The sequence below is a fragment of the Sus scrofa genome, chromosome 1 (genome assembly GCF_000003025.6).
Source record: "Sus scrofa isolate TJ Tabasco breed Duroc chromosome 1, Sscrofa11.1, whole genome shotgun sequence".
NCBI lineage: Eukaryota > Metazoa > Chordata > Mammalia > Artiodactyla > Suidae > Sus > Sus scrofa.
The window spans coordinates 219,264,289-219,386,184 of NC_010443.5; the positions used below are offsets into that span (position 1 = coordinate 219,264,289).

Genomic DNA, 121,896 nt, shown 5'->3' on the forward strand with positions numbered 1-121,896 from the left:
ATGAAGATGCTCAACTAAGAGTATATGTAATTAAACAGGAAAATTAACAGTAATTAAAAACTTGAGCAGCTCACATCTATAGTGGTGAGGTTTCTCCCTAAATTCTTTTCTATAAATTTGCAGGAATTCTATTTGGGTCATGCCCAGTGGGAGTTTTTGAACATTGGCATGTGTTGCCTGGTACTAAGCCATCTTAGAAGAATATAGAATAAATCCATAGTAAATTCTGGTGATATACTAAGTTTAGTTTATTAATAACACATTTAGCCACCCTTAATAATTCACTTAGTAATTTACCAATAAATATCCTCTAGCCATTCATAAAAATAGAAGTTGGTAAAATTATCCTTTGCAACTGTCTCACCCTAACTCTAACCCTTGCTGCCTGATGGGCAGCCATCTAGTTCTTAGAGTCAATTAAACCAAGTCATGGATTCAACCCCTAGTTATATTGTCATCTTAATTTTCTCCTGTGGTCACAGGCTTAACCTTTCACCATGGTCAGCTGTGGCAGATTTGTCCCTGGGGGAGATTGAGTGGTAGTATGTGTGGGTGGGTAAGCAGACATATCTTAGTCTCACTGGAAAATAGAACCTGCCTACTGGTAGGTCAATTGCATCATGTTTTGTTAAAGGAAATTCATAATCCAAGAGAATGACAGTGGAGGTTGGTCCATAGTTTACCTTGCTACCCTAGTCATAGCTAGTTATGTGTGGTCACTGGCAGTTTGTACCACAAGAGGTGAGTTTTGCAGTTGTATGGGTAATACACTGGGAATAGCAGCCATAAAGAATAAACCAGATGTTTAATGAGGGTAGAAAATGTGAAGTGGAAGGTCTTTGTCTAGTCTGTTGGTTGTTTGGATCCTTATCACTGTCAGAAATCTCTTCACAAAGGTTTACCACGAAATACAAATAATCATTAACCTGTGAGCATGACTAGAAAAGAGCCATTGACTATGGATACTCAGTGTCATGGCAAGATTCATTCACCATAGTATATTTTTCTTCTCTCCCCCCCCCCAGGGATACATCTGTTGCATATAGAAGTTACCAAGCTATACCACAGCTCATGGCAATGCCGGATGTTTAACCCACTGAGTGAGGCCAGGGATCAAACCCATATCTAGTCCTCATAGATACTAGTCAGGTTCATTACCGCTGAGCCATGATGGGAACTCCACCACAGTAGATTCTTATTTTATTTTATTTTATTTTGAAGATAGCCAATATATTAAAAAAAGTTCCTATAGATGGTTCTTGCATAAGATGCTCCACATTAAATATCTGGTCTTTTCTCTCCTCCGATGCTCTGTTGGCAGCCTCTTTGGTTTGTGAGAATCTTGGCAGTGTTCCCTCTCTTAGTTCATCCTCTCCTGTTTCTGTTTCTTTGAGTCCTCCTGCTGCTAGGAGCTCTCCCTCCTTTGCTCTCTACCATCCCCTGTTGATTTTATGATTTCATGCCTCTCTTTGAAGACTCCATATATCTTAGCCCAGTTTTGGTCAAGTGGAAGTGAACTGTGCATACCCAACCTTGTTCCTGGGTCAGAAATGACTAAATAACGTGTTACTGAAAAGAAAGAAAAACATAAAGGAAAGTATTGCAAATTTACAGTTTTTGTTCACCTTATTTAGTTTTTAAAATAACACGTATTTCTGGATTATGGAAGAAATACCTGTCTACTGTAGGAAGTTTGGCAAAGTAACACTAATAAAGGAAAATAGAACCCCCCCAATCCTACCATGCAGGAAAACCACTGTTAGTACTTTGCTATACTTATTTCCTGCCTTCTTCATCTCTATGCTAATTACACATAGACTGCATACAGTTTCTCTGTTAAAAAGTTACATTATAATAATAGCTTATATTCATACTGTGTGCTAGGTCTATGCCAAGCATTTTATGTACATTATTTCATTTAATCTTCCTTATAACCTGTGAAGTAAGACCTATTGTTCTCATGTTAAATGAGGAAATAAAACTGAGAGAATGAGATTACTTGACCAAGAGAAGTAAAGATGGAAACTCAAGCTGAGAGTGGAGTCCACAGTATTAGCAATATGCCATTCTAGTTGCCATTCTGGTCACTATTCTTCTTCATCAATATTAGATTTCATTATTTCAATTAAATTTATTAGTGATTAGAAGATTAATTTTTTAAAACCTCATGCATTATCTTTGAGAAAAATGATTTAATATGTATTAATGACAATTTGAAATAACATAAATTTGAATTTCTTAATGCAGTGCCTTTTTGATCTTCCATAAAATGATTCAGGGGATTATTACCCATATGAAATGCCGAAACCTGAACTCCATTCTTGGCATGTTTCTTGTTTCTCATTCCTTCTTCTTCTTCTTTTCTTTTTATGGCTTCACCCGAGGCATATGGAAGTTCCCAGGCTAGGGGTCGAATTGGACCTGCAGCTTCCAGCTTACAATACAGCCACAGCAATGCTGGAGCCAAGCCGCATCTGTGACTGACACCACAGCTTCCAGCAATGCCAGAGCCTTAACCCACTGAACAAAGCCAGGGATCTAATCCACATCCTCATGGATACTACGTCAGGTTCTTAACCCACTGAGCCACAATGGGAACTCATTTTCTTCCTTCTTTACTATTCTAAATGAGCTGATGACCTTGTCAGGCAAGCAAGGGAGAAGGGGAAATCATCTCATTATCTCACAAAGGACTCACAGTCAACTTATCCCTCCACTCCTGTCACCCTGGAAGAGTGACCATTACACATTCATGAATAGTAAATCTGTGGCTTTCTTTCTCATTCCACTCTCCTAATATTTTCCCAATGGTATTAATTATGAAATGGGCAAGAATTGAAGTTCTTAGCCGACTTGGCAACATCTGACAAAATTATGATTTTCCTTACAATGGAGAGTGAATTAAATGTATATAAATATTTTATTGTTTGTTTTGAATGTTATATTTTATCAGGGTATAATATGTATTTCCTTCTATCAGTGATTTGTATCCTTTAAAATAATAGTCCACCAGAGTATAATTAGAGGTTCTATCTCATCTCTATCTAAAAATATTTGTGGAGTTCCCATCGTGGCTCAGTGGTTAACAAATCCGACTAGGAACCATGAGGTTGCGGGTTTGATCCTTGGCCTTGCTCAGTGGGTTAAGGATCTGGCATTAGTGTGAGCTGTGGTGTAGGTTGCAGACTCGGCTTGGATCCCGCATTGCTGTGGCTCTGGCATAGGCTGGCGGCTACAGCTCCGATTAGACCCCTAGCCTGGGAACCTCCATATGCCGCAGGAGCGGCCCAAGAAATAGTAAAAAGACAAAAAAAAAAAGAAAATTTGTATGGGAAATATTATCTGAAATCATTATGCATGTGTACATTTATAATCTGTCTTTCCACATAATGGTTTAGTGACTTAGTGGTTTAGTATTTTAAAAGATTGCATAATTCCTTTTTTTTTTTTTTTTTTTTTTTTTTTGTCTTTTTAGGGCTACACCTGGGGGCATATGGAAATTCCCGGACTAGGAGTCAAATTGGAGCTACAGATGCCGACCTATACCAGAGCCACAGCCATATGGGATCTGAGCCACATCTGAGAGCTATATCACCATTCATGGCAATGCCAGATCTTTAACCCACTGAGTCAGGCCAGGGATTGAACCTGCAACCTCATGGATACTAGTTGGGTTTGATACCGGTGAACCATGATGGAAATTCCAAGAACTGAATAATTCTTGATCCTTAAGGTAGATTTATATTTTCTGTGAGCGTGTAAATTGTATCTATTTTATAAATGAGCTTCAGGGGGCACTTATGAAAAATTTCTTTACACTATTGCCATTTGATTCCTGGATTTCCTGTGAAATGTCACCACTACTACTTATTACCAAGAAAGTAGAATAAATAAGCATCCTAAAGGATATTCTTGCAGTAAATTACATCAAAGGCGAAATAATAAGATTAAATGAGAATAATAAGATTTTTGGAATTCTCTTGAGGGGCAGTGGGTTAAGGATCCAGTGTTGTCACTGTTGTGGCCTGGGTGGCTGCTGTGGCTCTGGTTTGACCCCTGACCTGGGAACTTTGACATGCCATGGGCATGGCCAAAAAAAAAAAAAAAAAAAAAGATTTTATCATGTAACAGACATAAGGTAAGATTATTCATCATAGCTCTTTCATTTTAAGGATACAGAGACTACACTTATGGCTTGTTTAAGATCAGTAATTGGAAGTGAAGTCTCTTTACTTGGAAAAACAAATCTTCTATAATATCTTAATGTAGAAGGTATTTATTGTATTTATTTTTTCCACTATTGCCCAAAGGATTTTTAAAAATTTTTTTAAATTATAGTTGATTTACAATGTTCTATCAATTTCTGCTGTACAGCAAAGTGACTCAGTCATACGTATATATGTGTATTCTTTTTCTCACATTATCCTCCATCATGTTCCATCACAGGTGATTAGATATAGTTCCATGTGCTATACAGCAGGATCTCACTGCTTATGCACTCCAAATGAAGTAGTTTGCATCTCCTAACCCAAACTCCCAATCCATCCCACTCCCTACCCCCAAACCCGCCTCTCCCCAACAACCACAAGTCTGTTCTCTATGTCTGTGAGTTTTTTCCTTTACTGTAGATAGGTTCATTTGTGCCATATATTAGATAGTGGATATAGGTGGTATCATATGGTATTTATCTTTCTCTTTCTGACTTAATTCACTTAGTATTTTGCTGCAAATGGCATTATTTGTTCTTTTTATGGCTGAGTAGTATTCTATTGTGTATGTATACCACATCTTCTTAGTCCATTCATCTGTTGAAGGACATTTAGGCTGTTTCCATGTCTTGGCTATTGTGAATAGTGCTGTGATGAACATAGAGGTATTTGTATCTTTTTGAATAAAAGTTTTGTCTTTTTGAATGAGATATATGCCCAGCAGTGGAATTGCTGGGTCATATGGTAGTTCTATATATAGTTCTCTGAGGTACCTCCATACTATTTTCTGTAGTGATTGTACCAATTTGCATTCCTACCAACAGTGAAGGAGAATACACTTTTTTCCACACCCTCTCCATCATTTGTTATTTGTTGACTTGTTAATGATGGCCATTCTGACTTGTGTGAGGTGGTACCCCATTGTAGTTGTGATTTTTGTTTCTCTAGTAATCAGTGATGTTGAGCATTTTTCATGTGCCTATTGGTCATTTGTATATCTTCTTTGCATAAATGTCTATTCAGGTCTTTGCCCGTTTTTCAGTTGGGTCATAGTTGTATGTTGTTGTTGTTGAGTTGTATAAGTTGTTTGTATATTTTCAAGATTAAGCCCTTGTCGGTTGCATTGTTTGAAACTATTTTCTCCCATTCTGTAGGTTGCCTCTTTATTTATTTATTTATTTTTTAATGCTTTCCTTTGCTGTGCAAAAACTTTTGAGTTTGATTAGGTCCCATTGTTTTTTTGTGTGTTTGCTTTTATTTCTGTTGCCTTAGGAGGCTGACCTAAGAAAACATTTGTCTGGTTAATGTTAGAAAATGTTTTGCCTATGTTCTCTTCTAGGAGTTTTATGCTGTTTTATGTTTAAGTCTTCAAGCCAAAAGTGGGTAAAGAGGGAACATACCTTAACATAATAAAAGCCATTTATGACAATCTCACAGCCAAAATAATATTTGATAGAGAAAAGCTGAAAGCCTTCCCACTAAAATCTAGAACAAGAAAAGATGTCCACTCTTACCACTTTTATTCAACATAGTATTGGAAGTCCTAGCCACAGCTATCTGACAAAGAAAGAAATAAAATGTATGCAAAATTGAAAGAGAAGAGGTAAAATTGTCACTCTTTACAGATGACCTGATATGGTGTATAGAAAACCTTAAGGACTCCACACAAAAACTACTCAAACTGATCAATGAATTCATCAAAGTAGCAGGATACAAGATTAAAATTCAGAGATCAGTTGCATTTCTGTATACTAACAATGAAATATTAGAAAAGAAATATACAAATACAATACCTTTTAATATCATACCCCCCAAAATTAAATACCTAGGAATAAACCTGACCAAGGAGGTAAAAGACTTATATGCTAAGAACCATAAAACATTAATCAAAGAAATTAAAGAGGATTCAAAGAAATGGAAAGATGTTCCATGCTCCTGGATTGGCAGAGTTAATATTGTTAAAATGGCTATACTACCCACAGCAATCTACAGTTGCACTGTGATCCCTTTCAAATTACCAAAGATGTTTTTCATAGAACTAAAAAAAAAAATACAAAAATTTATATGGAACCATAAAAGACCCAGAATTGCCAAAGGAATCTTGAGGAAAAAAAAAAACAAGCAGGAGGAAACTCCCTCAGACTTCAGACAATATTGCAAAGCTACAGTAATCAAGACAGTGTGGTACTGATACCAAAACAGACATACAGACCAATGGATCAGAATAGAGAACTCAGAAGTATACCCAGACACCTATGTTCAATTAATCTTCAACAAAAGAGGCAAGAATATAAAATGGGAAAAAGTCTCTTCAGCAATGGTACTGGGAAAACTGGACAGCCGATGTAAATCAATGAAACTAGAACACACCTTCACATCATGCCCAAAGGTTTTAGAAACTAGAAAGACTCTCTGGAAAATTGAACAGTGCTATATATCCATAGTCTTTGAAATGGAATTGCCCAAACTCTTCAACTTCTACATCTAGGGGTGTGTAAGACCATCCAATAGTCAACTTTTGAATTTTTTTTATTTAATTTTTTTTTCTTTATAGGGCTGCACCCATGGCATATGGAAGTTCCCAGGCTAAGGATCAAATTGGAGCTATAGCTAGCTGCTGGCCTATGCCACAGCCACAGCAACATCAGATGAGCCATGTCTGTGAACTACACCACAGTTCACAGCAATGCCAGATCCTTAATCCACCGAGGGATTGAACCTGCATCCTCATGGATCCTGTTAGGGTTCATTACCACTGAGCCACATTAGAAAGTCCCTCAAATTATTTTTAGACTTACAAGAAATTGCGAGAATCGTACAGAGAATTTCTGTATGTCCCTGTCTCAGCACAGCCCAATGATAGCATCTTATATACCACAGTGGTATGTAAGTGGTATAATATACTGTGATATATAAGATGCTATCATCTTATATCATCCTATCATTTGCATTTGAACTTTACTTTGAGGTGTCCAACTAATGATGTCATCGTTGTTCCCAAGATCCAATTTAAGATTGCACATAGCATTTTGTTGTTGTTTCTCTCTGGTCTCCCATACTTTTCATCAGCTCCTCAGGCTTTCCCTGTTTTTTGTGACCCAGATGTCCCCCAAGACTATGATCATTTTGCTGCATGCCACTCACCACAGGCCTGTTGGGAGTTTTCTGATGACTAGACTGAGGTCCCCATCAAGAACACCACAAGAATGTTTCCTCATCCTTTTCATTACATCAAAAACAGCATTCATGATATCAATATGTATTATTATTGGTGATGTTGGTCTTGATTTCCCGGCCAAGAGAGCCACCACCAGATTTTCCCACCATAAAGTTACTATCTCAAGGGCTAAAGGTGGAATAATTTGAGCACTAAAATAGATAATGATAGCATTAGATTGCAACCTGTTGAATAATGTAAATATCCCTCAGTTCATAGTGATGGAAATAAGTAACTAGGAAAATAGATGCAGTTAAGTCTTATTATTTGCAGTAGTTATATTCTGTAAAGTCACTGTGAATATTGAAAAATTGCTCCTGAAAAAAAATACAGGGTTAGGTTCTTGTAATTCTCTGGCCAAAACCTTTTCATCCAATTATTTAATGCATAAGCTGGTTTTATTTGTCCTTCTGCTGAAAGATGCCTTATTTAATGTATTTTTGTTTAATCGTTAACATTGAGCTCACAGACAGCAGCACTGTAACTTGTACCTGAATGAAGTTTATCCAGCACACATATTTTCTCTGTAAGTCTCATCACAACCTTCTTGAACTTAGGAAAAGCACTTCAATACTTCGCTTGGGGTGATATTTTAAACAGTGAAATGTCAACAAAAAGCACTGAAATGTGAAAAATGTGGCACTAAACAGTTTGAGAAAAGGACACTTGTTCACAGTATGAGGGCTGAAACAAGAAGCTAGAACATTGCCTTGTTTGACTGCAGCTGGGAATGTGTGTGCTTCCCATGAATAACCAGAAAAGTGCCATAAGTATTTTTTTTAATTTTATTAGAGAATCACTGACTCACAATGTTGTGTTAATTTCAGGTATACAGAAAAGTGCATCAGTTATACATATAAATTTATCCATTCCTTTTTTTACCGAAATAGGTTATTGCACTAGATCTATTGAGTAGATTTCCCTGTGCTATATGGTAGGACCTTGTTAGTTACCTATTATATATAGCAATGTGTATATGTTAATCCCATTCTCCTAATTCATGCTCCCCCCAACAGTTTCCCCTTTGGTAACCATAAGTTTGATTTCAAAATCTGTGTGTTTCTGTTTTATAAATCAATTCTTTTGTATATTTTTATTAGATTCCACATATAAGTAATCTTATACAAAATTTGTCTTTCTCCAATTTACTTTACTTAGTATAACAATCTCTAAATCCATTCATGTAGGTTCAAATGGCATTATATCTATCTTTCTATGGCTGAGTAATATTCCCTTGTGTATATGTACCACATCTTCTTTATCCATTTTTCTGTTGATTTATATTTAGGTTACTTCCATGTCTTGGCTGTTGTAAATAGTGCTGCAGTGAATATTCACATCTTTTCAAATTCTGGTTTTCTCTGAATATATGCCCAGAAGTGGGATTGCTGGATCATATGGTAGTTCTATATTTAGTTTTTTAAAGAACTTCCATACTGTTTTCCATAGTGATTGCACTAATTTACATTCCCACCAACAGTGTAGGAGGGTTCCCTTTTCTCCATACCTACTCTAGCATTTATTGTTTGTAGACTTTTTGATGTTGGCCATTCTGCCTGGCGTGAGGTTGTACCTTGTTGTGGTTTTGATTTGCATTTCTCTAATAATTAGTGATGTTGAGCATTTTTCATGTGCCTGCTTGCTATCTATCTGTCTTCTTTGGAGAAATGTTTATTTAGGACTTCTGCCCATTTTTTGACTGGGTTGTTGATTTTTTTTTTAAATATATAGCTGCGTGAGATATTTCAATATTTTTGAGATTCATCCCTTGTTGGTTGCTTTGTTTGCAAAGATTTTCTCTCATGTCATGAGTTGTCTTTTTTTTTTTTTTTTTTTTTTTTTTTTACAATTTCTCTTATTTCCAAAAGCTTTTAAGTTTAATCAGGTCCCATTTGTTTATCTTTTCATGTTTTTATTTTAATTACTCTAGAAGGTGGATCCAAAAAGGTATTGTTGCAATTTATGTCAAAGAGTGTTCTGCTCTGATTTCCTCTAGGAGTTTTATGGAATCTGGCCCTATATTTAGATCTTTAACCCATTTTGAGTTTATTTTTTTGTATGGAGTTAGAAAATGTTTTGATTTCATTCTTTTACATGTAGCTGTCTGGTTTTCTCACCACCACTTACTGAAAAGACTGTCTAAACTCCATTGTATATTCTTGCCTCCTTTGTCATAGATTAGTTGACCATGGGTGTATGGGTTTATCTCTGGGCTTTCTATCCTCTTCCATTGATCTATGTTTCTGTTGTTGTGCCAGTGCCATACTTTTTGTTGTTGTTGTTTTTTAGGCCTCACCTTTGGCAAGTACCATACTGTTTTGATGATAACTTTGTAGTGTAGCCTGAAGTCAGGGAGCCTGATTTGTCCAGTTCCATTTTATTTTTTCAAGATTATTTTGGCTATTTGGGGTTTTTTGTTTTTCCATACAAATTTTAAAATACTTTGTTCTAGTTCTGTGAAGAATGTTATTGGTAATTTGATAGAGATTGTGTTGAACTCTAGGTTGCCTTGAGTAGCACATTTTGACAATATTGATTCTTCAACTCAAGAGCATGGCATATCTTTCCATCTGTGTCACTGGCATCTTGTAGTTTTCAGAGTACAGGTCTCTTATCTCTTTAGGTAGGTTTATTCCTAGGTATTTCATCCTTTTCCATGCAATGGTAAAAGGGATTATCTCCTTAATTTCTCCTTCTGATGTTTTATTGTTAGTGTATAGGAATGCAAGAGATTTCTGAGTATTAATTATGTATCCTGAAACTTTACTGAATTCACTGATGAGATCTAGTAGTTTTACGGTAGTGTCTTTAGGATATTCTATGTATATTATTATGTTATCTGCAAGCAGTGATTAATTTTACTTCTTTTCCAATTTGCATTCCTTTTATTTCTTCTTGCTTTTATTCATCTTTACTTCTTCCTTTTATTTTCTTCTCTAATTGCTATGGATACGACCTCCAAAATTCTGTTGAATAAAAGTGGCGAGAGTGGACATCCTTGTCTTGTTCCTTGGATTAAAGGCAATGCTTTTAGCTTCTCACCATTGAGAATTATTTTAGCTGTGACTTTGTCATATATGGCCTTTATTATGTTGAGTCAGCTTCCCTCTGTGCCCACTTTGTGGAGTTTTTATCATAAATCTTTGTTGAATTTTGTCAGTAGCTTTTTTTACATCTATTCAGATGACCAAATTGTTTTTATTCTTCAGTTTGTTATGAAACTGTTTATATTTCAATCTTATTAGAGAATAAGAGTTTTAAGAACATTTGTCTAATCTCCAGTTAACTACGAACATGATAATCCTCTTCTGTTGTGTGTAAGCAGTTTGAATTTAGGGACCATATGTGTCATAACACTGTTGGTGGGGCTATAAATTGATATAGCCACTATGGAAAACAGTATGGGGGTTCTCAAATATCTAAACATGGAATTACCATATGATCAACCAGATCTACTCCTGGGTATATCTAGAAAAATAAATGAAAACATTAATTCAAAAAGATATGTGCACCTCAATATTTATAGCAGCACTATTTACAATAGCCAAGATATGGAATCATCCCAAGAGCCCATCAACAGATGAATGAATAAAGATGTGGTTTATATATATATCTAAGTGGAATATTACTCAGCCGTAAAAATTAAATATTGCCATCTGTAGCAATGTGGATGGCCATAGAGAATATTATGCTTAGTAAAATTTCTGTCTAGAGTAAGATAAATACCATATAATATCACTTATATGTGGAATCTAAAAATAAATACAAACAACAAATGTATATACCAAAACAGAAACACACTCACAGGATAGGAAACAAACCAGTTGTTATTAGAGGGGACTAGTTGTTATTAGAGGGGAGAGGGAAGTGAGAGGGGCCTTTTAGGGGTATAGGATTAATAGATATAAACAACTATGTATAAAAATAAACAAGAATATTTTATATAGCACAGGAAACTAGAGCCATTATCTTATAATAACTTTGAATGGAGTATAAACTTTAAAAATACTGAATCACAATGCTGTACACCTGAATCTAGTATAATATTGTAAATAACTATACTTCAATTAAAATTTTGTTTTATTTTGTCTTTAGGGCCATACCTGCAGCATATGGTATTTTCCAGGCCAGGGGTCAAATTGGAGCTGTGGTTGCCAGTTTATGCCACAGCCATAGCAGTGTGGAATCTGAGTCATGTTTGTGACCTAACCCACAGCTCATGGCAACGCTGGATCCTTAACCCACTGAGAAAGGGATCAAACCTATATCATATATCATACATATATATACATCATATATATCATCATGGATACTAGTTGGGTTCATTTCCACTGAGCCATGACAGGAACTGCTCAATTTAAAATTTTTAAAAAGAAATTAATTTTTTTCTTACTCCTAAAATTCTTATTTTTATTTAGCTATCTGATTAAATCATTTTTGAAAAAAATTATTGCTTTTGTAATTCTTTTTTTTTATAAAGAGTATTTTTTTCCTTATCTTTTTTTTTAGAAGATTTATTTTTTATTTTTTATTTTTATTTATTTATTTTTCTTTTGTCTTTTTTTTTTTTTTGTTGTTGTTGTTGCTATTTCTTGGGCCGCTCCTGCGGCATATGGAGGTTCCCAGGCCAGGGGTTGAATCGGAGCTGTAGCCGCCGGCCTACGCCAGAGCCACAGCAACGCAGGATCCGAGCCGCGTCTGCAACCTACACCACAGCTCACGGCAACGCCGGATCGTTAACCCACTGAGCGAGGGCAGGGACCGAACCCGCAACCTCATGGTTCCTAGTCGGATTCGTTAACCACTGCACCACGACAGGAACTCCTGCTTTTGTAATTCTTAAATGTACTTACTGTAGAAAACATTGAAAATGTAGGTACTCAAAAAGACAAAAATCAGAAATGTTTATTTCTTACTTTCCATGGATAAATCCTATTTAAATGATATGTACATTTCCAATCTTTTATCTGTGTGTGGGTGTGTTTATGAGTTTTTATATGTAAATTTTTACAACCATGGGATCATACTAACCATACAGGTAAAACTTAAAAATACTCATTTATTAACATATACTTATTTTGGACATCTTTTATTAGAATTTCACTGTGAGCATATTAAGAGTAAATGAATCAATAGAAAGCAGCACTTACAAGAAACTGACCTTTGTTTGAAAAATGGTATAACAGAGAGAAAGTAATACAGAATGGAAGAAAATAGCTGAAGGCATTTTGGTTCTTAAACAGGTGGTATAGCATGTGGCTCAGTGCTCAGACCTGAGTTTAAACTCAAAGTCAACATTATCATAACCATAGTATAGATTATTAGCGTGGACCCATTATATTTGGGTCAATAGTTTAAGCACTTCCTTGTGATATAATGCAGCACCAGCATCTATGTATCTAGCTTTATAGTTTATTAACTGCAATCCTTCCAAGCTGGGTTTCCTTATTTGTAAAATGGGCATGATGAATGTGACTATGTACCTCATGGAGTTGGTAGGAGGATTAAATGAGGGCTTGTATATAACATGCTGCTATATGGTAAGTGCTCCATAACTCTTAGTTATCATGACATACATGATTTATAAAACAGTAGATGGTAGTCACCCTTGTTATCAGTGACTCTCAACCAGGAGTCATTTCCCCAGCTGTTCTGCAGAGGACATTTGGCAACATCTGGAGACATATCAGTTTGTCCCCACTAGTGGGGGTGTTGGTTGAGGGGATGCTAATGAATAATGGTCAGGGATGCTGCTTAACAGCCTTGATGGCAGAGGAAAGCTTCCCACACAGCAAAGCATTATAGCAAATGTTGGTGCTGCTGAGGTTGTGGATGCTGCTATAGAGAAATGGATATGCGGTACTGTCACAGGTGGAGGGGGGATTTGCCATCACACTCACATGATGAGGAGGTAAGCACTCTCATCATCCATGTACATGTCTGGAATAGAGGTTAACAGTATCTGATTCACCTGGTTTTTGTGGAAATTTAATGAAAGACTGTTTAACACTTTTGTAAACTAATATACTATGCAAGTAGAGGTGGGTTCTAAATTGTTTTCTTCAACCTTTTAAATTATTGTCATTATTTCCCCACTACGGTGCCTTTTTAGAAGCTTTCTTCTAATTGCTTTCTCCCACTGTGGAATTTTAAGACTATAGGTGTGCTGTATATCTGTTTATGTAATCGGATAGCGTCAAGGTTTGGAGGGTCACAACCCACTGTGATATCTAAGTTTTTTTTTTTTTTTTTTTTTTTTTTGCCTCACAAGAACTGATTTACATTCATTGCCCTTGGGGTATTATCACTGTCATTGAGAAGGCATAAATAAATAAAAGAAGAATGGATTCTAAAAGTAAAAAAAAAAACATTATGGTGTTTTAATTATTAAACTAAAAGCAGTTTAATACCACTTATTCTGCATTTTGGGTCCTATTGGGAATGTAATAGAAAATTCAAAAACAATTAATACTACTGAGTTAAAATGCCCTAAAGAGGAAATGAATCTGACTAGTATCCATGAGGATGCAGGTTCAGTCCCTGGCCTTGCTCAGTGGGTTAAGGATCCAGCATTGCCTTGAACTGTGGTGTAGGTCGCAGACGCGGTTCAGATGAAGTGTTGCTGTGGCTGTGGCATAGGCCGGCAGCTACAGCTCCAGTTCAACCCCTAGCTTGGGAACCTCCATATACCATGGGTGTGGCCCTAAAAAGACAAAAAATAAAGTGCCTTAGAGAAATTAAATGTCTATAGCCTGTGTAAGGCTAAAATGTCTATAACATTTCAAATGGACAGAAATACTCATGAAAATGAATGGAGATTTAGTGAAGTCTGAAGAGGCAAAAATAAAATCTGATAGAGGACAAAAACATGAGAAATTGAAGAGAAGATGAAAGCTTTCTAGAGAGGCAGCTAATTTGAATTTAAGCTTATCATAAAAAGGAAACATAAGGGAAAGGTTTGAGAGGCAATAGGATAGAAGGGAAATTGAGCTGGATAAGAAAGCTGAAGGAAATAATGTTCTCTTCTGGTAGGTAAAAGTTACTACATTAACTAGATAGCTCCCCCTCACCCCCCCGCCCAACTTTGTTTGGAAAGGAAAGATTAAACACAACTAAATCTGGAAAGACAGTGGCATGTAACAAATAAGGGACAATTGTAAGCTTATGGCTTATAGGTTAGCTATCTGGTCGTAGGCCACAGGTCTGGAAGCAATCTTTATGTGGCCCCTTTTTACCTATTGCTTTTTTTTTTGGTCTTTTTGCCATTTTCTTGGGCCGCTCCTGCGGCATATGGAGGTTCCCAGGCTAGGGGTTGAATCAGAGCTCTAGCCGCTGGCTTACGCCACAGCCACAGCAGTGCCAGATCTGAGCCACGTCTGCGACCTATACCACAGCTCACGGCAACACCAGATCCTTAACCCACTGAGCAAGGCCAGGAACCGAACCCGCAACCTCATGGTTCCTAGTTGGATTCCTTAACTGCTGAGCCACGACGGGAACTCCTACCTATTCCCTTTGTTCCTCATTCCCCATCTTCCTTCTGTTTATAAATCCCTAGCAGAATGGTCATGTCTGAGGTTTCAGCCCACATCTCACCAAGAGCAACTTCACAGACCCTCCTTCTCTCGTCGGCTCAGCCTTCCTACCTCCCAGCCATTCCCATGGGTCCCCACTTCCTTACTTTTGCTGGTAGCTGACACTTGTATTTGTACTGCCTTCTTCGTGCTTCGTTTTCTACATTCATACTCCTTTTAATTCCTACTTCCCCATGTGGACATTGAGAGGGAGTAAGAGCCTCACTTGATGGCTAAAGCTCAGAGAGGTACATGACCTGCCTTGGTCACACAGGTGGTAGGATGAGACTTTGGGTCTTTGACTCTGAATCTAATGTGCTCTCTTCTCTTTAGTCTGGGCCTGTCTGGCAACTTGACTGTATGTAGATTTTCAGTTGACATTTTTTCTATGATGAACGTATAGTCAGATAACATTTTCCTTTGAAGATGGATGGATGATGGTAAATAGACACACTAAAGGTGTCCGCATTATAAAATTTTTATTTTATCCTCCTCATTTGTTAGCATCTGCCAGCAACTGGAAATAAAGCTTGAAATCTGCTTTTCTGTCAGCAAATGTTTTGTTCTTGTCCAAGATGAGAGCTAAACATTGACTCCACAGAATGGATATCTTCCATTCTGGTACAATATAGTTCACTGAGTTTTTAGGTATGTGCTATAGGTTAATGACCATAGATGGAGGCCAAAGTGTTCACAGGCAGTGCTGGGTGTTACACTCCTTGAAGTTAGAAGTTAGAATATGCTGCGCTTATTTTTGTGCCCATGAGCCTAGCCTGGCCCTGGTACATGATTGGTGTGTAGCACATGTTTATTGAAGTAAAGGAGCTATTGTTTCCCCCCTTTGTCTATAGGGCATGTCTGCCAAGTTTATAACAATTCTCCCTTCTCTGGGAACTCAGAAGTGGCCTTGGCTATTTCTTCCCTGAACACTGTACCCATCCACCTCCAGTCATAGTTAACGGACCAGCTTGATCACCTGACTATATCAGCCAAATTCCTCTCCATGAGATTTGGGATTGAGATACTGAGGGACTGAGTGTTAGTCTCTGTGGCTAAACCCAGAACATAAAGATACAGGAGCAGTAATAGAGCCATCTTGTGGATTGAAGGTTGGAGAAAGCTAGACTTCCAAGGGAAGAAGCTGAAACCAGTATATAGAGAAGAGCAGACAGAATAGTGCATGAAATTCCCAGGGTATTCCCATCCAGTCTGGAATGGGCAGTCTTGGTTGCATTTCTGCATTTGATCTGTGAGACACTCTCGTGTTCTTATAATAAATTCCCTTTTTTTTTTCTTCAAGTTGGTTTCCATTATTTGTAATTAAATCACCTCTACTACCACATCAAGATTCAGATTTCTAATTTCAATGGACGAAATTATACTAAACAGAAAATATATATATAAGGGGGAGAAACCAAACTTAGTTTATAAAATACAAACAGAAATCAGTTGGGAATTTTATATGTGTGTGTGTGTGTGTATATTTAGGATTGGTAGAATAATGCTGAGGGGCTCTGTACTTAGTTTTGAATGGAATTTTTCCTCCAAGGTGGAGTAAGAGCATGAAGAAAAGTAATATGTGCCTGAAAATCATAGACAATTGTCAATGATTAAGTGAAGGACCAAATGGGATACGTGAGAAACCTAGGTGTCGCTCCTTGATGCTTTCTCTATGACCTTTTGAGTCTGTGTCCACCCATCATTGCTGGTGAGGGCTCCCACAGTGGCCTTCTGTAAGCAGATTACTGGCACTCTTGTGCTTCTTCACACTGTGACTACAGTCATCTTCTAAAAATGCCCAGTTGATCCTGTCACCTCTTCCAGGTCAGTTTTATAGTAGTTTCTTTTTGCTTTTCCCCAAAAAGTCATGTAAGGTACAGCTGCTGTTTACCTGTTTAGCCTCATCTGTAGCCCACCTGCCTCCCTGCCTCTGCTCCTGCCATGGGCATCCTTTTAACTCCTTACCTTCCCAGGATCCCTACACCATGGGGCTCGTGCACAGTTGTCCCCTATACCGGATCACTCTTTTCTGCCACTTTTAGCCAGCTTTCCTTGGCTTATTGACTAGATCTTTCGTAATGGAGCACCATGTATCCATCTTTTCTACCATATGTCATAGTAGCAATTTTTACTTTTTTTCTTTTATTGTGTATGTAATATTATATTTTGACTTTTGTATCCAATACAGCATGCTCGCCCCTCCAAATTTAGTTTTCATTTGTCACCATACTGTTGACTCACTTTATCCATTTTGCTTTTCCCCCAATTCCCTTCCCTTTGATAACTGATACTCTGTTCTCTGCATCATTGTGTTTGTTTTAGTTTTGGTTTGTTTGTTTACTTTATATTTCTCATATGAGTAAAATAATACTGTGTTTACTTAGCATTACTTAGCACAGATCCTCAAGATTCATCCATGTTTTCGCAAATGACAACATTTGCAATCTTTTTTTTTATAAATGAGTAGTTGCTCATTGCATCTGTATAACACATCTTCTTTATCCATTCATATGTCAGTGGGCACTCATATTGTTTCCATACCTTGGCCATTGTAATAATTCTGCAGTGAACATAGGGGTGCATATATTTTTCGATTAGTGTTTTCATAGTCTTTGGATAAATACTCAGAGGTAAAATAGAAAGATTATATGGCAGACCCTGAGGACTGCTAAAGCAATCCTGAGAAAAAAGAACAAATCTTGAAAATATCACATCCCCTCATTTCAAATTACATTGCAAAGCTATGGTAATCGAAGCAGTATGGTCTTGGCAGAAAAAAAGACACATAGATCAATGGAACAGAATTGAGAACCTAGGAATAAAACCACACGTAAATGGACAATTAATTTATGACAGAGGAGCAAAGCACACACAATGGAGAAAGGACAGTATCTTTACTAAATCGTGCTGGGAAAACTGGACAGCTACATGCACAAGAATGAAACTAGACCACAATTTCTCACCATACACAAAAATCTACTTGAAACAGATTAAAGACTTGAAAGTAAGATCTGAAACCACAAGACTCCTAGAAGAAAACATAGGCATTATGCTCCTTAACATTGGTCTTAGCAATATCTTTCTGGATCTATCTCCTCAGGCAAGGGAAACAAAGGCAAAAATAAACAAACAGGACTACATCAAACTAAAAAGCTACTGCACACCAAAGGAAACCATCAAAAAAGAAAAGACAGCCTACTGAATGAGAGAAGATAATTAAAAAATATCTGGTAAGAGTTAGTATTCAAACTATATAAAGAACTCATACAACCTAACAATTAAAACAAACAATCCAATTAAAAAATGGGTAGAACATATAAAGAGGAATTGGTGCCCATCCTCCTTAAACTCTTTCAAAAGGTTGAAGAAGGAATACTCCCAAAGACATTCTATGATGCCATCATCACCCTAATTCCAAAACCAGACAGAGATACCACCAAAAAAGAAAACTATCGCCCAATATCATTGATGCATATAGATGCAAAAATTCTCAACAAAATCTTAGCCAACTGAATCCAACAACATACCAAAAAGATCATACAACATGACCAGGTAGGGTTCATCCCAGGTTCACAAGGATGGTTCAACATACACAAATCAATCAACATCATACACCACATTAACAAAAGAAAAGTCAAAAATCATATGATCATCTCCATAGATGCAGAAATAGCATTTGACAAAGTCCAACATCCATTCATGATCGAGACCCTCGCCAAAGTGGGTACAGAGGGAACATTCCTGAACATAATCAAAGCCATTTATGATAAGCCCACAGCAAATATAATACTCAATGGGGAAAAACTGAAAGCCTTCTCACTCAAATCTGGAACAAGACAGGGATGCCCACTCTCACCACTGCTCTTCAACATCGTTTTGGAAGTCCTAGCCACAGCAATTAGACAAACAAAAGAAATAAAAGGCATCCATGTAGGAAGGGAAGAGATCAAACCGTCACTGTATGCAGATGACATGATACTATACATAGAAAACCCTAAGGACTCAAGCCAAAAACTCCTTGAACTGATTAATAAATTCAGCAAAGTAGCAGGATATAAGATTAACATTCAGAAGTCAGTTGCATTTCTGTATACCAGCAATGAAATATTAGAAAAGGAATACAAAAATACGATACCTTTTAAAATTGCACCTCACAAAATCAATTATCTCGGAATACACCTGACCAAGGAGGTAAAGGACCTATATGCCGAGAACTATAAAACTTTAATCAAAGAAATCAAAGAAGATGTAAAGAAATGGAAAAATATTCCATGTTCCTGGATTGGGAAAATCAATATTGTAAAAATGGCCATACTACCCAAAGCACTCTACAGATTCAATGCAATCCCTATCCAATGACCCAGGACATTTTTCACAGAACTAGAACAGACAATCCAAACATTTATACGGAACAACAAAAGACACAGAATCGCCAAAGCAATCCTGAGAAACAAAAACCAAGCAGGAGGCATAACTCTCCCAGACTTCAAGAAATACTACAAAGCCACAATGATCAAAACAGTGTGGTACTGGTATCAAAACAGACAGACAGACAAATGGAACAGAATAGAGAACCCAGAAATAAACCCTGACACCTGTGGTCAATTAATCTTTGACAAGGGAGGCAAGAACATAAAATGGGAAAAAGAAAGTCTATTCAGCAAGCATTGCTGGGAAACCTGGACAGCTGCATGCAAAGCAATGAAACTAGAACACACCCTCACACCATGCACAAAAATAAACTCAAAATGGCTGAAAGACTTAAATCTACGACAGGACACCATCAAACTCCTAGAAGAAAACATAGGCAAAACACTCTCTGACATCAACATTATGAATATTTTCTCAGGTCAGTCTCCCAAAGCAATAGAAATTAGAGCAAAAATAAACCCATGGGACCTAATCAAACCAACAAGCTTTTGCACAGCAAAGGAAACCAAAAAGAAAACAAAAAGACAACTTACAGAATGGGAGAAAATAGTTTCAAATGATGCAACCTACAAGGGCTTAATCTCTAGAATATATAAACAACTTATACAACCCAACAGCAAAAAAGCCAATCAATCAATGGAAAAATGGGCAAAAGACCTGAATAGACATCTCTCCAAAGAAGATATGCAGATGGCCAGCAAACACATGAAAAAATGCTCAACATCGCTGATTATAAGAGAAATGCAAATCAAAACTACCATGAGATGCCACCTCACACCAGTCAGAATGGCCATCATTAATAAATCCAGAAATAACAAGTGCTGGAGGGGTTATGGAGAAAAGGGAACCCTCCTGCACTGTTGGTGGGAATGTCAACTGGTACAGCCACTATGGAGAACAGTTTGGAGATACCTTAGAAATCTATACATAGACCTTCCATATGACCCCGCAATCCCACTCTTGGGCATACATCCGGACAAAACTCTACTTAAAAGAGACACATGCACCCGCATGTTCATTGCAGCACTATTCACAATAGCCAAGACATGGAAACAACCCAAATGTCCATCAACAGATGATTGGATTCGGAAGATGTGGTATATATACACAATGGAATACTCCTCAGCCATAAAAAAGAATGACATCATGCCATTTGCAGCAACATGGATGGAACTAGAGAATCTCCTACTGAGTGAAATGAGCCAGAAAGACAAAGACAAATACCATATGATATCACTTATAGCTGGAATCTAATATCCAGCACAAATGAACATCTCCTCAGAAAAGAAAATCATGGACTTGGAGAAGAGACTTGTGGTTGCCTGATGGGAGGGGGAGGGAGTGGGAGGGATCGGGAGCTTGGGCTTGTCATACACAACTTAGAATAGATTTACAAGGAGATCCTGCTGAGTGGTATTGAGAACTTTGTCTAGATACTCATGTTACAACAGAACAAAGGGTGGGGAAAAAAATGTAATTGTAATGTATACATGTAAGGATAACTTGATCCCCTTGCTGTACAGTGGGAAAATAAAAAAAAAAAATGGGTAGAGGAACTGAATAGACATTTTCCTAAAAAAGACATACAAATGGTCAACAAGCACATTAAAAAATGTTCAATAGGAGTTTCTGTCTTGGCACAGTGGTTAACGATTCCGACTAGGAAGCATGAGGTTGCGGGTTCGGTCCCTGGCCTTGCTCAGTGGGTTAAGGATCCGGCGTTGCCATGAGCTGTGGTGTAGGTTGCAGACACGGCTTGGATCTGGTGTTGCTGTGGCTCTGGCGTAGACTGGCAGCTACAGCTCCAATTATACGCCTAGCCTGGGAACCTCCATAAGCTGCAGGTGTAGTCCTAGAAAAGAAAAAAAAAAAGTTCAGTATTACTAATTATTAGAGAAATGCAAATCAGAGCCACAATGAGATATCACCTCATGCCCATTAAATGGATATTATCAAAAAGTCAAGAAATAGCAAGTGTTGAAGAGAATGTGGAGAAAAGGGAATCCTCATACAATTTGCACCTCATAAATTGGTGCAAACCACTGTGGAAAGCAGTATGGAGGTTCCTCAAAAAATTAAGAATAGAACTAAAACAATAGTTTTGAGCATTGAACTCTACTAAGCCCCGGGAGGCCTTGAAAGGAACTCAGGGGATATAGAGGGAAAGAGAATTCCAATTACTAGCAATTCCCAGAATTCCATGGAGGAAAGATGCTCTGACAGGTATGTCCTAAGGTCTGTAATTCTGGCCGTGAGCATAGGACTGAGCAGATGGGAATGGAGGGGAATCTTGGGGATCATTCAACGGAACAAGAACCTCTTAAGTCAGCTGATCGGACTGGCTATCATAAGTCCCTTTTCCTTTTCTCTCTGTGTCCCTTTAGAAAGAGTGTGCATTCAAGTATAAAACATAGCTTACCCTGCTGGAGAAGGATTTTTCTTGTGTCTAGACTATAGAAGTAACTGTACTTTGAGCTAGGATTTCTGCATAAACTTTCTGCCTTAAGAGGAAGAAGAGGACAGAGATGTTTCCAAAGGTAGAAGGATTGAAGTCTCTAAGCAGGAAAGTAAAGTCATCTTATGGAGGTGATGATAGACATTGTGGGAGAGAGGCATGAAAGGCACTCAGGGAATGAAAAAAAAAGAAAGAAAGAAAGAAAAAAGAGAAAGCACAAGCTACTTACCTGAGCATGTGGGACAGGAACTTCATGCTAGTTCAATGACCGTATTTTCTGGCAAGTATTCCCCGAGCTCACAGCTCAGTAGATGGGCTAGTTAAACTTTTCTCGAAAATACATGTTTTACTTTAGGAAGATTAATCTGGCTGCAAATTTAAGAAAAAATTGAAATCCTGAAATGTTCCAGTTATATAAAAAATTACATGGCATTTTGTTTTTTCCATGAAATGAGATAGTACATAGTGCTCTGCAAAAAGCATTTTTGTTAAAATTCCAACAATTAAACCCAGGCATCCTTTCCAAAGAGCTTAACAAACACCATCCATGCAGTATGAAGCACAGGAATTATCATGAGAACACATTTTTCAAGAATTCATCCCCCGCCTCCCTTTCACTTGGGAGGTAGCCTCTTATCCGTGGCTGTTGGATGTAACCAGTGAACCGAATGCTTGAAACCAGTTTGCTGGTTGGAAAAGAGGTTATAGATTCTCACAGTGTGTATAGATTTGGAGAATTTCATTGTTTAACTTCACATGTGGATGATTCTAACCTCACGCTACTTTAAGTCAGGCACACTGGGCAAAGTATATGGATTCTTCTTTTTGAGTGAAGTCTTCAGGGGAGCTGAAAAATGTTTTAACAGGTCTGAATGCTGCCGTGAGTTTAAAATACTGTATGTGCTTCTGGTTACATGAGAGATATTTTTTGTAAGCATGTGTTTTAATTTTTTTGGGGGGTGGGTGGTATTGATGAGAAATTTCCTGTGTATTTTACACAGTACTAAGGGGACAATGGAAATGATTGATAAAACACCAAGTTTAATAAATAGATTTTGGGGTCTTTTTTAAAATGATCTCTGTGGGTTAGTAGATGCAAACTATTACATTTAGAATGAATAAGCAATGAAATACTACTATATGGCACAGGGAACTGTAGCCAGTCTCTTGGGGTAGAACATGATAGAGGATGATATGAGAAAAAGAGTATATATATATCCTTGTATATATATATATATATATATATATATATAAATATATATATATATGACTGGGTTACTTTGTTGTAGAGCATAAATTGACACAACACTGTAAATCAACTGTAATTAAACAATTTAAAAAACAAAAACAATGACCACTGCTTGAGCTGTTGTTGATTTATTGTTTTCAGAGTTGTAAAACCCGACCAATGTTTTATTCATATCTGTTAGCATTATTGGTCATAGGACCTAAATTTGTATTCTTGAAATAAAAAGAAACTTTCTCCATCCCTAATGAAAAGGCGGAACAGAGGGAATGTGGTATCTGGCACACACATACTCCTTGAATGATCCTGTACATTTGTATTATTTTTCACTAAATATTAAACATTCAATCAAATAATTGGTATTAAATTCTTTGTATGGGTGCAAAAGCTCAGCCTAATTGAGGCCAGCCTCTCTTCTGGGCATTGTTTCAGAATACACATAAGGTGGTAAGGCCACACGCTCCTGAATGTTTCCCTTCAAGACCTGGCAGTGTGTCCCAACCCTCAAACCACCACCCCATCCACTTTTTCCCTCGACTTACTATCTTGGCCCAGAGACAGATCATTCCAGCAGGAAGTCTGCTGTTTTGAAATGGTTTATGCAGCCTTTGTAACAGGAAATGATTTATTATTCCTAACTCTCATTCATAAGGCAACCATTAGGAGCAAGTGTAGGGATCAAAGCATGGCCATAGGGAGGATTTTAGTTTGTGACAAGGAAAATCTCTTTCTATTTAATGGGGAGAGGCATCTCTGACCTTTATCTGTATGGGTTTATGCTGGGAGATAGGCCCTATGGACATTCATTGACTTGAACTGAAGGATCTTTGTAATATGTAGGTATGTTTTAGAAATGAAATTCCCGAGGTCCTCATCTGGGGTGAGCAGTTGGTGAAGAAAAGCATCCAGTTAATATTTTTCTCAAACCTCTGCTTTTTTAAAATTTATTTATTTATTTATTTATTTAATTTATTTATTTACTTTGTCTTTTTAGGGCTGTACCCGTGGCATATGGACATTCCCAAGCTAGGGGTTGAATCAGAGCTGCAGTTGCCAGCTTACACCACAGCCACAGCAATGCCAGATCCGAGATGCATCTGTAACCTATAAAACAGCTCACAGCAGATCCTTAACCCCCTGAGCAAGGCCAGGGATGTTCGTCAGATTCTTTTCCACTGAGCCACGACAGGAATGCCAAACCTCTGCATTTTTTACTTTGATTTTTTTTTTTTTTTTTGACTGACAAGTTATTTCTCTTTCAGGCCCCACAAAAGACTGTCATATGAACCTGAGGGGGTCACAGAAAACAAACAAAGGACTCTAATGTTTAGCCAAAGGATACCACAAGAGGTGCAAGACTCAATGAACAGGGCCGGAGACCAGCTGTGCATGGCCAGGTAGGAAGATGAGAAACAGTTCATTCTCATCTGTGGTGGTTATTGGCACAAAAAACTTGTGAAGCATGTCAACCCAACTTCAGGATCTTGGATTTTAATTTTTCAAAGACTGCATGGCAGGCACATCTTCCATACAACTAACATTAGTAAATTGTATTTTAAAACTAATACACACTTTGGTGATTAGCAGCTTGGGGACTACCTGCTATATTTCTTGAGAAAAACCCCCAGAGAGTCAGAAGTAACTCTAGGACTGAGGCCATTTTCAGGGTGTGTGCTTCATCATTTTTAGGTATTGGGCTTCCCTTGGATTCAGTCTGCAGCCTAGTCTGGAGCAGGCCACCTACAGCTTAAATTCTTCTGAGACAAAAGAACAAGAAGGAGTTGTTATTATCAAGGAGCAGGCGGGTACACTTTTCCCTTGGCTCCAGGGATGAGCAAATTTAAAGGGTGGTCATGACATGGACAGAATGATATTTTTAGTATATGAACTGATTCCTCCCTCTGGCAACTCTTATTGCCTCAACCTCTGACCCCAACTTCATTCTGCCATCATTTATTGTGTCATGGAATAAAAGAGTTTCACTAAAGAAAAAGAAAAAAAATGTTTTGATTTTCAAAAGTTAAGACCCTAAGGATATGTGGCATAGAAATTGTGCATTAGAGCAAGGCTTCTTGCCTCTGATAGAACATATAGTTTTCCAGGTGTGCTGGTGATGAGGGGAAGGGAGGAGAGGGCTAAGTCTAGGGAGGGAAGAGCTTTTAGACATCAGGAGGCAAAGGGCAGACAGAAAGGCAGATAGGGGCGGAGAGAGCTCTTAGATGCTGCTGTTCCCCCTCTCTTCTGAGAAAGTGGCTTCGTGCCCTGCCCCTCAGAGGGAAAGTTGGTAAACAGAGAAACCCCAATTGTGTGGGTTGTCATCACTTCCCAAGTAGAACCCGAAGAGACTATAAAACCCCATTTCTTGGGAGAGAAATGGCTGAGTGGTGTCTAAGGTCCAGAGTCTGAGCCAGCCTCAAGGAGTTGCATGCACACAGCATAGCAGTTGGCTGTGAGAATGAGTCCTCAGGAGTTCCTCTTGTGGCTCAGTGGTAATGAACCTGACTAGAATCTTTGAGGATGCAGGTTCAATCCCTGGCCTTGCTCAGTGGGTCAGGGATCTGGTGTTACTGTGAACTGTGGTATAGGTCTCAGATGCCGCTGGGATCCCGCATTGCTGCGGCCATGGTGTAGGGTGGCAGCTGCAGCTCCAGTTTGACCCCTAGCCGGGGAACTTCCATGTGCTGTGGCGTGGTCCTAAAAAAAAAAAAACAAAGGACCTACACCCACAACTTTTTTTTTTTTTTGTCTTTTTGCTATTTCTTTGGGCCGCTCCCCCGGCATATGGAGGTTCCCAGGCTAGGGGTCAAATCGGAGCTGCAGCCACCGGCCTACGCCAGAGCCACAGCAACGCAGGATCCGAGCCGCGTCTGCAACCTATACCACAGCTCATGGCAACGCCGGATCCTTAACCCACTGAGCAAGGGCAGGGACCGAACCTCAACCTCATGGTTCCTAGTCGATTCGTTAACCACTGCGCCACGACGGGAACTCCTACACCCACAGCTTTTGATTGGCATCTGACCCTGGAGCTGTCTTGTGGGACTGAGCCCTTAACTTGTGGGATGGACTCTACCTCTAGTAGATAGTGTGAGAATTGAATTGCATTTTAGGGCCTCCAGTTGGTATTAGAGAATTGGTTGGTGTGGTTGAGGAGGAACCAACTTGTTTGGGATTAGAAGTGTTTTAAGTAAAAATAGTTCAGATCTTTGGATATCATCCCTATTTTCCAAGACAGAGTTCACATCTTAACATTTCCCAGGCATCTTCACAGACTTCTCAGTTATTATTATTTTATCTGTCCTCATATTCCTTTAGCACTTCTCACACTCATCATAGCATTTATCAAAGTCAGCCTTGTGTTTCAGGATGTGTTAGTGTGAGCTGCTGGGTGAATGAACCCCAGAAGGGTTCTGTCTTATGTCCTCACAGCACCTGCCATGGATTCAGCATCTTCAGCTGGCAGGTGTTTTGGTGCCTGGTAATGATAAAATCACAGTAACTATTTGGAAAACTAAATTGAGTTTAAAATCCTCAACCTCATGGTGAAATGTGAGAGAGCTCCTTGAAAGAATGTTTTGTTGTCCCTGATTTTGATTCTGCCACTCTTTTTCTTCTTTTTCTCCAGCACAACTTCAAATTTTTTCAAACATACAAAACATTTTAAAGAACTGTTGAGTGATCACCAATATAACCACCACCCTAATTTCCATTATATATGTCCTATTATATGTATATATCTGTAAGTATTTATGTAGTCTTATTTGTTTATCTGTCCATCCCTCCCTCAGTCAGTACAAATTATTTCTTCCTCTCTGCCTTTCACATACAACCAATGTTTCAGAGACCTTAGACTCTGGAATCAGATCTGGGATTCATTCCTGGATTTAGTCCTTACTCCTTGTATGGCCCTACGGTTGTTCCTTAACCTGCATTTGTTTCCCCCTTTGTAAAACAGAGAGAGGCAGTGAAGCCTGTTTCACAGGTTGTGGTGAGGATTAAATGTGATAACATAGATAAAGGGCCAGGCACATGGTGTATGTTCAGTACACAGTAGCAAGAGAAAAAGTGCAAGGTAAGTATTTATTTCAGCCATCAACACTCATTTGCAATGAGTTGTGCTGCTTGTGTTCTTGCTTGCAGCCTCTGCTTTAGGCCCAAGAAGGAAAGAAATTCACAGGAGATAGTGAATCTCAGACTCTTCCTCAGTTACCAGCAGGAGGATTCTAGAGGTGAGTAAGAGGGGACCTGGGCTTTGGTGTGGAAACCAAAGCTGCACCATCAAAAGGCTATAGAGTCAAGAGTAGAGTCACCAGTTATCTACTTTAACCCAGACAAGATGGGGGATCCTCATGATCAACTAAAACTTGGAAGAAACTGCTAAAAACAGAGATGGGTTCAGGGAGAATGCCAGGGCTCTCCTGCAGCAATAAAAACTACTTCCTGAGCCTTTTGGTATATGTGTATATATATATGTGTGTGTGTGTGTGTGTGTGTGTGTGTGTATGTATATGTATACATATATATTTTTTTTCTTCTTTTTATGACCACATCTGTGATACATGGAAGTTCCCAGGCTAGGGGGCAAATTAGAGGTGCAACTGCTGGCCTAGGCCACAGCCACAGCAGTACCAGATCCAAGCCACATCTGCAACCTATGCTGTAGCTTGCAGCACTGCTGGATCCTTAACCCACTGAGTGAGGCCAGGGATTGAACCCACATCCTCATGGATACTAGTTGGATTCTTAACCTGCTTAGCCACAACAGGAACTCCAGGTGCATATTTTCTGAGTGTAGCCCCTCACTCTCCACTCTTAGGCTATATGATATCTGTAAATCAGGGAATCAGGACTATACTCAGATCATCTTGTTCCTGAAAAGACCCTGGAGAGGTGTAGCTAGAGGTGGAGGATGAGATCTCCTTCCTCATGGCCTCAGATCAGCCAGGATTGGGGATTGTTGCAAGATGGAAAGAGAAAATTTCATCCTTTGTTTCCAGCCCATGTGCTCATCACGCCCATCCCATGCCCAGTCATATCAATGCCCTTCATAACCCTCAGTTTAATTGTGTTGAATACAGGATGGCAGGAATATGATAATTGTGAGTGAATTAAACTATGGCCCACCTATACGACTTGTTTTCTGCTGCACACTTAGAGCTGAGGCATCTTAGTTCCATATTTGTGTTTGCCAGTCAAATTATCCCCTCACGAAGGGCAAAACGCCTACTGTCCTCCTCCTAATGGTTTGCACCTTGGATGACATGATACTCTGTGAAACTGTGAACCATACAAGTGCCTGCATCCCCCTGATTCCACTCCCAACCCTGAGAGTCTGTGTCAGTGGGTCTGGAGAGCCCACTGGAATCTACATTTTAAAAATCACTCCACATGACTTTAGTTCATAGCCAGAGCTGAGAAGTACGTCTTGCCTGTAAAGCTGTATAGCACTTCTTAGCAAAAACAGTGAGAGATGAAGCATGTCTTTTGAGATGCAAAATTTTGCTTGACCTTTTCATTTTGCTTTGTTTTCTACCAGTTGATGGGCAGACAGTGGAAAACCAGCTAAAATGAGAAGATTGGGAATACTTCCAAGGTAGACAAAGTTGGGCATAGAATAGAAATAGACAACCCAGGAGAGAACTTGAGACTCTCAGCTAAAGGAAGAAGAACTAATGGAAGTTATCATGGTTGATGTGGAAAGCATCAGAGGGATTAGCAGGCAAAGGGCATAACCTAGAACAAGAAAAGCAGACAGAAATGGAGTTACTGGGTGTGATCAATTCTTAAACATCCATCTTTCACTTTTTGACATCCCAGGCATCTGTTGGCAGGTACCAGTTGGTGTAGAGACAATTGCCAATTGTCATTTCCAATGCAAGGCAGATTTTATTGTTATTCTTGATGATGTACTGGAGAACTTCACTTCCTCATGGTTTTAGTTTGCTAACAATTTAAGGACTGAAGAAAGAGTAAAATCCTGATTATTGTCTGAAAACTTGTCATTTGCTGGTGGGATCAAAAAAGTAACAACATCAGAACCTTCAGAGCAAATTTTAGTTGCTTGGAAGAAAATTCCGGAGATAACAGTGGAATGCTTTTTAAAGCAATATTGCATTCTCAATGTTCTTAATGACACAGGCACTAATAACCTGTGAAAAATGGGAACAAATATGACAGTTTTGAGTTGGCCCAGGAAAATTGGAATCTAGATGTGTGAAGAAGTTCAGGGTGTAGTTCATTGGCAGCAATTTTTTCTCTCTTAATGTTATATAATAGTTGTGTATCTTATAATCAGCATGTCTTAGATTTAGTGTAATATAGTATTTGTGTTGGTCTTTATAAAGGAGAATATTGAAGGAAATTATTCTCTAAATAATCACCCAATGAAAGCATATATAAAACTATAGGAGATGGCCCAGGGTGCACAAATCTCTGTATGTCTAATTCCCAAAAAGGAATTTCTCTTTGATAAAAACAGAAGAACAACCATATGTTTAAACAATAATAACATTTTAAAAGAAAAACATTTGGTTTTCATTAAAAAGGAATTATTCCTATTTATTGGAGTTTGTTTGGAAAACTAAGTAGGCATATGAATAGAAACTGATAAAGATACCCAGGTAGGCTTCCAAAATGTTTTTCATAGCTGGAGCTCAGTTGTTCATTTCTCCCTTTTGGGAGGGAGCACCCCTGAGAAGCAGTCATTTTCTCTATAGTGCATGCCTCATAATAGACTCCCTCAAGACTCATAATCCGTAAATCCAATTCCTCTTCCACATGCTTCACTTTGAATATATCAAAGTAGCTTTCATATAAACCTCACTTGGCTCTTTCTTACGTGGAACATCTCTCTTCAGAGATTTACCATACTGTCTTTTTTTGAGACCTTTCCATTATCCAGTTTCTCCTCTGAATCCCTTCCAATCTGTCTATATCCCTTATAACTAGGTGACATGGGTCCCACTCAATCCAGGAGTGTCAGTTTATGCCTGTTTTCCAGGTTTGATTATCACCTGCAAATCCTATTATTCTAAAAACTGTCCTGATTAGAATGTTATCATATGTGGCCAACTACTTACAGCCAGAGGTGTTATCTAAGGGTGGACTGAGTAGTAAAGATGTGAGCAGGGCTTTCAGTTCATGTCCTCCATCTCAGTACTTTACATGTACAGTTGAGCAGATGCATTAGTGACTTGAGTCGTATCATGCCATTGCCTCATGTGAAGCTTGTGGAAGAGGGGTGTGGTTTATGGATGGCACCCCTTAAATCCATGCCTTCCCTGTGCAGCACTAGTTCTGGTGCTTCTATGGCATTTGTTTCTACAAAATTTCATGGTGTTAAAATTCAACCCATTGTCCTTTCTATCAAGAATTTTGTCATCCAAAATGCTTTTATTCCTACCAACTTTCAGTTATCAAAAGATATAATTTTGCTTTTCTGTATCATTATGTAGATTCTTGGTTAAAAATACTGCATGGGATAATCTTGTGGCATATCACCTCTTTCCAGTTTGACATGTATTCACATCCTAGTGTCATCTAACATCACAGACCTACTTAATGGTAGTATCATGCAGGCCATATATTTCTTCCGTTTGCATAATCATATTTTGGGAGACCTTAGCAAATGCCTATTAAAACTTCACATATCTAATGTAAAATACTTCTTCATAATCTATGCATCTAGATCTTAGAGTCTTAGAGCAAAAAAAAAAAAAAAAGAAGGGGAAGCAAAAATAGAGTTAAGTTTACCATGACTTTTTTTTTTTTTTTTTTTTTTGCCTTTTAGGGCTACCCCGCAGCATACCGAAGTTCCCAGGCTAGGGGTCAAATCGGAGCTGAAGCCAGCCTACACCACAGCCATAACAACATGGGATCCAAGCCGAGTCTGAAGCATACTCCACAGCTCATGGCAACACTGGAACCTTAACCCACTGAGTGAAGCCAGGGATTGAACTTGCATCCTCATGGATGTCAGTCGGATTCATTTCTGCTGAGCCACGACAAGAACTCCATACTGTGACTCCTTGACTTCTTGGTGAGTGTACTTCTTTTTAGCCCCCATGGGGCCTTGGAAATGTTGATTGACACGTAGACTAGGTCACTTCTCCATGAATATTTGTTTATCCAAGCACAATTTTCATTGACAAACAAGCAGAAGATCTTGTGCCTGGCCCTTTCTGTGAAAAACGCCTATTTTTTCACACCTGTCAAGGGTATCTACTTTGGGAAGTCCCCTAAACAGCTCAGGTCCACACTATAGTATGAATTGACTACTTGCTAATCATGTAAATATTATTGCTGAAACAAAAACACGATTGAGGCTGGAAGTGTGAAACAAATGCAGAAAGTGCCAGCTCTTTAATATAAGCAATTAATTAAGCATCATTTTTAAGTCTGGTGACAGGTCCCAGGGTGTTAAGCAAATCAAATATCACCATCTGCTGAGAGATGAGGCTTTCAGGAAGCATTCCCTACACTGAAGGGAGTGGTGGTGGTGTTGAAATGGACTTTTTGAGGCTTCAAAAACTAAGGACACCTACAGAGACAAACTGCTTTGTGGGTATGTCTGTAACAGATCAGACGAACATGTCTTGAGTCAGCTGAAATGGTAGAAACAGCCCAGATTTGAAGCCAGATATAGCTGGATTCAACTCTTGTTCTGCTTCTTTTTCAGCCTTGGGAAATGTGGTCTATCTGAGCCTTGGTTTTTTCAGCCTTAAAATGGAGATGACCTATCTTGTGGGACTTTTGTAAGAATAAGAATGATGATGATGCCCAGGCTGCAGGGGGGATTCTATATGGCAGTTGGGATGGTGGTGATGGTGGTTGTTAATGATTGACCTCTGCTGCTGATGTCTCCTCTTTGACCTTGGATTAGATGGTGTTCCAAGATGAAAAGCCCATCATTCTATTGCAGGAATGGGAATGAGGGAAATTTTGTGATAAACAGAATGAGACATGGGGACAGAACACTGACAGATGGGAGGGTGGTCTGGTCACCAGAGCTGACATCCCACAGGACTTTCCCCACTCCAACCATCTCCTCCCAAAAGGGCAGGCTGGAGTCACCTGAAATGAGGCATCATCATCTTGAATCCTCATCATCATACCTGCCTGGTTGGAGCTCACAGTGGAGTGTGTTTAGGGCAGGGATATAATCAGCTTCATGACAAGAGTACCTTGAAGGAAAAAGTAATTTTGTAAAGTGGGGAAGGTCTAACTTGAACTATTTGGGTATTTAAAATAACATTTATTCTTTTTGTTTTTCTTACTGAAAATTACCACATGATTGATGCTGAAAGCTAAAACACACAATAGTTTGTTGTTGTTGTTGCTGTTGTCTGGTTTTTAGGGCTGTACTCATGGCATATGGAGGTTCCCGAATTGGAGCTACAGCTGCTGGCTGATGCCACAGCCACAGCAACTTGGGGTCTGAGTCTTGTCAGTGACCTACACCACAGCTCTTGCCATTGCCAGATCCCTGACCACTGTGTGAGACCAGGGATTGAGCCTGTATCCTCATGGATACTAGTTGGATTTATATCCACTGAGCCACAATCAAACTCCCACAATAGTTTAAAGCTACTACTATTAACTACTATTAACATTCTATGTATGTCCTTTTAGCCATATAAGATAAAAAATGACCTTACACTATCACCCTATGTTATAGTATACTTTTCTTGGTATCTTTCCCCCTTCCTCATCATTGCTGTTTAAGTTTTGCTGATTTCTATTAATATAATAGTTTCTTCGTTATGTAACAGAGGTCTCCAAAATGGGATGTTTTCCCCTAGGGCATGTTCAGTATAATCTGTCAGGAAGCAGCAAGAAAATTTCAGAATTCCTGTTTATACTTTCACCTCTCCTTTTTAAAATTGTGTGTGTGTGTATATTTCATAATATGTAAATATGTCTGGAGGTAGGCAATCCAGAACTGGGATACTAGCTCAAGGATGTCATCAGGGACTGGAGCTCTTTCCAACGTTCTGCCCTTCTACTTTATACACAGGCCTTCATTCTCAGGCTGAGAACCTCATGTTTGCAATATGGCTGCTACACATCTCACCCTTACATCCATATTCCAGACAGGAATATGAGGAAAGAGTAAAGCACAAAGGTTTTATTTTCTCTTAGTGAGGCTTTGCTTTTTATTCAAAAAGGCATGCTTTCCTTCTCATGGGTTAAAACAAGGAAACATTGGGAATTGAAAATTTTAGATTTTAGCCTCTTTGACAAAGGAAGTCAAGGCATGGGGAATTGTGAGTAGTGTTGGGATAGATGGTCCATAGGGTCTACCACAGTCTTCTCCCCAGCAAAATGCACACACATGTCCACATATACACATACAAATTTGCCAGATGATTTCAAGAATTTCTTTAAGTGGAGGGTGAAAGGGCAGCAACTCATAGAGCCAAACTGAAAGAGAGCCACTCACATGGATTCTCAGCTCAGTCCAAAGCCATGTAGCATGAGAGAAGCAATAGAGGAAGAAGAGAGACATCAAAAGAAAAAAATGAAAATATATGAATGAGAGAGTCAGGTAGAGAAAAGAATGTCCATAAAGGTTATAGGTAGCAGATATGGGGTACTAACAGTGAAAAAGAAATACAATGACGAAGGTGGGGGGCAGGGAAGGATAAAGCAATATCACAGTGGGGTAAAGGGAAAGTATCTGAAGCTTAGGTTTATGAAGCTGAAGGCCCAGGGGTCAGCTCTCCAGCAGGGGCTGGGGTAGCGGAGGTGGTGGTGGTGGAGAGCACATTTAGTGAAAAGTTGGGCCATGTGCCACTAAATTCCGTAGAGTCACAGGACATTCATTAGGAATTCAAGGGTGTTCTCCAGAAGGTCTGGTGACTTGGAGATCTGCAGTGTGATAGAGAACAAACAGTCCAGCAAGATAAGCTTAGCTCTGGAGAATGCCGAAACATGGTGTTGAATTAGGTTTTGTAAACAATTTCTAGTGGCGTTTATGATGGCACCTTGTAGTTAGGTTCCTTACAGGTTTGTAAGATCTGATCACAATGTTTGGGATTATACATGTTGCTAATGGCATACACAGAAGTGGCAAAATAATTAGCACTGTCCCGGAAACCATCGCCTAGCACCTATGACAGACTTTCCACACTTGGAAAAAATATAGACCCATCCAGCATCACATGGCAGAAGCATAAGCTTCTTAAGGAACAACACAGGTGTTTGAACCACATATGTTTTCCTTGAGAGAGTCTTTGGTCAATCATCGAGGATATCATGTTGGAAAATAAGATTAAAAAAAAAAAAGGAAATCATGTAGCTGAAAAAGAATTAATGGACTTTTCCATGGGAATAAATACCTGATTTCTGAACACAGTCTATACCCTGAACAGTTTCCTAGAAATGACACAATGATTAATTTGTATAAAGCACTCCAGTTGTCATACAGCAAGTTGTAAAATGCCTCCAAGTGCTGAAGAAGTAAGCAATTTAGAGGAGTTTAAGATTTTTACCTGTATCTAATCTGGAGGCCCACCTAGTAAAACTTTGCAAATCTGGGGTTCAGGGTAAAGCGTGGTTTGAAAGACGCACCTTCTGAAGTCAAACCACTTAGGTTGGGATCTTGGATTCACCACTCGTCAGTTGCGTGATTTGGGAACAAGTTACTTCACTTCTCTGCCTTTATTTCCCCATCCATAAAGTAGGGACAAAACTTCCTAGGATGTTTTTCAGGACTAAATGAGATCATCTTTATAAAGCTCACCACAGGGCATGGCACAGTAAGCATCTCAAACACCCCAGAAACACATGGATGGATGAGCAATCTTTTCCCTAATTGCCTCCACATTTTTAAATTTTCATTTTTACATCAGTACTGCGACTTTACCTAAAGAACCATGTTTTATTATTAGCTTCTTGTGAAAAAAAATCACATGAATTACTGAGAAAGTGTTAACCATCTTTTTTGCAGGCATCAAAACGATGTCATATTTAGAAGTGATCACATTTCTGGTTTTGAACCCTGCTTATTGGCTCCATGACTTTGAAAAGTTGCTTAATCTCATTGGCCTTGGTGGCTTTAGTTGTAGAATGGGGATTCTGTGTAGTTTGAGTTAATAGATATAAAATGGTCACATCAGTGCTGGGCACGTAGAAAACACTCAGGCTGCCATTGTCATTGACTTGCTGTTAACCAGGCATCTTCTAGAAAAGAAAATGGAGATAAGATGATATCACAAAATGGCTTTATTCATCTTATAAATAATACACTGAACTTCCAGACTCATAATATTCAAGGTGAAAGTTTGGAGGATGCCTACATCATGAATTTTTTCCCCATGGTCAATCATTAACAACAAAGTGAACATCTACACAGACAGAGATGGCCAACATATGGCTGATCCTACCTGACACCAGGGCCATGGCAGACTTTACAAGTCCATCATGGCACTTTTACCTACTGAGTTCACATCCAGCCTTTGCATTTTTCTCAACACAATGTTCTACATAACCATTATCAATTTGGTTGGTGTTTTATGAAATGAAACATTTTCCATCCTTGTTCTGGTATCAGGTCTTCGGAAAGTGTTACTTGCCCGGAGAATGAGGAATTGATAAGTTTTTAAAGTAAGCCCCTTCCAATGAATTTCCATTCAAACTTTTAAGTGCTGAGAGATCCCCCTCAACCTGTGAATAAGGAGGGTGAGTTATATAAAAGAGAGCGGAAAGGTTGGCTGGCAGTACTCACGCCCTATTGCTGCTTTGAAAGATGCTGCTAACATAGAGGACATAGATAGCTCCAATTAAAAAAAGAGGTTTACTGTGGTCTGAGGAAATCATTTGGCAAATGGCTACTTTTGCTGTTGACTCAGGGAATAATTTTATGGAAAGACAGCCAGGTTACAACATCTGGTATATCACAAAGCTGGGAATCTTTCATTTTGTCTTAGGAGAAAGATGCAGATGACTAAATGTAAAATGTTTCCTATATATGGATGGGTGTAATTGTCTGTTAGGACTGCCCTAACAAAATATCAAGGACTGGATGGTTGATACAGCAGAAATTTATTTTCTCACCGTTCTGGAGGCTGGAAGTCTGAGATCAAGGTGTTGTCAGGTTTGGTTTCTCCTGAGGCTTCTTGCCTTGGTATGCAAATGTTTGCCTTCTTGCTATGTTATCACATGACTTTTTTCTGCGTGTGCACCACCTATTCAGTGTCTCTCTCTCTCTTATCTTATAGGGTCACAGGCCATATTGGAGTAGGACATCCACATGTCCTGACCTCATTTACCTTGAATTACCTGCTTAAAAGCCACATCTCCAAATATAGTCACTCTGGGGGTTAAGGCTTCAGCACATGCATTTTGAAGGTATGTAATTCAGTCTGTAACAATTTGTACCCACATAACTCCAGAATCCTATAACCCCAGCGTTGTTACTTATACTCATTGTCATGTGATTCTAGTTTTGCCAGAAAGCATTGTCATGCTAGTTAAGCACTAAGAAGACAAAGAAATGTATGCTCACTTTAGAAAATTTTCCATCTCTTTCAAGTCAATAAGACAGATACATCAATGAAAAATGGGTAAAATACAAGAGTGAAAATTAAAGAAAAAAATACAAAAAGCTAATAATATGAGTAAGGTGACAGGAATTTTAGCTTGCCTGAGACACTTATCATATATGTATATGCTGTCTTGGTATAATCATGAATAGAACCCTTTTCATTGTCAAAAGTGTTCCCTCTCTGTGTAAGGATTGTCTTCACAACATTTTTGTGGTGGTTGAGGATTGAAGGCAGTTTGGGAGCAGAGAAGCCAAATGTGTTGGATTCATGCTATTCAGCAAACAGACTAGCTATATCCATAGCAAAATAAATGGGTCTTAAAAATGCAGTGTTGAGTGAAAAAGATTGAGGTTTACAGTAATAATATTTGCATACCACTAATATCTATGCATGTTAAACTTTATATTTTATAAGAACACAGACAAACAAAAGGGCATGTATTAAGCACATTGAAATGTGTGCCATGGAACAGGTAAGGAATATCACTGAGATAAAGAGGAAAAAAAGAAAAAAAATGAGAGTGGTCTTAAACCAAAGATGATAAGGAACTGTTGAGAAGTATGATCAATCCAGCCGTAGTATCTGAAATTGAAAAGGAAGAATTCTATCAAAATAGATAAAATTGTAGAATTTTAAAAAGTATTTTAAAAATTAAAGTGTAGATTTCTTGAGAAATTGGCATTTGTTTGCTTATTCTCTGAAGTTTAAAGTGCATTTGAGTCTGCTTAAATAAGTATCTTAAATAGGACAAAATAAACATAACAATAATTGAATGAGGGAAGCAGAATAGAGAGTATATAGAACTAGAAAAGATAAGGCAAAGTCAGGTGTGAAGTTCACATCTAAAATTAACACCAGAAGTCCCATAGATTTTCCTGAGGTGGGTCGCAGTCTTGGCGCTAAACCAGAGAGATGCCCTCACATTCGTTGTCCACCTTATCTGTCTTAACAGTCACCACAAAACCACCCCAGGCACTAAGAAGCAGCCCAACTATTTCCCATTTCAAGATCAGAGAGAAATTTCTCCCTTGAGCTCTCCTAAGAAGGGCACTGTGTAATGGAATAGTGACCTAGAAAACTAATTTCTACAGAAAGACTCATTCCAAAGCAGTGTTGAATACCTAAATGCTAATTTACTCTGACAGGGTTTGGGCTCCTTCAATTTCTGCAAAATAACTGGGTTTCAGTTCCAGAAGAGTTCAGGAAATCTGTGGCCCACAGACATTTGGGCCTTTCCACTGAATTATGAACCATAGGGCCAGAAATTCCCAGTCATGATAGCAATAGCTAATGAAATAAAAAAGAAAAGGATTCTCCTCTCAGATTCTGGATCTTCTGTTGCCTTTATGCCCCTGAGGGGGAGGTGGGAGATGAAGAGAGAATGTATTCCTCTGTCTTTTCCTGCATCAATTTTAGCAGCAATTAAATTTTTATTGACTGAAAACCTAACATAGTAATAATTATAGGGACTACAGAAAGAAAATCTATTATGTGGAAACAAGTGTCTCCAGAAAAATGAAACCAGCAAAAAGCAATGCAGAATGAAAGGGTTTAGTGGCAGGCATGTGCAGAAAGAGTCCAGTCTGAGAGGTAATCTTGAAATGGACATTCAGGGTTGTGGATGGGGCAAGAGAAAGGCAATGTGGTATTCTGGTACATCTGTGTTTGGATCAGGGATAGTTGATCAAGTTCTTTTGAAGCTTAGTAGAAATAACCCCTGAGCACTATCCAATTAGATTTAATTTTGTATTTATCAAGTGAATTCTGCTTATTAATTCAGATTCAAAGAGCCCCAAAAAGGGAGCTATGGAAAATTGATGCCAAAATAGCTGCAATTATTTCCTTTCCTGTGGCATGTATATGACTTTATGACTCATCCTGTTAATTGCTAGAGACTGTTTCTTTACCCCTTGAATTTGAGCTGGATTTGTGACTTGTTTTGGCCAGTAAAATAAAATGGAAGTTATGGTATACCTGTTCTAAGCTTGGGTTTCATGAGGTCTTGAATACTCCCCTCTTTCTCTCTGAACTTTGTACATCCATTGTGGGAATACGTGCAGGCCAACTTGCTCACAGATGATAAACAAAACCTATTTACTCATGCTGCTCTGGCTGATTGCCATGTAACATGTATGCCTAGACATGTGTGAGGCCATCTTAGACCAGCCGGACTGTAGCCTAACCACAAGCTGACAGCAAGTGCCCATGCAGAGCTAAGAGATCCTGGCCCAGAACTTCTCTGTTGAACTTAGATGTCTGAGCAAAAACAAATATGTGCTGTTTTAAATTTCTGAGTTTTGACGTAGTTGTTACACAGCAGTAGATAACTGATACAAGAAGGTGCCCTGATATTAGTATTATAACTAATAAAAAATCTTCTCCACTATTTTTAATTTAAAAGATACAAACAAAAATACTATAAATGAAAAAAAACTTACACTTTTGGCATTCTGTTTTGTGTTTTAGGATCTTAAAAGTCAGTGAGCATGAACATCCCAGAGAACTTGAGTAGTTTTGAATACATGGGCAAAATTGAATTTCTAGACTTATAAAATGGAAGATCAGACTCTAGACAGGTGATTTTTGAAACACTCCCACCGGAGATTGTCAGCATGAGTATGGAGAGAAAGTTATGTGTCTCTCTTATGAGTAAAATCTCTAAAATTTAACAATTACCATTTGTTCATATCATCCTGGTTTACATGATAGAGAATGTTTTCAGGTATCTTTTTCCTTTTTTCCAAATTTTTATTTTATGTTGGAATATAGTTAATTTACACTGCTGTTTTTCAAGTGTACAGCGAAGTGATTCAGCAAAGTGATATAGATACATATATCTATTCTTTTTCGGATTCTTTTCCCTTATAGGTTATTACAGAATATTGAGTAGAGTTCCTGTGCTATACAAAAGGTCCTTGTTTATTGTCTGTTTTATATATAGTAATATGTATCTGTTAATCTCCAAATCCTAATTTATCCCTCCCCCTCCACACATTTCCCCATTGGTAACCATAAATTTGTTTTCTAAGTCTGTGAGTCTGTTTCTGTTCAGAAAATTAGTTCATTTGTATCCTTTTTTAAGTTTCCCTGTATAAGTGATGCTACATTTGTATTTCTCTGACTTAGTTCACTTATTATGATAATCTCTGTGTCCATCTATGTTGCCCCAAATAGCATTATTTCATTCTTTTCTTTTGAGTATAAAATATCCTTCTTTTTATTTTTTCATTTCTTTTTAATGTTTTATTGAAGTATAATTGATTTATAATGTGCTTATTTCTACTGTGCAACAAAGTGATCAGTTATATATATGCATCCATTTTTTTTAGGTTCTTTTCCCATATAGGTTATCACAGAATATTAGGTAGGGTTCTCTGTGCTATATAGCAGGTCCCCACTGGCCAGTCATTCCACATACCACAGTGTGCATATGCCAGTTCCAAATTCCCAGTCCATCCCTCTCCCTGACCTGTCCCCTTTGGTAACTATTAAGTTTGTTTTCAAAGTTTGTGAGTCCCTTTCTATTATGCAAAAAAGTTCGTTTGTATGTTTTTTTTAACATTCCAAAAATAAGTGATATCATATAATGTTTGTCTTTCACTATCTAACTTCACTTTGTGTGGTAATCTCTAGGTCCTCACATATTGCTTCAAATAGCATTATTTCATTCATTTTTATAGCTGAAAATATTCCATTGTATATATGTCTTACATATTCTTTATGCATTCCTCAGTAGATAGATATTTAGATTGTTCCAGGTCTTAGCTGTTGTAAATAGTCCTGCAATGAACATTGGAGTGCATATATATTTTTGAATTATGGTTTCCTCTGGATATATGTGCAGGAGTGGGATTGCTGGGTCATGTAGTAGCTTTATTTTTAGTTTTTTAAGAAACCTCCATACTGTTTTCCATAGTGGTTGTACCAGTTTACATTCCCACCAACGCTGTGGGAGGGTTCCTTTTTCTCCACACCTTCTCCAGCATTTACTGTTTGTAGACATTTTGAGGATGGCTAGTCCAATCGTTGTGAAGTGATATGCCATTGTAGTTTTGATTTGCATTTCTGTAATAATTAGCAACGCTAAGCATTTTTTCACAAGTCTTTTGGCTTTCTGTCTGTCTTTGGAGAAATGTCTATTTAGATCTGCTCATTTTTGACTGGGTTTTTCAGGGGTTTTTTTTGTTGCTGTTGTTTTTTGCTATTAAGCTGTATGAGCTGTTTGTGTATTTTGGAGACTAGTCCCTTGTTATCTCATCATGTGCAAATATTTTCTCCCATTCGTGCATTGTCTTTTCACTTTGTTTATGGTTTCCTTTGTTGTGTAAAGGCTTTTAAGTTTAATTAGGTCCCATTTGTTTACTTTTGTTTTTATTTTCATTACTCTAGGAGGTGGATCTAAAAAGATATTGCTGCAATTTATGTAAAGAAGTGTTCTGCCTATGTTTTCCTATGAGAGTTTCATAGAATACAGCCTTAAATTAGGGCTTTAATCCATTTTGAGTTTATTTTTGTGTTTGGCGTTAAGGGAATGTTTCAATTTTATTCTTTGACATACAGCTGTCCACTTTTCCCAGCACCACTTACTGAAGAGATTGCCTTTTCTCCATTATATACTCTTGCCTCCCTTGTCATAGATTAATTTACCATAAGTGCATGAGTTTATTTCTGGGTTTTATATCCTGTTCCATCAATTTATATTTCTGGTTTTGTATGCCTGCTATACTGTTTTGATGACTGGAGCTTTGTAGTATAGTCTGAAGCCAGGGAGCCTGATTCTTATGGCTCTGTTTTTCTTTTGTCTTTTTGCCATTTCTTGGGCTGCTCCCGCGGCATATGGAGGTTCCCAGGCTAGGGTTCGAATCGGAGCTGTCTTCACCAGCCTATGCCAGAGCCACAGCAATGCAGGATCCAAGCCACGTCTGCAACCTACACCACAGCTCATGGTAATGCCAGATCATTAACCCACTGAGCAAGGGCAGGGATCAAACCTGCAACCTCATGGTTCCTAGTCAGATTCATTAACCACTGTGCCATGACAGGAACTCCTGGCTCTATTTTTCTTTCTGAGGATTGCTTTGGCTATTTGGGGTCTTTCGTGTTACTATACAAATTTTAAAAAATTATTTTAGTTCTGTGAATAATGCCATTGGTAATTTGAGAGGAATTGTGTTGACTCTGTAGATTGCCTTGAGTAGTATAGTCATTTTGACAATTTTAATTCTACCAGTCCAAGAATATCTTTCTGTATTTGTGTCATCTTTAATTTCTCTCATCAACATCTTGTAGTTTTGAGATTTTTTTTCTCCTTAGATAGTTTGATTTTTAGGTATTTTATTCTTTTTTAATGTGACAGTAAATGGGATTGTTTCCTTAATTTCTCTGCCTGATCTTTCATTGTTAGTGTATAGAAATGCAACAGATTTCTGTATATTAATTTTGGTATCCTGCAACTTTACCAAATTCATTGATGAGTTATATCAGTTTTCTGGTAGCATCTTTAGGATTTTCTATCTATTGTAACATGCCATCTGCATATAGTGACATTTTTACTTCTTTTTCAATTTGGATTTCCTTTACTTATTTTTCTTCTCTGATTGCTATGGCTAGGACTTCTAAAACTATGTTGAATAAAAGTGATGAGAATGGACATCTTTTTCTTGTTCTTGATCTCAAAGGAAGTGCTTTCGGCTTATCACCATTGAGAATGATCTTAGCCGTGGGTTTGCCATATATGGCCTTTATTTGTTGAAGTAGATTCCTTCTATGCCAACTTTCTGGAGAATTTTTATTGTAAATGGGTTTTGCACTTTGTCAAAAGCTTTTTCTGCATCTATTGAGATGATCATATGCTTTTTATTCTTCAGTTTGTTAATGTGGTATATCACACTAAATGAATTGTGGATATTGAAGATTTCTTGCATTTCTGGAATAAATCCTACTGGATCATGGTCTATGATCCTTTTAATGAATTGTTAGTTTCAGTTTGCTGATATTTTGTTGAGGTTTTTTTGTTTATGTTCATCTGTTTATTGGCCTGTAATTTATTTTTTTTTTTGTGGTATCTTTGGTTTTGGTATCAGAGTGATGAAGGCCTTATAGAAGGAGTTTGGGTGTGTTCCTTCCTTTGCAATGTTTTGGAAGAGTTTCAGAAGAGTAAGTGTTAATTTATCTCCAAATGATTGATAGAATTCGCCTGTGAAGCCATCTGGTCCTAGATTTTTATTTGTTGGAAATTTTATTTATTTATTTATTTATTTTTTGTCTTTTTTGTTGTTGTTGTTGTTATTGTTGTTGTTGTTGTTGTTTTTTGCTATTTCTTGGGCCACTCCCGCGGCATATGGAGGTTCCAGGCTAGGGGTTGAATCGGAGCTGTAGCCACCGGCCTACGCCAGAGCCACAGCAATGCGGGATCCGAGCCGCGTCCACAACCCCACACCACAGCTCACGGCAATGCCTGATCGTTAACCCACTGAGCAAGGTCAGGGACCGAACCCGCAACCCCATGGCTCCCAGTCGGATTCGTTAACCACTGCGCCATGACGGGAACTCCTGTTGGAAATTTTAAATTGCAGTTTCAATTTCAATACTTGTGATTGGTCTCTTCATATTTTCCATTTCTTCCTTAGTCAGTCTTAGAAGATTTTACATTTCTAAGAATTTGTTCATTTCTTCTAAGATGTACATTTTATTGGCATATAGTTGCTTGTTGTAGTCTCTTATGATTCTTGGTATTTCTGTGATGTTGGTTGTAACTTCTCTTTTTCATTTCTAATTTTATTGTTTATACCTCTCATTTTTTCCTTGATAAATCTGGCTAAAGGCTTATCAATTTTGTTTATCTTTGCAAAAAACCAGATTTTAGTTTCATTGATCTTTTCCATTGTTTCTTCATCTCTATTTCACTTATTTCTGCTCTGATCTTTATGAATTCTTTCCTTCTACTAATGCTGGGTTTTGTTTGTTTTTCTATCCTTTTTCTAGTGATTTCTGGTCTTGATATCATATTTGCACATGGATGAGTTCCTACTTTTACTGCATGCTTGTCTTTAGCACTGAGGATTCTCATTTTGTAATTTTTTTTGTTCTTAGTTATTGCTTTTTCTTTTCCACTTAGATTCCTTTAGCATAAATCTGGTTTGGTAGTATTGAATTCTCTCAACTTTTCTTGTTGATAAAAGTCTTTAAATCTCCATCAAGTCTGAATGAGAACCTTGTTGGGTAGTTTTCTTGGTTATAGGTTTTTCATTTTCCTCACTTTAAGTATATCATGCCACTCCTTTCTGGCCTTCAGAGTTTCTACTGAAAAACTAGCCCGATAGTTTCATGGGGATTCCCTGGCATGTTATTTGTTGCTTTTCCCTAGTTGCTTTTAGTATTTTCTCTATGTCTTTAGTTTTCATTAACTATTTGTTTCTTCTAGTCTATTTTTCATTTTGGTTATTGTATTGTTCATCTCTATTCGTTCTTTATATCTTTTAGCTCTTTGTTAAATATTTCTTATATCTCTTCAGTCTGTGCCTATATTCTTTTTCTAAGATCTTGAATCACCTTTACTATCATGAGTCTGAATTCTTTTTCAGATAGATTACCTATTTCTACTTCAATTAGTTGTTCTTTTGGGGCCTTATCTTGTACTTTCACCTGGAAAATATTCTTCTGCTGTCTCATTCTGTCTGACTTTCTGTGTTTGCAGTCTCTCTTCCACAGACCCCAGGATTGTATTTCTTCTTGGTTCTGATGTCTGCCCTCTGGTGGGTGAGACTGGTCAGAGTCTTATTCAGGTTTCCTAGTAGGAGGGACTGGTACCTATGCACTGGTGGATAGACTGGGTCTTTCCCTCTGGTGGGAAGGGCCATGTCAAGGGGTATATTTAGAGATGGCTGTGGGCTCAGGAAGATTTTAAGAAGCCATCTGCTGATGGGTGGGACTGTGTTTCTGCCCTGTTGGTCATTTGGCCTGAGGCATCCCACACTGGAGCCTATAGGCAGTTGGGTGTGGTCAGGTCTAGCTGTTAAGATGGAAGCTTCAGGAGAGCTCATGCCAATGTATACTCCCTGGAAAGGCCACCAGTGTCCTTGTCCCCACAGTGACCCACAGTCACTCCTTGCCTCCCAGGAGACCCTCTAGACCAGCAGGTAGGGCTGGCCCTGGATCCTATGAAATTGCTGCTTTTGCCTTGGGTCCCAGTGTTCACAACATCTTGTGTGTGCCCTACAGGAATGGAGTCTCTGTTTCCCTAAGTCCTACGGAGCTCTTGCACTGAAGCCTTGCTGTCGTTCAAAGCCAATGCTCCCCCTCCAAATTGCAGACCCCCAGCCTGGGGAGCCTGATGTGAGGCTTAGAAACTTATCTCGTGTGGGAGAACTTCTTTGATATAATTATTTTTCAGTTTTTGGGTCGTCACCTCATTGTGGCTTCTTCTTTGTCTTTGGATATAGAACATCTTTTTTTTTTTTTTTTTTTTTCTCTAATAGGTTTTGGTCTTTTTTTGTCAGTGGTTTTTCAGCAGTTAAATGTGATTTTAGTGTTTTTGAGAGAGGAGGTGTGTTCAAGTCCTTCTGTTCTTCCATTGTGTTTCCCACTTGGAAATTTTTCTGAAAGAACAATTCTTTTCAAAAATACATTCCCCCTGAAGTGGATTTGGTCCTTGTGCAGCCTCCAAGGTAGCTGAAAACAGCTTGTTTCCATGTCCAGGCAGAAGTTGCACTTAGAGTATCTCTAATTACTCCTATATTGCTTTGTACCTACTGCCATATATTCTGTAAGTTCCTTTCTTAGAGTTATGTTTCCTTCTTTTGGTTCATATCTCATCATCTCTCCTTGAGGACATGAGGGGGAAAGTACACAAAAATACCTGTCATGGATAAGCTGGAAAATCCCCAATTTTAATTGGGTTCTATAGTGGTTTCTGTGACCACTTCTGACCCCTTGACATTTTCCTTTCTGTGAAATTTGTTGTCAGTTTTATTGTCAAGGATTTGGTTGGGTTTAATGTTGCCGCAAGAGGGAGAGTCACATCTGGACCTGGTCCCCCCCTCCTGTGAGTCAGCAGCATCTGTTATATGGTGGCTGGATCTCATTATTGCCACTGTTGCTGGGCTGGCAGATCTTTTACAAGTAGGAATGATGGAGGGCTCTGGGGAGATGCAAGAGGGTGGTTACTGTCTTACGGAGGTTGTGGTGAAAATGCACCTGTCTGTGTCTTTCAAGAAATGAAAGATATTTCTTTCCTTTCAGAACTGCTAAAGGAATTCTTAGACTATCCATACAACAAAATAAGCAAAATTTAGGATTCAGTTTATAAAATGCATAAGAATATAGGCAATATTTTTGGGAAATTAAAATTTTTCCTATTCTCTTTCTCCTTTTCTGAAATTAAAGAGTCAAAGCATTGTGGTACAGTGATTTTTGAGATGGAAAGAAACTTTTAGGATTTGAGGCATACTTGGCTTTCTGGCTCTGCCATGTGAACTGTATGCTCTGTGGCAATTTAGTTTTTCTGTGACCTTAGTTCTTATCTATAAAGTGAAAATGGTATAACTTTGTCATAAGGATTAATTAATTTAAATGGGTATAATTCCTAGTGTGTCTGGAGAAAAAGGTATTTGATAAATGTAGACCTTTTATTTTACCCTCTTTTCATCTTTTCTAGCTTTTAGTTATATTGCTATTATTTGCTTACTTGATTTGGCTGTATCTGTGTTTTTTTACTCTATAGAATGAAGCATGGGTTTTTGGAAAACAGGAAGACATTTATACCAAAATCGTTAAACTGCTTATGCTTTTTACCTAATAATACCACTTAGTAAAGTGGTACTAAAACAATGTATCGAATGTTTTAAAGTACAAAGCTATAGTCATAAATTGATCCATTGTTGCTACCTGGTCATTTTCTTCTTTTCCTTGTTTAAAAAAAAAACACAAAACACATCATTTTCTTCACCCACCTTTTAAAATCACATGTACTATTTGCTACTTATTCTTGTTTCCATGCAGTTAGTAAATTCTCATCCACTCCCTTAATAGTTAAAAAATGACCAGTATTAATTCCGTGTGGTTTCAACATGAATCACTCCCTTCGAAAAAAATTTGCAAATAGGCTTATTTCTTTATTCTAGGCTGCCAGGTTCCATGAGAAGCAAAACTCTAGATTATAACTCATCCTGCATGTTTATGCATCTATTAGGAGATATTTCATAATAATAACTATGCCAATCCTTCGTAATATTGGAAGATTCCACCATCAGAATAGTCAATAAAGCATTTAAAATGGAGGAAAAGGAACTCATTTTGACTGGTCAGTTGCTACACGCTCAACCCTATTCTAGGATAGTTTAAACTTTTTTTTTGCTGCCCTGCAGCATATGAAGTTCCCAGGACAGGGATCAGATCCTAACCACAGTTGTGATCTATGCCATAGTTGTGGCAACACTGCATCCTTAACACACTGTTCCAGGCCACAGTGAAACCTGAGCCCCAACATTCCAAAGACACCTCTAATCCTTTGCACCAGAGTGGGAACTCCCCAAACTTTGCTTTTACAAAAAACCTGCTAGTAACTATTTTATTTTATTTTAATTGAAATATAGTTGATTTACAGTATTGTTAGTTTCAAATATACAACAGTGATTAAAAATTTTTATAGATTATACTCTAAGTATAGGTATTATAAAATATTGACTATATTCCCTGTGCTACATAATATATACTTCTAGCTTTTTCAATTTTTACGTAATTTATACCTCTTAATCTCATGCCCCATATTGCCCCTCTCCTCTTCTCCCCACTGATAATCAGTAGTTTGTTCTTTCTGTGAGTCTGTTTTTATTTATTATATTTATTCATTTGTTTTATTTTTTTAGATTACATATATAAGTGATAGCATACAATATTTGTCTGTCTCTGACTTATTTCACAAAGCATAATACCCTTCAAATCCATCTTGTTCTTATAAATGGCAAATTCTTTTTTATGACTGAGTAGTATTCCATTATATTTGTATATATCACAACACCCTTTTCCATTCATCTCTTGATGGATACTTAGATTGCTTCCATATTTTGGCTTTTGTAAATCATGTTGCTGTGAATATTGGGGTGCATGTATCATTTTTTATTGCTATTTCCCCAATACAATTTTTTTTCTACTGTACATCATGGTGACCCAGTTACACATACATGGACACATTATTTTTTCTCACATTATCATACTCTATCACAAGTGACTAGACATAGTTCCCAGTGCTACAAAGCAGGATCTCATTGCTAAGCCATTCCAAAGGCAATAGTTGGCATCCATTAACCCCAAGCTCCCATTCCACCCCACTCCTTCCCCCTCCCCTTGGCAACCACAACTCTATTCTCCAAGTCCATAATTTTCTTTTTGGTGGAAAGGTTCACTTGAGCCATATATTAGATTCCAGATATGTGATATCATATGGTATTTGTCTTTCTCTTTCTGACTTACTTCACTTAGTATGAGAGTCTCTAGTTCCATCCATGTTGCTACAAATGGCATTATTTTGTTCTTTTTTATGGCTGAGTAGTATTCCATTGTGTGTATATACCACATCTTCCTAATCCAATCATCTCTTGATGGACACTTGGGTGTTTCCATGTCTTGGCTATTGTGAATAGTGCCACAATGAACATGCAGGTGCATGTGTGGCTTTTAAGGAAAGTTTTGTCTGGATATATGCCCAAGAGTGGGATTGCTGGTTTGTATGGTAGTTCTATGTATAGATTTCTAAGGTAACTCCATACTATTCTCCATATTGGTTGTACCAGCTTACATTCCCCCCAACAGTGCAGCAGGGTTCCCTTTTCTCCTCACTCCCTCCAGCATTTTTTATTTGTGGACTCATGAATGATGGCCATTCTGACTGGTGTGAGGTGGTATCTTGTGGTAGTTTTGATTTGCATTTCTCTAGTAATCAGGGATGTTGAGCATTTTTTCATGTGCTTGTTGGTCATCTGTACATCCTCCTTGAAGAAACACCTATTCAGGTCTTTTGCCCATTTTTCCATTGGGTTGTTGGCTTTTTTGCTGTAGAGTTATATAAGTTGTTTGTATATTCTAGAGAATAAGCCCTTGTCAGCAGCATCATTTGAAACTATATTCTCCCATTCTGTAAGTTATCTTTTTGTTTTCTTTTTGGTTTCCTTTGCTGTGCAAAAGCTTGTCAGTTTGATGAGGTCCCATTGGTTTATTTTTGCTTTTATTTCTGTTGCTTTGGGAGACCTGAGGAAACATTTGTAAGGTTGATGTCAGAGAATGTTTTGCCATGTTGTCTTCCAGGCATTTGATGGTGTCTTATCTTATATTTAAGTCTTTCAGCCATTTTGAGTTTATTTTTGTGCCTGGTGTGAGGGTATGTTCTAGTTTCACTGATTTGCATGCAGCTGTCCAGGTTTCCCAGCAATACTTACTGAAAAGACTGTCTTTTTCCCATTTTATATTCCTGCCTCCTTTGTCACAGATTAATTGGTGTCTGGGTTTATTTCTGTGTTCTGTATTCTGTTGCAGTAGTCTGTATGTCTCTTTTGGTACCAGTACCACACTGTCTTAATTACTGTAGCTTTGTAATATTGCCTGAAGTCTGGGAGAGTTATGCCTCCTGCTTGGTTTTTGTTCCTCAGAATTGCTTTGACAATTCTGGGTCTTTTGTGGTTCCATATAAATTTTTGGATTATTTGTTCTAGTTCTGTGATCATTTTGAATTACTGTTTTAATTTTCTTCAGATATTGTTAGATCATACGATAGTTTTTGTTTTCATATTTTGAGGAAATTCCATGTTGTTTTCTGCTGTGGCTGTAGAGTTTACATTACCACCAAGAGTGTACGAGGGTTCCTTTTTTTCCACATTCTCACCAACATTTGTTATTTGTGGTCATCTATTTAAGTCTTCTGCCACTTTTTTAATCGGGTCGTTTGCTTCTTTGATATTGTGTTGTATGAGCTGTTTACATATTTTGAATATTAACCCCTCATTTGTTATATCATTTGCAAATATTTTCGCCCATTCGGTAGCCTGTCTTTTCATTTTGTGGTTTTCTTTACTCTGCAAAAGCTTTTAAGTTTCATTAGGTCCCATTTGCTTATTTTTGTTTTTGTTTCCTTTTCCTTAGGAGCAAAAAAAAAAAAAAAAAAGAAACATTGCTACAATTACGTCATAGAGTGTTCTGCCTATGTTTTCTTCTAGGATTTTTTATGGTATCAGCGCTTACATTTAGGACTTTAACCCATTTTGAACTTATTTTTATTTGTAGTGTGAGAAAATGTTCTAATTTCATTCTTTTACATATTGGACGTCAAGTTTTCCCAGCAACACTTATTGAAGAGACTGCCTTATTCTATAGTGTATTCTTGTCTTATTTTTCATGGATTAATTGATCATGTGTGTGGGATTATTTCTAGGCTCTCTATTATGTTCCTTTGATCTATGTATCTGTTTTGTGCCAGTAGCATACTGTTTTGATTACTCTAGCTTTGTAGTATAGTCTGAAGTTAAGGGGCATGATTTCTCCAGTTATGTTCTTCTTTTCAAAATTGTTTTGGCAGTTTAAGGTCTTTTATGTTTCAATAAAAATTTTTGTTTTTATTTTTTATTTTTTTACTTTTTTTTGTCTTTTTAGGGCCACACCCACAGCATATGGAGGTTCCCAGGCGAGGGGTCAAATTGGAGCTGTATCTGCCAGCCTCCACCACAGCCACAGCAATGCCAGATCCAAGCCATGACTGCAGCCTACACCACAGCTCATGGCAATGCTGGATCCATAACCCACTAAGCAAGGCCAGGGATAAAACCTGCATCCTCATGGATCTTCATCAGATTTGTTTCTGCTGATCCACAATGGCAACTCCTCAATACAAAATTTTAAATTATCTGTTCTTGTGCTGTGATCAGCCAGTAAGTATTTTAATCTCCCATTCCCTGAATAGGAAACAGAAACCCCAAGATTTCAACTGACTTGTCTACAGACCAAGAGTTTGAACAAAAGATTGCTTGACTTTAAAATCCATATTCTTGTTTCTATTCCCAGCTGCCTCCAAGGCAGTGATTATTACCCTTGGATACACATTGGAATCATTTGGGAAGCTTCAAAAAAAATTAGCAAATGCTCAGCATGATATTCAAAATGAACAAGGTTGGAGGAGTCACACTACCCAATTTCAAGACTTGTTGTAAAGCTTCACTGATCAAGATGGTGTTCATTGGGAAAGAATAGAGACATAGACCAGTGGAACCAGAGAGTCAAGAAATAGACCCACACAAATAAAGTCACCATGTCTTCGACAAAGGAACAAAGGCAACTCAGAAGAGAAAGATGCTCAGACAATTGGAAATCCATAAGTAAAAGTGGATGTAGACCCAGACCTTACACTTTTATAAAAATGAACTTATAATGGATAATAGATGTAAATGTAATATACAAAGCTATAAACCTGTAACTTTCTCCTATACTATATTGTATATGACATTGGGTTTGATCATGTGGTTTTAGATATATGATCCAAAGCATGATTTATTAAAAAAATTTGATAAATTGGATTTTATTAAAATTAAATTCTATTTTGTGAAAGACACTATTAAGAGAGTCAAAGGACAAGCCACAGACTGCAAGAAAATATTTGCAAACACATATCTGATAAAGGGCTTATGTCCAACATATACAAAGAACTCTTAAAACTGAACAACAAAGAAATAGTCATTTTTTAAAATAGTCAAAAGATCTGAACAGACATTTAAACAAATAATATACAGAGATGGCAAATTCTCACATGCAAAGAAATTCAACATCATTTGTTATTAAGGAATTGCAATTTATAATAATAGTGAGATGATACTATATGCCTTTTAAAATGGCTAATATTAAAAAAAAAAAAAGCTGACAACATACACTGCTGACAAGGATATAGAGCTACAAGGAAGTCTCACTCATTGCTGGTGTGAATGCAGAACAGTATATTTTGGAGGAGAGTTTGGCCGTTTCTTATAAAGCTAGATGTAGTTATACTATCCAATGGTCAAACGTGTTTATTGATTTGAAAACTGTATCCATATAAAAAAAACCAGCATGTGAATATTTATACCAACCTGATTCATAATTTCCAAAACTGGAAGCAACCAAAATGTCCTTCAGTAAGTGAGTAGATAAACAAAATCTGGTACACCTGAACAGTGGAATATTATTCAGCAGTAAAAGAAATGAGTATCAAACTACAAAAAGACCTGAATAATTTTAAATGCAAGTTGCTAAGTGAAAGAAGCCAGTATAAAAAGGTAGCATATTATATGATTCAAATTATATAACAGTCTGGAAAAGGTAAAACTATAGAGTTGGTAGAAAGATCAGTGGTTTCCAGGGACTTAGGGAAAGTGAAAGTGTTGAAATAAGCAAAGTGGGGGGGTTGGTTATTTAAGAGAGTTGAAACTATTCTGTATGATAACTGTAATGGTGGATACATACATGAAATGCATTTGTCAGAAGCCCATAGAACTTTATAGAACAAAAAGGGAATCTTAATATATGCAAATTTAAAAAATCATTTAGTGTGTTGGGAATACCAAGGTGAAATGCAGAATTGTGACAAATGAATATAACTGTATTATGAATGTGTTAAACAACCACATTGAAAGGTGAAAAAAATGATACTGATCTAAATAGCTTCAGAAATGAGTGGAGTCTGTAAGACTAAAGGCAAAAGGAAATGTATATAAGCACTCTAGTTGATAAAGCTGTTTCCTAGGGTGACACAGGTTAACACCTTTCATACCACTATGTATGCAAACTGAAACTCAACAATTAAGTAAATGGATGGGCAGTAGTGGGAGCCAAATTTGGTAGGAATTTAACAGATAAGTAAAAGGAAGAGGTTGGAATCATCCATGTGGAACAGATTAGAGTTGGCGACATCAATATGGATTCATGTTAGCTTAGTACAGATACAGATGGTTACATATAGAAGTCATAGCTATATGTGTATACATGGGTTATTAATCACACACATATACGCCCTTGTTCTGTCAACAAGGGAGGGCCTAGAGGCAGTAACACCTTAGGAGCAAAGAGTACACCTATCTCCTAGATCTTAGTTTCTCATATTATTCTCCAGCCAAAGGAACCAGAACTTGGATAAATGGCTGATATTAGGACTAGGGTAGAAAATATACAAGATGAACGTGGAACATCTTATAGTGCCAAAAAGTAAGAAAGTGCCCAAAAAAACAGCAACACCTGTGATGGGGATGTCAGAGGGATACAGCCACCTGAAAGAGCTCCCAATGGCCAAAGCTGCCACACTTATTTTGTGAGCAACAGAATAAATGAAGTAGTATATAATTGAAACCCAAGGTAGAAAAATAAAGAAAATGAGTCCATAGTGATATGAATCGATTTTTGAGTAAATAAATGGATGACAATAGATGCATTTTCCATATCAAAGAATTCTATATATTTTATGTTAAAGGTGGGTTGAACATAATGACTCAGGGAAGTGGAATATAATTCCCTATTTCTTAAAGGTGGGTTGAACATAATGACTTCTTTTGAAAGAGTAGACTATGAGAAAGGAGAGCAAAGAGCAACTTGAAACCAACCTGACAACAGTCTCTTAGCCAAATAATTAGGGTCAGCATCTGTAATGAAGTCATGTTGATATGTGTACCCTTGATCTAATATGATGAGAATGGCTTTACCACTGTGGTTTTCTTCCCCAAGCACATAACCCCAGTGGAATCATGAGAAGAACAGCAGACAAATCCCAATTGAGGGACACCCTCCAAAACATCTGATCATTACTCCTCAAGACCATCAAGGTTATCAAAAACAAAAGAAGTCTGTGAAACTGTTAGAGCCAAGAAGAGCCTAAGGAGACATGATGACTAAATGTAAATCCTAAATAGGATCTTGGAATACAAAAAAAGAAGTTAGGGAAGAACTGAGGGAATATGAAAAAAGTGTGACCTTTAGCTAATAATAGTGTATCAATATTGGCTCCGTAATTGTAACACATGTACCATACTAAGATGTTAATAACTGGGGAAACTAGCATTCAGAATATGGGAAATCTCCACTATCTTGGCATTCTTTGTCAATCTAAAACTGTTCTGAAATAAAACATTTACTTCAAAGAATTTGCAATGCCCAAGTACTACCTCAAGATTCTGATATAATTTGTCTGGTGTGTGGCCTGACCCTTGGGACATTAAAAAGCTGCCCAGGTGATTCTAATATGTCCCTGCTCTAAGGAAAGAGAGGGTTTTTACAACCAGCTGCTCTTTCTTCTTTTTCCTTTTTAATCACAATAAATGCGCTGACCTTGTCCTTAATAAAAGAGCAGCATGACTTAATGATTTTGGTTGTTTGATACAGCTGTTCTTTAAATGTTCAGCCAGCAATATGGAACTTAGTGATATTTCCTGTTAAATAAAAAATCTTTTTCAAGAACCTTAAACTATCATACACTGTTTAGGTCAACAGTAAAGGGCAGACTATGCTACGTGTCATTGTCACTGGTTCGAATCTGTACATGGTGGGAATGCCGTTTGTTGGTTTGTTTGTCTTTTTAGGGCTGCAGCTGTGGCATATGGAAGTTCCCAGGCTAGGGGACAAATTAGAGTTGCAGCTGCTGGTCCATGCAACAGCCCCAGCAGTGACAGATGGAGCTGTGTCTGCGACCTACACCACAGCTCACAGTAACACTTAATCTTTAACCGACTAAGAAAGGCCAGGGATCGAACCCTCATCCTCATGGATACTGGTTGGGTTCATTACTGTTGAGCCACAGTGAGAACTCTGGGAATGACTAATTTCTCTTTGAAGTTTTATGGGATGTGTTTGTGGAGGCAAAACGTCTGTTACATGTTAGGTGCAAAGGTTTAGTTTTAATTAGATAGTCAGCTTATTTTCCGGTATTTGATGGTGAGAGATGAGATAAAAGCATCACATGCTGGCAAACTTGGCTTAAAGGTTCCAGAACTTCAAACTGACCTGAGCCATCTGTTTCCCTCATGCAGGGGTTCCTGGGAGCTTTTCTGGTGCTGGCATTGACTGGTTCCACCAGTCAGTGAGGAAGGGATCCTACCTACCTCAGCACCCGGACCAACTTCATTGAAGAGACAGATCAAGTGGCGATGGAGTCTGGCTTCCTCATGCACAGACAAGTATGGAGCTTATTTTGGAACTGGTAAGACTATATTTTTAGACTTAAACTGTTTACTAAAATCCCTAACAGGCCAGGAAATTGCTTTACATACATTAAAGTACGAAAAAAAGACAGTTTTCCCATTATTTTTCTTCCTTAGAAATAATCATTAGTAGGAATTCCTACTTATTTTTTAACCTATAAGAATATCATCCAACCAGAAAATATCTGTTGATTGAATCTTATACTAGGCTAGGCAATGGGGGAGATATTTAATAAGTTAAAAAAAATCATTCATTATTCATTGAATAATTATTCATTCATTCAAGTAGTGCTTAATTGAGTGTATATCACATACCAGGCATCTGCTAGGTACTAGGGATTTTAAAAAAATAAAGTAAAAAACTGAGATTTTTCTTCCTTTTTAAGTAGCCCATATTCCAATAATTTCCTGTCTAGATTAGTGGTTCTCAACCAGGCATGATTTTGCTGCTCAGGGGATATTTGACAATGTCTGAAGAAATATTTGGTTGGCACTACTGGAGGGTTGGGGGAATGCTACTGGCTTCTAATGGCTAGAGGCCAGGAATGCTGCTAAAAATCCTTCACTGCACAGCAAAGTCCCCACAACACAAAATTATAGGTCCTGAAAAGTCAATATACCTAGGCTAAGAAACCCTACAAACCCACCGGGCCCTTCCTGGAAAGAGAACATGCCCTCCAGGTGTGAATGAACAAAGCCTTAAAGCCACCTACTGGCCCTCCCTTTACCAGGTGAGGTTGCAATGGGGGAGGGTCCCTAGCTGAGGGAGAGTAAATGTCACCACCCTGCCCATCAGATGGGTTATGGTGGCCCTACTCAGAGGAAGGCCAGCTTTTGTACCATCAGGTCCCAGCAGTTCCAGCAGTAACAGCCCAGGCCAGGAGGCACATCCAGTTAAATCAGGTTGCATCAGAGAGAGGATCTGAGCTTGTTTTTTATTGACAGCAGCCAAATTTCTTTAGTTAACCCTGGAAATACACAAGTCCTTTTGAATAATCTACCGAAAGCCAATGACATTCTAACAATTTACACATAGCATTTGTTCCTAAGTTGAAACTGCTGCAGCATTTTTGTGTCATCTTACTTATGCATATGTATTACCTCTAAATATAAAAAGTGTTCTTAGAATCATGCTGTTCCATATAGCCACTAGCCGCATGTGGTCTTTAAATTTATATGAGTTGAAATCAGATAATATTTAGAATTCACTCCTCCATCACCCTAATCACATTTAAAGTGCTCACTCATCGTATGTGCCTACTGGCTAATGACTTGGACAGAGTAGAGGGAGAACATTTCTAGAGCATCACAGAAAGTTCTAAGAGATAGCATTGCCTTACAAGCCATTTCTAAGGATCCTCACCAATATGTATAGTTACTGCTTAAAAAAAAAAATACTTATTTTCTAGTAGCTGAGGCAGCAGGGCAAATGCTTTGTGGTATCTCATTATCACTGTCTGTTAGAAAGACACAGACACGTTCTGCTGGAGTACCCCCTCTTGTTAGACATAGCATTTTGTGAAGGTCTATGTAATGGATGTTGAGTAACATATCAGATGATTGAATTTGATTTTCTAGAAGATCTAACAATGTAAAATTCAAGGAGATAACCCTTATCAAGCATTTCTGATCTAAGTCAAATGTGTATTGTTAAATATTAATTCCATTAAGGTATGTCAGCAGGGAATTAAGATGTGTGTGACCCAAATATATTTCTTTGTAGTAATTGAATGTAATAGAGAACTAGCGTTTAGTGGCTCTCAGTGGGGAATGGGGGAGGATAAATGGAGCAAGGGAGGGTCAAAATGACCTAGAGAGCCCTTGTGCAATGCATAGTGGTGCCACCACTTAAGGTTGGTCAGAATGGTGGCATGAGTGGGTGGGTAGGGAGTGTGGAATATACATCTGCACATGTAATTGAAATGTAACTAATCCAAGTTCCCCATGTAATTCCAGTGTAACCAATCCAAGTGAGTATTGTTTAGAAAGGAAAATTAATGTTGCTTCTATTGTACAGTGTGGCCAGTGAGGGTGGGGTGGGTAGGTCAATGTGGCTTAAAAAAGATACCTGGTCCCCACCTCTACATATGATTCATATATCTTGGGTGGGTCCAGATATCCACTCAATTCTCTCTCACTGTCTTTCTTTCAAATGACCTCTGGTTGTTCCCTTCTTCCCTTCCCCCATAAGTCATTTAGAATGATCAACTAGGTTTAGAACAACTGCCTTGGGCATTTCTTTCCCATATCAGGTGTCTCTAGTAAGCTCTTGCAATTGATCACAATTTCTTCTTGGATGCATTTTCTGATCAGTAACCTGAAATAATGCTGTTGTGTGCTGCTGATCAAAGGAGGTATCACATGCACAGAGGATGCAGTGGCTAGAGAGGACACAGCTGAGGAAATTCAGGAATCTCCTTTGTATCTTTTGCTCTCCTACTTGCACAGAAAAGTGAGCCAAGGGTGTGTGAGCAGGCTAAAAATATTCTCCAAAACAACCTGATTAAGCTGTTAGATAATTATTTAGTTTGAAACTTCAGGGTTTGGTCACGGAGCTTGTTCATTTTTGTTAATATTAGAAGGCTATTACTGTAGAGAAGTTTGAGAGTCCATCAGATTGTTAGCTAGATTTGCTGATGGACTAAAAAACTTCAACACTCTTCATGCCTCCCTCACTTAAACTGGAATTGCATACCAGTTTAACATCATATTTTCAAGGCATATCAACCCTGAATGGACCTGATTAGTTTCTTTCTTTTTTTTTTTTCTGTTAATGGATTTAGAATATCCCTACATTCTGCATTTTCTTTATCCCTGGTTTTGATTTTTTTCTTGGTAGAGATCCAGCTTTCCCTATGATATGTAAAATGGTCATCACCTTGGAACTTTAAAAGTATAAAGTGGGTCTCATATCGTTGAGGAACTAGCCAGAATATAAAGTCGTTTTGGTAGCATTCAGGGCAACATATTCTATAAGCAAAAATAGCCATCCAGTCCTATCTTTCTACTTTAATGAAGGCCAACAGGATCTGTGGCTTGTAAAGGTGACAAGAGGGGGTACAACTCTGAGGAGACAGGAGCAGATTGCCTATCAATAGTTGAGGTTCCATTTCTCAAAAATCTTTGTGAATGTTTCTCCTTTACATCTCCCTGTGGTTGAGATGTCTGAGGTGTGAAATGCCCTAGGATTCTGGAAGCCAGTCAGACTTTGTCTTCTATAGATTAGCTAGCTAGAGGGGAAGAAGAAGCTTAAATCCATGTATAGTTTTGGCTTAAAAAAATCTAGTAATCCTTCAAAAGGAAGGAAGAAAAGGAGAAAGAACTCTGGAGTGACCCACTGGAGACATCGTTTGTTAGCAAATATTAAGTGAGACGTTGTGGTACAAGGTGCTGTTGTGGCATAATAAAAAGATGTATTTGGTCTTTGCCCTAGTTCCTGGCACAGAACTCCTGAAACCCTTGGGGTTTCCAGTGATCAGAGTGCTCCTTATATGCTAATGAGATGATTAGAGATGGGGTACTTACAAAGCTTCAGGATGAGGGCTGATCCCCAGAAGGACCAACCATGTGATTAGAGGAGTGGGACTTTAGTCCTACTCTAACCTCTGGGGAGGAGAGAGGGACTGGAGATCGAGTTTAATCACCAGTGGCCAGTGATTTAGTAGATCAGGCCTATGTCATGAAGCTTCCAGACTGGTGAACACACTGATGTGCTGGAAGTGGTGAACTAGAAAAGGGCATGGAAACTCAGTGCTCTGCATTCCCCTGTATCTTTCCCTTTGCATCTCTTCCATTTGGCTGTTCCTGAGTTGGATTCTTTAAAATAAAACTGTAATAGAAAGTAGAGAGCTTTCCTGAGTTGTGAGTTGCTCTAGCAAAAGACTGACCCTGAGTTAGGGTTACGGGATTTATAATCACCTGGGCACAGGCAAAGGTTGTCTGGGGATCTCTTTGTGGCTGGTGTTGAAAGTGGAACCGAGCTCTTAACTTGTGGGGTCTGTGCTAACTCTGGGTAGTTAACATCGCTCAGAATTCAATTATTGGACATTCAGTTGGTGTCAAAGTGGAAAATTGATTGGTGTTGGAACAACATAATTGAGGATAAAGTGGTGAACAGGAACAGATTTTCTGCTCTTACAAAACTTGCAAATATTTCAGTGAATTGGTTGGGCTATGTAGCACTCTGTTGTGTATCATCCAATTGCCACTCCAGATGTACTCACCCAGGTCTTTAGAGGCTGACCTGTATGGACCACATCACTGGGCACCCTGTTCTAACTCTGGTTGGATTTGACCAGTGAGGAGCCCCGGCAAGAAACTGAAGGGAGGGAGGGTATTTATTTCCCTTACTCCCTCCTTGTGGGGACACCTTGGACAACGTCCCTAGGGGAAACACTGCCACTCTTTTAAAGGCAGTCTTGTCTACAGGGCTTTCTCTTTTTTCCTTCCTTCCTACCTCCTTTCCTTCCTTCCTTTCTTTCTTCTTTTTTTTTTTTTTTTTTAATTTTTAGGGCTGTATCTGCAGCATAGGGAAATACCCAGGCTAGGGGTCGAATCAGAATTTGAAACTGCAGCTACAGACCTATACCACAGCCATAGCAACACCAGATCCAAGCCACATCTGAGACTTACACCACAGCTTGTGGCAACGCCAGATCCTTAACCCACTGAATGAGGCCAGGGATTGAATCCACAGCCTCATGGATATTATTAGGTTGCGTTCTCAACCTGCTGAACCACAACCGGAACTTCTCTACAGGGCTTTATTTTTCTAGAGACTGTTAACCCCTCCTTCTCCTCCTTTCCTTGTGCCTAGAGTTAGCAGCAGTGGTTTACCTCCTAACCCCATTTATTGCCCACAATCCTTTGTGGTTTTATTTCACTCTGAGTACACCTGTATAAAACATTCCTTAGTGGACAAACCCTTGAATTATCCTGATTCGATTATTCCATCTTAGTGGGACCCTGACTAATATAAGCACTGTCCATTTAAAAGTGGGATTGACGCTTGCCAAGTATGTTGACTTTTGTTTTAATATAGTTGATGCTACTATATAAATAGACTATAGCCAGCTGCTTCTTAAGAAGGTCACCCTCTCATTGCTTCTTAGCAATGATAAAATCATATCATAGAGTAGAATGCTTATCTTTGTATTTTCTTTGGCAGGAGAGCATACATTCAGTGAGGTAAAGAGAAGGGGAATTAGGACATCAGTTATGTTTTATAGCATTTAGAATTGCAATTTCAGTTGCCAAAATGCTCTTCTTACCATTTATGATTCTGGCATTAATACTATATTCCAGGTTTGGAAGTTACATTAATAGCATGGGATTTATACCAAGATGATACATGCTGATAAGAGGTTGATAAATGTTGCAAAAGTCATTGTTATTAACTGGTTTATTGGTGAGATAGAACAGGATAGTAGCACTCAGAAGTTCAGTTGTTGTGCCTGAAACATATTTTCTTTCATAATATACATTAGAACGAGAGGGTTGGGAGGAGAGCAGAAGGAAGGGGAGAGAGAATACAGAGATGGGTTGTGAAGAGAGCATAAAATAAGTGCTTTTATTGTTTACTTTACAGAGGTTCTTCCTCTATAAAGGGAAAGGGAACCATGTCAAGAAATTCGCATTTGTTTTTGTCTTTTCATCAGAACCCACCCTAGCACCTCCGTATAAGCCAGTGTTTTTTCAAATGATGAACTTCTTGTAGAAAGATATAAACTTCTAAGTTTATAACCTTTCATCAGAATTACTTTGAGCCTCCTTTCTTCCTTACTTTGCTTCCCAAAGTTATTACTGAAAAATGAATTAGGATGGCCAGATGTGATTATCAAAGATGGTGTCAGCTTGTCTGTAATCCATTGATTTACAGACAAAGGGGAAAGCTTTTCTCAGAAGATGGTGCATGTTTACATCTCAGGAGAATGGTGAGAGGCTATCTTCATCCTTGATCATTAGCCATTAGACATAAAAGCAATGTCAAAGGTCACTTACCCCCTAATGCTATGGATGAAGAAACTGAGACCCAGAGATATTAGAAGACTTAGCCATGAACACAGCTGCATGCTTTGTTAGGGCTCTGAAACAAAGTGCCACAAACTGAGTGGTTAAACAACTGAAATTTCTCTCTCTTAGTTCTGGAGGCTAGAAGTCAAGAGCAAGGTGTTGGCTGATTTGGTTCCTTCTGAGGGCTAAAAGGGAAAGGTCTGCTCCAGGCCTTCTCTCTCCTTGGTTTGTCATTGGCCATCTTCTCCTGTGTCTTTTCCCATCTTATTCCCACCTATGTGTGTCTTTGTCCAAATTTCCTGTTCTTCTAAGTCCTCTAGTTGTATTGGAGGAGGGCCCACCACCATGACTTCATTTTAACCTGATTACCTTCATGAAGACCCAACTCCAAAAGAAAGTCTCATTGTAAGATACTGGGGTTGGGACTCCAACATATAAATTTGGTGGAGGGACACAATTCAACTCATAGCAACAGCTGTCTAAAGACTGGCTAGACTCTCGGTCTTCTGATGCCCTTGCTGGGTTTTCCCCCTGCTGCACCATGTGCCCTTTAATATTCTTGTTCCCCTTGCCACAAGAAGACCATTATCTTTTTCACAGAGGTTGGATGCAGGGATGTGAAGAGAACCTCATATTTTCTCAGACATTTCAGCTGATTCAATTTAGGAGAATGTAAGGTCAAAGTAAATTTCAAGGAGTAAGGATTTTTATTAATAAAGCTTGAAAATATTCATCTTGGGGATAAAGATAAAAAAGGAAAGTTTTATTACATGGCCAAGAATGTTGAACCTTGAGAATTAGTAAATTTGGCTAAATTTATTCCATAAATTGCAGTTTATACTGTTACATTTTGATGATAAATGAATTTGTCCAGTTATTTTCCTCTTTATTTGGATCTCTCTGTCCCTGGGAAAAAAAGCCTTTCAGGGAAATAAGCTTTCCGTCTAGATTGTCCTGTGGGTGAAGCTTTGGCAGAACCATTGCAAATCTTGGCATTTAATTCTCTTAAAATTGTTTTGTCAGGGTGAGGATGCTTAAAACATATAAAGGTTTGGGGGCAGCCAAACTGGTGCCAGATATCTTAGGGGATTGTTTGCACATTGGTAGACATGTTAGTTTGGTTATGTTATACCAAGTGGTCTTTTACAGAAAGTGGAAGATGAACACATTTTTCAAAAAAGCCTGAATGTTATTAGTTCATGTATCGTGTCACCAAAGCTCAGTGTAACTTGCTCATCCTTGCATTAATGAAAATTGCTTTGATCAAAGGCTGCAGTTGAAGGGCAATAATAGTATTGGACTCTTTGGCAATGACCACATTCTACCTGTTCTCACATGGTCTAACATGCTCCTTTTGATGGAGGGAAACTTGATAATCAGAGAAACAACATGATCAGCTCAAGAACACAAGTGCCCTCTCTCCTAGATCAGTAGGCTTTTCATGCAAGATAGCAATTGTGATGGAGAACTCAGGAACAGTGGACTCAGCAGCATTTCAAACTATCTGGTGATATGCCCTAAGGCTACATTTAGGTTTGCACCACAGGGCCTACTTAACCAACTCATAGACAATGCCTCTCAGGACTTAACGAAGGTAGCAGTTTCTAAAGATTTGCCCTGTAGACCCCATCTCCCAGCAGCATTGCCCAAATCATATCTCTGGCATCACTAGCCTTTCAATATATACCAAGGAAAAATATTCTGTGGCTAAAGAAATCTGGAAAATACCACACATGCTATCCCTCTTTTAGCTACTCCTGATGCATGTTGGAATATTGAAGGCTTTGCCATGTCTTACAGTGAAGAAGCATTGAGCTTCCTTTAATCAGGTATTTCCAAAGTCATCTGACCATGGAACCATTTGTTCATATAAACCTATAAGTTGCAAACAACACATTTTGAGAAATCTGTCTAAAACTGATATAAGTTGAAGCGGTGTATACATGAACAGAATTCAGATCAAATTTACAGATGATAGAGCAGGAAATCTGCAGAGATATCTTTATAGATGCTTAGGTGACAATCCTTACAATGTCTGCAAAATACCCCTTGTGCTATTAGCAGGGATGGAATACTAAGCTGGGCTGGCCAGGCTTTTCACTCATTAGGCTTTTTCTTAATTGTGGGGAGTATGGATGACTGTTTTTTGTGTGTTTGTGTTAGAGGAAGAGCAAGTGTGTGTGTGTCTTGGATAATCAGATGGCTTATAAAAGAAAAAAGTACTGGACTAACAATCAGAAGGCCTGGTGTGTTTCGGCCTTTGTCATAGATGTGAGACGTGACATCAGTCCCAGTCCTCCCCTAGCTGGTGTGGGCAACATTGCACAACCCTGTCCCTCTGTCACAAGGCAGGGCTTTAGGACCTAGCAGGCCTCTCTGTATACTGGGGACATCAGCAAATGCTGAAGGTGAAGGGGAGGAGGTTGTCAGACTGATGACATAATGTCTAAGCATTTGGGTCACCTCAGATTGTGGGGGGTGAGCAGTGTATGGTCCAAAGGGCTGTCATTCCTGAGGGAGATGGGAATGGATTGTATGACATCCTACAGCACCCAGGCTGCACAGCCTGCGTGGCCAGGCAGGATGCTGGTAGTAAATGCTCTGTAAATATGGAAAGTATCTTTGAGCCAGCTTAAGAAAAAATATTTATGTTGAGTAGATATTTGAGCATATGATGGAATTTAAACACTTGGAACAGCCAAATCTTAAGAAAATTCAGGGGCTTGATGGCCCAAGGGATCTGCCTCTAACTCAGTTTCGCTGAGTCTCAGTCTAATTGAAATGAGAAATGCCCACTCTAATCCATTTAGTTCCATGTATCTGTTTGTTCAGGAGAGTGTGGCAACACCTTGATCTCATGGAAAATGTGTCCTTTCTCCAGCCCCAGGGGATGTATTGTGACAGTCTAAACTAGTCACAATCTAATTTCTCCTTGTCAGAAAGTGGTTGAGGGGTGGCCATGTGACCCAGTGCTAATATAGAAGATGTCAGTAGAAGGGGGCTAGGTATGGATTCTGGGAAAGCTTTTGTTTTCCCAAGAAGAAGGAACAACAAAGTCACATGGCATGGTTCTTTCTCCTTTCGCTTCTCCCCTTTTTGGGAATTCATATGTGATTCCTGGTGGTACAGCAGTCATAAGGTAAAGTGATGAAAGCACCAGATGAAATTCATATCCCAGGAGTAGAGTGTTTAAAGGAGAGAGAGCCATAATATTGCCACCCTGACAGTGGATCAAACACCCCCAAATTTGTTCTTGAGAAAAATAACTCGTTTGTTGAAATTATGGAATAGGTGGTTGTTACTGTTGTCACTTGCAAACAAAATCATTCCCCAGTGAAGAAGTTCTGTGGTATATTCTGTATGGCTACTGATTTTATTGAATATGTGTTCTGTAGCTATTGAGATGATAATACACACTTGCTCTTGTAGTCTAATTATTAATGTGGATGAACTACATTAATAAAATTTTAAATCACAAAAAAGTTATGTGGCATAAATATAGATGTCAGGAAACACTCTTTATGGATCAGAGAGTGATTCTCAGATCTTCCATGGGCAGAGGACACAAGATAGCTGTTGAAATGGGGAGATATTCAAGCTACCCTCGAGCCTTGAAAAAGAGAGGAGAGCCCTTTTTGTGCCAGGACACACCTGTCCTAGACTGAGTTAACTCAATGAATTAATTTTACTAGTTTTTTTTAGTAATCTCTTATTAAATGCTTGGTAATTTTCTAGGCGTTGGGAATAGATTGGAAAGACGGAGGAGATGTTGGTTCTCATGAAGTTAACTTTCTAAATGGAAAATGTGCAATAAACCAGAAACAAATTAACAGAGTCATTCCAGATACTGAGAAGTTCTATATGAAATAGGAAACAGAGTGTTATGGTAGTTCGAGAGGGTGTATGCATGGAGACTTAAGAAAGTGGTCCTACTGTACAGCAGAGGGAACTATATCTAATCTCTTAGGATAGGACATGATGGAAGATAAAAAAATTTTAAGGAGTTCCCGTTGTGGCGTAGTGGTTAACGAATCTGACTAGAAACCATGAGGTTGCGGGTTCGGTCCCTGCCCTTGCTCAGTGGGTTAACGATCCGGTGTTGCTGTGAGCTGTGGTGTAGGTTGCAGACGTGGCTCGGATCCCACGTTGCTGTGGCTCTGGCGTAGGCCAGTGGCTACAGCTCCGATTCGACCCCTAGCCTGGGAACCTCCATATGCCGCGGAGCGGCCCAAGAAATAGCAAAAAAAAAAAAAAAAAAAAAAAAAAATTTTTTTAAAGCAAAAAAGGAACATAACAATAAATTATCAGAAAATGAAAAAAAATACTGATATTTGAAATGAAACTTGAATTGCAGAAAGGAGTCAGTTGTGCTGAGAGCTGGGGCCCAAGCTTTCAGAAGGGAGCAGCCAGTGCAGAGGCCCTTAGGGATGAGCACAGCCTGCTAGAGACACAAAATTGTTAATGGATGGGTGGCGCATGGTCATTCAGGAGGCCACCCATGCTCATCTCATTGTAACTGTCCTGACCACTCAGCTCCCGGGCCTTATGATGCATCTCAGGTCACTGACGAGGTTCCATGTTGCTTAGGTGACCAATCCCATTGTCTGCCTCAGGCTGACAGGCGGTATGGCTGGGTGGGGGATGGACTATGTAATAGACTGTGATCAGTGACCAGTTGTGCCCTTTGACTTGAGAATGGACCCATCATTCTCACTCACATCATATCAGCTCCTGAGGGGCTGGCTTCCATGGAATGGGTCAGCCCCATTCCAAGGGGCCAGCAGAGCACACAGCTGCTTTAGGACCACACTCCAGTCACTCCCTCAAGTTACACCTGCCACATTTGACATGTCTCCCTGCAGGAAGGCCAAAGCAGAGAGGCAGAATGTCTGGGAGGGCCCCTGGCCCTGGCTCCCAGCCTGATATGGCAGGTCATACCCAACATCATTTCAAGTGATACTTATCCGTGCAGCAGTCACATGAGATCCTAGGGCTGGAAGCTCCCTCAAAGGCCATCCTGTCCTGCATTCCTTATGTGTCTGGCATTACCCAGAACAAAAGCATTGGAATGCCACCACCCCCACTTCCAACAGATTGCCTGCTAAACCAGATAGCCACCGAGTTCCAGTACAGAATCCCGTTCTCCTTAACACTTGAACTTGGGGGCGGTTAATTATATCTCAGAGCTGTTAGATTTTCCTATGGGTCCTGTGAGATTGGTGGGACCCTATGAATGTGTTCAGCTTAGAAAGGTAAGGTGGCCCAGAAGTAGCCAGACTACCATTTAAAAACTTTGGTTCACTCCCCCGAAATCTGGGATGAGATGAATCACAAAATAGCAGAGTTGGAAGACACTTTGGTAATTAATATCCACCTCTCATAGATTGGAAAAAAAGAAAAATGACTTGACCAAGGTTAATATTAATTCTACAATAGGAGGCTTTTAGGGATCCATATTGGTCTTTCATGGGTGTTTATAGCATTTTGTTGTCAGATGCTGCTTTGCCTTATGGAACAAAGGAAAACAAACCTCTTGGGTCAGCCATCTGCATGCATATAATCATAGTTCTCTGTGCTTCTACCTCACTATCCTATTTCGCATGTGCTCTTTTTCTCATTTTATAGACAAGGAAAATTAATCCATGTGGTTAGTAAGTGGCAGTACTGAACTCAAACTTGAGCCTTCTGACTTTTATATCATTTCTAAGTCCATCTCCACTTTCATTCTCTAGGAGTTGAGGGGCATAAGAGAAATTAGTCATGATTTAGGTCAGGTAGAATACCAGAAGCCCTGAGGCAGATGTTCTAGGTTTCTGTGAGCCCTAAGAAGGATTCTGATTTTGAACAAACCATTGTCGCCTTCACTAGCTTGTGAATGCTTTCCTCTTATAGCCCTTGTATCTGAAGCAGAGACCCCATGACTCCTAACATAACATGGTGCTATTGTTTCAACAGCTGCCTCCACTTACTTTATTTATTTATTTATTTTTACCTTTTATTTATTTATTTTTCTACTGTATAGCATGATGACCCAGTTACACACACATGTATACATTCTTTTTTCTCACATTATCATGCTCCATTATAAGTGACTAGACAGAGTTCCCAGTGCTACACAGCAGGATCTCATTACCAACCCATTCCAAAGGCAGTAGTCTGTATCTATTAAGCTCCCAATCCATCCCACTCCCTCCCCTGTCCCCTTGGCAACCACAAGTCTATTCTCGAAGTTCATGATTTTCTTTTCTGTGGAAAGTTTCACTTGTGCTGTATATTAGATTCCAGATATAAGTGATATCATATAGCATTTGTCTTTCTCTTTCTTTTTTTTTTTTTTTTTGTCTTTTTGCCTTTTCTAGGGCCACTCCCACGGCACATGGAGGTTCCCAGGCTAGGGGTCCAGTCAGAGCTGTAGCCGCTGGCCTATACCAGAGCCACAGCAACTCGGGATCCGAGCCGCATCTGCAACCTACACCACAGCTCACAGCAATGCCAGATCCTCAACCCACTGAGCAAGGCCGGGGATCGAACCTGCAACCTCATTGTTCCTAGTCAGATTTGTTAAGGACTGCACCATGACGGGAACTCCCTCTCTTTCTGACTTACTTCACTTAGTATGAGAGTCTCTAGTTCCATCCATGTTGCTGCAAATGGCATTATTTTGTTCTTTTTTATGGCTGAATAGTAGTCCACTGTGTATATGTGTGTGTGTGTGTGTGTATATATATATATATATATATATATATATATCACATCCTCCTAATCTAGTCATCTGTTGATGGACACTTGGGTTGTTTCCATGTCTTGGCTATTATGAATAGTGCTGCAATGAACATGTGGGTGCATGCATCTTTTTTAAGGAAAGTTTTGTCCAGATATATGCCCAAGAGTGGGATTGCTGGGTCATATGGTAGTTCTATGTATAGTTTTCTAAAGTAGCTCCATACTGTTCTCCTTAGAACATAAAATGGGAAAAAGATAGTCTTTTCAGCATGTATTGCTGGGAAACCTGGAGAACCATATGAAAATCAATGAAACTAGAACACACACTCACACCATGCACAAAACTAAACTCAAAATGGCTGAAAGACTTAAATATAAGACAAGACACCATCAAACTCTTAGAAGAGAACATAGGCAAAACATTCTCTGACATCAACCTTACAAATGTTTTCTCAACTCAGTCTCCCAAAACAACAGAAATAAAAGCAAAAATAAACCAATGGGACCTCATCAAACTGACAAGCTTTTGCACAGCAAAGGAAATCAAAAAGAAAACAAAAAGATAACTTACAGAATGGGAGAAAATAGTTTCAAACGATGTAGCTGACAAGGGCTTAATCTCTAGAATATACCAGAAACTTATACAACTCAATAGCGAAAAAGCCAACAACCCATTGAAAAATGGGCAGAAGACCTGAATAGACATTTCTCCAAGGAAGATGTACAGATGGCCAACAAGCCTATGAAAAAATGCTCAACATCCCTGATTATTAGAGAAATGCAAATCAAAACTACCACGAGATACTACCTCACACCAGTCAGAATGGCCATCATTCATAAGTCCACAGATAGCAAATGCTGGAGGGAGTGAGGAGAAAAGGGAACCCTGCTGCACTGTTGGTGGGAATGTAAGCTGATACATCCACTTATTTTTATTTATTTATTTATTGTAAATTAGGAATAGTTTTTATTTACAACATTTTAAAGATGGTTTTATGTTCTCTCGAATATTCTTTTTAAAATTGTTATTTCCCCAATACAGTTTTTTTTCTACTGTACAGCAGGGTGACCCAGTTACATATACATGTACATATGCTATTTTCTCATATTATCTTGCTCCATCATAAGTGACTAGACATAGTTCCCAGTGCTACACAGCAGTTACTTATCTTAAATACCCTCTCCTGGGATTTCCCTTTGTGGCTCAGTGGAAATGAATCTGACTAGCATCCATGAGGACGCAGGTTCGAGCCCTGGCCTCACTCGGTGTGTTAAGGATCCGGTGTTGCCGTGATCTGTGGTGTAGGTCTCAGACTCAGCTTGGATCTGGCATGGCTGTGGCTGTGGCATAGGCCAGTGGTTACAGCTCCTATAGGATGCCTAGCCTGGGACCTCCATAGGCTGTGGGTGCAGCCATAAAAAGACAAAAAAAAAAAAAAAAAAAAAAAAAAAAAAAAACCCTCCTGGATATAGCGTGGCATGTAGAAGCCCAGGCTGTTAGAAACAACTGATTAGGTTCAAATCCTGGCTCTATCACTTTTTATGGGTGACCTGAGGAATATTGCTTAATCTTTAATATCTCAGTTTTCTTTATTTTTTCCTCTCTTTCTTCCTTTTTCCTTCCTTCCTTCCTTCCTTCCTTCCTTCCTTCCTTCCTTCCTTCCTTCCTTCCTTCCTTCCTTCCTTCCTTTCTTTCTTTCTTTCTTTCTTTCTTTCTTTCTTTCTTTCTTTCTTTCTTTCTTTCTTTCTTTCTTTCCTGTGCCTGCAGCATGAGGAAGTTCTCAGGCCAGAGACTGAACCTGCACCACAGCACTGTGACAACACTGTATCCTTAACCCACTGAGCCACCAGGGAACTTCCTCAGTTTTCTTATCTATAAAATAGTGCCTTCCTGAGATAGTGGTGACAAGTGAATGAAGCATTTAGAAGAGTTAAGTGTTCAGTAAATGTTAATTGTTGCTGCATTTGCTCTTGAGACACCAGAGGGAATTCTGTCCCAGATCTGAGTTTTCTCTGGCAGTACAAAAAGAATACATTCATAGCTCATGAAAACAGGTAGGCAGTCCAGGGTGAGAAGTCTCTAAAAGACATAATCACATACTGTTTTTTGCCTGATTCCAGAGAAAGATCTGTTTTGGGTGCTCTGCTACAAGAGTTATTTTATTTTTTCTCTTTTTTAAAGTTTTATTGAAATGTAGTTGATTTACAAGACTATGACAATTTATGCTGTACAACAAAGTGACTCAGTGATACACATACACATATCCATTCTCTTTTATTCTTTAAATTTTTTAAATTTTTAAATTTTTTATTATATTTTTTTTTCCATTCTCTTTTAGATTCCCTTCCAACATAGATTATCACAGAATATTGGGTAGAGTTCTCTGTGCTGTCTTTTCCAGCAGCAGGAAAGTTGGGCTCACCCACCTGAAAAGCTAAAGCTGACCCAGAAGTTATGCTTAAAGAAGAAAAAGAAGGAAGAGCTGCTTTTGATGTAACTTGAAGAGTATAAAGGATCGAATGATAAAAGCCACTGCCCTGAACTTTTCCAAAGTGTAATAAATCTCTCTGCATAAGATTCTGCAGTTGTTGCCGAGGTATCATTCGTCTTCTTGCTTTTGTCCTAAAAGAGACTAGAAAAAAAGTTAATAAACCCTCTCCCATTAAATTGTGTATTTGCACTTACAGGCTATGGAATGTTTCTATTTCAAGTTGTTTCCATCATCTAAAATAAACCCTATGTGTGTTTTCTGGTTTCTCGGCAATGTGCTGACTTTAATTTTATCATTATGTATGGATTTATCTATTTCTTCATACAAAGCTCCCCCATTTCTCACTCTTCCTCTCTCTCTTTAGCTCATACTTTTCACACAGTTAGATCACCTCTCTACTGACCTTTCAGTGGCTCAGCATTTTGTTGCAATGCATGAGCAAAGTTGGAAAACAGAGCCAAGTGACAAACTGTGAAGCAACAGCTCAGCCTCACAGAGCAAGTGTGCTTTGTGCTATTTCTGGCCAGAACAGATGTGGCCTTGGTGGACTGTGGGGAACAATATTACTCAGGTAAAAATAAGTTCCTAGCAGTTACACCAAAATGATGCAAATCCTTCATCTGCAAACAGATCCCGAATTGGGAGCCATGTGGAAAGAGGACTGGATTGGAAATCAGAGTCCTTCCTGGGTTTCTTCCAGATGACCCCACCCATCAGCCGTCTGGTCTCTGGTGAGTGCCTGTGACTTACAAAAAAATTCTTTTTTTCTTCTTATGGTCTCACCTACAGCATATGGATGTTCCCAGGCTAGGGGTCAAATCAGAGCTGCAATTGCCAGCTTACACCACAGTCACAGCAACACGAGATCTGAGCCTCATCTTCAACGTGCGAGCTCTCAGCAACACCAGATGCTTAACCCACTGAGCAAGGCCAGGGTTCGAAGCTGGATTCTCATGGATACTAGTTGGATTCTTAATTCGATGAGCCACAATGGGAACTCCACAAAAAAATTTTTTTTTCAATTAACAGGAAAAAATAGGGAGAATACAATAACAGAACTGTGTGTGCCACTATTGAGTTCTAGGCAGTCCTGACATTTGGACGAGTTTGCTTCAGATCTAATTTAGTTCTTTGTGGATTCCTCCTTAATCCTAGTTCCCTTCTTCCTGCTCCAGAGATTAACACTGTCCTGAATTTGCATGCTTTCACACTTCTATATACATGCATATCTTTCCACAATAGATACTCTTGCTTTGCATGTTTTAAAACTTGAAATAACTTTATTTTTTGACATTTCAAATCCCTTTTATTATACCATTTCATACTCTTTAATTTTTGCCTTTGAAATAGGATTTAAAGACGTACTGTGGTCTGCATTTAAATGACTCCTCTGTAAGTGTAGGGTTAGGTCCCTGTAAGATCCAGTGTAATGATGGCTTCTGAATAAAACTTTATATAACTTTAAATATGATGGGCATCATTCTGCAATTTGCTCTTTTTGCATTTAGCATTAGATTTCAGCAACAAAGCTCTAGTCCATTCATTTTAACTGCTGTGTATTGTAATGGTTTGTGAACAGATGTCTGTCTATGTATTTGTCAATCTATCTAGTTAGCTCCATTCTCCTGTCGATGAATAATTAGATTGTTTCTAATTTTGTGCTATGATAAACAATGTTTCAATGAGTATTCTTGTTCATTTCATGTACTAATACAAAAGCTTCTCAAAAATCACATTTTTTTCACAATGTTGTCTGTCCTCACAGTTAAAGCTCCACTTTGCATGGAAACCCAGCACACACACGGGCTACATTTCTGTGTGTCTGTATATGTATACACACACATGTGGAATAAAATTTCTCAGAATAATACTCTTGTCTATTCAGCTATAATCCAGTTTGGTCTGTTCTATTTCACCCATGCAAAAATGCCCTGTTTGTAATTTACGAAAATGATTCCATGGTGCGTCTCCACTGTTGTTGGGCACTTACCTAGACACTGAATTGCCAGGTCATGGGTTATACTCGTTTTCAAATTGAGGACTTTATGTCCCTGTGTGTCCATTTGATGCATTTAAATGGACATTTGCATTTAGCCAGCATTCTTGGGGTTTTAGGAGACTGTTTTTCAGGCTATTTGGTGCATTATATGGCTGGAAATGGAAGCCTCACTTTAGCTTTCCAGGCTTCAATTTTTTTCATCTGTCACAAGAAGCCAAAACAAAACAAAAGCCCTGGACATTTTAGTGTCTTACAGTCAGCATTCTTTTCAGCCCAGAGTCCTGCGGAGGGTTCAGGGTCTTCAGTATCATATGTAAGATTCAGGCGGAGAGGGTTGTTAGGGCAGTGAAGAGAATGAATAGGTAGAATTCTGGGCCTTTCACCACAGTCCCAGCCAAGGAGCCCATTTTAATATTTATCCACTGTATTTCCATTGTGAGCAGCTGGAAACTAAAGTTAAACTATAGGTTTAGATATTCTGTGAGGCTCTTTCCAGATCTAATCTTGAATGAAAATAACTTTTGAGTCTCTGGACCATTTAGAATTGCAGCCAGGAGTTCCTGTTGTGGCACAGTGGAAACAAATCCTACTAGTACCCATGGGGTTGCAGGTTCAGTCCCTGGCCTCACTCAGTGGGTTAAGGATCTGGCGTTGCCCATGAGCTGTGGTGTAGGTTGAAGATGTGGCTCAGATCCCAAGTTACTATGGCTGTGGTGTAGGCCCCCAGCTGTAGCTCTGATTCAGCCTCTAGCCTGGGAACTTCCATATGTCATAGGTGTGGCCCTAAAAAGAAAAAAAGAAAAAAAATTTGGTCAAATTCAGAGAACATGATGGCTTAGGGCATAGGGCATTGGCAAATAGTGTTGGTTAACCCAAGTTCTTTGTGGATTTCTGCCACTGTAGAATCTGACTTGGAAAGAATGCTTTTAGAATCCTTTAGGGCAACAAGTTAGGGATACTCATGGGCTGTCCTGTGGGCTTCATCCACATGAGGCTGCTTTAAAAACACTTTTTTTTTAAATTGAAGGTTAGTTGATTTGCAGTGTTGTGTTAGTTTCAGGTATACAGCAAAGTGGTTCAGTTATATACATGTATATTCATTCTCAGAGTCTTTATAGATTATCACAAGATATTTTTATTAGAATATAGTTAATTCACAACGTCCTGTCAATTTCTGTTGTATAGCATAGTGACCCAGTACACACACACACACACACACACACATTTTTTCTCATACCATCTTCCATCTTGTTCTACCCCAAGAGATGGGGCATCGTTTCCTTTGCTGTACAGTATTATTGAATATAGTTCCCTGTGCTATCCTGTAGATCCTTGTTGTTTATCTGTTATATATATAGTAGTGTGTATCTGTTAGTCACAAACTCCTAATTTATCCCTCCCAAGCACAACCCCCACTCCCTGAGCTATCCCCTTCGATAATCGTAAGTTTATTTTCTATGTCTGTGAGTCTGTGTCTGTTTTGTAAATAGTTCATTTGTATCATTTTTTAGATTCCACACATAAGTGATATATGCTATTTGTCTTTCTCTGTACAAAAATTATTTGGTTTTCATTGTGCTTGTTTATTCTGTGAATAAGGGTCTAATATAACTTTCTCTGAGCACCATTTCTGCCTGCAAACTGTTCCATAGGTTCCTGGTAAAGCTCATTTGCCCAGCAGGGTACACATATAGTCAAACCACTATATTCACATAGATGAAATTTTACTATCATTTTAATGAAAATATTCAGCTCCTCATGGGTTTATTTTTGCCATGCCGAAAGAGTAAGAGCATAAAAAACTGGTGGTAACTTGGTAGTGAAGGACTTCAGGGTGGCATATGTTAATTCACAGAATCGTGATTCCTTTTCCCAGTCCCCTGGCTTTCTCTCCCTGCCTCCCAGCGCCCAGATGGCTGCCTCCTCTCAGATCCACGTCCCTCCCTTTAATTTGTCCCGCTTGCATTTCATCTTCCTTAATCACTGTTTTCATCACATCACTCCCTTGCTCAGAAACCCTCCAGGGATCTTTATTTCCCACCACATCAAATCTAAACGTGGCTGCCTGTTTTCAAGGCTTCTCCTAATCTATTCTTTCCTTGTGTCTCCAGCTTTATTTCCTTTGCCAAATGTGGTTCTGGTTCCCGTGGTTCAGAGATAATGGAATTTTTGTACACACACACAAAAATTGAAATCTGCATCATTTTTTTAAACAGAGTTCAGCCCAGTTCCCTTATACAAAGCACACATTAGCAGTGATTAGTTACCCCCCCCCATCCCCACCCCCAGGCCGTGTAAGCAAGACTGAAGCGTCCTCTGGGGGCAGCATGTGGAGGAAAACAGTTTATGCCCCATTCTTTCCCCATATCCTGGGAGAAGATGAGGCGCTGAGAAAGATGACTACTCACTAGAGTGGTTTGTGAAGAGCTCTGCCATTTTGATAAGACAGGCAGAATGCAAGTATCTTAGAAGGCAACTATAAAAGATATTAAATTTCAGACCAGAAGCAGTTGGTTCAAAAACTTGGAAAGAGGTACACCTGTATGAGGTAAAACTCAGCAGATGACAAAGTCCCAGAAAAAATGCTGGCGAGGTTGGGAAAGGAGATTCTAGAGTAGGTTTACCTATCAGAGTAGGCTTATAACATCTGTGACTGTAGTTTATTTTCAACTATTTAATTATTATGAGGTGTTTGTATTTGTCATGTACTTTAAAAAAATCCTCACAGATGCAAACCTGGTTTTATTTTTTATTTTTTAAACATATAATTGATTTACAATGTCATGACAATTTCTGCTGTACAACAAAGTAGCTATTTTTCTTTAACTACTTCAGTAAGTTCTGACTGTTCCACTTAGTAGCCATATCATTTGGGGGCAGATTTCTTTATCTAGGAGTTCCTGTTGTGGCTCAGTGAGTTAAGAACCAGACTAGTATCCATGAGGATGTGGATTCAATCCCTAGCCTTGCTCCACGGGTTAAGGATATGGCGTTGTCGCAAGCTGGTATAGGCCAGCAGCTGCAGCCCTGTTTCAGCCCCTAGCCCAGGAACTTACATATGCTGCAGGTGTGTCCCTAAAAAGAAAATAAAAAGTTCTTTATCTATAACGTGAAGGTAATAATGCTGCATAGTACGTGAGATTGTGGGGAGGACTAAATAATACATTTAAAGGGCATAGAACAAGGTCAAAGACAGAAATATTAGCTATTATTCATATCATCCTTATTATTATCAGTACACATAAAGCTGTGCTTCATTTTAGCAGCTGCAAAAGTTCCACCTTCTCTCAAAACACCTTAAGGTCCATTTAGTTTAGCAAACATTTGCCGAGTGCTCAATATATGTCAGGCACTGATGCAACACTGATGAAACTCCAAGTAAGACATTGACCTTGTCCTTGAGCAGCTTGCCTCCCAATAGGGAAAGCAAAACCATCAGTAGATTATTTCAGTTTAAGGCTTGTCTGTCCTGCACAGTTACCACTAGTCATGAGTAGCTTTTGAGCTCTTGGAATGTTTCTGATCTGAATTGAGGTGTGCTCTACATATGAAACACACAGTGGATTTTGAAGACTTGAAATGATGAAGGAATGCAAAATATCTAATACTGATTACCATTCTGGATGTGCTGGGTTAAATAAAATATAGTTAAAGTTAACTTCACCTGTTTCTTTTTGATTTTTAAAAACTCTGCTACTAGAAAATTTAAATTTTTGTGGCTTCCGTTAGATTTTTGTTGGATAGCACTGGTCTATGACGATACAGGCAAGTTAAAACAGGGTGCAGGGGGGAGGCATCTCATGCAGCCTGGAGTTGAAAGAAGGCTGCCTGGAGGAGCAGATGCATCCTGAGCTGAGTCTTAAAAGATGAGCAGAGGTTAGCCAGGCAGTGACAGACCTAAAGGGCATTCCAGGTTGAGGGAATAGGAAAGGCACAGAACAGATGGTGTTTGTGGGGCAGTGGAAGCAGTTGGTTATTCCACAGCATAAAGTAGTGTGCTTTGGGGACTGAAAGAGGAAGCTACCAGAGATATGAGGCCTGGTTTTTCCATCAGTCAACATCCAGTTGTCATTAAATGCTTGGGTTCTTGTCTTATACATGAGGTCTGATTATGTTACACTGTTTGAAGTTTTGGACTATCAGCTGTGGAGAGTTAGAAGTTTATGTCTGCACCAGAATAGGGCTGTCCTAGAGGATAGGACTAGTGAAGACACGTATGCTCCTCAGAAGGAAGAATGCCATCTTGCCATCTGCAGGTGGTCCTAAAGGTGGATGGGAAGCCTATAGTTGCTGCCTAGAGTGTAGGAGGAATGAGTGAGAATCAGACAGGAAGTCAGAGCTTGTAATTTTTTCTGATTCATTGGGTTCAGAGACAGTATACACACACAACTACATTCACTCATTTACTTACCTGTCAATGGATTTTTGTAGGACTCCTTCTCCAGTAAATTCCCACCAATAAAGAATATAATCTTTCATTAGATGATATTAATCTGGAAGCATATTATACTCATTCTATCACAAATCACCCTCAAGTCTTCTGCCTTTAATAACTAATTATTACATGGGTACTTAATAGGTCATGAAAGAGCACATGGAAGAGGACCAGCAAAAGGAGACTCTGAAAACCTAAGTCAGTGGAGAAGCTGGACAGTTAGAGTATCTTCCATGTCTGTTTCTCAGTCTTTAATGTACATAGGAATTACATGGGATCTTGAGGAAGTGAAGGTTCCGATTCATTAGGTATGCATTTTTTTTTTTTATTATTTTGTGGCTGCACTTGAGGCATATGGAAGTTCCTGGGCCAGGGATTGAACCTGAGCTGTAGCTGTAACTGTGATCTGAGCCTCAACTGTGATCTACACCACAGCTGCGGCAAAACCAGATCCTACTACGCCGGGCCAGGGATTGAGCCCACATCTCTGCAGTAACCCAAGTCACTGCAATCAGACTCCTAACCCACTGTGCCACAGTCTGTCCTGAAGTGGGAACTCCAGGTCTGCACTTTTTATCAAGCTTCTAGGTGATGCCAGTGCCACTGGTCCATAGACCTCACTTTGAGCTACAGGATCTTAGAGTCTGTTTAGGACAATCTTTTCCAGGGCTGGAATCTCCATTGCAACAGCCCTGATGAAGTCATTGGAAGCCTCTGCAGGAAGACCTCTGGTGTGCCTCATCTCCTATTCCTTTGTGGAGAGAGTCTAATTGTTGAAACAGTTTTGCTTTGTCCCTAGGTGCTATCTGGGAAATTTCTGTGCATTGGTCCTTGAAATATGTTTAGAACCACTATGGTAATGAATCTAATCTTTCTTTCTTATGACAGCCATTTGGAAATTTGAAGAGCATTTTTATCTTCCCCTTAACTCTTCTTTTCAGTGGATTAAATATCTTCCTCTCCTTTAGCTGTTAATCATAGAACCCTCTGGACTCTCCCAGGAAACAGTGTTCTTTAAGCATACCTCTCCTAACTGAACACAATGTTCTAAGCTTTGTCCAAACATCAAAATGTAAAATGGGATTATAATCTACCTGGCTGTTGAGTCTCTATTTCTGCCAGAGAGTGCTCAATCTTGGTTGGTTGGCAGCTATGTGAGACCTCAGAATGGACTTGGTTGATAAGAAAGAACCCTGTTTTTTTCCTCACTGTTTGCTATTGACTCATCTATAACTTGTAGAGTTTTTTTTTTTTTTTAAAAGCTGTTGCCCTGTTTTATGATTATGAAATAGATATTTGGAAAATGTGAACAAGCAAAATGACCATTATTAACATGTTGATATATATAAACCAATTATTTTTATTCATAGGTATGCACATGCATTATCAAAGGGCATTTTGAAAAGCATTGAGCTATCCTCTGTGAATGTGTTTCATATGACATTTTTATCAGCTACATATATAATAATATTGAGGAGTTTTCATCATGGCTCAGCACTAACGAAACCAACTAGCATCCATGAGGATGCAGGTACAATCCTTGGCCTCACTCAGTGGTTTAAGGATCTGGTATTGCTGTGAGCTGTAGTATACCTCACAGACACTGCTCGGATCCCATGTTGCTGTGGTGTAGGCCGGCAGCTGCAGCTCTCATTCAAAGACCTCTAGCCTGGGAACTTCCATATGCTATAGGTGCAGCCCTAAAAAGAAAAAAAAAATTAAAATTCTGTAGACTATTCAACCATTGCCCTGCTGCTGGATGTTTAGGTTGTGATTTTTTGTCATTATAATCAATGCTTTAAGTAATATCCATGAAGCTAAATTTCATGTACAATTTTGATTAAGGTAAATGCATAGAAATAAAATTACTGAGCTAAAAGATAAGAAATTTAAACTATTTTAGTTTGTTTGTATATGTCATACTGTTCTCTAGGAATGCTGTACTAATAAGAATGTATAATCACCAACAGTAAGAATATCAATTCCTCTACACACTTGAGCTCATAATCATAAAATTTTTGACAGTTTGAAGAACCAAAACAAATGGTATCCTATTGTTTGATTTTGTATTTTAATAACTAGTGAGAGTAAAAATTTTTGTTTGTTTTGTTGCCATTTTAAATTCTTTTTGTTTTGGGGTTTTTTTGTTTTGGGATTTTTGTCTTTTTTTTTTTTTTTTTTTTTTAAGGGACACACCTGTGGCACATGGAGGTTCCCAGGCTAGGGGTCTAATTGGAGCTGTAGACTCTGACCTATGCCACAGCCACAGCAATGCCAGATCTGAGTCACATCTGCGACCTATACCACAGCTTTCAGGAACGCCAGATCTTTAACCCACTGAGTGAGGCCAGGGATTGAACTTGTGTCCTCATGGATACTATTCAAGTTCGTTAACCACTGAGCCATGATGACAACTCCTTAAGTTCTTTCTTGGAGGGATTAACTTTTCATATCTGTTGCTCATTTATCTATTAGGTCATTTTTATTTCAATGACGATGGCTTATGGTTATTTTATTGAAAAGAATATTTATCCCAAACAGTTTTCCGAGTTTGTTTTTGTTTTATATTTCATTATAACTGGAATGTGTTTTGAATTATGTTTTCCATCAGATTATTCTTGACTTATAGAGAAGTCATGTTTTTTGTGTTTGTATGTGTTATTTACTTGGTAAGCTTGCTAAACATTCATATTCATTTGAATTGTTTTAAGTTTATTTTGAATTTCATCCAAGAAAAATCTTATTATTTTAGCTAGAAATTCAGTAACAATACTAAATAATAGCAGTGGTAATGGGCATTCTTGTTTTGTTGCTGATTTTAGAAATACCTTAAGGTTTCTTTATTAAGCATGATACCGGGGTTTGGTTTGAATTATGTATCAAAGCAAATATATGTTTGCTAAGTAAATAGTCATTTATTTAGATATTTGAAATTTTTAATTAAAAAATATCGCTGAATTATATAAAATATTTTTATCATCTACTTACATGAATGTGCTCTCTCTCTCTCATGTACCCTGTCTCTATCTCTTTTCAAACAACTGCAAAGTTAGAAAAAAGTTGTGAGTACAGTACAAATAATTTTCTCTGAAATGATTTGAGAGTTTGTCGCTGATGCCATGCCCATCAATCCTAAATATTTTTGTGGACACTATCTAAAACAAGAATAATTCTCTTATATTACCAAAATACAACCACCCAAGCTAGGAAATAAACATGGAAACATTACTATCATCTAATCTACAGGTCCTATGCAAGTTCTGCCAAATGTCCCAGCCACATTCCAATAACCTCCAGTTCAGAATCACATGCTGTCCATGCAAAAAATTATACACAAATGTTATATGAGCATTATTTATAATAGTCCAAAAATGGAAGCACCTCAAATGTCTATCAGTTGATGGTTAAACAAAATGTGTGTCCCTACAATGGAATATTATTCAGCCAAAAAAAGAGGAATGATGTGTTTATACACGTTAAGTCATGGATGAACCCTGAAAACATTACATTAAATGAAAGAAGCCAGTCACAAAAGATCATATATTATATGATTTCATCTATATGAAAGGCCCAGAAGAGGCACATCCATAGACTGAAGGTAGATTAGTGCTTCCCAGGGATTGGGGCCTGTTGGGAGAGAGAATGGAGGTGACTGATCATGGGTGGTTTTTGGGTGATAAATATATTCGTAAATGGTGGTAATGGCTGCACATTTCTAGAATATAGTCAAAAAACATTGGTGTATACGTTGAAAGGGTGAAATTTATGTGACGTGAATGACATTTCCATAAAGCTGTTGTTAAAGGACTTGTATGATGCACTTACCTGTCATCTTCCTTTTGTCTCCTTCAGTATGGAATAATTGTTCAGTCTTTTCTGGACTTTATTGACCTTGATACTTTTGAGAATTACAGGCTGGTTCTTTGGTAGATTGTTCCTCAATTTTAGTTCATCTGATATTTCGTCATGATTACATTCATGTTACGCATCTTGGCTGGAAATAGCACAGAAAGGATATTGTGTTCCTCGCAATGTATCTTATCGAGTGGTACATGATTTTGACTCGTCCCATTACTGATGATGTTCAGTTTGACCAATTGACTAAGGTATTATCTGTCTGGTTTCTCTCCTCTAGTTATTCCTTTCCCTTTTAAATAATTTTATTTTGTGGCAAGTTACTCTGAAAGGGTATAAAAATCCCATTCCTTATCAAAGGTATATTCATTTATTATATTAGTGTGAACTCATGTTTTGATATTTAATTATTTTGCTGTTATGATCCATTACTAAAATGGCCTTTGTGATGTCAAATTAGCCCAGATTTGACCAGTGGGAGTTCCTCAAACTGGCCTATGTGTTCTTTAATATTTCGCCTTCATTCTGTGAATGATTCCTTATTCTCTGGTGTAAGAGGACACTCCAGTTCTTCTTTTACTCTGCCTTCCCCAACCCTAGTATCAGCTATTTTCCCAAGAAGCCCTGGTTCCTTTTAGGAGAAAATATTTAGAAACTGAGTTTGTGTCTAAGGTATGTTTATCACATTTTGGGTTTCACTGTCCCAAAACCCCTTTCAACTTGAGAATATGTATAGGTTTCTATGTACATACACACACATTTATGTCTATGTTATATTCTGTATTATTTGTGTCCATCCATCTATCCATGTATCAAAAACCATGACTTTAGGCTGATACTTTACTCCAGTCCAACTCTGTAAGTTTACTCGAGTTTTCTTCCTTTCCCCATTTTCCTCCGCTGAGAGTAAGAAATCTGACTTATTTTATTTTTTATTTTTTTGTCTTTTCAGGGCTGCACCTGCAGCATATGGAGGTTCCCAGGATAGGCATCACATCAGAGCTACAGCTGCTGGCCTACACCACAGTTATAGCAATGCCAGATCCAAACTGTGCCTGTGACCTACACCACAGCTCATGGCAACGCTGAATCCTTAACCCACTGAGCGAGGCCAGGGATCGAACCTTCAACCTCATGGTTCCTAGTGGGATTTGTTTCCACTGCACCACGACAGGAACTCCTAACTTCTTTTATTTGTAAGAGTTACCTGTGGGATAAAACGCTTGTGTAACACCAGTCTTCCATTTACCATCACTGCTGTTGCCCCTGCATTTGCCCTTTCCACAGCAGTAAAGTTCTAACACATGTCCATTTCTTCTTGGCCCCAGCTCTTAGCTTTTGGACTGAATTGGTCAGAAAGGGAAGAGGGGCAGGATAAGGAGGATAAAAAAGCTGTTTTTCTTTTTCAGCTTATAATTTAGTGAATTATACTAATAGGTTTTTCTAATATTGACTCACCCTTGGACTTCCACAGTGTGCCTTGCTTTGATTTTTCTACTCTTTAAGATTTCTTTATAAGTTAATTTATTTTGCTGAGAAAGCCTTGGCGTGCTACAAGTTTTCTTAGACATTCCTCTAATTTAATTCTCTTTGATTTCTACAGGGAGAATACATGGCTTTATCCTCACTTTGCATTTTTCCAGTGCCTTTGATTTGGGAAATGCTACTAGAGTGGCGACTGCATTTTCAGTGGTGGAAATTACTGATAGCTCTCAGAGGCAAGAAATCGCAGGATATTTACTTTTCAGTGATAATATATGACTCTCACAAAAGCCACACTATTATTTATAATACCCTAATGAGTTTTTTTTTTTTTCAGAGAAATAGAACAGAGATTCCACATGTTTCCTGGAATTGACCAAAAAAAAAAAAAAAAAAAAAAGGAAAGAAAAAAAAATTCAGTTAAATGCCCTCAATGCCCATCATAAGAAGGGATCACCCTTAAAGAATAATTGGTGAGTAAACCAATACTAATATTACTATTCTTCATCTCCAAAAGAATTTCTTGGAGCCCGCAAGAAGGTTAATTGAAAAGATAAATCTGCTTTGGAAAGCATTTGTATTTTAGGGAGAGATGGGTTTGGGGAAGTGCCATGTAGGCACCTATCATTCTACAAATCATAATTATTGTCAGTGACCTGAAACCTGGAACATGTTATGATGGTTAAATAATGTCCATAGTTTTGCTCTCTGGGAATGCTCTGTCCCCTACCTGATCATTACCACTGCCTTGAGTCTCTTAAGTCTAAAATGCCTAAGTTGCTTATATTTATCTGGGTAGTTGGTTAATTTTTTAGACAACTGCCTTGTAGGTATGATTTTCTTTCTCTGATAGAGAGTAAAGCCTGGATTTGTGTTTTTATGTTTCACTACTTATACTTCCTTCCCCATCTGCCACCAGCCCTCCTACTAGTTCTGTTTAAAGATGTTATTTATTATATATGTAGATTCCTCCAAAAAGATGTATATATGCCCATTTGTGCTTGTGCCCATACATGTAGATCCACAGTACTATTTTTTCCTTGATCAGGTTACTCCTGAAAAATATTTGAATATGACATAAGCTGTATAAAAGGATGAAAGAGGGAGTTCCATTCGTGGCTCAGCAGTAATGAAGCTGACTAGTATCCATGAGGATGCAGGTTCAGTCCCTGGCCTCACTCACGGGGTTAAGGATCTGGCATTGTTGTGAGCTATTGTGCAGGTCACAGATGCTGCTTGGATCCTGTGTTGCTGGTGCTGTGGTGTAGGCCAGCAGCTATAGCTCTGATTCGACCCCTAGGCTAGGAACTTCCATATGTTGCACATGTGGCCCTAAAAAAAAGGGATGAAGGAAGAAAGGACTATACTTTTTGGTTATGAGGTCTAAATTTATTTGTGCATGAACAGTTGACCATTGGGGAACTGTGCCTATCTGTGAATTGCATGCTCTAGTCATGCATGACCCAAAGAGAGGTTACTTCAGTTATCCATATAAAGAAACACCTGAAAACAAAGTGTGTTCATTCATAAAGCTGGAAGGTTGCATTCGTGTCAGAAATACGTCACATAGAATATTGTTTAAGTCTATGATTAAAACAGCCATTCCTGGAGTTCCTCTCGTGGCTCAGTGGTTAACAAATCCGACCAGGAACCATGAGGTTGCGGATTCAATCCCTGGCCTTGTTCAATGGTTTAAGGATCCGGTGTTGCCGTGAGCTATGGTGAAGGTTGCAGACATGGCTTAGATCCTGCGTTGCTGTGGCATAGGCCAGTGGCTACAGCTCCAACTAGACCCCTAGCCTGGGAACCTCCATGCTGCAGGTGCGGCCCTAGAAAAAGACAAAAAAGACAAAAAAAAAATCCATTCATTTGTTCATTCAAAAATATTTATCAAGAGTCTTCCATGTGCTAGATACTGTTCTAGGTTCTGGAGGTGTATTAATAGACAAAGACAAACATAGCTCTTGCTGGTAAATTTAACAATTGATTTTCCAGAAACCAAACCCTGATTTTTAGTAATTGCCAGTATCAAGCTATACATGTTCTGCATTACTTGACACAGTAAGAACTCAAAAAATGGCAACCGTCATCACCATCATCTTCATATCTTGATCACAATTATAATCAATAGACTTGCTTTGACAACATACTATAAAGAAACTCATAATCTATAGGGGAAATATCTAAGATACATGTTTAGAAGTGTGTGTGTGTTATGTGTTTGTATAAAAAAATAGAGATGCAGAGAAGTATCTGAAAGGATGCATACTAGATTTTGTATTAGACAGATGTGGTATTGAGGGGAAGTTAGCTAAGTAAAGGGGGCTTTTTTCTTTTTTTGGCTAAAAATGTATAGTTTTAATTTTATTATTATTTTTTGGCCTTTTTGCCTTTTTCTAGAGCCACACCCATGGCATATCGAGGTTCCCAGGCTAGGAGTCCAATCGGAGCTACAGCTGCTAGCCTATGCCCCATCCATAGCAACACAGGATCCAAGCCACGTCTGTGACCTATAACACAGCTCATGGCAATGCCAGATCCTTAACCCACTGAGCAAGGCCAGGGATCGAACCTGCAACCTCATGGTTCCTAGTTGGATTTATTTCCGCAGCACCACGATGGGAACTCCTGAATTTTAAGTTTTAAATAAACTTCACATTGTCCAGGTTGAACAAGCGTAGCTCTCACATGGTGCCAGTCCAACAGTGCTCAAATGCACGGTAGATAAAAGGTGGTTATTATGGGAGAGTCAGATACCACAATATATGAATCATTGTGGATGGAATCTTTGTTAAATAATTGTTGTTTTCCTAGTGGAAAGTGAATAACTGTTGACAGAAGATTAAGCATAATCAAGACCCTTAATAAGTATTCTAGTTGCTACAGAACAAACCACCCCAAAACAGCCACTTAAAACAATGACAGTGTTTATTTGCTCACAGATTTGCAGTTCTGGTGTGGTAGGGACATCTTGTCTCTTCTCTACTTGGCATGAGGTGGAATACTGGAAGGCTGAAGAGTGGAATCGTCTGAAGTGCACTCACTCATACCTCTGGTGGTTGACTGTTGGCTGGGATGAACATGGAGCTGTGTCTGGGACACCTATATGTGGCCATTTCATGAAGCTGCCCCACAATATGGTGGTTGGGTTCCAAAGGTGAGTATCCCAAGAGAGCCAGGTGGAAGCTCTATCAACTTTTATGACCTAGTCTTACAAGTCACAGAGCATCACTTTTTCTCCAAATTCTCTTAATCAAAACATTGCCCAAGTGCCAGGAGAGGAAAAACAGATTTTATCTTTTGATAGTCAAGTAGAAAGTTCTGTAAGAACGTGTAGGACTGGAAATACTAACATGGCTGTTTTTGAAAAATACAACCTTCCCCAGTAAGCCCTCTCCTTTCCAATGTGTTTTGTATCACATACCTGCAGAGCAAATAGGAAAAATAGGAAAATTACCTAGATCTTCTTGGCTGCCCAGGTGAATGTGAGTATTGCAAGTACCTTTACTTTCCCAAACCATATTCATACACTATGAAAGCTATAAATTCTTCTGTGGGAAACCAAAAGAATTTTATTGTTATATTTCCCATGCTTAGCACAGCGCTGGTTTTTAAGTCAATTTCCCTGTGTACTGTCAATTTATCTTAACCTAAAAGGCAGTGACATATTACAAGGAAGGTGAAAATGTACCTTTGTTGATTGGAATCAGGAAGCTGGTGGGTTTGTATTATTTTTTTTGTCTCTAAGCTTCTCAAATACAACAGAAGATAGAGCAGAGAAAAGAGGTTCATGACAATGAATGGTTTGCAATATTTCAAATATTTTTCTTAAAGGCACATTGGTATTCTTACTACCTGCTGGCCACACACTATTCAAGGCTATGTTAAGCCTAATGTGTTATTTGAAAGTCAGATGCATGTCTCATTTTTCATTAAGGTTTGAGTCAACTCATTCATTTGTATCCCCGAATGTGCATAGCACATATTACCAGTAGACTAATCAACAGGTATGTAGGGATTACCCAAAGAGTAGCACTAGAGAATTGTCAGAAAACACCCAATTAATGGAGTCTACTAGATTCAAATCTCTTTTTATTTTATGGTATGGCTTATTAGCCCCAAACCAAATGTAAATTAGATCTGCAGGGATTCTAATTAAAAAAAAATACTGTTAATTTTTATTTCTTTGAACATAACCAAGTTCATTTCTTATTTAACAAGATGCGGTCATCTTGTACCTGAATTCTCCAAAATTAAGCTCCTTTTGGTGATTGACATGTAAAACAAAACAAAAAAAAAAAAATGAAAAAAAAAAACAGACTTTCACACTGCCTTTCAAAGTGTGAAAAACAGCTTTTATTCATGGCTGGATATATGAAATTAAATTTTAACAAAATTTCCCCCCCCCCAGTATTTTTTCGTTTAGATTGTAGACAACTGTGAGACATTTCTTTTAAGTCAACATTTTGTTCTTCACATATTTGTTAAAGACCTGAAACTTTTTCTAGTCTTTTTTTGTCTGATCACTACAAGGCTAAAGTAGCAAAAACAAAACCAAAAAACCCTCAGTGCCTATATCTTCCCTACACTGACAGCATAAATGGAATTAAAATACTGTGGGCTCAAATGTTCATTAATGTCTCTTTGTAGGAAAAATTTACTGATATGCCCAGCTCAGACAGTTATTAAAATTATCAGGAAAGTAATTTTTTTTTTATTGAAGTGTTGTTGGCTTGCGATGCTGTGTTAGTTTCAGGCTGACAGCAAAGTGATTCAGTTATACACACATATATATCTACTTCATCAAATTCTTTTCCCTCAAAGGTAAGTACAAAATATTGAGTATAGTTCCCTGTGCTATATATAGCAGGTCCTTGTTGGTAATCTACTTTATATATGGTAGTGTGTATCTCTTAATCGCAAACCCCTAATTTATCCCTCCTTCCTCCCGTGTTTCCCCTTTGGTAACCAGAAGTTTGTTTTCTAAGTCTGTGAGTCTGTTTTTGTTTTGTAACCCTCTGAGCCACAATAGGAACTCCCCTAATTTGTATCACACTGATTGATTTGTGATTATTGAAAAATCCTTGCATTCTTGGAATAAATCTCACTTAATCATGGTGTATGATCTGTTTAATGGATTATTGGATTTAGTTTACTAGAAGTTTGCATCTATATTTATCAGTGATATTGTCCTATAACTTTCACGTGTTGTATGTGTGTGGTATCTTTTGCTGGATTTGGAGTCAGAGTGTTGCTGACCTCATGAGAAGGAGTTAAAAAGTGTTCCTTTCTCTGTAATTTTTGGAAATAATTTTAGAAGGTTATGTGTTAACTCTTCTCTAAATATTTGGCAGAAGTTGCCTGGGAAGTTATCTGGACCTGAACTTTTGTTGGAAATTCTTAAATGATATATTCAGTTTTAGTAATTGACTGTTGTTCATGTTTTCTATTTCTTCCTAATTGTCTCAGAAGATTGTACCTTTCTAAGAACTTGCCCATTTCCTCTAGGTTATCCATTTTATTGGCATATAGTTGCTTGTAGTGGTCTCTTATGATCCTTTGTATTTTTGTTGTGCCCATTATAACTTCTCCTATTTCATTTCTAATTTTACTGATTTCAGAGCCCTCTCCCTTTTTTCTTAATGAGTCTGGCTAAAGGTTTATCAATTTTAGCCATCTTTTCAAAAAACCAGCTTTTAGTTTCATTGATCTTTTCTATTGTTTTTTTTTATTTTATTTTTTAAATTATTTCCCAAATACAATTTTTTTTCTACTGTACAGCATAGTGTACAGTATACCCAGTTACTGTACAGTGTACCCAGTTACACATACATGGACACATTCTATTTTTCTCACATTATCATGCTCCATCACAAGTGACTAGACATAGTTCCCAGTGCTACAAAGCAGGATCTCATTGCTAAGCCATTCCAAAGGCAATAGTTGGCATCCATTAACCCCAAGCGCCCAATCCACCCCACTCCCTCTGCCTCCCCCTTGGCAACCGCAACTCTATTCTCCAAGTCCATAATTTTCTTTTCTGTGGTAAGGTTAATTGGGGCCATATATTAGATTCCAGATATAAGTGATATCATATGGTATTTGTCTTTCTCTTTCTGATTTAACTTCGCTCAGTATAAGAGTCTCTGGTTCCATCCATGTTGTTACAAATGGCATTATTTTATTGTTATGGTGGAGTAGTATTCCATTGTGTATATATACCACATCTTCCTAATCCAGTCATCTGTCTATGGACACTTGGGTTGTTTCCATATCTTGGCTATTGTGAAGAGTGCTGCAATGAATGTGCGGATGCATGTGTGTCTTTTAAGGAAAGTTTTGTCTGGATATATGCCCAAGAGTGGGATTGCTGGTTTGTATGGTAGTTCTATGTATAGTTTTCTAAGGTACCTCCATACTGTTTTCCATGGTGGATGTATCAGGTTACATTCCCACCAACAGTGCAGGAGGGTTCCCTTTTCTCCACACTCCCTCCAGCATTTGTTATCTGTGGACTTATGAATGATGGCCATTCTGACTGGTGTGAGGTGGTATCTCGTGGTAGTTTTGATTTGCATTTCTCTAGTAATCAGGGATGTTGAGCATTTTTTCATGTGCTTGTTGGTCATCTGTACATCCTCCTTGAAGAAACACCTATTCAGGTCTTTTGCCCATTTTTCCATTGAGTTGTTGGCTTTTTTGCTGTTGAGTTGTATAAGTTTCTTGTATATTCTAGAGAATAAGCCCTTGTCAGCAGCATCATTTGAAACTATATTCTCCCATTCTGTAAGTTATCTTTTTGTTTTCACTTTGGTTTCCTTTGCTGTGCAAAAGTTTGTCAGTTTGATGAGGTCCCATTGGTTTATTTTTGCTTTTATTTCTGTTGCTTTGGGAGACCTGAGGAAACATTTGTAAGGTTGATGTCAGAGAATGTTTTGCCATGTTGTCTTCCAGGCATTTGATGGTGTCTTATCTTATATTTAAGTCTTTCAGCCATTTTGAGTTTATTTTTGTGCCTGGTGTGAGGGTATGTTCTAGTTTCACTGATTTGCATGCAGCTGTCCAGGTTTCCCAGCAATACTTGCTGAAAAGACTATCTTTTTCCCATTTTATGCTTGCCTCCTCTGTCAAAGGTTAACTGACCATAGGTGTCTGGGTTTATTTCTGTGTTCTCTATTCTGCTGTATTGGTCTGTATGTCTGTTTTGGTACCAGTACCACACTGTCTTTATGACTGTGGCTTTGTAATATTGCCTGAAGCCTGGGAGAATTATGCCTCCTGCTTGGTTTTTGTTCCTCAGAATTGCTTTGACTATTCTGGGTCTTTTGTGGTTCCATATAAGTTTTTGGATTGTTTGTTCTAGTTCTGTGAAAAATGTCAAGGGTAATTTTATAGGGATTGCATTGAATCTGTAGATTGCTTTGGGTAGTATGGCCATTTTTACAATATTAATTTTTCCCACCCAGGAACATGGACTATCTTTCCATTTCTTTTTTTTACATCTTCTTTAACTTCCTTGATTACTGTTTTACAGTTCTCGGCATATAAGTCCTTTATCTCCTTGGTCAGGTGTATTCCCAGGTAATTGATTTTTTGGGGTGCAATTATAAAAGGTGTTGTATTTTTGTGTTCCTTTTCTAATATTTCATTGTTAGTATACAAAAATGCGACTGATATCTGAATGTTAATCTTATATCCTGCTTCGATTGCTAAATTTGTTGATCAGTTTAAGTAATTTTTAGGTTGAGTCCTTAGGGTTTTCTATGTATAGTATCATGTCATCTGCATACAGTGACAGTTTTACCTCTTCTCTTCCTATTTGGATGATTTTAATTTCTTTTGTTTGCCTGATTGCTGTGGCTAGGACTTCCAATACTATGTTGAGTAACAGTGATGAGAGTGGCGACAAACCTCTTTGTCTTGTTCCAGATTTTAGCGGGAAGGCTTTCAGCTTTTCTCCATTGGGTATTCTATTTGCTGTGGGTTTGTCATCCAGGGCTTTAATTATGTTAAGGAATATTCCCTCTATACCCACTTTGGTAAGAGTTTTGATCATGAAAGGATGTCAGACTTTGTCATATTCTTTTTCTGCATCTATTGAGATGATCATGTGGTTTTTGACTTTTCTTTTGTTAATGTGGTGTATGGCATCAACTGATTTGCATATATTGAACCATCCTTGTGAACCTGGGATGAATCCCACCTGGTCATGGTGTACTATCTTTTTGATATGTTGTTGGACTCAGCTAAAGTTTTGTTGAGAATTTTTGCGTCTATATTCATCACAGATATTGGCCGATAGTTTTCTTTTTTGGTGTTATCTTTGTCTGATTTTGGAATTAGGATGAAGTTGGCATCATAGAATGTCTTTGGGAGTGTTCCTTCTTCTTCAACCTTTTGAAAAAGTTTAAGGAGGACGGGTATAAGTTCCTCTTTGAATGTTTGATAGAATTCACCTGTGAAGCCATCTGGTCCTGGACTTTTATTAGTAGGGAGTGTTTTTATGACATATTCAATTTCATTTCTAGTGGTCGGTCTGTTCAGTTGATCTTCTTCTTGATTCAGTTTTGTCAGGCTGTAAGTCTCTAGAAAGTTGTCCATTTCTTCTACGTTGTCAAATTTGTTGGCATACAATTGTTCATAGTATTCATGTACGTTTTTTTGTATTTCTATAGTATCTGTTGTGATTTCTTCATCATTTCTTATTTTGTTTATTTGGGTTCTCTCCTCTTCTTGGTGAGTCTAGCCAGAGGTTTGTCAATTTTGTTTACCTTTTCAAAGAACCAGCTCTTGGTTTGATTGATTTTGTCTATTGCTTTTTTGAATCTATTTTATTGATTTCCTCTTTGATCTTTATGATTTCGTTCCTTCTGCTGACTTCAGATTTTTCTTGTTCTTTTTCTAATTCATTTAGGTGGTGGGTTAAGCTGTCTATTTGAGATTTTTCTTCTTTTTTGAGGAAGGTCTGTATTGCTAAGAACTTCCCTCTGAGCACTGCTTTTGCAGTGTCCCATAGATTTTGAGTGGTTGTGTCTTATCATTTGTCTCAAGGTATTTTTTAATTTCCTTCTTGATTTCCTCATTTACCCATTGGTTTTTAGTAGCATGTTTTTTAGTCTCCAAGTAGTAGGTTTTTTCTCATTTCTTTCCCTGTGGTTGATTTCTAGTTTCATGCCATTGTGGCCAGAGAATATACTTGAAATAATTTCTGTACTCTTAAATTTGTTGAGGTTAGCTTTGTGCCCCAATATGCAATCATTTCTTGAGAATGTTCCATGTGTACTTGAGAAGAATGTGTATTCTGATTTTTTTGGATATAATGTCCTAAAAATATTAAGTCTAACTTTTCTATTGTTTCCTTTAGGATCTCTGTTGCTTTATTGATTTTCTGTCTAGAGGATCTGTCCATTGATGTGAGTGATGTGTTAAAGTCTCCTACTATGATTTTATTCCCATCAATTTCTCCTTTTATGTCTGTTAGTATTTGTTGTAGGTGTCTGGGTGCTTCTGTATTATGACATATATATTGATGATTTATAATATCCTCTTCTTGAATGGATAGTGTCCTTCTTATAGCTTTGTTTTAAAGTCTATTTTGTCTGATATGCGTATTGCTACTCCTGCTTTCCTGTCTTGTCCATTGGCATGAAATATCTTTTCCCACCCCCTCACTTTCAATTTATATGTATCCTTTTCCCTAAAATGAGTTTCTTGTAGGCAGCAGATTAAAGATTTTTGCTTTCTTATCCATCTGCCTGTGTCTTTTGATTGGAGCATTCAGTCCATTGACGTTTAAGGTGATTATTGATAGATATTTATTTATTGCCATTTTAAGCCTTGTTTTCCAGTTGACTCTATGTTTCTCTTTTTTTCTTTTTTGGGTTGGATGGTTTCCATTTATTTTATACTTGAGTATTTTTCTTTTCAGTTTTTGTGAATGTAATATTTGGCTTTCATTTGAGGTTGCCCTGTTTTTTAAGTATGTTAACACCTTCCTATATCTGCTTACTTTAGCCTGATAATCACATAGGCTCAAACACATCATTAAGATTAAAAAAAAGAATCTATTTTTTTCTTACTTCCCTTTCCCACATTGCATGATTTTGATGTCTTTTGTTTTATTATTATTAACATCTTCATGTTTGGATCTGTATGCTGGCTTATTTAAGTGACTGCTTTCCAATTGTGATTTCTTCCTTTTAATTTAGCGAAGCCCTTTCAGTATTTCTTTTAGAATGGGTTTCGTCTTGCTGTACTCTTTCAGCTTTTGCTTATTGGAGAAATCCTTTATTTTCCTTTCTATTTTAAATGATATTCTTGCTGGATAGAGTATTCTAGGTTGCATTTTTTTTTTCCTTTCAGTGCTTTAAATGTATCTTGCCACTCCCTTCTGGCCTGTAGTGTTTCTGTAGAGAAATCAGCTGATAGCCTTATTGGAGTTCCCTTATAATAACACTTTGCCTTTCTCTTGTTGCCTTTAGAATCCTCTCTTTATCTTCAATTTTTACCATTTTTATTATATCTTAGTGTGGACCTGTCTGAGTTCAACTTGTTTGGAGCCCTCTGTGCTTCCTGTATCTTGATATCAGTATCCTTTAGATTTGGAAAGTTTTCATCCACAATTTCTTCAAATATATTTTCAATCTCCTTTCCTTTTTCTTCTTCTGGAATTCCTATTATGCGTACATTGGCCCACTTTATATTATCCTATAGGTCTCTTATATTGCTTTCATGTTTTTATGTTTGGTTTTGTGTCTGCTGTCCTGTTTGGGTGATTTCCATTATTCTATCTTCCAAGTCACTAATTTGTTCCTTTGCGTTATTCATTTTGCCCTTTAGTGCCTTTAGTTCAGTTTGTATCTCTGCAAATAATTTTCTAGTTTATCTTGGCTCCTCATATTTTCTAGCTCCTTTCTGAGGGAATCTGCATTACTGTTCATATCCTCCCTCAATTCCTTCAGCATTTTCACTATCTCCCTTTTGAACTCAAAGTCTGTCAGACTGCAGAGGTCTGTTTCATTGCTGATTACTTTAGGTGAATTCTCCTGTTGCTTTAACTGGGAATGGTTTCTGAGCTTCTTCATTGCGCTTGTGTTTTTCTTTTTCTGTGGCTTTGGGGAAGCCAAATTGTATTGTGGCACAGTCCAGGGTGGTCTGGCAGGGCCGGCTCCATGAGGGCAGGGCGCCTGGAGCACAGGAGGGTGCCAGCAGGGCCTGATCTGCACAGATGGGGCCCAGGCACTGGGAAGGAGCACTCAGCTCTCTGAGATCCAGTGTGCAAGCGTGCACACTGGGGCCCAAGGAGTTTTCTATGGTCGTCTGCCCTTCCTCCTCTCCCCTTCTCAACAGTGGCACCTTGCCTCTCCTGAGGGTCCAGACCTTCTCCCAGGTTCCTTCTGCTGTGGCTTTCCACTTCCCAGCCCTTAGCACACTGCTCCCCCTACCAGCAGAGCACCACTCCCTAGTTCCTTAGGCTGTCTCCACACCACCAGCTCCAACCTGCTTTCCAGGACTGACCGACCTCCTGGGGTTCAGTCTCAGGGCCCAGCCCCTGCCGAGCATCTCAGTCTGTGGTGTTGGTGCTAGTGGTTCAGATGGGCTTTGCATCTCTCACTCTGCTTTTTGGATCTCAGACCTGCTGCTGTGCTTTTCTTGGCTTCTTGGAGTTCCCTCTCACTCAGTTGATCTTTCCATTGGTTAGGAGGCTTCCCTGGGTGTAGGTGCCCTTTCTCCTTCACAACTCCCTCACAGGAGTGTTAGAACTGTCCTGATTCCTTCTCTCTCTTTTTTCTTTTGTTCTATACAGTTCTGTCAAGAGTTTCTTGCCTTGTTTGGAGGTTTAAGTTTGGCCAGCATTCAGTCGATGTTCTGTGTGAATCGTTTTACATGTAGATGTGTTGTTTTGATGTGTTTGTGGGAGAGGGTGAGCACCTCCTCTTACTCTTCTGCCATCTTGCCATCCCCCCTACTTGTGGTATCTCTATTGTTTTCTTAGTCTCTATTTCATTTATTTCTCTTCTGATCTTTATGATTTCTTTCCTTCAACTAACTTTGGGATTTGTTTGTTCTTTCTCTAGTTGCTTTAGGTGTTTAGATTATTTGAGATTTTTTTGTTTCTGGAGGTAAGCTTGCTATAAACTTCCTTCTTTGAACTGCTTTTGCCACATCCCATAGGTTTTGGATTGACATGTTTTTGTTCTCATTTGTCTCTAGGTATTTATTTCCTCTTTGATTTTTTTCAGTAATCTGCTGGTTATTTAGCAGCGTATTGTTTAGCCTCCCTTTGTTTGCAGTTTTTTTGCAGATTTCTCCTTGCAGTTGATTTTTAACCTTATAGGTGGAAGAGATGCTTATTATGATTTAAAATTTCCTAAATTTACCAAAGCTTTCTTTGTGGCCCAGCATGTAATCATCTATCCTGGAGATTTTTCCATGTGCTTTTGAAAAGAATGTGTACTCTGCTTCTTTCAGATTGAATTTACTATAAGTATCAGTTAAGTCCTTATGGTATAGTGCATCATTTAAGGCCTGTGTTTCCTTATTGATTTTGTCTGGATGATGTAAGTAGGGTGCTATGTCCTCCACTCTGTGTGTGTTAATGTCATTCTTTTGTTTTATATCTGTTAACATTTGCCTTATGTATTGAGGTGTTCCTATGTTGGGTGCATATGTATTTACAATTGTTGTATCTTCTTCTTGGATTGACCATTTGATCATTATGCAGTCTCTTGTAACCTTCTTTATTTTAAAATTTATTTTTTCTGATATAAGTATTGCTACTCTAGCTTTCTTTTGATTTCCATTTGCATGTAATATTTATTCTATTACCTCACTTTCAGTCTGTGTCTCTAAATATAAAGTGGGTTTCTTATGTTTAGCATATATACAGGTCTTGTTTTTGTATACATTTAGCCAGTCTGTCTTTTTGTGGAACATTTAATATAGTTACACTTAAAGTAATTAGTGATTTGTATGTTCTTATTACTGTATTGTTAATTGTTTGGATTTATTTTTGTAGGTCTTTTTTTCCCCCTTTACTCTTTGGTTTTCTTCCCCTGTAGATTTGATGACTATCTTTAGTACTGTGTTTGATTCTTTTTTCTTTTTTGCATATATATTAATAGATTTTTAGTTTGCAGTTACTATGAGGTTTTGGCATAGCAGTCTTTATAATAATATACATGATTATTTTAAGTTGCTGGTCACTTAATTTCAAATGCATTTTAAATTCCTGCATTTGTACTCTCCTCCTTTAATGATATCGTATTTGTGGATGATTTCCTACCTTTACTGTATGTTTGCCTTTACCATGAGCTTTCCCTTTTCTTTCTTTCTTTCTTTCTTTCTTTCTTTCTTTCTTTCTTTCTTTCTTTCTTCTGCAGCATTGATTTCCACCATAGGTTCTGACCATCTCTTTGCAACCTTAGTTCTGCATGCTACAGGATGGTAGTTTTCTTACTTCTGGTGTCTTCCTGGTGGTGGTAAGGCAGTCTAGAGGCTTGTGTAGGCTTCTCAGTGGGAGGGGGTGGGGAGTGCTTGGTTTTGGTCCTCTAGTGGGCAGGGCCAGGTCAAGGGGCATATCTAGAGGTGGCCGTAGGCTTAAGAAGGCTTTAGGCAGCCTATCTGCTAATGAGTGGTACTGTGCTCCTGCCCTATTGGTTGTTTGGCCTCAGTCATCCTAGCACTTGAGCCCACAAGTTGTTGGGTGGGATCAAGTCTTAGTGTTATGATCCAAGCAAGATGTCTACCTCCAGGAAATTTCATGCAGATGAATATTCCCCACTATTTCTGCCACTAGCTTTTATGAACCCAGAGATAGCCACCACTTCCTCTCCAGAGACCTTCTAAGACCAGCAGGTAGGTCTGGGCCAGGCTCCTATGAAGTCACTGCTTGTGTGCTGGGACATTGTGTGAGAGATTTTGTGCATGTGCTCTCTAGGAACAGTTCCTGCACTCAAACCCTGCTGGCCTTCAGAGCCACATGCTCTGGGGACTCTTCCTCCCAATGCCAGACCCTCAGGATGGGGAGCCTGATGTGGGGCTCAGAATTCTATCTTCTATAGGAGAATTTCTCTGATATAATTGTTCTCATTTGTGGGTCTCCCACCCAGATGGTATGGGATTTGTTATATCATGAGGGCACCTCTTCTACCATCTTGTTGTTTCTTCTTTGCTTTTTTGGGTGTAGAATATGTTTGGGGTGGTTCTAGTCTTTTTTACTGATGATTTTTCAGCAGTTATTTGTGATTTTGGTATTGTCATAGGAGGAGGTGAGCTCAAGGTCGTTCTACTCCACCATCTTGTTTCCTCCCCTGAGTCCAAGCTTTTGTTCAACCAGGTTGTTCTTCAGTTCACCTAGGGAAATGTCTATAAAATACTGATTATTACAGGCCAAATATGAGGCTAAGGAATATATAGTCCCCAAAAGATCCCCTTATGATTCTGAATGTCAGCACAAGTGGGGTGACTGACCTAGAATATTTGTTAATTCTTAAAGTAACTTTTATGAGGTAAGGTATTTTGGTAGATTTCTTGTAGCACAGGACAACGTGATATTATGTTTGAATTTCTGATTTTATTACATTTTACAATAGGAATCCAGGTTTACCCTAAACTTTTAGATATGGACTCACTTTACAGTAGAAGCTACACCTTTAAACAAAAATTCCAGTTCATAAATTTCACCATTTCTCTATGTGGGCTAAAATTATATACATATACAATCTTTCTTTTTAGGGTCACACCTGGGGCATATGGAGGTTCCCAGGCTAGGGGTCTAATCAGAGCTGTAGCCACCAGCCTATGCCAAGGCCACAGCAACGTGGGATCCAAGCTGCGTCTATGACCTACACCACAGCTCACAGCACTGCCAGATCCTTAACTCACTGAGAGAGGCCAGGGATTGAACCCTGCATCCTCATGGATTCCAGTCAGGTTGGTTAACCACTGAGCCACGAAGGGAACGCCCTAAAATATATTTTATATGTTGTGTAGTAATAATTATTATATAATTATATTATTATCATCATTATTATTTGGTAAAATTTTTCTTTTAGATATTTAGGCACCTTTAGCTCATGGAATAAATGAACAACTTCAAACAATTATGAAGAATATGAATGGGGTATGCCTCATAAAAGTAGAATTTTTTTATAGAGAGCTACAAAGGATAAATAAAATTTCTACAGATATAGAAAACAGAATAAACAAAGGCACACATACTTGAAGTCACCTAGCATATTCAAAGACTGGTGACTAGCTCAGTGTAGCCAGGGTACATGATATATGGGAAATATCTATGGCTTAAAATATTCAGTCTTCAGTGATGGGGGGCAAAGAATTCTATCTTGGTTCTATTCCCAGTTCTCTGGAGTGACTTTTTCAGGAAATGGGTTAAGATGGATTCTGAGGGTGTATCTGGCTCCAAGGTTGATTAGGGCTCAACTGTGGGCAGAGGAAGGGGCAAAAGAGAATCAAGGTGTTTTCCATTCCTAGTCTATCTGTATGATGTAAATTTTGGGCATGTGTTCTTGATTTTAGTGTTTTCTTTCACGCCTTCCATATACATTCAATGTCTTTGTCCTGCTCTTGATTTTCTCATTGTGTATCATAGATTATATATTGAGGTCCTTAAAGGATTCGTGAAATGCTGACCCTCTAACAAAGATGTTTTGCTTTTGGCTTCCATTCTAATCTTATTGGTGGGCACTATGGTAGAACTTCGCTGGAACTTACTGAAGTGGTGAGAGCCATATGAATTCAACACAGTATTCACCTCTCAGTTTCTGAAGCAGCCATCAAGTCAAAGAGATGATGGAATAACTCAATCTGAGTTGCTGCATTTATTCATTTCCACTTTAAAGCTGATGGAGCACTGGCATATTTTACTGCAGAAGAAAAAGAGCTAACATAGAAATTAGATCCTACTTCAGGTTTTACCAAGAAAGTTTATACTGATTATCAAAGCACTTGTATTATTATACATGTAAATATTGACTGATCTAATGATTTTTCAATTTTCTGGCTTTCAGAAACAAATTCAAATTCTTTATGTGCTTCAAGGAAATTTTAAAATGCATATTTACCTCTTCGTAACTGTAATTTATATGAAAGTTTTTTTTTTTTTTGTTTATGACCTGTATTTTTTGGTTATATCTAGCTATTTCACTTGGACAGAATATAAAGACTCTTCATTAATGCTAATACAAAAAGCATTAGCATGTGTTTTCACTTCTAAGACTTTCTTGGGGCTACATTTTAGCACTTTAAAATCTGGCTGTGTGTACTGTAAATTCTGTGAACATTTCATGTAAGATTTTCCCTGTCTTTTCTGTCTTCCACTTCCTCATTATCAAAATGCTGTTATTAAATCTATGCTGCTGCTTGGCCATTTTAGAATTGAGGAAATGAGGAAAATGCGTATGTGAAGGATTGATGACTTTTTTTAATTTTGCCAAAAGAAAGAATGAAAACATGTTAAGACAGAAGAATAACTTTGACTGATTTCCAAACCATACCTCCTTCTTCCTCTGCATTTTGAACATGGCTCCATGTCCATCTGACAGCTCAAAGTTGGTGATGACTTTGCTGCAGTGTCTAAAGAAGGATAAGAAGATGTTTCAGGTGCCTTAAAATGACTTTATTTCCAATATTTTAACATTGGTTTAGTAAGCTAAAGAGGTTAAAATCAGTTAGTGGTGCTTGAGGGAACACTTACCTAGTGCTTAAGTTAAAAAGCTTAGAAAGTTAAATCTAGGGTGAATTTTAAAGGTTATCCAGTTTTTCCAAAGCTTTGGATGGGGACCTTGTCCTCTAAGAAACTTTTTCCAGCTTTAGGTCCAGAGTTCTGCTTGATAACCCCTCATCCTGATGATTATATGAAGCCCTTAGACAGTTCCTGAGCCATTACTTTTGACCTTAAGATAGCAACTTTAAGCCAAGTTAAATGTTCTAGATGCCATAGACAGATAAGTTGCTTCATGCTTGGCAAATATAACAGATAGTTGGGAGTGACACAGGGTACACAGTTCAAACCTCAGTTCTGCCACATCTTAGATTTGTGACTGGTCAAGTTATTCATTATCTCTGAGCCTTATTTATTCAAGTCCTTCAAAAAACCATCAGTGTAAAATAAGGCTTGCACATATAGAATATGCCTGCACTAGCCTGGATGCTGAGTATATGGTGCTAAACAAAACAGACATAGTTCTTGTTCTCAGAACTTAGCTCATGAGGATATGAAGATTATCTGCCGATGACAACTCAGGGGATGAGTTCTCTGTTAGGGATCACCCAGGCTTGGAAAGGGGGCATACCAAAGGCATAACTGTTGGATAAATTCTGTCTTCCTGAGTATTAAGAATGACTAGGGGTAAACAAATAGTCACAAGTGCCTTAACTTTCATCCCTGTAAAACAGAGACACACCTATGTTGCTGGGTTATAGTTAAGAAACAGAGACAGTGAATATGACACAACAGGACTGTGCCTAGAAGGTCAGCATTGGGCCAGAAAATATATACTGAATAGGAAACATCCTAGAGAGTGGGGATGCAAAAATGAGTAGGATGCTGTCTCTGTCTTAGAGGCCTCAGGTCTACCTCTAGCTCAGTAGGCTTCCTCTGTTTTTGTTCCTATCCCAGTGAATGTACCTGCCTGTTCCAATATCTGAATCTTGAGACCATAAGCTTAGTGAGGTAAAGAATGCATCTCTTTTAGCCACTTTTGTATCTTCAATGCTAAGCAGTTCCTAGCAGACCTTTGCTATTCATCTTTATTCCCTTTGGCAGATGTAGTCAGTTCCCTGCCACATCATCTTTCCCTTACCTTTTCAGCTTACACCTGCCCAAGCTCCAGCTATTCTCCCTGCTGCATTTCTTTGCCTGAAGGTTTTCTTTGGCTGGTGAGCTCAACACATGGTGGAGAGAGCTGGGAAGGCATGGGAATTAAGCCCCACCCCATCTGTTCTCAGCAGTGTGGGGTAGTTGATGGATAAATATGTCCACTCCTGGTCCCTGGGGCAACTCTCAGGCATGTCCCCTATACTGGCTCCAAGCTCCCCCTAAAGGATTTAGTTCTGGTTACTTCATAGTGATAACTCACTTGATAATTTACCCTCCCTTTCTATCTTACTTTCCCCACCTCCTTACCAGTGATTCCTGCAACTCCCAAGGAAACCACTTACACTTGAATCCTTGTCTCAAGGTCTACACAAGGCTCCAAGTCTCTATCCTACATTTAGGGAATTCTGCCTATAAAGAGCCTATCTCTCATGACAAGAAATGGAAAAGGTCCGATATACTTTCGGCCAGAGGTGGGCACATGACCATCAGGCATGCCCATCTCCATACTCTCTAGATTGGAAACTAACCTCAGGAAGAAGCAGTAAATTACCAGAATTGATTCTGTTGACAAATGGCATCAGAGACAACAATTTGACTGGTATCCTCCAGCATCCAGTGTCAGTGGCACCTGTGGCACAACCCAAGACATCAAGCATGGCTTCACCTACTTGGAGATTTTTGACCACAGCTCCTTCCCTTGCTGTCTCCAAGCCTGGTTCTTTGGTCCTCTCAGAGACTGATTCTCTGATCTCTTCAGCATCTTTTGTGATGGAATTGTTTCTCGCCAGTAGGTCAGGATTGGTTTCTGTAGCTTGGAACTCCGAAAGTTGTCTGTGTCAGTCAGGAGAGAGGCAGGAAGATACTCCTCTAGGTCTTTCAAGCAGATGGGATTTAATACAGGTACTTGCTAAAAGAGTGATGGAAAAGTTGGAAAGCCAAACAGGGAGAAATAAGGAAGCTCATAGGTTAGTAATAACTGGAACCTGCTATCACCACTAGAGCCGGAAGGGCGGGAGAGGAAGGATGCCCATTGTCTGACAGGAGCTAGAAACCACTAAGGGCTACCTAGAGGGGTAAGAGTGGGATCTAGGATCCGAAGCTCAGAGGAAGGAGGGGCTGAAGGGAGAGAAAGAAAGAAAGATCTGTTTTTTTCCCACCCTCTAATGTTACACCATACATCCCATAAGTTTTAAGTAACCACCAGAAGCTAGAGGACAAGGGAAAATGTAATACACAGCAAAACAGAGGAAGACCTGAAAATAGACCTAAAAGCCAATAGGCGGTTGGCAAGCACATGTGGTAGGAGCTCAGATACCTTTGTGGCTGAATGAGTGAAGAGGATAACCAAGGAGAAGGTTGGGATGAAAATCTTGTGCTGTATCAACTCTTGAAAGAATTAGGAGGATTCCCCGTAAGAAGCAGCAGTCAGAGATAGGAGGAAAATGAGGCAAAGAGCAGTGTTCCCATTTCATGGCTCAGAAGCAATCAACTCTGCTAGACTCCTAACTGGACTTCCACCTAAGAAAGAGACTTATGAATTATTCATTGAGCCTAGACAGGAGACTCGGAGCGTGTATGCAGGAGCTTTGGGTATCAGTGCTCCTAATCCAGGCTATTCCCTGGTCGATTTGGCTTATTAAGGGAGGATAACAGTGCTTGCCAGCTGCAGTGGGCAAGGCGAGAAGCAATGGATAATGAAGATTTTTAAATACCTGACAAAACAGGGGTGTCGCAGCAGGAATCTTAATTGATTACCTAGAGACAAGCATGTTCTCTCTCACAGTTTGAATTTATGGGATTGTCCTAGATGACTTCCATGAATAAATGGAATGTAATCTCTTTGTTAGTGGCAGTGCATAAGAGGAGACAAAGGTCTGTGTTTGCATTTGTGAGAGGTAAGATGCTATCTACAATAGAAAGGGCATACATTTACGATTCAAGGAACCTCATTTTAAGCTCAGCTCTGCTGCTTAGGAACCTTGTGATTTGATCTGATTTTTTTGCCTGCCTATCTGTCTGTCTATCTATCTATCTATTTTTTAATGGCTGCACTCGCAGCATATGGAAATTCCCAGACTATGGATTGAATCTGACCTGTAGCTGCACAACTCACCATGCCAGGCTAGGGATCAAACCTGTATCTCCTTCAGCCGCCTGAGCTACAGCAGTATGGATACTTAACTCACTGCAGGAACTCTAAGCCTTGTGATTTTAGACATATTTGAAACTGAACTCCCATTTCTTCATCTTTAAAATTGGAATCATAATAATAATTCCTAGAATTACAATGTTTATGATTACATGGACGAAGCTTCTTAGTCCAAAGCCAGCACAGAAAGGGACACTTTATAAATATTTGTTCCCTCCTTCAACCTCCCTCTTTTTCAATCATAGCTCTAACCTAGAGGAAAACAAAAGTGAGAAAGTAAAATACTTTCTAGAAAAATTGGCTAGGGTGAATTCATTTTACAGGAACATGTTTAAAGAAATTAAAACCCAAAACTCAGTGTTCCTGTTTATTAACAGCACCAAAATATTAAAGCACCAAAATCCATGGGCATTATAAGGCCAAGGCTATTACTCAGGATTTCAGATGTTCTTAAAACAAAAACCAAAAAAACTCATCTGTACTTACTTTGTTTCTTAAAAAAATCCTCACTTCCTGTGGCTGCCATAAAACATATGTTCATTTATATTTTGTGGTAGTTTCATATTCAGGTGGTGTCTTGGTGTTTCTGTGATTCAAGCAAGGAATCTCTGTGACTTTACCACCCTGTTTCTTCTTGACACAGCTGGAAATATCGCCTCAAGGCCCCTTGCTAAGGAGTTGGGCCAATACCACGGGTCAGCGGCAGCCAGGAGGGGTTCTGGGGTTGCCAAGTTACAGTACAAAACACAAGACCCTTATATCTCCCTCTGGGTTTCTGAAGCAGCTGTCTCAAGCTCAGCTATTGAAATTTCAGTTCCTTCACTGAAATCCAAACACATCTGTCCCCTAGACAGGAAAATGCTTAATAAAGTGACTTCCTCCATGCTGGCTAGTCCTATGGTTTTATTCAGCCCTTAAAAAGAGTGTGGGGGCTGAATACCACAAGGGAGCCTGTCCAGGGATGGAGGCAAACCCTAGGGATGGGTCATGGGGGAAGAGTGCCAGCCAGCACTGTTACCTGGGGGTGCTGTCAGGGTACTCATCACTTGGCTTGGCTTTGAAACATCATCTGGAGCGCAGACAAAATCAAGTCTCACTTAAGCTTCATCCTTGCGTGGGCAACCTTCCACCCTCCCTCTCATCCTTCTAGCTCTTCACTGGCACAATCTTTTAATCTATTTAATTACAAAGCAGCCATAGGGGGTATTTATCACTTTATTTATATATCAGTCAGGTGCCTTCAAATATCAATTTTTGTCATGACTTTCTGGCTTAGAAAATATGATTTCAAACCAAAGTGTATTTTTTTAAGGGACGGTTGCAGTGTCAAGCCACACATAACCCATGTCCTAGGAGGTAGAGATCAAAAAGGAAGGATCTGCCCATGAATTTTTAGGATTAGGTTGCTAATCCTTATCCTGAAACTAAGTACATTTCCAGACAGGAAAAGAACCTTCCCTGGGGATGGGAGACCCACGTTGTGGGCCTGTGGGGTGGCAAGCTCAAGGAGAGCAGCTTCTCCCTTCCTACCATTGTCCCCAGCAGTGCCAACCCCATGGTGGACCCCTAGACCCTGAGGCCTCTCGTGGAAGTTGGCACTCTGGAACCCCAGCAGCAGCCCCTGGTCCCTTGAGTGTCTGACTCACTCGGTCATTTATGACGGTAACCAAATGGCCATAGTTACTCATGTCCTGTTCCTTCAGGACTATTTTAAACATATTTAGTCATTCATTTTAAAATGTAATTCTTCATTCTAAATAGGATGCCACCTCTTATCACTTCCTATTATGGTAAAGATTTATGTCATATCCCTCTACCCTTCCTCTATCCTTCCTGTTTGTCATCCTTACAGTTTTCAATATTTTGCATTATCTGACAATAGAATACTCACGATTAAGCCAAGGAACCTATTATCATTGCTTCCTTTCTTATTCAATTATTATTTTTTCCTAAAGCTATTACTCATGTTTTGAAAAAAGTACTCTCTTCTCTGTACATGTTGTCTTTTCAGTCCCTCTGAGAGCCCATAATATTCAAGGCACTATTTTTAACCTATTATGTAGTGTAATGTATTTAATTTTTTAAATAACTATGAGGTAGGTATGCTCTTATCTACAATTTACAGATGGGAAACATGAAGCACAGAGAGGCCGACTATCTGGTATAGGATCACAGTGGCAGAAGCAGGATTTGAACCCAGTCAGTCTGGCTTCTGTATCCACATTCCCCAACTCAAGTGACATAGCCTTTGATAAAATTTTCCACACAAGCAAATTTATCAGATAAGCACTTGATTCATTTTTTTTTTCTAATAGTTCTTCCTCCTGTATGTCCTTGCCCTCTAGTTGTCACCTGGATTGCCTGTTTACTACACCTGTGCCCACTGTCATAGTAGGACTTAGTATTGTCCAGGGAATTTCCTCTATCTCCTTTCTGTACTGATCACTCCTTTTCTGGCTATCACTTCTTCCTTCCTGGTTTACCTCATTGCCTGAGGGGGGACCATCCTTTAGAAGATTTCTTGAGAAAAGGGGCATGGGAGACAAACACATTTTAGATCTTAAATGTCAGAAAACGTTTGTATTCTAGTTTTATAGCCCTAGGTATAGCGTTTATGGCCTCTCATCCTTGACTTTTTATATATGACCTGTCTTCTCTGGCTTGAAACTTTTACTATCTTCCTGGTATTCTGAAATTTTACAAGATAGATCTTTTCTTATTTATTGTGTTGGTGCTCAACAGGCCTTTTTAGTCTGGACCATTAGTGTTCTGCAGGTCCAGAAAATGTTCTCGTAATATTTCTCTTGATATTTTTCTCTTCTGGACCCTATCATTCTGATAAGATGTTGGGCCTCCTAGATCGGCCTTCCAGTTTCATCTTTTTCTATTTTTTAAAAGGTTTTTGAAATGTTATCTTCTTTTCTAAATGTTTTACAAATGTGTAATATACATATAAATATATATATGTGTAATTTTAGGTCTTACTTACAAATTTGTAAGAATGATTTCTTATCCTAATAATTTCTGCTTATTCTTTCTTAATAGCATCCTCACCTTTTTTTTAACAGTAGCTGATCTTCTCTTTCTGAAGTCATTAAATATGATTTAAAAAATTTTTCTTTTTAGTGTGTCATACTTTTCGAGTTTCCTTTCCTCCTCACTTTTGTTTTGATGTCTTTAACTTGTATTTTGGAGGCTTTCTTCAAGTTATCAAACAATCCTTGGCTTTCTGTTTACACTTTGAAAGGTTAAAAAATACTGATTGGAAGTCCATGTGGTTGGATTTGGCTCGTTGACTGTAAAGTGTGTTGTAGAATAATTGGGTGATGAGTTCGCTTTTTTACTGAAAAGCTTCTATCAGGACCTATTGGGTTTTCACTAGGTATGAGAGGTATTTATTTGTGTAAAATTATATTGAAGTTTTGAGAAGATTGAGAATTTCTATTATAGCAGCACAAACAGCTAAGTATTTGAGTTTTCACTTTAAGGTAAAGCTGTTTGATTCATGCTGACCTGTTCTCAATGTTCACTTTCTACCCCTAATCAGCTTTACAAATTCTTTTCCTAAAGGAAGACTGTTTTTTTTTTCTTTCCCCCTGGAATTTCTTATTTATTTGTTTTTTAATTGTTATTTCCCCAATACAATTTTTTTTTCTGCTGTACAGCATGGTGACCCAGTTACACATACATGTATATATATTTTTTTCTCCCATTATCATATTCCATCGTCAGTGACCAGACATAGTTCTCAGTGCTACACAGCAGGATCTCATTTCTAATCCATTCCAAAAGCAATAGTTTGCATCTACTAACCCCAAGCTCCCAATCTATCGCACTCCCTCCCCCTCCCCCTTGGCAACCACAAGTCTATTCTCCAAGTCCATGATTTTCTTTTCTGTAGAAAGATTCATTTGTGTTGTATATTAGATTCTAGATATAAGTGATATCAGGCAAAACATTCTCTGACATCAACCTTACAAATGTTTTCTCAGGTCTACCAAAGCAACAGAAATAAAAGCAAAAATAAACCAATGGGACCTCATCAAACTGACAAGCTTTTGCACAGCAAAGGAAACTAAAAAGGAAACAAAAAGACAACTGACAGAATGGGAGAATATAGTTTCAAATGATACAACTGACATAGGCTTAGTCTCTAAAATATATAAGCAACTTATACGCTCAACAGCAAAAAAGTGAACAACCCATTGAAAAATGGGCAAAAGACCTGAAAAGACATTTCTCCAAGGAAGATGTACAGATGGCCAACAAGCACATGAAAAAATGCTCAACATCCCTGATTATTAGAGAAGTGCAAATCAAAACTACCATGAGATACCACCTCACACCAGTCAGAATGGCCATCATTCATAAGTCCACAGATATCAAATGCTGGAGGGAGTGTGGAGAAAAGGGAACCCTCCTGCACTGTTGGTGGGAATGTAACCTGATACATCCACCATGGAAAACAGTATGGAGGTACCTTAGAAAATACATAGAACTACATACAAGTTAGAACGACTAAACCATAGCTTCCCTATGCTATAACGATGCCATACTTTGTAGCAGACCGCCGATCCCGCGTGCTCTCGGTGGGCCATCATATCCCAGCGGAGCCACAACAACTATATCCCTTTGAAAAACCTGAAAAGACACATGCATCTGCACATTCATTGCAGCACTATTCATAATAGCCAAGACACGGAAACAACCCAAATGTCCATAGACAGATGACTGGATTAAAAAGATGTGGTATATATACACAATGGAATACTACTCCTCCACAACAACAAAATAATGCCATTTGCAGCAACATGGATGGAACTAGAGACTCTTATACTGAGAAGTAAGTCAGAAAGACAAATGCCATATATCACTAAGTAAAGACTGTTGTAGCCAGAAGAAGAATCATTCATTATTCAGTTCGTGCCACATACCCAAACATCAATTGTTGAGTTAAAAACTTTAATAGTTACGTGATAGCTATTGATAAATTTGACTTCTGGACTGGTGCCAAGTTAACGTATAATCCTAACTTCTTAAACATGTATACTGCATGTATATCTATTCTACTCATTAAGATAATTACATTTATCTTGAAGTATTTCAGTCTCCTTGTTTCAGTGACTCTGCTGAAACCACATGTTTATGTATCTTTTTTTTTTTTTTTTTTAGGGCCACACTTGCGGCATAGGGAAGTTCCCAGGCTCAGGGTTGAAGTGGAGCTACAGCTGCCAGCCTATGCCATAGCCATTGCAACGTGAGATCCAAGCCATGTCTGCAACCTACACCACAGCTAATAGCAATGCCAGATCATTAACCCACTGAGCGAGGCCAGGGATTGAATGCGTATCCTCATAGATACTATTTGGGTTCATTACCACTGAGCCTCAATGGGAACTCCTATTTATCCTCTTGATGAGCAAGCTTGAGATTTTCTGCATATTGGAAAAGTTACCCTAGAATGTCTTGTCTATTGACTTTCAATTTAATGCTCTAGACGTCTTGGTAAACATATTGTTGGGAGTTCCTCCCAAAACCCTTCAGTGCTATAGAAACATGGTAGTTATAGATATAGCTGGATCCTTAAATGTGATTTCCTTTATGCAGAATCAAATACTTGATTTCTGATATTATCCTAAGTAAGTCTCCTAGCAGCATTTAATGCACTGGATTGCTCTTTACCTCTTGAAGCTTCCCTGGACACGCCTTCTCCTGATTTTGTTTCTATCTCCTGTCTTGTTGGTACTCTTTTCTTTGTTTGGTCCATCTCCTTAACTTGCCCTCTAATGTAACAGTGCTTTATGATCCTGTACTCACATCTTTGGTTTGCCAGGTTTCTGCAGATGATTCCATCTAGTCCATATTTTTAGGCAATGACTTTGAGACCTTTACCTTTTAACTATGTTTTATCCCTAGGACCCCTGACTAGGTGCCTACTTAGCATATTCACACAGATGTTAAATAGACATCTAATGCCTAGCATGACCAGTAGAAATCTACCCTGCTACTGTACACATGCTAACTGCCCCTTACCTACCTCTTTCTTCCCATTTTGGGAAATGTCACAAAGATTCAGCCACATGCTCAAACCCTAAATCTGACAATCATCATTGATTCTTCTCTTTCACTTAATCCACAAAAGCCATTTATTTACAAACACTGTTAGTTCTACTCCCATAATCACCTTGAATCTGTCCAGTTCTCTGCATTTCCATAACTCTTACCCTAGACAAAGACATCATGAACTTTCTTCTGGGCTATTCCAAGAGCTTCTTACCTGGGATCCCTGCTTCCAGTCTTGTACATAGCAACCATAGTAAACTTTTTAGAAGCACAGAATCAGAGCATGCTATTACTTAAAATCCTCAAAAAGTCTTTGTGATTTACAGAACCATACATGTTCTAGCTCTTCTTGACCAGTCCTTCATTTGGTTCCTCACAGCACCAATCTCCTTCCTTCTGTAGACTCTTTGAATCAGCTCCTCCTCTGCCTAGCATGAGCTTCTCTTTCATTCTCACAGGGCAAATTCTATATTCTCACCTCATCTAAAAACTCACCTCCTCAGAGACGCCCTCCATAGGCACCCACCTTGAGTACCTGTTAAGTCATTTTCTTTCTAACCAGTTTAATTTTATTGGTAACACTTATCAATATCTGATATTTTTCTTATTGACTTGTTTGTTTATTGTCTGTCTAGCCTCCCAGCACTCCATGAGAGAAGCAACCTCATCAATCTCATTCAACTAGTCTCCTCAGTGTCTGGAACTACCAAAAAAAAAAAAAAAAAGGCACTCAATGCCTATTCATTGAATGAATGGGTTAACAGATGGGTGGAAGACACCTTAGAATCCATCTAGTCCAACTTCTTCATTTTTAGAGGTGAGAAAACCATAGATTATATCAGCTTGCCAAAGATGATATAGTTATCAGACTATTTGGCCTGTTGTTTTCAATTTGTTCATTGTTATTGTGACCTCAACTATCTCCCAAAGCAACTGTCTAATTATACCCTAGGGTCCAGCAATTTCATCATTCATGTTCTCACCCTAGGGTCCTGCCTTGTCAGTACTGTCCACCCAAGGGTGCTATGGAGAGAAGCCAACTACATACATTTTTTTTGTGTCAGTTGCCATTCACACTGGTCATATTTTTCCTAGGGCAGTTATAAGCTTTGTTTATAAACTTAGAGAACTAACTTTTTAGCTCCTCTCCTGGTGACCCACTATAAACTCACTTTTTACCAAATCAGATACTTGATAGTGTTTATGTATAATGTTATGTATGTATAAATCTACTTTTTTATGTTAGTGACCCAGGTCACATGGTAGTTATGGGTTTTGTAGAAAGAGCTTTGCCTTGAAAAGCCTGCTTTTCATCCATTTCTGTTACTCATAAGCTGTCCGATCTAAGGCAAGTCCTTAACAGTCTAAGCTTTAATTTTGTAGTCTGTTCAGTTTTGCCATGAGCAGGAAAAACAACAACAGCAAAAGCCAAAAAAAAAAAAAAAAAAAACAACTTAATCTCTTTTCTCTCTCTTCCCTTCCTTACTTGGAATAATAAATATGAAAATTCACTTCACAGGAATTAAATAAACTCATTAATGATCCAGTTAGTTGGATTAAATGGACTCATGAATGTGAAGATTCTGTTAAGTCCAAGATGCATTACAGTTATAAGAGATTACAATGTAAAGGATTGCTCATATTTATCAGTATCTAATGTATAAACATCCATCACTAATTGTGATTTTGGTAACATCCTGTTACATGTCAAACTTTCAAAACAACTATCTTCTTATCCAGTATACCTCTGAATAATGATTTTAATTATTCTTTTTAATTCAAGTCTTACGTTCACTTTAATCCAAATGGCATAAAAACAAAATGGAATGTTCCTCCCTTTCACCTCAAATGCCACAAGTAAAAGACCCAGGCATAAACAGTCAGCATTAGATTGCTATTTTTAGTTACTACTACTCCTACTCCTCATAATAGCTAACAGAATAATTGTTTAGTCCTTGACTATGACTCTGACATTGTTGTCAACACTTTATGTATTAACTCATTTTGATGGTCACAGTAATCCTATGGCTCAAGTGTTACTGTCATTCTCATGATATGTGAGCCATATAATAGCTGGGAAGATTTGGGAAGCTATTTGCCTATGTTGCTCAGGCAGATTGGCTCCTAAGTTCACATTCTTTGTCAACCCATCTGGGACACCTTTCCATTTCAGTATATTGAGACCTACTGAGTAATTCTAGTACCTATAGAACACTCGATTGTATGATGTATCTTCTTTATCAACCCCCAATTAATGACAATTTTTATTCTCTTCAGAATTTTCATTATTAGAAATAAACTGCGAAAAATTAAATTGCCATAAACTTTTGTGTGAGTGTGTCTATGGCATCCATTTCTAGAAGTGAGCAGCTGAAACAAAGGATGTGTACACTAAACTGTTAGAGTGATGCCACCACACTGCCTTGCCCAATGAACAGTAATTTTCACCTGGAGTCTACCAACCCCAATGATCACAAAAGAACTGGTTATTTTTATGTGCTTCTCTTTTTGTCTGTAATTGTATTTTAAATCTGATTGCTCTGCTATTTGACAGGGAGATTTACCACATGGTAAGTACAGGATTTGAGGTGAGCTCCTCATATTCCTGTGAGGTGACATCTCTGCTCCTGGGCATGAGGTGAGCAGGCATGCGAGGACCTCTCTGCTTGTGCTGCCTGGTACCCTGGGGCTCTGGAACAATTACTGCATGACTGTTCACCTTGGCTCAGCCTCAGAATTACTGTGACAGATTTATTGGCTCTGAAACATTTATCCAAGCAGAACCTCCAAACCAATATGTTTTCACTTGCATGCACTTGAGGGAGAGAGAAATGAGACCTGTAAGGAGTGAAACTCCACAAAGATCTAAGTTCACCCTTGCAAACTTCTTGAGAAATGAAATTCATTGTTTCTTCCAACCTCAAGTTTCTCTTTTTTAAACCAGTTTTCCTCAGTTGGTTAGTACTGAAAAGTACATTAACAAAAGGAAACAAATAAGGTTCATCAGTCAAATACTGTTTTATTCATTATTTTTTGTGAAGGAATATATTGAATCATCTATGGTTCTTGCCTCCAAGAAAACTGAAATCTGCTTCAATATTTGTAGGAATAGAGGATGGACAAAATGTCTTGAATTTAAATAGGAAGGAATTTCAGCAACAAGGAAGAACCTATAAGGAAAATTAGCAATCCGATTATCCCTAATTTTTTTGTTATTGTTGTTTGTTTGGTTTTTTTTTTTTTTTTTTTTTTTTTAGGGCTGCACCCGTGGCAGATGGAAGTTCCCAGGATAGGGGTTAAACTGGAGCTGCAGCTTTCAGCCCACACCACAGCCACAGCAATGCTAGATCTGAGCTGTGTCTGCAACCTACACCACAGCTCATAGCAACACTGGATCCTCAATCCATGAGTGAGGCCAGGGATCAAACCCACATCCTCATGATACCAGTTGGGGTCATTACCACTGAGTCACAATGGAAACTCCTATTATACCTATTTTCTTAATGAAAAAAGATGAAGCTTAGAGAGATGACATGACTTAGCATAGCTTAATCAAATAGAAAGTAGTGAAATCCAACAGCTCAAACTCTGGTTCCAGGGGGTTTTTTAATCTTTTTTTTTTTTTTTTAGGATGAACCCTTTCCAGACTAGGGGTTGAGTTGGAGCTCTAGCCACTGGCCTATACCACAGCCAGAGCAACACAGGATCTGAGCCATGTCTGAGACCTATACTACAGCTCACGGCAATGCCAGATCTTTAACCCACTGAGTGAGGCCAGGGGTCAAACCTGCGTCCTTATGGGTGCTAGTCATATTGGTTTCTGCTGAGCCACAGTGGGAACTCCTGGTTCCAGTTTTAAAGGTCGTGTCTTCTCTATTATACTCGGTAGTGGTCTCCAAACCTGACTATTGCAGGTTTCTGGTTCTAAATACTTAGCATATTGACATCCTTCTGTGTACTCTGGGCACATAGAAATGATGGACAAAATATAACAAAACTATTTCACATACTTATCCAAGGAAGAAAGGGAGGGAGGTAGAAAGAAAGAGAGAAAAGAAATTCTTACATGCCAGAAATAAAAGAATCTCATATCCAATATGGTAAGTGCATAAGCTGATGCCAGAACAGCAACAAAGGGTATCCATAAGACAGACATGTCTATAGGACCTAATAGCTAGGTGATTTTTAGCATATGTCTAGAATAAAAGACTTGCCCTTGGGCCTAGGAAGGATGAAGAGTTAAAACTGAAATTCACACATAAAACTAGGACCAAGGAAGAGCTCTTACCCTAGAAGAGGACTAGGAAATATGGTTCAGTTCCTACAAAAGCAACTGGCAAAGTTGTCACTGAATGCCAATCTAGATGGGGAAAATGTTCCCCACAATAAATGGCAAGTTAAAAATTTATTTTGGAGCTCCTGTCATGGCGTAGCAGAAATGAATCCAACCAGGAACCATGAGGTTGCAGGTTCGATCCCTGGCCTCCCTCAGTGGGTTAAGGATCCAATGTTGCCATGAGCTGTAGTGTAGGTCACAGACCTGGCTTAGATCCCATGTTGCTGTGGCTGTGGTGTTGGCCAGCAGCTGCATCTCTGATTTGACCCCTAGCCTGGGAACCTCTATATGCCGCAGGTGCGGCCCTAAAAAAATTTGTTACTCATAGGTATATATTCTAAGATTTAGACTATTTTATAGTGTAGGAATCCCAAATGGAGATAATTATGTAGATAGTGTTAATATTTCAGACCATTGAAACTTCTGGAATTCCTCGAAGAATCAGATGTAAGAATTCTCTGAATGGTTACTATCAAATCTTATAGTACTAAGGAATTCCACAGGGAATATAACCTAGCTGAAAATATGCTTACAATTTAAAAGTAAACAAGGAAGTGCTCCACAATATGGGAGAGTCAGCAGATACCTGTGGGAGGAATAGCACCACAAGAACCTGAGATAGAATCATCTAGAGCTATGTATAAACTAAGTGTATTTACAATCATTAAAGGGATAAAGGGAGAAACAAAAACCCTCATGAAAAAAGAGAGCATTAAAAAAGAACAGATGGATATGAAAAACAATCCAATAGAACAATTCAAAATGTAAAGTTGTAAATAAAATTTAAGACAATGGCCAGTTTAAGAGAAGATTGGCACATCTTTCATATGATCAGTTCTTTCTTTGTATCTGAGAAAATTATGTGGAGGGAGATAAAGAGGTATAAGACCCAAAAGAGAACTTAGGAAAAATGGAGGTTTAAATTAGAAGTTTCAATTTAGGTGTAACGGGAATTTCAGAAGGAGAAAATAGGGAAGGGGCAATAGTTTATGTGAAAATTGCTGTGAATTTTTCAGAACTACAGAAAAGCCATGAACCTCAGATTAAAAAACCATGCTGAGTCTTCAACAATATAGAAATCCACTGCTAGATTCATCATGTGAAGGGCAGAACACTGAAGATAAACTCTAGCTGAAGAGCAATAAAGGACAACATACCAAGAAACAATCATTAGAATAATAAACTTTGTCTAGATACCCATGTTGCAACAGAAGAAAGGGTGGGGGAAAAATGTAATTGTAATGTATACATGTAAGGATAACCTGACCCCCTTGCTGTACAGTGGAAAAATAAAAAAAAAAAATTATTAAAAAAAAAGAATAATAGAGGTTATGAGGGAAATAGCAGAAAACAACTCTTATCATCAGAATCACATAAGAAGCACATTAAAATATAGTAGTATATACCCAGATGCCATGGATGGTGTTCAGGAATGTGCATTTTTATAAAAGCTTCTCAATTTATCCCTCCCCCCAATGGGGTTGGCACATACACATTACCATATATAGGATAGATAATTAACAAGGACCTGCTGTATAGCACAGGGAGGTCTGTTCAATGTTCTGTAATAACCTCTATGGGAACAAAGGATACATGCATATGTATAACAAATTCACTTTGCTATAAACTAAAGCTAATATGACATTGTAAATCAACTATACCCCAATAAAATTATTTTAAAAAGCCTCTTAGGTCATCAAGATTTAAAACACTTTTACCTTAGTGCCAAATACATAGACACATACATATGTTCATATACTCACACAAACTGGTCTCTAGTATATTTTAGTGAGATTACGCCTTTTAAAAAAAAATGGAGAGTCTGTATCTATAACCAAGGATAATTCCTAAGGTTTAATTATTTTTTAAACTCTAGGGTATCCATGCTAAATGTGCCAGAAGATGATCCTGAAAGAATAAGACAATTGCTCATTATTAGAAAAATGCAAATCAAGCCTACAATGAGTTACATCCTCACATTGGTCAGAATGGCTATTATTAAAATGTCTACAAATAACAAATGCTGGAGAGAGTGTGGAGAAAAAGGAACCCTCTCTCACTGCTGGTGGGAATGTAAATTGGTACAGCCACAATGGAAAATAGTACGGAGGTTCCTGGAAAACCTAAAAATAGAATTGCTATATGACCCAGCAATCCCACTCCTGGGGATATATCCAGACAAAACTGTAATTCAAAAAGATATATGTAACTCCTTCTTTCATGGCAGCACTATTCACAATATCTAAGACATGGAAACAACCTGAATGTCCATTGACAGAGGAGTGGATAAAGAAGATGTGGTACATATATATACAATGGAATATTACCCAGCCACAAAAAAGAATGAAATAATGCAATTTTCAGCAATGTGGATGGACCTAGAGATTGTCATACTAAGTGAAGTAAGTCAGAAAGAGAAAGACAAACTTCATATGATATCACATATGTGGAATCTAAAATATGACACAGATGAACTTATCTATAAAATGGACTCATAGAACAGAGAACAGACTTGTGGTTGGGAAGAGAGGGTTAGGGGAGTTTGGGATTAGTGGATATAAGCTATCACATATAGAATGGATAAACAGCAAAGTTTTACTCTATAGCACAGGGAACTATATTCAGTATTCTGTGATAAACCGTAATGGAAAATATGAAAAAGAATATATATGTGTGTAACTGAATCATTTTGGCTTACAGCAGAAATTAACACAGCATTGTAAATCAACTATACTGCAATAAAATAAATTTTAAAAAGTACAAGGCAAAGGAGTTAGTACAATCATCTCTGACTGCACCTCTTTTTCCATTTTTGGTGTGGCCAAAAAAATAAAAATTGTGTTTTGAACAGGCAGTTCCCAAAATAAAAATGTACCACAAACATATAAATATTTAATCTTATTAGTAATAAAGAAAATAAAATTTCCTTTTGACTTTTTTTTTCAAAGACTGGTAATGCCCAGTGTTGGTAAAGTTGTGCCAAAATAAGCAAAACTTTCCTGTTGGTACTATAAGTTGGTATGTAATTTCTAGATAGAAAATTGTAATAGAATTACCAAAGTCTTCAATTTTTTTCCAGCAAATCCATGTAAAAATGTATTTTTTTTAAAGTTGAACAAATGTGGCATTGTTCATATTATGAAAAAATTGGAAAAAACTTGAATATTCCCAAATAGCAATTATTTAAATATTTTGCTAAACAACGGAATACCATTAGGAAAGATACAATATGTAGGTAATAATAAAAAATGAAAAATTGGTGAAATAAAACAATAAATTTGTTAAATTATAGATCATAACAAAATATCAAGAAAGAAGTATTAAGAACTAGTAATAATTATCTCTGGGTGGTCAGAACTTATGGGTGGTTTTCTTTTCCTTGCATGTATTGCTTATAAATTTTGCAATGAATTTTTTTTTAATAAAAAATATAGGATCTAAAAACTTAAGCTATGAGATAATACCGATATGGCAAAAAATGAATGTTGCCTTATGATTACACAAAGGATGGAAATATTTTTAAAAAGAAGAAATTAAAGATCTTTCCTAACAGCAGTTTTCTTTGGCCAGTGAAACATGGGGCAAATGTTTTCTACTTTTTTTTTTTTTTTTTTTTTTTTTGTCTTTTGTCTTTTGTTGTTGTTGTTGCTATTTCTTGGGCCGCTCCCGCGGCATATGGAGGTTCCCAGGCTAGGGGTTGAATCGGAGCTGTAGCCACCGGCCTACGCCAGAGCCACAGCAACGCGGGATCCGAGCCGCGTCTGCAACCTACACCACAGCTCATGGCAACGCCGGATAGCCAACCCACTGAGCAAGGGCAGGGACCGAACCCGCAACCTCATGCTTCCTAGTCGGATTCGTTAACCACTGCGCCACGACGGGAACTCCTGTTTTCTACTTTTATGAATTTTTTCACATTTTCTAGTATATTACCAATTTTAGTTTTGAAGAACAAGAAGTAAATTTCTGTTTTAGGCCCATAAAATTGAACTTAATAAGTTAGCATCTTTCCATCATATTTTATACACCTCTCTGCTGTTCAAATGTCCGTATGTGTCCCAGTGCCAAATTTCTGGGCTCCAACCAGGCCACCACATTAGATAAGCTGACATAAAAATATCACTACTAAATCTATGATTTGAATCAGAAAAACAGAGGCTTGGAAACTTTTCTAGAATCCTCTTGAGTCTAGCAGGAAGCTGGGTGGGATTAGAACTTGCTGGTTTCCACTCAACATTCCAACTCTGTCTCCAGAGGGGGTGGGGAGGGATAAGATTTTGACACCACTGTTCCAGACCCAAGTTGTTACTGCACTGGCTTTTGGCTGGAACTCCTCACACATATGCTTTGCCTTTCTGCAATCAAGCAGAGGGATCCTTGCCTGCACCAATCTGGATGTCAGCAGGTGGCCTGCTGGCCTCTAAGCTTTCTGCATGAATTACTATGTGTGGTTTCTGCACGTTGAAACTTGGCATCCACACGCCTGCACACCTCCCTGCCCCCCCCCCCCCGCAACATGCACTGTATTCTATTAGAAGCCGGTTCCATTTGGCTGCGATATTGGGCCAAAGCCAGACTTTCTTCAAAGAATTACCTACTTTCCATCTGCTAAGATACGTATTTCTTTTCCCCTTTCCAGATGAAGCATTCTCTCTGGTCCCTTTCCAACTCCTTGGTTCTCTTTCTCCAGTCCTGCCTCCACAGAGCCACTGAAGGGGCTGATCTTGTCACTCCATGGCCTTGGAATCTTCAGTGGCCTCCCATCTCATTCAGGATAATTATAAATAAATAAACATATATATATATATGCATTTTTTTTCCTTGGGTGCCAGCAGGGTTCTTCATGATATGCCCTTACCTACTTAGCCCTCAATGTCACCACAGATTTCCCATTTTTCTCTCTAGCTCTAACCACTATATTTGGACTTGACCTGCTTTCCTGCTTGCCTCTGTTTTCCCACAAGCTGTTCCCGCCTCCTCGCTTAGTGTACTCCCATGATGAATGCCTCCTCATCCTTTGAAACCCAGTTGGAGTATCGTCTCTACCAAGAAGCCTTTCCAGCCTCTCCCTCCCTCTCATTTTTCTTGTCCCCCCATTCAGTCCAAGTCTCACATGTGACCCCAACAAACATGCAAGCAAGGACTGGGTTTTTGCATGATTTCATCCCAGTGCCTAGCCTTTCCTAGTTCTGGCAAATAACAAGCACTCAAAAATATATCCCATAAAAATTCCCCTCTTGGGCATAATCCTAACATATGCAAGGCACGTACAAGAATGTTCAAAGCAGCATTTCCTGGATTAGTCCCAAACTGTAAATAACCCAAGAGTCTCTTAATCATGCAATGGGTAAGTAAATCGTGGCATTTTAAATAAATAAATCCTATTCAACAATGAGATTCAGTGAACAAACCTTGTGAATGGATTTCACAAATGTCATGTTGAGTGAAAGAAGCCAGAAGCAAGAGTAGATGTATAATTCCATTTACAAAAGCTCAAAAAGCAGGCATGAGTTATCTCTGGTGTTAGAAATCATGAGAAGAGTTACCATCAAATATGCAGGGTAACTGATAGAGTAGGTGTCTAGGACCCCAGCAGTGTTCTATTTCTTGATCTGGGTGCTGCCTGGGGAATTATTTCATCCAGCTGTATATTTGTGATTTGTGCATGAATCTGTCTCATACTTTAATAAAAAAATTTAATTTAGGAGATTTTCCTTTATGAAATATGTTTCTCTGTGGTGTTGAGGACAGTGACAGAAATGGGGAGTGTAGGTTTGACTCAAATGAATTGCCAGCTTGATTGATGCTCTTTCTCCTGCTCAGAACAGTGTTTCATGTCAGCAAGGAAAATCTAAAAAATTAAAAATAAAAAACCAAAAACCTTTCCCATACCATGTTTAGCATTTGCTTTAAGAAATGTGATACTCAGTGGTGTCGGCAGGTGTTAATTCAGATAGTTTGGATTCTCAACTTGAATTTTGGCAGGCTCAGATAATTTTGGAATGAGTCAGGGTATAAATGACTATAATTGGAATTTCACTCTTTGCTTACTATCTTCATCCTTTTGCTTTTAAGGCTTCTGTCACCAATAGGCATAAGCTTATTGCCCTACACACATCGCTCAAACCTTCCGTTTATTGATTCACAATTCACTGTTGCAGTTTAAAATCAGTTTCTTTCTTGGTATAGGACTGTGCTTAATTAATGTCTTTGAGCTGACAGGATTTTTTTTTTTTCCTCCTTCAAAATTGTAAGGGCTCTAAGAAGTACCAGACTATGGAACATCTGTAAAAATACATTTTCTTCTCTTTAAACAGATCTGTGTGAGGAAGGTGCCTGGGAACCCTGGTCTCTGAAATCCTTGCAGCCATTTTGGCTGCTGCCCTCTGCAGCCTCCATGCTGGAGCCCATCCAGCCATCGCTGCGGGAACTCACCGCATTTCTCTCTCATGTTCTGTAATCTGGGCCTTTCAGTGTCTGCACAGATGGGAATTCTGCTGCCATCTTCTCATTTCACATTTCCTGCACTTTTCTTCCTAAGCACTCTACTGCCCAAAATAGACTCACAGCTTTTGATTCCATGTGTAGGGATTTACTAGACGAATGAATGGGGATTCTGTAGCTCCCTATAATCATCATACCGTGAGGTAATTTTTCCTGTTAGGCATCGGGAAGAGAAAGGATTCAGAATGGTGCTAGGAGTGTCTCTCAGAGGACAGCATGGATTTTCTTTCAGGGGAATAGTTGGGCCAGAGCCCAATGCAAGGCAGGGCATTAGTGCTAGCCTGTGGGGAAGGAGGACACAAGAGGACAGGGGACCATGCAAGACTTGTCACCAATTAGCTCCCTTCACAAGTCCTCTGCTCTCCTGAAGTCTCTTCCTGATAGGATATACCCCTCCTCCTCTCTGCCTTTTTTTGTATGTGTTGGGGGGAGGAGTCCCAAAAGTATTAATTTCCCTTGCTTCTCTCTACCTAGTTGAATTGTCTCCATTCATTAAGGGCTTGTTTAAATCCCACCTCCTGGGAGTTCCCATTATGGCTCAGCAGTAACAAACCCAACTAGTAACCATGAGGATGCGGGTTCCATCCCTGTCCCCACTCATTGATTTACAGATCCAGTGTTGCCTTGAACTGTGTTGTAGGTTGTAGTCATGGCTCAGATCCCATGTTGCTGTTGCTGTTGCATAGGCCAGCAGATGCAGCTCTGATTTGACCCCTAGCCTGGGAAATTCCATATGCCACAGGAGTGCCCCTAAAAAGCAAAATAAATAAGTAAATAAATCAATCCCACCTCCTCCAGGAAGCCTTCCCAGATGACTTCAGCTAGACGTGATTTCCTCCTTGTCTAAATTTTTAGAGCTCCTATGGCTATACATTCTTGGATGTCCACATAAGAGATAATTTTCAGCAATAATAATAACTGAGTACTTCCATGGCAGGCACTATTCTTAGCACTTTACTCATATAAAGTCAGAATCAAGATAATGACTCCATAAGATAGGCTGCAGTACTGTTCCCATTGTACACATGAGGATTCTAAGGCCCATAGTGATGTCACAACTCCCTTATCAGATTAGAAACTCCATTTACCACCTCTTTGACTTACTGACTTGTCTTTCTCACATCACAACTTTCACGGACTCACAGTTGCCAATTATTCATACTTGTCCATTTAGTTTTGTGCTTAAAGAGCCCGAGACCATGAAAATAGGATTTCAATATCATTTCTGTCAGTCATATATGCTGCCTTTCCATTTCTGTTAACATGGGGGCTGTGCAGTGGAGTAGGTGGGATTAAAACCGTGATAAAATAAAATTAAAGAACAAGACCTTATTTCATATGTACTGTATGCCAGGCACTCTGGTAAGTGATATATATGTTCACTACCTTAATCTCAGCTTCCCCCTGCCCCAAATATCAGAGAGAGGTTACAGAATGCTTGCAACATGATCAAATAAATAGATGAAGGTGTTTTAGCAAAAAGAATACAAATGTAGGAAGTCACACAAAATCCTGGGTTCAGCTATTACCTACAAATGCATGCCCTGAGGACCCTCCTCGGGAAGTGAGCCACAGATCTGGCTCTGGCTTCCTGGTGTTTATGACAAAAAAGGGACAATGACAACATTCACATTGCCTTTAAGATAAAGACAATCCAGCTATTCAGATGAAGCGCACATAAAAGTCGCATCAAATAACTTCCTGCTATAATTCTCAGTGCAGGCCAGTCTTATTTTGCTGAAGGGCAGAATGGCAAAATCCATTTGAAAGAGAGATAGAACTAGGGGGTCTACCTTTGCAGTTATTTAGTTTAAGACAGGGATAGACTGTACACATATCAGGAAATTCTCTCTCCCTTGGGCTCCATACTAGCTCCTCCAGACAATTACAAAGCTCCTCCAGGTTTCCACCTTCAACTGAAAGCTGAATAGAGGTTTTGGTTTAACACTTATTAACACTTTATAAAACTAGCATGCCCAGGAACAGCTTTTGGAAAATCCAGTCTGACAGGCAACATGGAGCTGTTAAAAATTGAGGTTTTCAGTGGGGGAAATGGAATTCAAACTCCTTTGTCTGATTTATGATGCTTTTCACAAGCCAACCTCAACCAGCTGTTGCAGACCTAATTTACTGTCAACCCCCCCCACCTTCAGCATCTTCATGTTTTGTCCAAACTAAACTAGATAGATTTCCATGAGTATACACTGTGCTCTCACTCATTGAGGCCTCACAGATGCTTCCTAGAACACCCTCTTCTCTCTCCCGTCTCCCTTGGCTTCTCTGCCTACTGGATCTTGAAGGATGTCATCTTTGCTGTGACTACACTCCTTATTCCACCTAATAATTAATCTTACTCTTTACCAGGCTCTCACAGCACTTTACTTCTATCACATTTTATTATACCCTTTTGCTAGCTTCTTTGATTTTTCTGTCAAACTATTAACTTCTCCAGGGTTGGAATGTGCCTTATTTACTTTTGTATCTCAGCATTGGGGACATAGTCTGACCTGGATTTATTTCACCAAATATTTATTGAGTGTTTCCTGTACTGACAGAACAAAGCTGGGACAATTCCCATCTTGTGGGCAATGCCAAGTAAAAAAAAAAAAAAAACAAATGAGTTACTCCATGGTGACCCAAATATGTTTCCATTATTCTCTGAAGCATCTAGTATTGTGTCACTGGATTACTCAATAAGGCTTGATTTAGAAAAGGATGACCCAGTAAATAGGATGAACCACATCTGATGCTACTGATCTCCTTTCTCTTCCTGACTCAGTATTTCCCAGATGTGAAAAGTGCCAAAGGAAGCTGCACTTGTATGTTGCCATTTATTCCAAGTGTTTTCTCTCATTTGTGGAACATCTGTGATGCCAAAGAACTTTGCAAAAGTACATTCAGCATGTGGATCCATCACTTTATCCACCAATACGACATGTGCCCCATATAAATAAAACAGAGCAACCGTCCCAGGAGACCTTGATAATTTTACAACAGAGCTAAGAGGAAAGTCAGGGGAAAAAAAGATATCTACTCTTCTATGATTTCCTGACATATATAGGAAATTCAAGAAATAAGTTACCAAATTTCATTGTCATCGAAACAACCTGTTTGAATGGAGGCTTTAGTAAG

At 38.5% G+C, this 121,896-nt stretch overlaps 1 long non-coding RNA gene across 7 annotated transcripts; it reads left to right on the forward strand.

Annotated features, from left to right (window-relative positions):
* LOC100737021 lies at positions 31,021–121,377 on the forward strand. 7 transcript variants are annotated; one of them, XR_001306492.2, is made up of 10 exons: positions 31,021–31,169; positions 36,352–36,481; positions 54,702–54,871; positions 69,947–70,204; positions 70,730–70,830; positions 82,208–82,343; positions 84,813–85,027; positions 108,560–108,741; positions 110,479–110,562; positions 116,900–121,377. It is a non-coding gene; the product is annotated as an uncharacterized LOC100737021 (long non-coding RNA). The 7 variants fall into 7 exon arrangements; XR_001306493.2 differs by lacking the exons at positions 110,479–110,562; positions 116,900–121,377 and adding an exon at positions 114,488–114,537; XR_001306491.2 differs by lacking the exons at positions 110,479–110,562; positions 116,900–121,377 and adding an exon at positions 114,137–114,307.